The sequence below is a fragment of the Bufo bufo genome, chromosome 3 (genome assembly GCF_905171765.1).
Source record: "Bufo bufo chromosome 3, aBufBuf1.1, whole genome shotgun sequence".
NCBI classification, from domain to species: domain Eukaryota; kingdom Metazoa; phylum Chordata; class Amphibia; order Anura; family Bufonidae; genus Bufo; species Bufo bufo.
The window spans coordinates 422718396-422862574 of NC_053391.1; the positions used below are offsets into that span (position 1 = coordinate 422718396).

Genomic DNA, 144179 nt, shown 5'->3' on the forward strand with positions numbered 1-144179 from the left:
ATCGCATCACTGCTGATGAAGGTAAGTATTAGTGGGGGGGGGGGGGGGGGGCGGAGCTGGCACTATGGAGGCATCTGGCATTTCATACAGCCCCATTTTTTGGGGGTGGCACTCTGGGGGCATTTATTTCTTGCCCATTTTGGGGGGGCACTATGGGGGCATTTCTTACTGGCACATTATTGGGGGGCACCATGGGGGAGAGGAGCACTATTGGAGCATTTGGGGGCTCTAAAGGGGCTTTTTTTTTATTGGCACATTATGGGGGGCACTATAGGGGATAGCGGCACTATGGGGCATCTGGTGGCACTATAGAGGCATTATTTGGGGGCACTATGCGGAAGTGGGGGCTCTAAAGGGGCCTTATTTTGGCACATTATGGGGGGCACTATGGCATCTGGTGGCACTAAGGGGGCATTTTTTACTGGCACATTATGGGAGGCACTATAGGGGAGAGCAGCACTATGGGGCATTATTTGGGGGCACTATGGGGGAGTGGAGCACTATTGGGGCATCTGGTGGCACTAAGAAGGGGCATTTTTAACTGGCACATTATGGGGGAGAGGAGCATTATAGGGGTGTCTGCTGGGGGCACTAAGAAGGGGAATTTTTTTTACTGGCATATTATGGGGGACACAATGGGGAAGGTGGAGAGGAGCACTATGAAGGCATCTACTGGGGCACTATATAGGGGTATTTTATACTGGCATACATTATGAGGACATTAGCTCAACTGCAGGCACTAAGCGGGGGTATTTCATGTACTGTCATATTATAAGGAGAATTATTACAACTAGGGGGTATTATGGGGAGCTTTACTACTACTGGGGGTATGAGAAACATGATTACTAGTGTAACGGATCACCTGGCACCCCGACTGAGTACCTCCGTTTACGGATGTCCCTAGCGTTTTCCTGAGGCTTCCAAGCACTCTGGCAGACACCACAATCACCGAACCAGCATATAAATCCTCTCCCAAGCATATGAATGCTGTAGGCAGTTGAATAGGAACCATATGAATAAGTTTTCACTCCTAGCAGTCAAACTGGGACAGCATGCAATAAATCCTCCCCCAAGAATGAGACGACACTTCACCTTGAGGGTTAAAACAGGAACTGACTTTATTTAGACACAGCACACCTACTTTAAACTCCCCAACAGCCTCATTTACATACAATAGGGTACCTAGAGGACTCTGGTACAAGGAAGGGTGGGGCCGGACAATAGCAAGGGCTGATGGGAGATTGAGGAGGGACAGAGCAGCTGGTTTAAACTGGTGTCCCTGCGACAACACATTGCTGGAGAAACAATGGGACAGGAAAAAGGGGGAGGAGAAGAGGCACAGAACATCAATGCCTGTAACATGCAAACATTACAGTAAGAGCAAGATATATACAGTCCACAACACACAGCAATACAATTTAACCGAACCCATAATAACACACAATATTTAAGACAGCCTGAATGCAATCTGCTACACAGTCTTAAAGGGGCATTGTTCCTAAAAGTCATAATATGTCCACGGATGGCATTAAAGTAGCAGCAATATAAAAGACCACATGCCCAAATATTGCATTCAAAGGTACCAATTTACCAGGGGCCATAGTCAGCAGGTAGGAGGCGGGCAGCCAGGCCTCTCCAATGCCCAGTGGCAAGGCGGGTTCCGCCACAACTAGTATGGGCACTATAGGGGCATTATTACTACTAAGTGTGATCTAGCAGAGAATTACTTCTATTGGTGGGATTTTGGGGAGGACTGTTACTTTGGGGGGCACCCTGGCACAGTATCAACTTAGCACAATTATTTTTGTGGGGACATTATTTTTATACTATTAGTGTCTGGGCGCAGTTATTTTTTAGAGCACTGTGTGCCAATAATTGTTGAAGGGGGCACGATCTGTGTGGTAGTAGTATTCCCAGGGGGACTGTTTCTGCAGTATAGTATTGGGGGTGGCAGAAAAGGGTGTTCAGAAGATGTGAAGATGATGGAAATGTGGGAAACTAATGTCTGTCAATCTCTGCAGAGACGGGAGATGGCTGAAAAATCATCATGGCGGTCTGGTCTGAATGGAGAAGATGAGGAAAGACAAAGTCTACAACAAAGGCGACATTACTTGATGTAAGAGGTATGTGGCGCTATGTAGGAGAGGAGATGCTCCGGCTCCCCCCCCCTGCCATTTACAGAAGGAGGATTCAGAGCTGGGTGAGGACGGCCAAAGGGGGCAGCAGGCCACGGGTGGGTGGCAGATGGTGGGGGGAACCACAGGCCTGGAGCAGGATCTGGGGAGGGAGGAGAGCGGAGGAGCTTCCTGGCTGTAGCCTGCTGTTTATTGTATAATGTGAAGCAGGCAGTGCAGCCAGGACAGGACTCCTCTCTCCGTATGATGTGTAGAGACAGGCCTCAACAATAGAATTTCAGCTGTACAGTGCTGGTTGGGAGTGGCCTATTATATGTAGGAGGGGATTTTAATAATGTGCGGGGCTGAAAATTTTGTGCGACGCACCGCATTTTTCCACTCATACAAAGCTTTTAGAAATGGCCAGGGAAAAGAATCGGCGCAGCACGCTATGCATGTCACATTTTTAAATATGAAGGGGGCTTTGAAAAATGGGCGGGCAAAAGAATTGTCACAGCGCTTCTTGCCCAGGGTCCAATCAATATTAAAGACGGCCCTGCAGAAGGTAAGGATGGACTGAAGAAACAGTGCGCCAAAGTCAGGGATGTAATCTGTATCTGGGCCCTAATGAAAAATCTGTAATAGGACCCTGTGTACCATGTGCCGTTTATGAATACTGGTGTCTACTTATGTGGCTGTCTATGCAGTACACTCTGCAGTCTTCAGGAGAAATTGTCATGATGGTCTGGAGACCAAATGCAGAATAAAAGGAAAGTGAAAAACTCTACCCAGTGAAGACATCCCCTGTGAGTCACTTGATTTGCATTTGTTAGGTCTCTTTCAAAATGTTATTTTTAAATGCATTTAAATATCTTTATTAGAAAGTAAGGTCACTTGAAGCTGATTTGTGAAGGGGGTGCCTACTCTGCCTAGGGAACCAAAATACCCTGTCCTGGCCCATATGGCTAATTATTGGGAATTAATGTTGATACAAATGGTCGTTCCAGATAATTGACCCATGTAAATATGCCGATCAAATGTTCATAGAGTGAAAGCATCATTGATGTGGCAAGCAAAATACTGCTTCTGGGCAGTAGATCGCCATGTGTGAACAGGGACCTACAGCCCAGATACAATGAAACAGTATGAGGACGACTGATCACAATAGCAATCGCTCATCCCCGTAGAGAGGAGATGATTGATGAAGTGCCGCTACCACCTCTGCAGAAAGCAGGAAATTATTGGGAACAAATGCATTCGGCCCATGCTAAGTGGCCTTAATCAGGGAGGTAAGAGAACTGCATCTTTAATAAAAATGTCAGCCTCAAGGTTCATTTACTTGCTTATACAGTATAGCGCCAAGATATTCTCTAGTGCTTTACAGATATTATCATTACTTGCTGTCCTCAGTGCAGCTCATAATCTAAATTCCCTATCAGTATGTCTTTGGTGTGGGGGAGGAAAACCAGAATACCCAGGGAAAACCCATGCAAACAAAGGGAGAACATACAAACATTGAGCCACCTGAGCCTCTGTACTGTCCCATTCCTCAACTAGCCCATGGTCGTATCCCTGGCACTATTGATGTAGACTCCAATCAATGACAGATCCTTCAAGAGGTGAATAAACATCTACACAGATAGATCATTGTAGGGATGGTGAGCCCAAATGAGATCCCTTAGAGCCCAAAACGTTTGTTCACTCTTTGGGAAAGTCCACTTCTCCAACTTAAGGCAGCTATGGGTGTTCTACAATTTTCAGCCCAGGAACAGAAAGTGGGGAGGATACACTCAGTCTCAGGCAACAAATTTACAGCCGTATACACAGTAGGGTCACTTTATTATGACCACTTCCTACTTTTTACGTCTGCATTATGTAGCTCATGAAGGAATTCATGTGTTGTGAGCTGGCTTGGTGGCAGGGGCGTAACTACCATAGCAGCAGACCATGCGCCTGCTATGGGGCCCAGGGCAAGAGGGGGCCCAGTTGGGATGCTCTCCTCTGAAAACTTGGTCAGGACTCTACCCTCTAAAGCAAGGGTGGGGAACCTTTTTGCTGCCGAGGGCCTACGTGCACTACGTCCTGACACTGTACGTATCAGGACACAGAGTGGGGCCAGAAGACCAGGGAAGTTGAGTACAGCCAGCACAACGCTTTTCTCATCTTCTTGTGCCTCCAGCAACCATAAGGGAAGCGGTCATTAGCATTTTCACTATATGCTCTGACAGGAGGCCGGCAGCCACATAAAATGATCCAGCAGGCTGTATGTGGCCTGCGAGCTCAGCTGGAGGTTCCCCACCCCTGCTCTAAAGAAACTACTTTTAGCAAATAAGGCAGTGGAAAAAATGGCCCATGGGTCACTGAAAGGGGTTTAGGCGGAAACCCCTGTGTGGGGGCCTGATTTGATACTTGCTATGGGGCCCTTACTTTTCTATGTACGCCACTGCTCGGTGGGTATATAAGGTGTGTGATAGGCTGTCTGCACACATATCCCTGATGGAAGTCATGTAAAAGGGGCGATTTATCAGAGTTGCAAAAAGGGATAATTAATGGCTTTCAGTCCAAATGTGGCAGCATTTCTGTAACTGCGCAGTTTGTGAACTGTTCTCATGCTGCTGTGGTGAAAATGTATAGTGAGTGGACAAATGGCACCACTGCGAATAAGTGACTCAGACTCTGCAGAGTACCACCTATCATTGATGTGAGGCGAATGTTGGCTTTGAAGGTGCACAAGGGAGGGGCGGACGGGTGTCTAAAACAACAGTTCGGCTAACTCTACTGTATATGGGACTCTGAAGCAGATGGATGGTCACTGCCCCTGTGAATATACCCTCCCAAAAACAAAGTGCAAAATCCCAGTATATATATATAAAAATTAATACTTTATTATAAAAAGAAAAAAATAACATAATTACATAAAAATGAGTCTCACACTACAGAAAGAGGAGCACAGTTGGTAAGTATTAATTTTTATATATGCATTGGAGAGGAGCGTTGCTAAGGCTCAAAATGGGCCACTTTCGAGCTATTTTTCTAATAGAAATGTAAGATTTCAGTAACTAAAGTATATTACAAAAATGGTCAGTAGTACTGCCCTTATACATTACAAAAATAAAAATAATAATGACAGTTACACTTTACGCAATACAAGGTGTAAGGCAGAGTGTATGATGTACAGCCTTCCATGAAGTAGCTTTGGGAGGAGACTTTTGCCCCTTCTAATATGATCTTACAATATCCCAACTACTGTATGTCAGCTGCTAAAGTTTGGAAATCAGATTTCCATCGAGCAGATATGCTGGGCAGCCTTGTGGAACTCTCCATGTACATTTATCCGGCATTACAGGCTAAACATACAGCCTTCTGTGATGTAGCCTTTGGGGGAAGAGGGTTGGTCTCTCCTATATGATCTTTCAATATCCCAACTGTATCAGCTGCTAAAACATTCTACCAGTGTTCTCGAATGACACAAAAGACTATGGGAATAGGAGGGGTATACAAACTATAGGAAAAAATTGGTCACCTTGCTCACCCCTGTCCTAACTATATTAGAGGTTGGACTAAGTCACAACTATGTGTAGTACTGCAAGGACTAAAATGTAAGATGATTTATGGTTAGTGAACAAACTCACATAATTTCCAATATGATAGCATGATAACTCTGGGGTTTTCGGATAATGACTCACTCTGTGTCATTGGCTTGATAATATATGATGTGGCATAGGAGTCACTTTACTTTGACTTATATCCTATAATTATGGAAATATATTTAGCATATAGGATCTGATTAATCTGGATTGCGACACCAGAGGAACACTTACTGACTGATGAAACCTGGGGGTATAACGCAAGTTATGGCATCATTTTACCTCTTCAGGCTTGTTCTACACCTGTACAGAATTTTTTACTTTCTTTTACTTACCGGGCAGATTAAAATGATTTTGCAGGAATGGGGGGGATTTAGCCGGACCTGTAAAGAGAAGTTTACTTACATGCTTTCCGATGCTGGCTCCCTGCTCCTTCTCCTCCCAGTCTGCGATGCTCCGTTGGGCTCCCCCCGACATAAACATCTGCTTTGACATCACCACAGCCGATCACTGGCTGTGGAGGTGACCGGCTCCTCTTATAACGTGACAAATAGTCACTTGAAAGGGAATCCAGTCTCCGCCACAGCCAGTGATTGGCTGTGGTGATATTAAACCGGATGTTTACAGTGGAGCACAGCATAGAAACATAGAATGTGTCGGCAGAAAAGAACCATTTGGCCCATCTAGTCTGCCCAATATACTAAATACTATGAATAGCCCCCGGCCCTATCTTATATGAAGTATAGCCTTATGCCTATCCCATGCATGCTTAAACTCCTTCACTGTATTTGCAGCTACCACTTCTGCAGGAAGGCTATTCCATGCATCCACTACTCTCTCAGTAAAGTAATACTTCCTGATATTACTTTTAAACCTTTGCCCCTCTAATTTAAACTATGTCCTCTTGTATCAGTTTTTCTTCTTTTAAATATTCTCTCCTCTTTTACCTTGTTGATTCCCTTTATGTATTTAAAAGTTTCTATCATATCCCCTCTGTCTCGTCTTTCTTCCAAGCTATACATGTTAAGGTCCTTTAATCTTTCCTGGTAAGTTTTATCCTGCAATCCATGTACTAGTTTAGTAGCTCTTCTCTGAACTCTCTCCAAAGTATTAATATCCTTCTGGAGATATGATCTCCAGTACTGAGCACAATACTCCAAATGAGGTCTCACTAGTGCTCTGTAGAGCGGCATGAGCACCTCCCTCTTTCTACTGGTAATGCCTCTCCATTTTCCATTAATTCTTGTGAAACACCTGAAGGGTTAAAGTTTGTAAAATCAGTTTTGAATACCTTAAGGGGTGTAGTTTCTAAAATGGGGTAATTTTTGGGTGGTTTCTATTATGTAAGTCTCACAAAGTGACTTCAGACCTGAACTGGTCCTTAAAAAGTGGATTTTGAAAATTTTCAGAAAAATGTCAAGATTTGCTACTAAACTTCTAAGCCTTGTAACGTCCCCAATGGGGAATGTAAAGTAATAACTATTTTTTGAGTTATTACGATTATAAAAGTAGAGAAATTGAAATTTGGTAATTTTTCCAAATGTTTTGTAAATTTGGTATTTTTTTTATAAATAAAAATGATTTTTTTTTTACTCAATTTTACCACTGTCATAAAGTACAATATGTGACGAGAAAACAATCTCAGAATGGCTTGGATAAGTAAAAGCGTTTTAAAGTTATTACCACATAAAGTGACACGTCGGTTTTGCAAAAAATGGCCTGGGCAGGAAGGTGAAAAGTGGCCCGGGGTATAAAGGGTTAATGCTGATTATTATGGCTTATAGCTAATGAAAACCCAAAAGTTAGTACAGTCCTGATCAAAAGTTTAAGACCACTTAAAAAATGGCAAAAAATCATATTTTACATTGTTGGATCTTAACAAGGTTCCAAGTAGAGCTTCAACATGCAACAAGAAGAAATGAGAGTGAGACAAAACATTTTTCGAGCATTAAATTAATTGAAAATAACGATTAAACTGAAACAGGCTGTTTTTCAGCTGATCCAAATTTTAGGACCACATGCCTTTAACCACCTCAGCTCCCCTAGCTTAAACCCCCTTAATGACCAGACCACTTTTTACAATTCTGCACTACACTACTTTCACGGTTTATTGCTCGGACATACAACTGTCCACCCAAATGAATTTTAACTCCTTTTCTTCTCACTAATAGAGCTTTCTTTCGGTGGTATTTCATTGCTGCTGACATTTTTACATTTTTTGTTATTAATCAAAATTGACCGAAATTTTTGCAAAAAAATGACATTTTTCACTTTCTGTTGTAAAATTTTTCAAATAAAACTACACTTCTATATACATTTTTCTCTAAATTTATTGTTCTACATGTCTTTGATAAAACTAAAATGCAATAAGTGTATATTTATTGGTTTGGGTAAAAGTTATAGCGTTTACAAACTATGGTGCAAAATTTTTTATTTACGCACTTTGACTTTCTGAGCGCCTGTCATGTTTCCTGAGGTTCTACAATGCCCAGACAGTAGAAACACCCCACAAATGACCCCATTTCGGAAAGTAGACACCCTAAGGTATTCGCTGATGGGCATAGTGAGTTCATGGAAGTTTTTATTTTTTGTCACAAGTTAGCGGAAAATGATATATATATTTTTTTTTCTTACAAAGTCTCATATTCCACAAACTTGTGCTAAAAAAAATTTTTTTTACATGAACTCGCCATGCCCCTCAGAAAATACCTTGGGGTGTCTTTCCAAAATGGGGTCACTTGTGGGGTATTTATACTGCCGTGGCATTTTAGGGGACCTCGCGTCTCGCGAGATGACGCGCCGATGCGTCTACGAGGAACAAACCGACCGCCCGCAAGACGCATCCCTGCGTTAGGCGGTCAGGAGGCAGTTAAAAGGCCAAATCTGTGCAAAAATGTGGATTCATTGTCATTTTCTGTCAGGTAGTCACACGTTGTGATGGCAAAGACCAAAAAACTCTCCCTTTTTGAACGTGGTCGGGTTGTTGAACTGCATAAGTAGGGTCTCTCTCAGCGCGCCATTGCTGCTGAGGTGGGATGCAGTAAGACAGTCATTTGGAATTTCTTAAATGATCCTGAAGGTTATGGAACAAAAAAGTCAAGTGGAAGACACAAAAAAATTTCATCAGCACTGAGCCGGAGGATCCAATTGGCTGTCCGTCAAGACACTGGACGATCCTCGACCCAAATTAAGGCCCTTACTAGTGCTGACTGCAGCCCCATAACCATCAGACGGCATCTGAGACTGAAGGGCTTCAAAAACAAAAAACGTCTTCAAAGACCTCGTCTCCTTGAACGCCACAGAACTGCTCGTTTGGACTTTGCAAGAGAGCACCAAACATGGGACATTCAAAGGTAGAAGAAAGTTTTATTCTCTGATGAGAAAAAATGTAACCTTGATGGTCCTGATGGTTTCCAACATTACTGGCATGACAAGCAGATCCCACCTGAGATGTTTTCTACGCGCCACAGTGGAGAGGGCGCCATAATGGTCTAGGGTGCTTTTTCCTTCAGTGGAACAATGGAGCTTCAGGAAGTGCAGGGGCGTCAAACGGCCGCTGGCTATGTCCAGATGTTGCAGAGAGCATTCCTCATGACTGAGGGCCCTCGTCTGTGTGGTAACGACTGGGTTTTTCAACTGGACAACGCTACAGTACACAATGCCCACAGGACAAGGGACTTCTTCCAGGAGAATAACATCACTCTTTTGGCCCATCCTGCGTGTTCCCCTGATCTAAATCCAATTGAGAACCTTTGGGGATGGATGGCAAGGGAAGTTTACAAAAATGGACAACAGTTCCAGACAGTAGATGGCCTTCGTGCGGCCGTCTTCACCACTTGGAGAAATGTTCCCACTCACCTCATGGAAACGCTTGCATCAAGCATGCCGAAACGAATTTTGGAAGTGATAAACAATAACGGCGGAGCTACTCATTACTGAGTTCATGTTTGGAAGTTAGATTTCTGTTTTGGGGCGGTTTAGTTTTTTTTTGGCGGTGTGGGCTCCTAAACTTTTGATCAGCTGAAAAACAGCCCGTTTCAGTTTATTCGTTGTTTTCATTAAATTGAATGCTCAAAAAATGTTGTCTCACTCCCATTTCTTCTTGTTGCATGTTGAAGCTCTACTTGGAACCTTGTTAAGATCCAGCCATGCTAAATATGATTTTTTGCCATTTTTCAAGTGGTCTTAAACTTTTGATCAGGACTGTATCTCAGAAAATGGGAATATTATATAAGACCATTTAAAAACGTATTTCTAATACAGAAATGTTGGCCTACTGAAAAGTATGTACAGTATATGCTCTCAATACTTGGTCGGGGCTCCTTTTGCATGAATTACTGCATCAATATGGCATGGAGGCGATCAGCCTGTGGCACTGCTGAGGTGTTATGGAAGCCCAGATTGCTTTGATAGTGTCCTTCAGATCATCAGCAGTGTTGGGTTTGGTGTCTCCCATCTTCCTCTTGACAATACTCCATTAATTCTCTATGGGGTTTAGTTCAGGTGAGTTTACTGGCCAGTAGCCGGAAGAACCGCAGTTGCGCGAAACGGCCCTCGCTACTTAGCGCTCTGGGAGAAGCGAGTCCGCCCCAGACCTGTTTTTATCTCTACCCATATTGATGAATAAAGATTGATGATTTCAGTGGTGAGTGCCGCCTGTTTATTCTATGTCTACAGTCAATTATTGAAGCTGTACCTTTTTCAGGGCAGAGCACCACGTACAGTGTGTTATACAAGGTATCGGAAGACGCAGTTTTAGTGGAGAAAGTACCGAGCGATGCACACTGCGGCTTTTCTGTCTTTACGTGTTTAAAATAAATAAACCCTTGAAATAGAGCACTCTGTGTAAAGAATCTATATAATATGAGTTTCAATTTTGAATAAAATTACTGAAATAAATTACATTTCATTACTATGAATGCTCGTTAGCAATGATCTGCTCAATTCTCAGTCCGTGTAAAAGGCCCTTAAGAGATAACGGTCAGTCACTGATAACACCTCACTCCTGTACAGGTATTCACAGGGCTGCGGATGTAAATATATATATCACAAGTTTTACGGAATCTTTTCCCACATAATATATAAAATATATAGCAATCTGCTCAGCTCCTCCTGCTCTATAACATGGTCCTTTCACATTGCATTGTATTGTATTTTTTGGTGATAGGTTCTCTTTAAGAGACTAGACATACTTAAGGCTAAGTGTACTTTCACACTTGCGTTGTTGGATTCCGGCAGGCAGTTCTGTTGCCGGAACGGTCTGCCGAATCCGGCAATCTGTATGAAAACAGATACCATTTGCAATACTGGATCGGTCTCTCTGGTTTCATCCGGAAAAACGAATCCGGTACTTATCTTTTTCACATTTTTAAAGGTCTCCGTATGCGCAGACCGCAAAACTGGATCCATTTTACCGGAACACTTGGGGCCGGATCCGGCATTAATGTATTTCAATGGAAATGGCATGTGTTCCGGAATTTTGGACAGAGAAAGCTATTTTCTCCGTCCAAAAACCGTACAGTGACTGAACTGAAGACATCCTGATGCATACTTAATGGAATGCATTAGGATAAAACTGATCAGTCTTTTTCCGGTATTAAGCCCCTAGGATGGAACTCAGTGCCGGAAAAAAATAACGCTAGTGTGAAAGTACCCTACATGTATATTCAAAAGTAGACCATCACTGTTAGAGAGTGCCTTTGTAATATCATCTAATCTTCTCAAACGGACTATTATAGATAGGGTACCCCAAAAACAAGGGTTGCAGCCTCAAGCCATCCATACACATTAAGTTACTAATGGTGGTTTTTACATGACACACTGTCAGACACTTGTGTATGTTTACACTTGGAAAGCAAACGAGATTGGCCATGTTAGATTTTTAGACCCTATACTATTGTTTAGAATGATTTCTAAAGCCTGTATTAGACATCGTGAGAATCGAAAAAAAGAGTCATATCGATCCCAGAATCTCTGCACTGCGTGATAGTTTCCAGTGATCACAAAAATTTGATTCTCGCTGATCGTGATCTTTCAGCATGCTTAAAAATTCTCATTGAGCGCAAATCTGAACATGTAATAAGTCCTCACCTGCTCATTAGAAGATCAGACTGTAGGTGTGGTGTAGTGTTGTCAGCTTACCAAGTCCACCTCCATGAGCTATAATCTTTGTGTGTAATATATTCATTGAACAATTAGCGACTTTCTAACGATTGGACGTTAACGAGTCACTAACTATTCAATTGTTCTTGGTATGAAATCTACTTGTCTAATACAGCTGGTTTAGCCGACATAAATCTGATGGACAGCGCCAGGCAGTGGCAAAACAGCCAAGGAAGGGCTGGCCACAAAAAGGGGTGGAGCTTGGGTTTAACAAGAGCAATACTGATGCCCTCATTGCACTAAAGGCCGAACGCAGGATTGGGACCTCGGATCAACAGCAGAAAAACAGCAGTTTAATCAGGTGAACTATAGCTATGTGTCTATACAAAACAGTTGGATAGGGAGACTCCCTTTAAGTGGTCCCATCTTCCCTGCTCCTATCACATAGTAAATCTGTTTTAAACGTCATTTTATCCAGTAATAACAGAGTCTATCATACTCTATATACTAGGTACAACTGTGACATTCTGTGGGACTCCCTTAAAGATACTCTCAGAAGCACTTCCTCACAGTTATCAGTGTCCATGACCTTATAGGATAAACCTACATCTGAGGATGACCACACAGCATGGTCTGGCTGCGGGATCCACATGCAGATTACCGCTAATTGCTGGCCCCTCACCTGTTAAATCTCTATCCTAGATGTCAAGTTCATCATGATGTTTATGTCTTGTTAAAAACAAATCTGATTCTGATCTGTTTGATCGGCCATGACCGATCTAAAGGAAGAAAAGTGGGTGAAGTATAATTTGTAACAAATCCCATTGGGCCCTGTCTCACACAGAATTTATCGGGCCCTAGATGACGCAATGCAAACATCAACTGAAGAATCAGAGTGGCTCTTTACATACAGTTGACACTTATGTTGGAAAACGTGAAAAACGGTTATAAGAAAGAGGTAATAAAGTACAACACAGTGGCATGGTAATAGAAACCACATTTAAAAATGTCTACTATCTTTTTATGTAACAGTTTCCACAGTTCAGTAGTACTAAGACTGGGCTGTAAAAAAATCACTATGGCATTTTGGCTCCTAAGACTAAAAATATAGGAGCTTCATCATTTTTCTGCAGAATTTGCAACCATTTTAATTGCCATCTGGAGCTCTGTTATCCAATAGTTAAAAGGAGTTACCCCATGACAAGCTAGAACCTGTACCTCTTCAGACAACCCCTTTAATGTGGCCGCTCACTGACTGAGGCGGGTCACCTCTGTGGCCAGTGATTGGCCGAGGGCTAATTTCCTGTATGTCAATAAGAACCCAGAAGTAGTGCCCAAACAGGGAGTTGGGAAGAGTCTTTTACTTTTTTAAGACATTCTTAAAGGGGTTGCCAAGTTAAACAAAAACTCAGACAGACTCTGTAAATGTGGTAACACAACGAAAGAATCAACACTCACCCCTTTTCTCCCCGCCACTTCCGATGCTGAGCTCAGAGTCCTCCCTAACTGATGACGTCATCTTCCTGGCTGCAGGGGTCACAGCTCACTGTCGCAGCCAATCACTGGCCTCGGCAGTATATAGGACGGCACTGCTAAGGACAGTGACTGGCTGCAGGCGGTGATTTGTATATGCACAGAATGTCACTGCCGCAGACAGGAAAACAGTGTGGAGAGCCGGAGTGCAGCACTGGAAGAAGCAAAGAGGAAAAAGTGGCAAGTATTGATTCTTTTGTTATTTTACCACATGTACAGCAGTTGCCTGACTTTTTATTTAAAGTGTAACTACCATTCTATTTTTATTTGCGTAATGTATAGGGGCAGTGATACTGACCATTTTTGTAATATACTTTAATTACTGAAATCATACATTTCTATTAGAAAAATAGCTGTAAAGTGGCCCATTTTGAGGCTTAGCAATGCTCCTCTGTCTTCTATAACTGTGGAGACTTGCTAACACTGACTGTTATGTAAACAGAAGACAGAGGAGCGTTGCTAAGCCTCAAAATGGGCAACTTTAGAGCTAGTTTTCTAATAGAAATGTATGATTTCAGTAATTAAAGTATATTACAAAAATGGTCAGTATCATTGCCCCCTACACATTACGCAAATAAAAATCGAATGGCAGTTACACTTTAACTCATGCGAATGTGAGATGTTTCATATATGAATTTCAAAAGGGAATAAGGAAAGAAATCAGACGAGGAAATGTTCATATCAGAAAAATAACCTTTAATTGTTTGCTCGTTGTCCTAAGCTTTATTCACTGTTCAAAATGAAAAACTGATTTGCACACTAAAAAAATACACACTATATATGATAAAATAAGGTTCAAATAATACATGCATTCAATGCACACTTGTTCTCAGCAATTTCTTACAAAATATTTTTTTATGCATTAAAATATTATTCTGAAAGTCTTCCTTCTCCTCCAATAAATAGTTTTCTTAGCAGCCCATATACCCCTAAATATTTAGGCTCTATTCACACTAAACATAGCTTCCATTTACAACAACTGATCCAAACAATGACTAATGGACCCACTGACTGCATGCTGTGTTATTCCTGCCGTGATAGAAACCTAAAGGTAGGACTGTACTTTGGGAAAACTTTTGACAAGTCAAAGGGACATATCACAAGTTCTGATCGATAGGGGTCTGAGCGCTGAGAACCCAGGGGATCGCTAGAAATAGGAGGCGCTCACACAGGGCGCTCTCTCTCCTCACTGCAGGAGACACAATAGAAAGTCTATGGGCCTCTCTCGATTCCGTCTCCTGCAGTGAGCGCTTCTGTCTCTTTGTTCTGATGATCAGTGGACGTATCAGCACTTGGACTGCACCGATCAAAACTTTTGACATGCCGCTATGACATATCCAAAGTTTTCCCAAAGTACAGGGACACTAAACCCTAATGGTGGCGCAAGTGTGAGCAGACCCCAATATTTACCAGTAATATACATTCCTATATTTATGCATGGTATGATTGAGAATCTTTGCATAAGAAATGTACATATAATTGTATAGTGTCAGCCAGTGGTATGAAACTGGTAGACCAGCACCTAGCATGACGTGACAACCAGATTGCTGGGAGTTGCAGCTTCCCCACGAGTGTACACTATAGCGAGGTGCACATACACACATACATCAGTGCCCAGATTCACAATAACATAAAAAGAGCCAACCAAAAGACTACACATTTCTATGTGAGCTGGAAGAGAGGCCGCACAAATACAATAATATATCCATGTGCATATAAAACATCACACAAGTACATAGTGGTCACAGAAGGGCATGCATAGGCAGACCAGATCTCAAGCAATGAGGACAAACTACTGGAGATTTTGTTTAATACATCCATATGGTGCCTTCAAATTGTGTATTGCTTCTATGTTTCATAGTAGGAGGCAATCTGAGGCATTCCTGGCATAGCCAACATAAACCTGTTGAACTATGAGATGAAATAAAGTCTGAAGACAAAAATAAATAAAAAATCTAGCAAAATAGAGCACTCATCTGGGCAAATACACCACCATGTAGCCACCTAAGAATTCAACTAAGGGTACTTCATGCTATATAATAACCTAAGGAAAAACAAGTCCTATTAAAGGGGCCATAAATGAGAATATCTGCCGGAAACTATGAAGAGCTCAACAACATGTAAAGACAGCGTGGCATGTACTTTAAGATTAAAGGGGTTGTATGTCCATATGTCCTATTAGGGCATATGGACATCATAATGGGGTTCTCTAGTCAGGACATCCATGACTTAGAATGGACAGTCATTCTGTATCAGGGGCGGCTCGGAACTTAAAGTGGCCCTGGAAAAAAATAATAAAAAGTAGCCCTATTTTGCAGTGGGGCCCAAATTGACTGAAGGCAGGACCACCAATACCATATTGCAGCACTTTATACCACCACAGAAAAGCCAAATACCACAGTGCATCACAAAATACCTCCCCAAAAACTGCCCCTCTGTGGTGGCCAGTGCCAGCTGCTATGTTCTGTCCACCTACTCCAGTTGCCTCAAGGTTGGCAATACAGTTGAATTCAGGAGTCAGCAGGGGAGCTTCAGATCATTACTTACCATGAGTGGTGGGGGAGAGCTCAGGCAGCCTCCTGGTCATCGGCCCACAGGAAGTTCCCCTATGGCCAGTCCACCCCTGTTCTGTAGGAGTCGCGCCTGCTCTGGCGGACTTGAGCTGTCCTTACATTACACGGATGGTCAGAATATCCACCATGTAATGCTTAAAACTTCTCCAGCAGCATCTGTGTCTTCCACCAGCAAAATCACTATTGATCAGCTGACCGGCAGCTGCATTCTGAATGGTGACAACCTCTGTTATAGAAGTGGTACGGATGGGTCCCCTGAAAATCCACCTGCACCTTTACTTTTGAGGACTGGGAGAGGATTGAAAAACCACTGATAAAGCATGACTGTGTTCATGGCTGGCATAGCAGTTGGCAGAACCCATTTACCCAAGCTGTTAAGGACTAGAATACCACTACTTGCCAATCAAGACATTCTGCAACTATGAAATATGTAGACAAACCAGCAATTTTTTCTTAAAGTGCATCAATGGTATTACTACAATATACATTACACGTTGAGCCCCTAAAAACATGACAAAAGCCAAGCAACAATAAAGAAACATGCTGCAACTCTTTTCCGATATAGTAGAAAGAAGCTGTATCACTAGAGACTATGGAATGTATAATGGTATGGTCTGTAATGCTTCAGCACATGTTAGAATGACACCTTTTCCGCCCTTAAAACCTACGTGACCAAAACTTGCTGATCACGCTTGATAACCCCTAATCTGTATGCCGTCCTTTTACTGTAGGAGTACTCCTGCTATACGTCTGCTGTCAATGTCACAGGATGGCTCCTTTCCAGAAAAGTCTACAACAGCAGCAATGATAAAAGACTACAAACTTCTCCTTACTGCAGCAATTCTCCTTCTGGAGCCTCAGTACAAGCGCCCTGTGATGCTGCCAAGCTCTGTGCATCATCAGAGGACTGAGAGATGTCTTCCTTCTTTCCATCTTCGCAATCATGTCCGAAGCTACTGGAGAGGAAATCTGAGTTTATTGAACTGTTAGTAATTTCAGGTCTACTTTCCTCAGTCACATCACTAAGACTTGTGTTGTCCTCTGCTTTCTCAAGTTGTTCCACTTTATCCAAATACTGCTGCAGAAGACTACTGTCTTGTTCTATGCTGGAGTCATCCTTGCTACTTTCACTGGGATCTTGGGCTGTTGTCTCATGAACCTCAATGAAACCGGGCAATGGTTGTTGACAATGTTTTACGGTTTCCACGGATTGCTCAGAAGATGCGCTTTCCTCGGTGGAGCTCTTTTCGGAACCACTCAGTTCCTGATGAGATGTCTGCCCTATCTCAATGGAGTGGAAACCAGAGTCCGGGATGTCTGGGGTGGTTTTGCTGCATGGGATTTCAGGAGCAGACTCGTATGAAGGTGACTGCTGTGCCGATGTCTTAGGTGACTGTACATCAGGCTTTGGAATACTATCAATCTGACCGCTTACTTTCCTTTGCCAATCTTGAATGGACTGAACCTAAGCAGACAAAGAGGCACAGTAAATATGTGCTGTTCCATTGTGTATTTATTAAAGTGGTTGTGCAGTGCAAAGATACTGATGACCTATTCTCAGGACAGGTCGTCAATATCAGATTGGTGGGGGTCCGACTTCCAGCACCTGCACCGATCAGCTTTTTGAAGGGGTAGCGTAATTACATTGTGCCACCTCTACAAGTGAAAGGACACGCAGGTAACTATGAAGCAGGAGCAGCGCTCAGCCAGCTGATCGGTGGAGGTGTCGGGAGTCAGACCCCCGCCGATCTGATATTGATGATTTATCCTGAGGATATGTCACTAATATCTTTGCATTGCACAACCCCTTTAACCAAACAGAACTCTACACAATTCAGACATCAAAACACAGGACTCATCAAGGACATGAATCATTGGACAATTAAGACATGAAGAAATATGTTCTGGAAATTTATACTGCTGTATAATCACACCTCCGTTATTAGGATAATTGTTAAATTGTAATATGTAATACGCTTGTTTGGCAACGTGTTACTACTGAACTGTATTAGTAATGATGTGTACAAATCTAATTAATCATTATAAAGGCTAAATAGAACACGCACTGTAACTGGCCTTAAAGAGGACCTGTCACCACTCCTGGTACGTCTGGTTTAGGGCTCATTCAGACGGCTGTATGTTTTTTTGCGGTCAGTTGAGCACGTCCACAAAAAAAATGGATTGCATGCCGAACTTTTGTGGACTAATAGACTTCAATAGGGCCACGTCCCGATTTTCAATGACAAGTATAGGACATGTTTTATTTGTTTTGAGGGGCCATGGAACGGAAGAAAAGATAAGACCCCATAGAAGTGAATGGGTCTGCATCTAATCTGCAAAATTGCGGATCAGATGTGGAAAGCAACATATGGCCGTCTGAATGAGCCCATAATAATATAATAATTCTGGCATCTTTGGTGTAATAGATGTGGGGTGTCACTGCACACTCTTGCAGGGTCCAATCAGCGGGGCCTCTGTCAGACTGCATAGGGCCACAGCCATTTTCAAAGGGCAATGGTAACATCCCGTTGGCAATTTATTCATATGTTTCTAGGAGGAATATCAGAAGAACAGCTTAATACAGAGTTCTAAGAAAAGACATTCCAAAATTGTAATTTTATAGGGAATACAAGTATTTATTAAAATGGATATGCCAGGAATGGGGACAGATCTCCTTTAAAAGGGTTCTCCCAAGAATTAAACCTTTTCACTCTCCACAGAAAAGGAACCAAAATTGGTGGGGGGGTCTTTCTGCTGGGACCTCCACTGATCACAAGAACAAAAGGCCCTGTTTGTCCCCCATATGAATGGAGGGGTGTTCAACCGTGTGCACTGCTGCTCCATTTATTTCTATAGGACTACAGAGGATAGCTGAGCACTGTATTGGGCTATCTCCAGCAGTCCCATAGAGAATAAAAGGATTGGTGGCATGCATGCATCACTGCCACTCAGTTTATAGATGGACACAATACCCACATTCTCATGATTGGTGGTTGGACCCCCAACAATCAGACACTTATCCTCTATCCTAGTGGTGGCAAACCTTTGGCACAGGCGCGGCACTCAGAGCCCTCTGTTTGCACCCGCACCCTGGAAAAAGTCTATGATGTATCAGTATGCCTTAGACTATTCCTGCCACTCATCAGCGCAGGGCGCACTATGTACAGCACAGGCAGCGCACTGAATGTAGGCAGGATATTATAGCTAAATGATAAAGTACATGGGAGATATACTATATGGGACTGTAGTACTCAGGGTAAATTGTTGTGTTGGCACTTTGCGATAAATATGTGGATTTTGGGTTGCAGTTTGGGCACTCGGCCTCTAAACGGTTCACCATCACTGCCCTATCCTGTGCAAAGTTCAAATCTTCAGAAACATTACATGAACTTAAAGATACAGAAATACATTTCAACTGCAGCAAACAGTGGCTGAATCCCAATCTGTAATTTTCTTCTGGATACTCACCCCAATTCCCCCCGACTGCAAACTGGCACTGTAATGTATTGATAGTCCTCTCCAATATGTCGACGCTCATGAGTCCCCTCAATACATTATGGTGCCATTTTGCAGGTGCACAGTGGGGGAACAGGGATCAGTATTAAAATGATTCATTCAGTATTAAAATGATTCACTGTAGTTTGAAAGGTAGTTCCGTGCTGACACAGGCTCTTTAATGCCGTATATCGAGGCTTCAAAGCACGTATTAGACTCCATGTTAGGTTTACTATACTTGAGGACAGCCAAGCATTATTATTATTACATGTTCTTCAGTATGTTTTGCATCTTACTATATGTCAATCACAATTAGTAGAGCCGTATTTTCTGTGGCACGCTGTTGTCTTTTAATAAAACTACCTGGTCCCATAAGTATCGGAGAGCTTCCTCTTGTACAAGCCTCTGCACCCGCTCCTCATCCTTTTCTGTCTTCAACCTGGAGACCAAAAGAAAAGGGTTCTCGTTATAAAGTGTTATCACAATAGACAATTCTGAGTGGGTGGCTCAGTGGTTAGCACCGTTGCCTTGCAGTGCTGGGGTCCTAGGTTCAAATCTGCATGGAGTTTGTATGTTCTCCCTGTTTTTGCACGTGGGTACTACGGTTTCCTCCTACACTCAAAAGACATACTGATAGAGAATTTACATTCTGAGCCCCATTGGGGACAGCAAGTGATGAAAATGCCTGTAAAGCGCTGCGGGATAGTTTGGTGCTATATAAGCAAGAGAAATAAATAAATTAAGGAATTTTCTATTAGATATTCAATATAAGAAAAACTATTTGTATTAGTAGAAAAAAAATACCTATTGTTTTTATTATATATAAATACTAGCGTATATATCGGGCATTAACCGTGTACATCTATCTAAATAAATATTTTGGGAGTGCACCTTTGCATAGAGTCTGTTGGACCTTAGATTTCCCTTGCATATCGGTCTGTCTCTCATCTCCCCTGCATGTGTTGTCTAAAAGACATACTGTTTGTTGCCCATAGCAAACAATTACAGCACAACTTTCATTTTAATACATCACTTCTTAATATAGAACTATGTTCCCCAACTGTTTCAAAACTAAAACTCCCATCATGCCCGACAGCCTGCAGCCATCAGGACAATATTGGGAATTGTTGTGCAGAAGCTGGGGAAACACAGGTCGGGGAACATAGGTCTACAGTATTGTAAGAAGTGATGTAGTAATTGGTTTGTGATGGGTTGCTATGGGCAACAAACAGTTTGTCTTTTAGACAGCACATGTAGGGAGATGAGAGGCAGACTGAAACGCAGCGGAGATGAAAGGCAGTGCCTCAGCAGTTATAGGGTAGTTACGTTATTGTGTATATTTTTTATTACTTTATTACAGCTTTTTTGGCTGGATTTGACAGTATTTTCATTTGGATCATAAAGAGTATATGTACCAAGAGTGGTTGAGATCCAGCCTCTGAAGAACAAACAAACTTTCACTTTATATATACAGATATTATTTTGGTAATTGTTGGTGATTTCCCCCATTTTTTCATGTCCCTATATTTAATACAAAATCCTAAAATCCTGCAGTTTTCACACTGGCCATCATCATCACAAACAGAATTACAGTCACAGATAACATGTATATGCAGATAACACACGATCCACCATTCACAACAGATGATTGTTGCATTGTATCTACTCCCTTTACTCCGAGCAGCCTCACAATTATTGTAGGCATACACTGCATGCTAGTGGTATACACAGGTACAGCAGCTGTACTTTAAAAGGTGTTCATCTGCAGTTTTTTTAAACTGTTTAAAACTGATGACCTATCCTCTGGATAGATCATCAGCATCTGATCAGCGGGGGTCAAACACCCAGGACCCCTGCTGGCAGTAGTGCCGCGGCCTTCTCGCTGTTTACCACAGGCCTAGTGACGTCACGACTAGTATCACTGGCCTGGGTGCGGCTAAGCTCCATTCAAGTGAACAGAGCTTAGCGCTACTGCCAACACGGCTGCCTTCTCAAACAGCTGATCGGCGGGGGACCCGGGTGTCGGACCCCCGCCGATCAGATGCTGATGATCTATCCAGAGGATAGATCAGTTTAAAAAATCTGCAGAACCCCTTTAACTTCTGTATGAGACTTATATCAAGTGGTCAGTAGAAACTAATCAAATTTTGGATACCTGCATTTCTCTACAAATATATGCCTTTATACACCCCTTTCTACAATTTTACACATTTATTGAATAAGTAAACATCACACATTGTTTGAGGTGAAAAGGGTGACCCTATTATATAATAATATGGCATATTGATAGTATATGTGATGACATGATTATTGTGGGGTCCAGCCCTAAGAAGGAAGGGACACAGGTCTGTTCTGCATTTCTCCTGCATGGCACTGACCACTGACTATGCAGGGAAATGCACCCTGGCTTCAGTCAAGTCAATGGGAGTGTACCTGCACAGCAGGAGGCAGAAAGAGCGACAGCACAGAGAAAATCAGTGGAGAAGCCGCATCACTTAAAGGGGCTTTTCTCAACATTTATTGCATGTCCCACCTCTGGGACCCACACCTGGATCTATACCGGGCACCCACTCAACACTGTCCACTGGATGTGGTGGCCAGAGGTGATTGTAACTATGGGGGGAAAAAACTAAGGATTTGTGCGACATGGTTTCAGTAGCTCTTACAGAAGTGAAAGGGAATTACAGAAACAGCATAGCATGGCTATTTCCATAGTTCAACTTCTGACCACCTCGGGCAGCCATGTCTAGACAGGGTGGACATTGTGGGAAGAAGGAGTTCTGAGATAGGAACTTCAGTCTGCAGATTGGTAAGTGTCCAGGCAGTCGAACCTCCATTGATCGGTAGTTTAATGGCATGACGAAAATTAGCAATCACTTAGTACAGTGGAAAAACTTCTTTAATTTCAACCAGAGAATTTTTTTTGCAGTCACTTGATATTTTTATGTTCTCTAATGGCATTGTATAGACAGGTAAAATGCATCAGCCATGGTACATCCTTAACCCCTTAGTGACCACCCATACATGTTTTTACGGCGGTCACTAAGGGGCCTTGGGGTGGAGCGCCGCCTTTTTACGGCAGCACTTCAGCCCAAGTTAGCACTTAAATCAAGCACTGGAGCTCCGTGCCCGCAGCTACTGGAGGTAGCTGAGGGCTCGGGGCAGTGATCAGAGACCGTGATCACGACGATCACCGAAAATGCCGGTGATCACGTGATCAGAGACCGCTTGTCATGGTCTCTGATCACTGCCCGAGCCCTCCAGCGTTTCATTTAAGCGCTAACTTGGGATGAAGTGCCGCCGTAAAAAGGTGGCGCTCCAGCCCAAGGCCCCTTAGTGACCTCCGCATACTTTCTCCCTCTTCTCATGTAAGAGAGGAGGGAGAAAGTCTCCAGTGCTAGGATCGGGTTCCCCAGCTTCCCCATAAGGGAAAGCTGGGTCCTGATCCTCACCCCCCACCTGTGCCCTCAAGAAAGATGGCGGCCCGGCGCATGTGCACACTATAAGCCGGCCGCCCCTGCACAGGTTCTCTATCCTCTGGAGAGGAGAGAGAGTTTTAAATTATGCCCCGATCGGTCGGGGTGCTGGGGGCCCCCAAACCTTTTAGTAAAGGGCAGGAGCCCCCACCCCCATATAATAAAAAAATAAATAAAATGGCGCAGACATTCGCACTGGTTACTGTGCTAAAGATCTGACTTCAGCGACCATTACTATTGGTCCCTGATCATATGGTCTCCATGATAACCCTATCATGGAGATCACATCCATTATATTTACTAACAAGGCCAGGACATTGGCTGTGCTTCTCTCTCCCCTCAGTGCAGTTGTTCTGTGAGGAGAGAGAGATATCAGACTTCTGTCCTGGCTGTGCGATTTAGGGTCCCATTCACACGTCCGTATGCGTTTTGCGGATCCACAAAACACAGACACCAGCAATGTGTGTTTCGCATTTTACGGACCGCACATCGCCGGCACTCTCCTAGAAAATGCCTTTTCTTGTCTGCAATTGTGGTTCTATTGATGGACAGGTAAGCCCTTACCTGTGCCGCGAGCCGGTCTGAAACAAATGCGGTCACCGGGAGCAGGCAGTTCCGAGAACAGCCCGATGAAGGCCGCCGGCGGCTGTTCTCGGAACTGCCTGCTCCCAGTGACAGCATTTGATTTCAGACCGGCTCGCAATGCAGGCACAGGTAAGGGCTTACCTGTCCATCACCGGACTTGTGAGTCAAGATAACCATGTGAAACAGCAAGTATATCAGTTCACACAAAACATTGCAAAAAGTGATTGACAAGAGACTTAAAGAATGCAAAAACGGCTAAAAATAGTCGTCTATATAAAACATTCTCAAAAGAATGCACAAATAGCTAAAAATAGTATATATAAAAAAATTCCAGAGTGATTGACAAGAGACTTAAAGAATGCAAAAATGGCTAAGAATAGTCGTCTATATAAAACATTCTCAAAATAATGCACAAATACAGTAGCTAAAAATAATCATCCATATAAAACATTCTAAAAAGAATGCACAAATAGCTAAAAATAGTATATATAAAAATATTCCAAAAAGTGATTGACAAGAGACTTAAAGAATGTAACCCCACTGTCAGCTGTGTCAAAGGGGTGCTACTAAGTAGACAGCAAACAGGCTGGGCCCCTCACCGGTAATATACTTACCCCGCTCCCCTTTAAGGGCTCATGCACACAACTGTATGTATTTTGTGGTCTGTGTCACATCCGTTTTTTTTGCGGATCCATTGTAACGGTGCCTGTCCCTGTCCGCATAGCGGACAGGAATAGGACATTTTCTATTTTTTTGCGGAACGGACTTGCGGACATACAGAATGCACACGGGAGTCATTTCCTTGCATATGGGCCACAAAAAAATAAAACGGAACGGACAAAAAATATGTTCGTGTGCATGAGCCCTAAGAATGTAGAGGCTGCAGCTGATGGAATGGGTGCCAAGAGTTGGAACCCCAGTGATCCAACACGGATGGTCTCTCCTGAGACTAGGTCATCAATATCCTCAACCTGGACAAAAAAAAGCCCTTTCAGTTCTCTCTGGCTGGAGCTTGATCGATTGAGTACTGTCTGCCAGGTAGTACCCTCTACACGGTACCAGAACCCAGCAATTTATATACACAATCCCCTCTAAATATCTGTCCAGCTGACCAACGCTCACCTGGTTCCAGCAATCCCATATAGTTGAAATGGCATAGCAGCACATGTGCTCAACCACTGCCCCATTTACACATCTTGTGCGGCTGGGGAGAACTGGGGTAACTGTAGATAAGTAAGGTTTATTGCCAGAGTACCCCTTAAAATAAATTTTAGTGAGTGATAAACTTTCTAATATAAATATAATAAAAAGATTCAACATTCAAGGGTACAAAATGCTAAAAGTAATTGTGAGAATCCCATTTTCAACACTGAGAGAATCGCATCAGCGCCATCTACTGGTCACTAGTAGTATACCACCATGAAGGAAAGAAATTGATTTTCTAAGGGGGAGTTCACATCACCATTATTTTTCCAATTTTCTGATCTGTCAGAAGAACATAAAAATAAAAATTCTGTTATTTCAGACGGAAAAAAAAGTCCTGCATTTCACGAGTCAGGGATGGAATGCAGAGAGCACTCCCCCTCCAGGGCCCTTGCAGGAGGAGAATCTGGCAGAATAAATGTTCCTATTCACACTACCCCTTATGAGAAAGGTATGTTGGTACTGCTCTCCCCAGGACATAATTAGTGCTACCAGGAGATTCCCTTTAAATCATAATTGTTGGCACCACTGAATCTGTTTAGGGTAAAGCGATCACAGAAGGGATTGTTGGTCGACTCGCCACACAGAGAAAATAACTGCTGCATGTAAATGCAGCTATCATCTCTGCTCATAGGCAGGCAATTATCTGGAACGGTCAGTTCATAAAGCTGGTTTTAAAGGGGTTCTCCGGCTTTTTAACACTCCCCCCCGCTTTCCTCACTGCCAGATGTGTGTGAAAGCATACTTCCCAGCTCCTCGCTGCTCGGTTCTATCTCCTTCGGTTCACCTCTGTGTTCACTGCAATACGGCGCCACTTGTAACCTTTTGGCACAGATGGGGGTCACGTGTGCCATGCAGCCAATGACTGGCTGCAGCGGTAATGTACTGAGTACAATAAACAGATGGCTCACTGTGGACAATCACGACTGGTGCTCAGGTCGAAAAGAACCCCCCCTTATTCTCAATTATAGTTTAGAGATTTGGACCGGCACTCAAAACATTCTGGAAGTATGTGGAACCACACAAATTTATTATAAAATCGCAATGTACCTAGGTACTATACATCTATTATATAAAATATATAAAATATTACATATAGGATAAATAAAATATATAAAAATAGAACATCAATAGAGGACTCAGAGTCGATTGTTGCTTTGGTTTCCTACAGAGACGTGTCTATATAGATAAGAGTCCCAGTAGCAAGTGTCTAATATCAATCTGTATACGTAGGACTTCTAATCTATGTAAAAAGGACACCATTTCGACTTAGTCTCAAGCTTTCAGAGTCAATCGGCTTTACCTGCTTTGTAGAGAGTGGATATACACATTTGTTACTCAAGATACGTTGCGCTGATCAAAAACGAAATCCCGAAAGACGCTGCAAATCGAAACCAACATTGCTGGAGCGTGGTGGAGCTGTGGGACGCCACTGGAAAAACCTCTACACGCAGAAAAAGTTTTTGATCAGCGCAACGTATCGTGTCCTACGTATAAAGATTGATATTAGACACTTGGTACTGGGACTCTTATCTACATCTTATATAGACACGTCTCTGTAGGAAACCAAAGCAACAATCGACTCGGAGTCCTCTATTGATGTTCTAGTTTTATATATTTTTTTTATCCTATATGTAATATTTTATATAATAGATGTATAGTACCTAGGTACATTGCAATTTTATAATAAATTTGTGTGGTTCCACATACTTCCAGAATGTTTTGAGTGCCGGTCCAAATCTCTAAACTGCAGCGGTAATGTGTCTCCCAAGCGGCATCTCACTGGATCATGGCAGGGAGCGGGTAAGTTTGCTTCCTTCCAGTGGTGTGGCTTGGAGCCGAAAGTCTAGGAGCCAAAAAGTGTTGAACCCCTTTACAGAATACATGTGGGAAACAAAAAATCATCAACTGTTTCAGCGAGTTAGCAAAACATACCTGGAGACTTCTTGAGTGAGAAAGACGATGTGCTCCTGCATTCTGCTGAGTCTGATTTCATATTGTACTTCTTTGACTTTGGGGTTATGGTTTCTTGCATAAAAACCTCTCCAATAAGACTGCAGTTTTGTTGCTGCTTTGTTCATACAATTTAAGCGGTCCATGTCTTCATCCTGTAATACTTTGCTGTCCACCGCATCACTGTAAGAAGAGGAGGCACTGGGTGGCTGGGTGCACTCTGTAGAGGACCGATGATGGTTGTCCCCTTGTTTCAAGCACTCAGTTACAGTTCTGCCAACTCCAGCCTCTTTTACTTTCTCTTGTGTTGTTAAGTCCTCAGAAATACATTTACTCACTTTGGTAATGGTGTTATTGGCACTTAATTCCCCTGTTATACCAGGTACCCTAAGCTCTACAGTGGGAGACATTGGGGATAAACCAGGAGCAACAGGCATGAATGTGGACTCAGAGGAAAGAAGGCTACAATTCAGTTTGTCCTCATCAGTCTGGATGTCTTCAAGATAAAGGTTGTTGTAATATGATGGCCCAGATTGAGCAGGGCTGGAGGAAACGTTTCTTGATGTGTAGGAGTTATCTTCTGAATTACTTGTACCAAGCCAGGTGTCCACCTTTACAATAGGCTCTAGTAAAAGGAAAGACGTATAATGATGAAAAACATGTATGTATCACATCAAATACGGACACATCAGAGCAACATCTTCAGTCCATCAGTCTTTCGGGGGAATTTATTAAACTTCAACGCCTAGCGTAGATTTTATTTACATCAATATGTATTATTCTTGTATGCATTACCAATAAACGGCAAACATTTTCACATTAGTACAAGCATTAATTCAATAAGACATGATAAGTTTATATTTTTTATATTTTAGAACGTTCACAAAAATATGACAATATTTATTATATGTTATAAATGCAATATATGCGTATTAAGTATCTAAAAAAACGCATGGAAAATGCACACAAGATGCTTGCATACCGCAATATGTTGCCACTTGTTTATATAATGCGTACTAGGAGATATTAGTTAACTATTTATGATGAAGAATAAGGAACTAATATTTCTCTAAGGGTGAATTTAATAGCACAATACAAATAATCTCTTGTTTTATGCATAATTCCATGTTTTTTTTAATTTTTTTTTAATAGTGCCCAAACAGCGATCCATTTCAGGATTGCTGCACAGCCAAATGGTATAAAATGGCGAGAGTAAAGAACCACCGTTAGAGGAAGAAGTGAGGGGTAGGCCGAAATGCGACTGGTGTATAATTTGAACATTAAGACCACCAGCTGAGACTACCCTTCGTGCTTTCTCTGTTTGCAGAAACACACGTATCGCTCTGGGTGAAGTAAGGGCTCTTTCACACTTGCGTTGTTCTTTTCTTCCAGCATAGCGTTCCGTCGTCAGGTCTCTATGCCGGAAGAATCCTGATCAGGATTATACCCATGCATTCTGAATGGAGAGAAATCCGTTCAGGATGCATCAGGATGTCTTCAGTTCCGGAACGGAACGTTTCTTGGCCGGAGAAAATACCACAGCATGCTGCGCTTTTTGCTCCGGCCAAAAATCCTGAACACTTGCCGCAAGGCCGGATCCGGAATTAATGCCCATTGAAAAGCATTAATCCGGACTTAAGCTAAACGTCGTTTCGGCGCATTACCGGATCCAACGTTTAGCTTTTTCTGAATGGTTACCATGGCTCCCAGGACGCTAAAGTCCTGTTTGCCATGGTAAAGTGTAGTGGGGAGCAGGGGAGCAGTATACTTACCGTCTGTGCGGCTACCCGGGCGCTCCAGAGTGAAGTCAGGGCGTCATTCGCACGTCATCCATGCGCATGGGGCGCCCTGACATCATTCTGGAGCGCCCCGGGAGCCGCACGGACTGTAAGTATACTGCTCCCCCGCTCCCCACTACTACTACGGCAACCAGGACTTTAATAGCATCCTGGGTGCCATAGTAACACTGAACGCATTTTGAAGACGGATCCGTCTTCAAATGCTTTCAGTTCACTTGCGTTGTTACGGATCCGGCGGGCACTTCCGGCAAATGGAGTACACGACGGATCCGGACAACGCAAGTGTGAAAGAGGCCTAATTCCCGTCAATACATGGTCACCCGCCTCAGCCACGACCTCATCAATGTGGAAGAGGCCCACGTGGACACTTCACCTCCAGGAGACGCTGCTTAATTTGCGGCCATTACCGGACCACCTACTGGTTCCCACACAGCAGAGGAACGAACTGATATAAAGTGGAGACACAACTGGATCGTGACAGCGATCTCTCCTAAGTCCGAGTGTATGAGAAAGGGTGGTAAGCACTACTTTGCTGGCATTTATACATTTGGCAACATTATGACTGTGTTTATGATTTAGCAACAATGTATCCATCCTTAATAACCAACTAACTACAACTACCTCATGATGATAAACCTATAGGAATAAATGAACTGAGTACTGATGTGCAGTCCAGATTTTATGGTCTTATATAAAGAACATTTACTCCAAATTATTGTGTCATTATTATTTTTTTACTTTTGTGGTACAGCAAGGGTCCTGCTGTTATATTTATTTTAGTGATTAATATATATTGTTCAAAATACTCCAGCTGGGGGAGTGCCTATTATTTCTTGTATTATATATACTCTCTGACAGTGGGAAGGTCAGTAGTAGAGCAACCCCACTCCAATATTCTAGGTTGGGGTGAGCCACTGTACATTGATTTAATTGCCTTCACTATTTCTAGTCTGGGTGTGAAGTATATGGAAGTTGCAAGACATTTCATTCCACAGAATTCCTAGGAGCAGGTCAAATATTTGCTGCATATCAGAAAACTGATCAGAATGCAAAGCAGCCACAGGACAGACTAATTAAACATGATCTCTCATCCGTATCATTGGGGGAAACAGGCTTGACCTTGGGTATAGCTGTTGCCGCTAGAAGGCGGACACTAAGCACAAAGTGTAAGCTCCTCCCCTTCAGCTATACCCTTCCTACAGGGACTAAGCTAAATCAGTAGCTGTAGGAGGCAGACCTCCCTGTGTTGCAGGTCTGCTAGTTTTGGTTCTTTTTTGTTTTCTTTTTTTCTAGCGGGAGTTTCAGGCAGTCCTTAAAGCTGTCCAGAAGCAAAGGAGGACCAGAGGCTACTAAAGCCTCTGTATCCCGCCAGCGTTCGGATCACCACGGGCGTCCACAGCAAGTCCCCTCTATTCCGGTGTAGCGTCCCTCCCCAAGGGGCCACAAACCGAAGGCGGTGATCTGGCTGGAGCCAGGGGGCAGAAGACGCCGGATAGGAGAGTATAAAAATAAAAAAGAAGAATTTGGCCCCAAGTGTTCTCCTCCCTCCAGCACCCACCCCTTCTCAGGTTACCTGGTCCCCACAAGGCTGGGCCACTCCAGGACGTTCCTGCTGTCGGGGGGGGGGGGGGGGGGGGAAATGGGCGGCAGGGCTTGATGCGGGGCATTCGTTTTCCTTATGGTTCGGTGTGTTGGGGCCTCTGCTAATTGAGGCCCCAGCTTCTCTGTGGCCTGCTCCCACGTGGTCCCCCCACGGCTTCCTATTCCCCGGCCAGCGTCAGAAGCTGATTGATGAGTGCTGGCTCCGCCCACTTCCTTTTTTTTTTTTTAAGGCACCTGCGGCGGGACGCTGACAGGCTCCTCTGAACATGCGGTGTGGAGGGATACAGGCTGAGTAAGCTGTTTTTCCCTTCCTACAGGGTTTAACTTACCCCCCTCATCCTCCTTCCTGTCACGGCAGGGTTGTCATTATGTCCGAGCCCAGCCCCAAAGCAGGCGGTCACTGCTGTGCGCCATTATGCTTGTGCGTCGCACAAAACTTCCATCCGCTCAATTAGGCCCCGGACCCAATTCCCCCTGCTGCCCAGCCTATGGTAGAACTGGAGTGGGCGCGTTCCCTGTCAAGGATTGTACAGGATGTCTCCAATACCAACAAATCTATTGGGGCGTTTGTAGACAAGGCAGTCCTCTGACCGGTCCGACTCTGGGGATCATGCCCGTCGCGGCCGTCCCGCAAAACAGGCCAGAACATCCTCCCCCAAAAGGGTGTCTGTGTCTCCCGTTTCCTCGGCCTCTCCTCCTCTTACTAGGGAGTCTTACTCTGATGTGTCCTCCATGGAAGTGGCATGTTCTGAGGAGAGAGGGTCAGATGAGGATGTTGTCTCTCCCGAGGGTCAGTCGTCCAAACTGTCCTCTATATTGTGGACAATCTTATTACAGCGGTTATGGAGACGTTGCAGGTCGAGGACCCCACACCTTCTTCGGCCATCTTGGGTTTTTCCTTTAGAAGGTCCCGTTGCTCGCACAAGTGTTTCCCCAACCAATTTTGATTTCCAAGGAGTGGAATTTTCCTGATAGACTTTTTGCTTTGCCTAAACGCTTAAACGTCCATTATCCATTTCCAGAGGATTTGACTAAGAAATGGTCGTCCTCACCTACAGTGGACTCGCCTGTTTCCCTCTTGGCTAAGCATACTACCTTGCCAATGGCTGGAAGCGTTTGCAAAGTCTTCCTTTGAAGCAGTGGGCACAGCACTGCAGCTGGTGTTTGCCTCTACTTGGTTGAGCAAGGCTATGGGAGAGTGGGCGGATAATTTGCATCAGGGTCTCACCAGTGAGAGAGGTCATTGCAGAGGGCTACAAGCTGGAATTCAAGTCCTCCCCTCCGTCGCGATTTTTTCGGTCGTCGCCTCAGACCTCCCCCTCTGCCGCAGATTCCTTTTTTCAGGTGATTCGCACACTCTTGCGGCAGGGAGCGATTGTTCCGGTTCCTGCGCAAGACCGTTTTCAAGGGTTTTACTACAATGTCTTTGCGATTCCTGTTCTGGACCTCAAGGCTCAACTGCTTCCTTCGCATCCGCAGTTTCCTGATGGAGTCCCTGAGGTCGGTCATTGTGTCCATGGAACTGGGGGAGTACCTATTCTCGATAGACATCAAGGACGCTTATCTGCACGTGCCCATCTGCGTCAGTCATCAGAGATTTCTCTGGTATGCAGTGGGTCCATTTCAATTCCAGTCTGTAGCCCTCCCGTTCGGCCTGGCCACGGCTCCCAGGGTCTTTACGAAAATTCTGGCGGCAGTCATGGCCCTGTTCCATGCCAGGGGGATAGTGGCAATCCCTTACTTATACGACATCCTGGTGAAGGGTCCGTCATTCCAGGTGACAGCGGACAGCCTGAGCATAGTCTTGGACACCCTGGAACGCTTCGGATGGATCCTGAACAGACAGAAGTCCTGTCTTTATCCATCGCAGTGGCTGACTTATCTGGGCATGGTGCTCGACACATTTCAGGCCAAGGTATTCTTGCCTCCGAAGAAGCTATCAGTCTTCAGATTCTCTCCTTGTTGCAGCCAGGTCCTATTCCCATTCATCACTGCATGCGGGCTCTGGGTCATCTGGTCTCTGCCTTCGAAGCAGTACTCTATGCTCCGTTCCATACCAGGACTCTTCAGCGAGCCATTCTGTCCAGCTGGGACCGTTCCCCAGCCTCTCTGGATCGGCCCATGCGTGTCTCTGCTCAGATCTGCCGGGCCCTGAGATGGTGGTTGGCCTCTCCAATGTTGACATCGGGCCACTCGTTCCTTCCTCTCCGTTGGAAGGTGTTAACAACGGATACAAGCTTCAGGGGTTGGGTGGAAATGTGTTGGAAAATCTCTCAGTTCAAGAAGTATGGTCACGCGAGGAACGCTCCCTTCCGATCAACGTTCTGGAGTTGAGGGCAATTCGTCTCTCTCTGCGGCATTGGCCTGACCATCTCAGGGGATGTCTGGTTCGGGTTCAGTCTGACAACTCCACGGCAGTGGCATACCTAAAACACCAGGGTGGCGGAGACGGCTCTGATCCTCAGCTGGGCGGAGTACCATGTTCTGGCGTTGTCGGCAATTCACATCCCCGGCGTCGACAATTGGATTGCCGACTTCCTCAGCCGGGAGCATCTCAACCCCGGAGAATGGGCTCTTCACCCGCAGGTCTTTCGAGCCATTTGCAAGCGGAGGGGTCGGCCGGACATGGATCTCATGGCCTGCCGCTTCAACAACAAGGTATCAACAACAAGGGATCTTAATCTAGTGCTCAACGCTATCCAGTCTTCACCGTTTGAGTCTTTACAGCAGGTGTCGCTTTGCTCCCTGTCTTACAAGGTGGACTTTTTGGTGGCAATCACTTCTATCCGTAGGGTTTTGGAACTTGCGGCTCTGTCATGTCGGTCGCCTTTCCTGATCCTCACCTTCCGGGTGACTGCTCTTTCTGCTCGGGCAGTGGGGGCCTCGTGGGCAGTGCATCACGAGGCTTCAGGTATGCAAGGCAGCAACCTGGTCGTCTTTGCACACCTTTTCTAAGTTTTATAGGGTACACACCTTTGTGTCTGCAGACGTGTCTCTGGGGCGTAGAGTTTTGCAGATGGCGGTTCTCTGATTGGCAGGAGGGTTTCTGGTTAGGCACACCATGGGGACTGCTCTGTAACGTCCTAAGGTCAAGCCTGTGTCCCCCAATGATACGGATGAGAAAACTAGATTTTTGTACTTACCGTAAAATCTGTTTCTCTTCCGTTCATTGGGGGGGGACAGCTCCCACCCATGCTCTTGTTTATGGGCCTTTTCTGCCCTGTGTGGTTCTGGGTTTGTACATAGTGTGATTTTCTTTTTGTCTTGCTTCTCCTACTTCTTTCGCACTAACTGATATAGCTTAGCCTCTGTAGGAAGGGTATAGCTGAAGGGGGGAGCTCACACCTTTGTGCTTAGTGTCCGCCTCTTAGCAGCAACAGCTATACTCAAGGTCAAGCCTGTCCCCCCCAATAAACGGAAGAGAAACAGATTTTAGAAAAATCTAGTTTTAAAAAAAAAGTTAGTTTTCCGCCACAAATCTGCAGGTGGAAAATCCACACCATTTACAGTAAAAGCTAAGTGGAAGACATTTTACAATTCTCATCCACGTGTGGTCTCAGCAGTGAAGACCAACTTGCAGTGCCAATGCTCAGTTTACAGCATGTAATACAGATTTTGCTGTGGATTCATCATGGGTTTTGCCACTGTGAAATATATTCTGTGGGAATGTTCCCCCAACAATCATAAAGTGAACAAATTCTAGATTTCTTCATTCACAGAGACAACTAACATGGCATACAGTGGGGGAAATAATTATTTGACCCCTCACTGATTTTGTAAGTTTGTCCAATGACAAAGAAATGAAAAGTCTCAGAACAGTATCATTTCAATGGTAGGTTTATTGTAACAGTGGCAGATAGCACATCAAAAGGAAAATCGAAAAAATAACTTTAAATAAAAGATAGCAACTGATTTGCATTTCATTGAGTGAAATAAGTATTTGAACCCCTACCAACCATTAAGAGTTCTGGCTCCCACAGAGTGGTTAGACACTTCTACTCAATTAGTCACCCTCATTAACCACCTCCGGACCGCCTAACGCAGGATCGCGTTCCGGAGGTGGCAGCGCTGCGCACAGTCACGCATATACGCGTCATCTCGCGAGACGCGAGATTTCCTGTGAACGCGCGCACACAGGCGCGCGCGCTCACAGGAACGGAAGGTAAGAGAGTTGATCTCCAGCCTGCCAGCGGCGATCGTTCGCTGGCAGGCTGGAGATGTGTTTTTTTTAACCCCTAACAGGTATATTAGACGCTGTTTTGATAACAGCGTCTAATATACCTGCTACCTGTGTCCTCTGGTGGTCCCCTTTGTTTGGATCGACCACCAGAGGACACAGGTAGCTCAGTAAAGTAGCACCAAGCACCACTACACTACACTACACCCCCCCCCCCCATCACTTATTAACCCCTTATTAGCCCCTGATCACCCCTAATCACCCCTGATCACCCCATATAGACTCCCTGATCACCCCCCTGTCATTGATTACCCCCCTGTCATTGATCAACCCCCTGTAAAGCTCCATTCAGACGTCCGCATGATTTTTACGGATCCACTGATAGATGGATCGGATCCGCAAAACGCATCCGGACGTCTGAATGAAGCCTTACAGGGGCATGATCAATGACTGTGGTGATCACCCCATATAGACTCCCTGATCACCCCCCTGTCATTGATTACCCCCCTGTCATTGATTACCCCCCTGTAAAGCTCCATTCAGATGTCCGCATGATTTTTACGGATGCACTGATACATGGATCGGATCCGCAAAACGCATCCGGTCGTCTGAATGAAGCCTTACAGGGGCATGATCAATGACTGTGGTGATCACCCCCCTGTCATTGATTACCCCCCTGTAAAGCTCCATTCAGATGTCCGCATGATTTTTACGGATGCACTGATAGATGGATCGGATCCGCAAAACGCATCCGGACGTCTGAATGAAGCCTTACAGGGGCATGATCAATGACTGTGGTGATCACCCCATATAGACTCCCTGATCACCCCCCTGTCATTGATTACCCCCCTGTCATTGATTACCCCCCTGTAAAGCTCCATTCAGATGTCCGCATGATTTTTACGGATGCACTGATAGATGGATCGGATCCGCAAAACGCATCCGGACGTCTGAATGAAGCCTTACAGGGGCATGATCAATGACTGTGGTGATCACCCCATATAGACTCCCTGATCACCCCCCTGTAAAGCTCCATTTAGATGTCCGCATGATTTTTACGGATGCACTGATACATGGATCGGATCCGCAAAACGCATCCGGTCGTCTGAATGAAGCCTTACAGGGGCATGATCAATGACTGTGGTGATCACCCCCCTGTCATTGATTACCCCCCTGTAAAGCTCCATTCAGATGTCCGCATGATTTTTACGGATGCACTGATAGATGGATCCGATCCGCAAAACGCATCCGGACGTCTGAATGAAGCCTTACAGGGGCATGATCAATGACTGTGGTGATCACCCCATATAGACTCCCTGATCACCCCCCTGTCATTGATCACCCCCCTGTCATTGATTACCCCCCTGTAAAGCTCCATTCAGATGTCCGCATGATTTTTACGGATGCACTGATAGATGGATCGGATCCGCAAAACGCATCCGGACGTCTGAATGAAGCCTTACAGGGGCATGATCAATGACTGTGGTGATCACCCCATATAGACTCCCTGATCACCCCCCTGTCATTGATCACCCCCCTGTCATTGATTACCCCCCTGTAAAGCTCCATTCAGATGTCCGCATGATTTTTATGGATGCACTGATAGATGGATCGGATCCGCAAAACGCATCCGGACGTCTGAATGAAGCCTTACACGGGCGTGATCAATGACTGTGGTTATCACCCCATATAGACTCCCTGATCACCCCCCTGTCATTGATCACCCCCCTGTCATTGATCACCCCCCTGTCATTGATCACCCCCCTGTCATTTAGCACCCCTCTGTAAGGCTCCATTCAGATATTTTTTTGGCCCAAGTTAGCAGAATTTTTTTTTTTTTTTCTTACAAAGTCTCATATTCCACTAACTTGTGTCAAAAAATAAAATCTCACATGAACTCACCATACCCCTCACGGAATCCAAATGCGTAAAATTTTTTAGACATTTATATTCCAGACTTCTTCTCACGCTTTAGGGCCCCTAGAATGCCAGGGCAGTATAAATACCCCACATGTGACCCCATTTCGGAAAGAAGACACCCCCAGGTATTCCGTGAGGGGCATATTGAGTCCATGAAAGATTGAAATTTTTGTCCCAAGTTAGCGGAACGGGAGACTTTGTGAGAAAAAAATTAAAAATATCAATTTCCGCTAACTTGTGCCAAAAAAAAAAAATTTCTATGAACTCGCCATGCCCCTCATTGAATACCTTGGGGTGTCTTCTTTCCAAAATGGGGTCACATGTGGGGTATTTATACTGCCCTGGCATTCTAGGGGCCCCAAAGCGTGAGAAGAAGTCTGGTATCCAAATGTCTAAAAATGCCCTCCTAAAAGGAATTTGGGCACCTTTGCGCATCTAGGCTGCAAAAAAGTGTCACACATCTGGTATCGCCGTACTCAGGAGAAGTTGGGGAATGTGTTTTGGGGTGTCATTTTACATATACCCATGCTGGGTGAGAGAAATATCTTGGTCAAATGCCAACTTTGTATAAAAAAATGGGAAAAGTTGTCTTTTGCCAAGATATTTCTCTCACCCAGCATGGGTATATGTAAAATGACACCCCAAAACACATTCCCCAACTTCTCCTGAATACGGCGATACCACATGTGTGACACTTTTTTGCAGCCTAGGTGGGCAAAGGGGCCCATATTCCAAAGAGCACCTTTAGGATTTCACAGGTCATTTACCTACTTACCACACATTAGGGCCCCTGGAAAATGCCAGGGCAGTATAACTACCCCACAAGTGACCCCATTTTGGAAAGAAGACACCCCAAGGTATTCCGTGAGGGGCATGGCGAGTTCCTAGAATTTTTTATTTTTTGTCACAAGTTAGTGGAAAATGCTTATTTTTTTTTTTTTTTTTTTTTTCATACAAAGTCTCATATTCCACTAACTTGTGACAAAAAATAAAAACTTCCATGAACTCACTTTGCCCATCAGCGAATACCTTGGGGTCTCTTCTTTCCAAAATGGGGTCACTTGTGGGGTAGTTATACTGCCCTGGCATTCTAGGGGCCCAAATGTGTGGTAAGGAGTTTGAAATCAAATTCTGTAAAAAATGACCTGTGAAATCCGAAAGGTGCTCTTTTGAATATGGGCCCCTTTGCCCACCTCGGCTGCAAAAAAGTGTCACACATCTGGTATCTCCGTAATCGGGAGAAGTTGGGGAATGTGTTTTGGGGTGTCATTTTACATATACCCATGCTGGGTGAGAGAAATATCTTGGCAAAAGACAACTTTTCCCATTTTTTTATACAAAGTTGGCATTTGACCAAGATATTTATCTCACCCAGCATGGGTATATGTAAAAAGACACCCCAAAACACATTCCTCAACTTCTCCTGAATACAGAGATACCAGATGTGTGACACTTTTTTGCAGCCTAGGTGGGCAAAGGGGCCCACATTCCAAAGAGCACCTTTCGGATTTCACAGGTCATTTACCTACTTACCACACATTTGGGCCCCTAGAATGCCAGGGCAGTATAACTACCCCACAAGTGACCCCATTTTGGAAAGAAGAGACCCCAAGGTATTCGCTGATGGGCATAGTGAGTTCATGGAAGTTTTTATTTTTTGTCACAAGTTTGTGGAATATGAGACTTTGTATGAAAAAAAAAAAAAAAAAAAAAAAATCATCATTTTCCACTAACTTGTGACAAAAAATAAAAAATTCTAGGAACTCGCCATGCCCCTCACGGAATACCTTGGGGTGTCTTCTTTCCAAAATGGGGTCACTTGTGGGGTAGTTATACTGCCCTGGTATTCTAGGGGCCCAAATGTGTGGTAAGGAGTTTGAAATCAAATTCAGGAAAAAATGAGGAGTGAAATCCGAAAGGTGCTCTTTGGAATATGGGCCCCTTTGCCCACCTAGGCTGCAAAAAAGTGTCACACATCTGGTATCCCCGTACTCAGGAGAAGTTGAGGAATGTGTTTTGGGGTGTCTTTTTACATATACCCATGCTGGGTGAGATAAATATCTTGGTCAAATGACAACTTTGTATAAAAAAATGGGAAAAGTTGTCTTTTGCCAAGATATTTCTCTCACCCAGCATGGGTATATATAAAATGACACCCCAAAACACATTCCCCACCTTCTCCTGAGTACGGAGATACCAGATGTGTGACACTTTTTTGCAGCCTAGGTGGGCAAAGGGGCCCATATTCCAAAGAGCACCTTTCGGATTTCACAGGTCATTTTTTACAGAATTTGATTTCAAACTCCTTACCACACATTTGGGCCCCTAGAATGCCAGGGCAGTATAACTACCCCACAAGTGACCCCATTTTGGAAAGAAGAGACCCCAAGGTATTCGCTGATGGGCATAGTGAGTTCATAGAAGTTTTTATTTTTTGTCACAAGTTAGTGGAATATGAGACTTTGTAAGGAAAAAAAAAAAAAAAAAAAAAATCATCATTTTCCGCTAACTTGTGACAAAAAATAAAAAGTTCTATGAACTCACTATGCCCATCAGCGAATACCTTAGGGTGTGTACTTTCAGAAATGGGGTCATTTGTGGGGTGTTTGTACTGTCTGGGCATTGTAGAACCTCAGGAAACATGACAGGTGCTCAGAAAGTCAGAGCTGCTTCAAAAAGCGGAAATTCACATTTTTGTACCATAGTTTGTAAACGCTATAACTTTTACCCAAACCATTTTTTTTTTACCCAAGCATTTTTTTTTTATCAAAGACATGTAGAACTATAAATTTAGAGCAAAATTTCTATATGGATGTCGTTTTTTTTGCAAAATTTTACAACTGAAAGTGAAAAATGTCATTTTTTTGCAAAAAAATCGTTAAATTTCGATTAATAACAAAAAAAGTAAAAATGTCAGCAGCAATGAAATACCACCAAATGAAAGCTCTATTAGTGAGAAGAAAAGGAGGTAAAATTCATTTGGGTGGTAAGTTGCATGACCGAGCAATAAACGGTGAAAGTAGTGTAGGTCAGAAGTGTAAAAAGTGGCCTGGTCTTTCAGGGTGTTTAAGCACTGGGGGCTGAGGTGGTTAAGGACACCTGTCTTAACTAGTCACCTGTATAAAAGACACCTGTCCACAGAATCAATCAATCAAGCAGACTCCAAACTCTCCAACATGGGAAAGACCAAAGAGCTGTCCAAGGATGTCAGAGACAAAATTGTAGACCTGCACAAGGCTGGAATGGGCTACAAAACCATTAGCAAGAAGCTGGGAGAGAAGGTGACAACTGTTGGTGCGATTGTTCGAAAATGGAAGGAGCACAAAATGACCATCAATCGACCTCGCTCTGGGGCTCCACGCAAGATCTCACCTCGTGGGGTGTCAATGGTTCTGAGAAAGGTGAAAAAGCATCCTAGAACTACACGGGAGGAGTTAGTTAATGACCTCAAATTAGCAGGGACCACAGTCACCAAGAAAACCATTGGAAACACATTACACCGCAATGGATTAAAATCCTGCAGGGCTCGCAAGGTCCCCCTGCTCAGGAAGGCACATGTGCAGGCCCGTCTGAAGTTTGCCAATGAACACCTGAATGATTCAGAGAGTGACTGGGAGAAGGTGCTGTGGTCTGATGAGACCAAAATAGAGCTCTTTGGCATTAACTCAACTCGCTGTGTTTGGAGGAAGAAAAATGCTGCCTATGACCCCCAAAACACCGTCCCCACCGTCAAGCATGGGGGTGGAAACATTTTGCTTTGGGGGTGTTTTTCTGCTAAGGGCACAGGACAACTTATTCGCATAAACGGGAAAATGGACGGAGCCATGTATCGTGAAATCCTGAGCGACAACCTCCTTCCCTCTGCCAGGAAACTGAAAATGGGTCGTGGATGGGTGTTCCAGCACGACAATGACCCAAAACATACAGCAAAGGCAACAAAGGAGTGGCTCAAGAAGAAGCACATTAAGGTCATGGAGTGGCCTAGTCAGTCTCCGGACCTTAATCCAATCGAAAACCTATGGAGGGAGCTCAAGCTCAGAGTTGCACAGAGACAGCCTCGAAACCTTAGGGATTTAGAGATGATCTGCAAAGAGGAGTGGACCAACATTCCTCCTAAAATGTGCGCAAACTTGGTCATCAATTACAAGAAACGTTTGACCTCTGTGCTTGCAAACAAGGGTTTTTCCACCAAGTATTAAGTCTTTTTTTGTTAGAGGGTTCAAATACTTATTTCACTCAATGAAATGCAAATCAGTTGCTATCTTTTATTTAAAGTTATTTTTTCGATTTTCCTTTTGATGTGCTATCTGCCACTGTTACAATAAACCTACCATTGAAATGATACTGTTCTGAGACTTTTCATTTCTTTGTCATTGGACAAACTTACAAAATCAGTGAGGGGTCAAATAATTATTTCCCCCACTGTATATTTCAGAGCAGAAAAGAACTTCTGATCACAGATTCTGTGCTTTACAGCTGACATACAGATATATATATATATATTTTTTTTTCATAGTAATGTTTTGTGTGGTATTAAAGGGGTTGTTCAGCCATTTCTAAGTGATGGCTCATCTTCAGGTAAACCATCACTAGCTGATCAGCAGGGTTACAACACCCCGCACGCCTGTTTTTTTTTCAATCAAATCGTTTTTATTATTTAAATAAAATTGGCATATCACAAGACAGTTTGCGTCTACAGTTTTTCTGAGATTTTCTCCCCTCCACATCTCATATACACAGAATTGTATAACACATTATCATATGTCCAAATATTTGATACAACTTCCACAGTCATTGTACATAATGAATATACCAATATAAAGACAAAACAGTTACAGAGTTATTTGACTGTTAAAACCCAACAATCCCCCCCCCTCCCCCAGCTACCAACACCCCGCACCCCTGTTGATTAACTGTTTGTGTGTAGCTCCGTTGCCAGAACTACACAGTACCACATAGTGAACAGCACTCATCACTGCAGCGCTGGGCCCATACAAAGTTGACACTGCAGAAGCTGGCATTGGAGCTACACCCAAACAAATGATAGACGGGGTTTGCAGGGCCAATCAGCTAGGGATGGCCTACTTGAAGATAGCCTATCACATAGAAAAGGCTGGACAACCCGTTTAATCCCAACACATTACTATGAATATATATATATATATATATATAGCAACCTAAGCTTTAAAACAAGACCAGAATTGTCAGCTTTTAAACAAGACCAGGCCCATATCGCTAGAGGCTACTATGCCTGAGATATGTGGGGTTAAAGCAGCCCCCACCCTGCTGCCCGAGCTCTACTCTATTACTACAGAAAACTGTGCTGGAAAAATGGGCAAGTATAAGAAGATTTTTTATTTTAGGCAATTGTAAGGCTGGTCTGAGATTAGTAATTGTCTCTGACAACCCCTTTAAAGGGCTTCTGTCACCCCACTAAACTCATTATTTTTTTTTTTGCCATACATTATGTTATTAATAATTTTCGTTCAGTAGATTTAGCAAAAAAACTTACTTTTATAATATGCTAATTACCTTTCTACCAGCAAGTAGGGCGTCTACTTGCTGGTAGCAGCCGCAGAAAAACGCCCCCTCCTCTTGTTGATTGACAGGGCCAGCCGCGATCTCCTCTTTCGGCCAGCCCTGTCGGCATTTCAAAAATCGCGCGCCTGTGTTGATTCGGCGCAGGCGCTCTGAGATAAGGAGGCTCGCCTCCTCAGCACTCCCTCAGTGCGCCTGCGCCGATGACGTCACCGAAAGAGAAGACGTCATCGGCGCAGGCGCACTGAGGGAGTGCTGAGGAGGCGAGCCTCCTTCTCTTAGAGCGCCTGCGCCCGAATCAACACAGGCGCGCGATTTTTGAAATGCTGACAGGGGTGGCCGAAAGAGGAGATCGCGCTGGCCCTGTCAATCAACAAGAGGAGGGGGCGGTTTTCTGCGGCTGCTACCAGCAAGTAGACGCCCTACTTGCTGGTAGAAAGGTAATTAACATATCATAAAAGTACGTTTTTTGCTAAATCTACTGAACGAAAATTATTAATAACATAATGTATGGCAATATGGCAGGATAGGGATTATAAGTACACAAAAAAATGTGAATGATAATTCTACATCTATGGAAATTTGCTTCCTTGGATGTAAAACTAATCATACATGCTTCACTATAATATGCCTATGTGAAAGAATATGCTGGGAAATTTTGTGTATGCTCCCTACCAGAGGGTTTCTCAGTAATATTTTTTTTTTTCAAATATTAGAGAATTTATTTTCAGTTGTCTTTACACAAAAATGAAAATAAAGAAAAAAATGTAAGCCTACGTACCAATATTATTAGATCGATGAAGGGTTCTAGGTGGGCTCTGCAGCTCAGCCGAGGTATAGGATCTTTTATTGGGAGTTGAAGAGAGATGGGTCTCATTACGAATTTGATGCATCAATTGCCTCTGATGTAACCTAACCAAAGACATGAGATTTGATAGTTTGATAGACACTTTCTCCAAATGAAGTTTCTACTGCATGAAGTGATGATGAGTAGGTTCCCTAGAACAAAAGATTATGCAATGGCCCAATATGAATAAATATTTCAGGTGACATAATATGAACCATAGGCGTACACAATAACACATAATTACACTGTAACAAATGAATGACAATTTCTAGGATTTCCTGGTGAAATGTTTAAAGGGGTTGTTCCAAGAGTTAAACTTCAGTGGGGTTCCGAGTGCTGATCATGAGAATAGAGGTTCTGCAGTGGTCAAGCATGTGTCTTGCTCCATTCATTCTTTATGGGACTGCTGACGAATGCAGAGTGCAGCGCTCGCCTATCTCAGGTAAAGAGATGATTCGAGCAGCGTTCTCAACATTGGTGGTAGTCTCAAATATCGGATCCACACCGATCAGGCCCAAGTCACCTACCCCATGGATAGGAGATACATTTAGATCTTGGAACAGAAACCTGAAGTCAAACATGAGAAATAAGCATGTTACAACTCATGCTCCATATCAGATCCTCAGCGGCTTATTGTTGAAAGAGCCATGCTAATTACAATTGCTTGCAGAACGATGCATTTAAAAAAAAAAAAAGAAAGTGAACACGTTGACACGTATGAGAACTGTTCCAGCTATTCAATTTACCATTCTTAACACAGATACGGTCTATACCTTTGTTTACTTAAGATTTTCTCCAACTTGGCATCTTCCTCTGTCTGAAGACCATGTGCAGACGTCAGGGGACATACAGATGCTAAGTACTGCACAAGTGGAACATGCTGGCCCGGCCGGTATGATCTTCCTTTGCCTTGGCTGTAAAGCCATTCTGCTTTCAAGCTACAATGACATCAAGAGAAGTAGTTAATACTTCCATAAAGCAACTGCCCCTATAAGTCAACATAAAAAACTGCCTAAAACACACTGGATCAGCTGTTCTGTCAGATGTTCGCGGCATCGTGAAGTGGTAAGGAGTGTAAGTAAAAGTTATTAGGAAAAATATAATAAAAGAAAGCATTTCATCAATCGGTGGGGTCATATGGTGCATCACATGAACTGTCTAGGCAAGTTAGCAGCAAAACTGCATCACATGATCCTTTTCAGAGCTATTCAGTAGCGGGGCGGGAACAACTCCTTATTTGGGGACTGTTTAGTGGACACAATTCATTCACACACTAGCTAGAGATTGCCGGGAATTGGCCAGACACAAACCGCAGCATGCAGCAGTTTTTGTCTGGCTGATTTTCGTCATTTTTGACAGAATGTAGCCGGATCTCTGCCGTACCCCGTTACACTTAATGGGGCTAGCAGGCATTTTGGTTGCATTCGGCAGTGCTGGATCTGGAGAATTCCGGCAGTCTGTTCTGTGCCTGAACAACCTGCCAGAATATACGCTGCAGATGTGTAAGTAGCCTAACACTGTTTCTACACATTGGGGGAGATTTATCAAGACCGGCATATGGGTTGCACTGGTTTTGCTATCCCCTGCGCTGCCAGAGAATGCGCTTAATTGATGGCAACAAAGGCCTAGTCAGAAATCCTTTATTGAAATCTACGGCAGCTCAGAGCTGGTATAGATCTCTGCCTTCAAAACACACCAGAAAACTGGCGCAAATGCAGATAAATGTGCCAGGCCCACTGATAGGCTCCCTTTTTGAAAGTGGCGAGGGCGGCATAGAAAAGCCACTTACAACAAAACTTGAGACTGGCATATAAAAATTTGCAAACATGGGGTAGAGAGAGATGATAAATACCCCCATAGTTTTTACTTTATTGTTTTTGCTGCATTTTTTGGACTTTTTTTTTTTTAAACATGAAAAAGACATCTGTTGAGGAATTTTGAAACAGAGACATAGTGCTGTGTATGAATGCATTTCTTGGATGTTTGTTTTCTTTATCTCAGCATGGTCTGGTGATTTTTTTCTATCCATTTTCCTATACTTTTTCTCTATCGGGGAATGCTTTTTTTACTGCCAAAAACCAGACAAATCTGATTTGGGTGTGAATGAAGTGGTTGTCTCGTCACAATGACCACTGTCCATATGCCCATCACACAGGGGTTCCCTGCTCTAGGAGTCAGAATGGAGAGTCTCTTTGCAACCCCCATTCTGGAGCACTTGAACAGGATGGTCATCCAAGCATGCCTTTCAATGGCGAAATCAGCTGTATGCTAGGGGGGCCAGGAGCGGGACCCAAGGGATCAGCTATTCTCCCCAAAGGTAGCTTTTCTAAAGGGGGTGGTCTCTTCTGAGAAAACTTCTTTAGGGCACTTCACTGCACTCAAGAGTTTTCCATGCTTCATTTAAGTAGCAAGTGACCAAACATGCGTGGCATCCTCTTCTTTAATAGGCAAAACGAGCCTACTAACTGCCAGACACATACCTTCTTTATACTTATTTAACCTAACTTTTTTAAAGGGGTATCCTGGTTGGTAAAAATGATTCCCTATCCTACCGCTGGGACCTCCACGATCATGAGAACGGGAGACCCGTACCCCTGCAGCCCCTGAAATAACCGAAGCAGAGCGTTCTCATGATCGGTGGGGGTCCTGCCACTGATCAAATTGTTATCCCCTATCCTGTAGATATACCGACTGGAATACCCCTTTAAGTATAAGAGTAATAGATAGTCAGTTACATAATGTAAGTAGTATTTTACCTTTCCTTTTGTGAAACTATATATCCATCTAAGACTTTAAGGTTCAAGCACCAGCTGACAATATAAGGTCTGTAGTCAAAACCAGGTATAGATGGAGTGGCCATCACACAAGGATTGTTCATGATTGACAACTGTTCCAGATCAGAGAGACCTGCAAGGAAGGACACCTAGCAAAAAGCATAAAAGTACAGGATCAGATCAGGATTTCTTTCCATAGAGAGAAAGGTTTGCTTTTATTTTATAAGCTATAGATAATAGGTTTTTGAGCTCTGGTGTGAAATGATGCACGATTCATACTGTTAAATCAGCAAAGCAAAGTTCATGGCGTGTGACTGATTGATGGGATCAAGTATTTTGCCTATACACAGGAAATACCAATTCTAAAAAATGCTAACAATTTTAAACAGGTAGCCATGTCTTGGAACATAATAGTTATTCTAGAGAAACAACATTCCAGTAAAACCAGTTCTTTTCTTCATCTAAAAACAAATGGAAAAAAAAGAAACTTTAAAGGGGTTGTCTCACTTCAGCAAATGGTATTTATCACGTAGACAAAGTTAAAGGGGTTATCCAAGACTATAAAATGCTCCCCCATATGCCACACCCCTCACATTGAATATACTTACCCCGCTCCCTGTGCCGCTCCTGGTCCCCACACCGCCACTGCTGCTTCTCCCTGTGCGTGGATGAAAACATCTGGTGTTGGGGGGGGGGGGAGCAGCCAATGGCAGGCAGGGAAGGGGAAAAGCTTCCCTAGCATCACGGGTGACGCTAGGGAGGCTCGTCCCCGTCTGCCATTGGTAACTCCCCCCCCCGACACTAGATGTTCTAATCCGCGCACGGGGAGAAGAAGCAGTGGCGGTGTGGGGACCAGGAGCGGTGCAGGGAGCGGGGAGCCAGGTAAGTATATTCAATGTGAGGGGCCCAGCATATGGGAGGAGCATTTTATAGTCTTGGATAACCCCTTTAATAAAAGGCACTTAATAATGTATTTTGATTGTCCATATTGCTTCCTTTGCTGGCTTGATTCCTTTTTCCATTACATTATACACTGCAGTGTATATACATGCGGCTGGGATGGAAGCTGCTGCTGCGCATGCATGCCTATGTGCGCTCCCACAGTCCCGGCCACCAGAGAGGTTAACCCTTTTTCCTATAGTGTGCAAGCACGGCCACTGCATTGTCTACATGATAAATGCCATTGGCTGACCTGAAACAATCCCTTTTTTGCAGCTTTTTACACTTTTTTATTTTTTACTTTCAGTAGCAGCGTGTTGTACTTGTTTAAAAAAAAAAGAAGTCATACTCATTTGCTCCCCTGCTGATCTGTTCAGCGATCTTCCGGGCCCTCGCCCAGATGGACAGGGTTACGTGTGTCACTGTAGTCAATGACTAGCCTCAGTGGTGATGTACCCAAGGGGCACATCACTACTGATGCCAGTCACTGGCTGCAGCAGCAAACGTGACTCTGTCTGTCTGGAAATTTACAGGACGGGGACTGTAAGGCCACTGAATGGAGCCAGGAAGCCAGAACAGAGTCACAGGGAGCATGGATTTTACAACAGGTACAACATGTTACTTAACCACCTCAGCCCCCAGTGCTTAAACACCCTGAAAGACCAGGCCACTTTTTACACTTCTGACCTACACTACTTTGACCGTTTATTGCTCGGTCATGCAACTTACCACCCAAATGAATTTTACCTCCTTTTCTTCTCACTAATAGAGCTTTCATTTGGTGGTATTTCATTGCTGCTGACATTTTTACTTTTTTTGTTATTAATCGAAATATAACGATTTTTTTTGCAAAAAAATGACATTTTTCACTTTCAGTTGTAAAATTTTGCAAAATAAACGAGATCCATATATAAATTTTGCTCTAAATTTATTGTTCTACATGTCTTTGATAAAAAAAAAATGTTTGGGTAAAAAAAAAAAATGGTTTGGGTAAAAGTTATAGCGTTTACAAACTATGGTACAAAAATGTGAATTTCCGCTTTTTGAAGCAGCTCTGACTTTCTGAGCACCTGTCATGTTTCCTGAGGTTCTACAATGGCCAGACAGTACAAACACCCCACAAATGACCCCATTTCGGAAAGTAGACACCCTAAGGTATTCGCTGATGGGCATAGTGAGTTCATAGAACTTTTTATTTTTTGTCACAAGTTAGCGGAAAATGATGATTTTTTTTTTTTTTTTCTTACAAAGTCTCATATTCCACTAACTTGTGACAAAAAATAAAAAGTTCTATGAACTCACTATGCCCATCACGAAATACCTTGGGGTCTCTTCTTTCCAAAATGGGGTCACTTGTGGGGTAGTTATACTGCCCTGGCATTCTAGGGGCCCAAATGTGTGGTAAGGAGTTTGAAATCAAATTCTGTAAAAAATGACCAGTGAAATCCGAAAGGTGCTCTTTGGAATATGGGCCCCTTTGCCCACCTAGGCTGCAAAAAAGTGTCACACATCTGGTATCTCTGTATTCAGGAGAAGTTGAGGAATGTGCTTTGGGGTGTCTTTTTACATATACCCATGCTGGGTGAGAGAAATATCTTGGTCAAATGCCAACTTTGTATAAAAAAATGGGAAAAGTTGTCTTTTGCCAAGATATTTCTCTCACCCAGCATGGGTATATGTAAAATGACACCCCAAAACACATTCCCCAACTTCTCCTGAGTACGGAGATACCAGATGTGTGACACTTTTTTGCAGCCTAGGTGGGCAAAGGGGCCCATATTCCAAAGAGCACCTTTCGGATTTCACTGGTCATTTTTTTACAGAATTTGATTTCAAACTCCTTACCACACATTTGGGCCCCTAGAATGCCAGGGCAGTATAACTACCCCACAAGTGACCCCATTTTGGAAAGAAGAGACCCCAAGGTATTCGCTGATGGGCATAGTGAGTTCATGGAAGTTTTTATTTTTTGTCACAAGTTAGTGGAATATGAGACTTTGTATGGAAAAAAAAAAAAAAAAAAACAATCATTTTCCACTAACTTGTGACAAAAAATAAAAAATTCTAGGAACTCGCCATGCCCCTCACGGAATACCTTGGGGTGTCTTCTTTCCAAAATGGGGTCACTTGTGGGGTAGTTATACTGCCCTGGCATTTTCCAGGGGCCCTAATGTGTGGTAAGTAGGTAAATGACCTGTGAAATCCGAAAGGTGCTCTTTGGAATATGGGCCCCTTTGCCCACCTAGGCTGCAAAAAAGTTTCACACATCTGGTATCTCCGTATTCAGGAGACGTTGGGGAATGTGTTTTGGGGTGTCATTTTACATATACCCATGCTGGGTGAGAGAAATATCTTGGCAAAAGACAACTTTTCCCATTTTTTTATACAAAGTTGGCATTTGACCAAGATATTTATCTCACCCAGCATGGGTATATGTAAAATGACACCCCAAAACACATTCCCCAACTTCTCCTGAGTACGGCGATACCAGATGTGTGACACTTTTTTGCAGCCTAGATGCGCAAAGGTGCCCAAATTCCTTTTAGGAGGGTATTTTTAGACATTTGGATACCAGACTTCTTCTCACGCTTTGGGGCCCCTAGAATGCCAGGGCAGTATAAATACCCCACATGTGACCCCATTTTGGAAAGAAGACACCCCAAAGTATTCAATGAGGGGCATGGCGAGTTTATAGAATTTTTTTTTTTTGGCACAAGTTAGCGGAAATTGATATTTTTTATTTTTTTCTCACAAAGTCTCCCTTTCCGCTAACTTGGGACAAAAATTTCAATCTTTCATGGACTCAATATGCCCCTCACGGAATACCTGGGGGTGTCTTCTTTCCGAAATGGGGTCACATGTGGGGTATTTATACTGCCCTGGCATTCTAGGGGCCCTAAAGCGTGAGAAGAAGTCTGGAACATAAATGTCTAAAAAATTTTACGCATTTGGATTCCGTGAGGGGTATGGTGAGTTCATGTGAGATTTTATTTTTTGACACAAGTTAGTGGAATATGAGACTTTGTAAGAAAAAAATAAAATAATTCCGCTAACTTGGGCCAAAAAAATGTCTGAATGGAGCCTTACAGAGGGTGATCAATGACAGGGGGGTGATCAATGACAGGGGGGGTGATCAATGACAGGGGGGGTGATCAATGACAGGGGGGGTGATCAGAGAGTCTATATGGGGTGATCACCCCCCTGTCATTGATCACCCCCCTGTAAGGCTCCATTCAGATGTCCGTATGTGTTTTGCGGATCCGATCCATGTATCCGTGGATCCGTAAAAATCATACGGACATCTGAATGCAGCATGACGGGGGGGGGGGGGGGGGGGGTGATCAATGACAGGGGGGTGATCAGGGAGTCTATATGGGGTGATAACCACAGTCATTGATCACGCCCCTGTAAGGCTTCATTCAGACGTCCGTATGCGTTTTGCGGATCCGATCCATCTATCAGTGGATCCGTAAAAATCATGCGGACATCTGAATGGAGCTTTACAGGGGGTTGATCAATGACAGGGGTGTAATCAATGACAGGGGGGTGATCAGGGAGTCTATATGGGGTGATAACCACAGTCATTGATCACGCCCCTGTAAGGCTTCATTCAGACGTCCGTATGCGTTTTGCGGATCCGATCCATCTATCAGTGGATCCGTAAAAATCATGCGGACATCTGAATGGAGCTTTACAGGGGGTTGATCAATGACAGGGGGGTAATCAATGACAGGGGGGTGATCAGGGAGTCTATATGGGGTGATCAGGGGTGATCAAGGGGTTAATAAGTGACAGGGGGGGGGGGTGTAGTGTAGTGGTGCTTGGTGCAACATATTTACTGAGCTACCTGTGTCCTCTGGTGGTCGATCCAAACAAAGGGGACCACCAGAGGACCAGGTAGCAGGTATATTAGACGCTGTTATCAAAACAGCGTCTAATATACCTGTTAGGGGTTAAAAAAAACACATCTCCAGCCTGCCAGCGAACGATCGCCGCTGGCAGGCTGAAGATCCACTCTCTTACCTTCCGTTCCTGTGAACGCGCGCGCCTGTGTGCGCGCGTTCACAGGAAATCTCGCGTCTCGCGAGAGGACGCGCCGGCGCGTCCACCCAGAAGAGCAGGGCCGCCGCAAAGACGCAATCCTGCGTACGGCGGTCCTGAGGAGGTTAAAGAGTAACTAAACCTTTAAACAGTTTTTAATATGATGTCCCTAATAAAACTATTTCTAATGTACTTTATTTATTAATTTAGTATTTTTCTTATACTTTTACTTCCCTAAAGCACACCATTCAATGTGCGCTTAAAACTCCGTTCTCTGTACACCACTGAGCTATGAAATTTATGAATGGGGCCGCAGCAGCGCTGTGAGTACGGGCAGGAGCGCACACTGCTGCTCCTCGGAGGATTGCCAACTCCTGGCATAGCACATGGGTACCCTGTACCCAAGTACTATGCTGGGATTAGCTGAGCGGAGCGGGCTCCTGCCTGCTTCACTAAGCTAAGAGCTGACATGCAGTTCTCATAGCTTAGCAGGCAGAAGCAGGAGCCGCTCAGAATATGTGCTAGACATATTCCGAGTCCTTTAGACTTCCCATTCGAGCTATACCTTTTCTACTCTGAATAAAAAGACTTACCTCATTCAGGTCTCTGATTTCATTCTCTGCAAGTGACAATATGGACAAATTCTGCGGAAGGCTGGTGGAGGCCGTGCGTAAAGTGGTGATGCTGTTACCGTGCAGGAGAAGGGTCTGTAGAAGAAGAAACAGTTCACGTGATTGACTAAACTAATACTATACACATAAAGGTAAAAAAAAACATCTCATTGGACGCAACCACGGAGATAAGGCAAAGCAATGGGCAAAATGATATACTTCTACGCATAGAAAATCAGTCATTGGTTTATTTTTTATTGCTTGGTTACCAACCTCATTTACACAAAGTAATACGTGTAATTTATTACAAAATCTGCCACCCCTAGCTGAAATGACGCTACCAAGGACTGCAGAATTACTCAACAGTCATTCAAATGAATGAGAAACCATGCAGGTCATGTCAAGAGGTCCCGAGCAGAAGTTCTTCTTCCCGGTGGCTTTCCAATAGAGGCTGTCATTGGCAGGAGAACACCCTCTATAACAGAGATGGCCAACCTGAGGCTCTCCAGCTGTTGCAAAACTACAACACCCAGCATGCCCACACTACCTACAGCAGGGAATAGTGGGAGTTGTAGTTTTACAACAGCTGGAGAGCCGAAGGTTGGCCGTTCCTGCTCTATAATGTCTGTTTGCCCTAAAAGAACATATAGAAAGGGGTTGTGTGTAATTTCCATGTGGTATAATGGATTTCCTTACCTTGAGACACAATAACTTGGAGAGATCGCCGATCTGAGATATGTTATTGTCTGATAAATCCAGATGCTGCAGGGACGTGCAATTGTTTATCTGATCAATAACCTGGAGGAAGATAACACAATGACAGAGAAATCGTTACAATGGCCAGCACAGATCTTCAGAGTTCTGCCATACACCTCCTTAGTAGCAGACTACAAACTGCCACTCCATCTGTATAATCACTGTTACTTCGGGGTGGGTCTGTTGCAAGAGACAAAGAAGCAACAGACTTAAAGGGTTTCTATCACTTTGTTTCACCTATTTAGCTTTCAGACACTAGCGATCCGCTAGTGTCTGCTTTATCTAACCATCCTAATATAAGAGCTTATTGTCCTGCCGTTTAGCTAAAAAAATAACTTATATAGATATGCAAATGAGCCTCTAGGTGCTATGGGGGCGTGATTAGCACCTAGAGGCTCCGTCTACCTTAACAAACTGCCGCCGCCCAGCGCGTCCCTCCAGCCCGCCCATCTCCAGCTGAAGCGATCCTCTCCGTGCGCGTCTCTGTTCTGCGCATGCGCAGTGAATGTCTGATCGCTTCCCTGCTCAGACATCTCCACTGCGCCTGTTCCTCGGAGCACTATGACGTCATCGGCGCAGGCGCAGTGGAGATGTCTGAGCAGGGAAGCGATCAGACATTCACTGCGCATGCGCCGAATACGAGGAGCATCGCATTCCGGAGGAGATGGGCGGGCTGGAGGGACGCGCTGGGCGGCGGCAGTTTGTTAAGGTAGACGGAGCCTCTAGGTGCTAATCACGCCCCCATAGCACCTAGAGGCTCATTTGCATATCTATATAAGTTATTCTTTTAGCTAAACGGCAGGACAATAAGCTCTTATATTAGGATGGTTAGATAAAGCAGACACTAGCGGATCGCTAGTGTCTGAAAGCTAAATAGGTGAAACAAAGTGATAGAAACCCTTTAATTGAGGCTGGTTCGAAAAGCATTTTTGGCGCTGTTTATCATGCGTTTTCTGTGTGGAATCTGCACCAAAGAACGACTCTAAAAAGCCCCCATTCGTTTCAGTGGGAGGCAGGACTTGTGTTTTTTTTCCCCAATCTGAAAAAAAAAATGCGTGGAAAAAGAAGCGGCAATAGAAGAATCCGCACTGATTCTCCTATTCAAAAGAACGGCAAGCTGAAAAAAATATAAAAAAATGCGCCAAAAAACACACTGAAAATCATTCATTAATTTTGTCAGTGTGTTTTCAAAATCTGTTGCGTGAACAACCCCTTGCAGTAGAAGACCTGATTGCCCTTTTCTTTTACTTGCAAGTTTTAACTCAAACTCTTGAATGATTAGGTGTTCCCAATGAAAGTTTAGTGAATGAAAATCTGAAATAAATCCGCTGCAAAATCTGCATGCAGATTTGTCATGGGTTTTGTTGCGGATGTGCAGCAGATTCCACCTTAGGCCTCTTTCACGACTGTATGGCTTTTCAGTGTTTTGTGGTCCGTTTTTCACAGATCCGTTGTGTTTCCGTTTCTGTTCCGTTTTTCCATATGGCATATACAGTATACAGTAATTACATAGACAAAATTGGGCTGGGCATACAATTTTCAATAAATGGTTCTGCAAAAATGGAACGGAAACGGAAGACATACGGATGCATTTCCGTATGTGTTCCGTTTTTTTTTTCCGGACCCATTGACTTGAATGGAGCCACGGAACGTGATTTGCAGGCAATAATAGGACATATTCTATCTTTCAACGGAACGGAAAAAAGGAAATAAGGAAACGGAATGCATACGGAGTACATTCCGTTTTTTTTTTGCGGAACCATTGAAATGAATGGTTCCATATAGGGACAGTATAAGGAATGCAAAAAACGGCCCGTAAATGGAAAAAAAAAAAAACTGTCGTGTGAAAGAGGCCTTATGCTGTGCAAAAGGTAAAATTCACAGTGAAAAGTCCACAAAATAAATCGACATGCTGCAGATTTAAAATCCACACGGCAGGTGAGTTTCTGCATAGATTTTGCAGTGATTTTTCTGCAATGTCTGGATGAGATTTGATAGAATCCTATCCACTTTGACAGTACTGTAATATGCTGAGGATTTTTCACCCACAAAATCCAGGTGGAAAATCTGCTCTGTGAGAACATACCCCCCTCACGGATGCACACTCTCTAACTGTTAGCGTCCATTCACACGTCCGCAAGTGTTTTGAGGTCCGCAAATTGCAGATCCGCAAAACACGGGCACCGGCCATGAGCGTTCCGCATTTTGCAGACTGCCCATGGCTGGCACTATGATAGAAATGCCTATTAGGACATGCTCTATCTTTTTTGCGGGCCTACATCCATTATATATTCAGTTACTTGCATTTCTTGTATGTACCTTTAAATTGTTTCCTGCAAGGTTCAGCCATTCCAAATGCACCAGGTCTTTGAGTCCTTCCACATATCCTATACTGTTGTGAGGTAGATTTAGTACTCGCAAATGGACCAATTTTGAAACTCCCATCATCCGAACAAGACGGTTATTGGCTACGGAGAGCTAAAATAAGATGGAGACAAATGAATAGGTATCAGTATGCCTGCCTTACCTGAGCATATAGTAGGTTGTAGTGAAAATCTTTATTAATCTTTAGGGGGACAGATGTGACATATTTTATGCCACACAACGTGTGTCATGTTGATTTGGCCACATATTTCATCCTTTGCAAAGCGTAAAATCTTTCATTTAAATTACCATGGATACTTTTAATGCATCTTAAAGGGGAACTAAACCCTAAAAAACATAAATAACTTGAATACATTTAATCCATAGAGCACACACAGCTATATCTACAAGGTGATCCCCAGACTGCTGCCATAAGCAGTTTAGGAGAAATCTTGCAGACAAAGAACTTTTTCTTTCCCCCACTGTTCTCCATCTTCGGCACAGAATGGCTAGTTGAATGTGCCTGATGTCTTACACTGAACAGGAAGTTCAGGAGAGGTGTGGGGCTCAACCACACTGAAATGCAGATCAAACTGTTAGAGGAGTTCCTGTCCTTGGTCCCCACAGCCGCTTTCTCTTTCACTCCGCTAAATCCTATCCTCTGCCTCCCAGCCTTTTCAACTTGCTCACTCCACTCCAGCCAACTTAATTGTATCGCATTTACCCACTGAGACAGAGCTCAGCAGTGCAGAGAGGTGGTGAAGGACCTGTGTCACAATGTGTGCAGAACTCCTGTGCTGTGTGTGTGAAAGGGTAGTGGTTTCCCTCTAGTCGTAGTTCTTTCCTTATACTCACCCCCTGTAATGTCTTCTGATAGCCCATAATAACATCCTATAAATGCTGGGAGTTCTAGTTCTCCCTCTCCCTATAATGTCCACTGATGCCCCATATTAACAGCATAAACATGCTGGGAGTTGTAGTTCTCTCCTCCTATACCCCTTTCCCTATAATGTCCACTGATGCCCCATATTAACAGCATAAACATGCTGGGAGTTGTAGTTATCTCCTCCTATACCCCTCTCCCTATAATGTCCACTGATGCCCCATATTAACAGCATAAACATGCTGGGAGTTGTAGTTCTCTCCTCCTATACCCCTTTCCCTATAATGTCCACTGATGCCCCATATTAACAGCATAAACATGCTGGGAGTTGTAGTTATCTCCTCCTATACCCCTCTCCCTATAATGTCCACTGATGCCCCATATTAACAGCATAAACATGCTGGGAGTTGTAGTTATCTCCTCCTATACCCCTCTCCCTATAATGTCCACTGATGCCCCATATTAACAGCATAAACATGCTGGGAGTTGTAGTTATCTCCTCCTATACCCCTCTCCCTATAATGTCCACTGATGCCCCATATTAACAGCATAAACATGCTGGGAGTTGTAGTTCTCTCCTCCTATACCCCTCTCCCTATAATGTCCACTGATGCCCCATATTAACAGTATAAACAAGCTGAATGTTGTAGTTCTCTCCTCTAATACCTGTCCGACTAAAATGTCCACTAATGCCCCATAAGATCAGCCTAAGGCCTCTGTCACACTTGCGTTGTTGGGATCCGGCGTGCACTTCCGTTGCCGGAGGTGCCTGCCGGATCCGGAAAAACGCAAGTGTACTGAAAGCATTTGAAGACGGAGCCGTCTTCAAAATGCTTTCAGTGTTACTATGGCACCCAGGACGCTATTAAAGTCCTGGTTGCCATAGTAGTAGTGGGGAGCGGTATACTTACAGTCCGTGCGGCTCCCGGGGCGCTCCAGAATGACGTCAGAGCGCCCCATGCGCATGGATGACGTGATCCATGTGATCACGTGATCCAAGCGCTTGGGGAGCCCTGACGTCACTCTGGAGCGCCCGGGGAGCCGCACGGACGGTAAGTATGCTGCTCCCCCGCTCCCCGCTACACTTTACCATGGCTGCCAGGACTTTAGCGTCCCGGCAGCCATGGTAACCACTCTGAAAAAGCTAAATGTCGGGTCCGGCAATGCGCCGAAACAACGTTTAGCTTAAGGCCGGATCCGGATCAATGCCTTTCAATGGGCATTAATTCCGGATGCGGCCTTGCGGCAAGTCTTCAGGATTTTTGGCCGGAGCAAAAAGCGCAGCATGCTGCGGTATTTTCTCCGGCCAAAAAACGTTCCGTTCCGGAACTGAAGACATCCTGATGCATCCTGAACGGATTTCTCTCCATTCAGAATGCATTAGGATAAAACTGATCAGGATTCTTCCGGCATAGAGCCCCGACGACGGAACGCTATGCCGGAAGAAAAGAACGCAGGTGTGAAAGAGCCCTTACACAACTGAGTAGAAATGACTAGAGAGGAAGATCTGATTTCTGACAGATGGGAAGGTTTCCGTCAGAACAGGCATTTTCTCTCACTGACTGTCGCTACAAAACCTTGTCTGGGTTAAACTTGTATATTTGAGTGGGGAGGTAGATATAGTATTCTGAAGTCTACTACAGTATCATATGGTGGTAACCCAGCTTTCCCAGGAACCTGAAAGGCAAATCTGCTTAGCTGCGACACTAGGAGTGATGAGGGGAATCTGTCTTGGTAGATTTATTATTCTGGTCTATTACAGTTCCACATGGTGTAAGCAAATCTATTTTGTACTATTACTAACTAGGAGATTCCTTCCAACAAAATGGCCACTCTCGCAGTGCGTGACAAAAGTTATGTAAACCCAGATGCCTCCTCCTATACTTCCTGCCTTACGTGTACCAGCAGGAGAGGGGGAGAGGACATGGCTGCAGCCTGAGACAACAATGCACTGCTTTCCTATTCTATTTCTTATGGTCTGCAATTGTGATATCTGACAAAACAAAAGCAAATAAAGACTCATTATATGATGTTGTGCTTGGCTTCTGGCTTTAGTTCCCCTTTAATTACTAACCTGTGTAAGATTTTTGCATTTCTCTAGGTGTTCCAATTTGATGATCTGATTCTTGTCCAAAATTAGTGTTCGAGTATCAGCTTCACATGGTAACGTGGGACTCAGCTTCTGCAGACCTTGGCCAGACAGATCCACTACAGTGAATGGAAGAACAAAAGATCAGTAACAGCCTATGTGCATTACCAAGGACCTGTCACTTCTGACTTTTAGTAAATACGGTACTTGTATTCCCCATGGCATAACAGTTCGGAAGTATCTCTTCATAGCCTTATTGTCCCCCCAGCATCTGCTGAATGGGCTGATTTCCACATCCCTAATCTTTTGTTGCAATGGAGGATAAGCAGCTGCCAAAAATGCCTGGCATCCGCTTATCTCTATTATCCTATAGGAGCCAACACATTTATAGAGTCAGGGTGGTCAGTGTCAGTGATACGGAGCATATGGCTGGCTCTACATGACCCCGTCCAGAGGGCAGGGACATTATTATTTCTTTGCAGGGGCTCCATAACCAGAATTGCATTGTAATTCGTCTGTGGGGTGAAAAGCTGATGTCATAATGGCAAGAATTAAAGGGCTTTTTCAAGTGACCTCCAGATTGATGTAAGGTCATGAATATCAGATTGTCAGGGGTCTGAATCTGGGAAGCCCCGCCAATCAGCTGTTTGAAGGGGTCGCGGTGCTCCAGTGAGCGCCGCGGCTTCCTTCAAGCTCGCCAAGCAAAGCGCCGTACGTTGTATAGCTGCTGTGCTTGGTATTGCAGCCCAGGCCCATTCACATGAGCTGCTCCTAGGCCGATGAATGTGACGTCACTGGTCTAGGAAGAGGCCACAGCTGATCGGCGGGGTGCTGGGAGTCAGATATTGATGGCCTATCCGAGGACAGCTCATGAATATTAAACTCCTTTAAGGCTATACGGCAACTTGTGGCCATGCGACATTGCGACTATAACGACAGAGAATGCGATTGTGATACCACTAACTGCAATTATAGCAGCGCGATATTGTGATTGTATCTCACTGTGTAGTCTTATGGCTCATGTATACAAGCAAATTTCACGTGTCATGTTTATAAGGCCTCATGCACACAAACAGATTTTGTTTCCGTGTCCGTTCCGCTTTTTTTGCGGAGAGAACGCAGACCCATTAATTTCAATGGGTCAGCAAAAAATGCGGACAGCACACCGTGTGCTATCTGCATCAGTATGTCTGTTCTGTAGCCCCGCAAAAAAAATAGAACATGTCCTATTCTTGTCAGTTTTAGGCATTGTTACAATGGATCCGCAAAAAAAAAAAAAAACGGATGGCATCCGTTTTTTTTTTGCGGATCCGCAAAACACATACGGTCGTGTGTATGTAGCCTAATTGACAGCACCCCCAGAGAAAACTGAACCATTAAAGTCAGCCGAGGACCACTACAGTGGAGTAAAAAAGTCCTAATTATGCGCATGTCATATCAGCGCCATATTTTGCAACTTTTCACTTCTCTCACAGGTTTTTAAAAGTGGCACTAGTGGGCGGTGCTTAGAAGGAGGGGCGTGGCCTTTTGCACCCTGACAGATTTACTAACATTTTTGACAGAAATCGGCGTAGATGACAGCTCAAATCTAGGCGAGCTAGGAGTTCAATTTCTGGAGCATGCACTCAGGGACGGATTGGCCGGTGGGGCGATGCACAGGGGGCCCCTGAGCCCTCCTCACGGCCGGCCAATAGAAGTTTTTGGGGATGTATTTTGTGCTGTTGGAGGTATTTTGTGATGTACTGTGGTATTTGGCTCTGTTGGGGTGGTATAATGTGCCACAATATGGTATTGCTGGCTCTTCCTTCCATCAATTTGGATCCGACTACAAAACGGGGCCACTTTTAGTATTTTTTCCAGGGCCACTTTAAGTTCCCAGTCCGCCCCTGCGTGCACTGATTACCTATCCTCAGGGCAGGTCAATATCAGATAGGCGGGGGGCCCACCCACAACAGCAGGTTGAGGAGGCTGCGTCTCCCTCGTAGCGGTGATGCAGTGTAATTAAAGCAGTTAATCCCATTCACTTAAATGCTAGAGGAAGGTAGAATTACACTGCACGGAGACGGCAGGTAGACGCTGAGTTCCCATTGTGTAATATTGGGGCACAAGCTGCGCTAGTCTTCCTGATGAAAGGGACAGATCCTATGATGAACCCCTGAGAATGTGAACAGAGCCTTATCTGAGCACTACCACTATGGGGTTATTTCACAGGACAGATCTACTGGAATGGCTGTGGAGATTAGGACAAGTGACATGTTCCAGGAGGCGATACAAAGATATGGCGGACAGAAAATGTACTAAATATCTATGCATCAGGCTTGGTCTCCGCCTCTCCCTGTCAGTTTAACCGTCACATTAACCCCAAACATGAATGACGGGAAACGTAGTCCGGTCACAGCCAAAAGCATTCAACTGGAGAACTGGAAAAACCACAACTCCCATGACCCCTCGCGGCAGCCCCGAGCCCGCTATTGTCCCCGCGTCAAAACATTCCTGAATACGGCGAGTATAGTGCAGAGCAGCGGTACCGCACACACATATATCCTGCAGGGGACCCCGCTGCCGCCAGCATTTCATTTACCTAACCCGTTAGCAGACTCTCCCGGAGACGAAGTAACCTCCTCCCCCGCCATGTTACACGCAGCTTCTCAGCTCCCCGGCAACCAAAAAGTGTCACTGCATCACTTCCGTACCACCAACTGCGCGCTGTACTCCCCCCTTGTGGATGATCACGGAACTGCATAGGACAGTACTAATATTGTGGATAAAATGATAAACACTTCAGTAAATACACAGCAATTTTTCATTGGTGTTGGTTCCCCCACTTTTTTTTTTTAGTTTTTTTTCTAAATAGCTGTGTGAACGGCATTTGTTTGCGTTTGGTGTCTTTCACTATAACAAAAGTTATATAGAATGCCCTAAAACAATGCCAGCTACGCCAGCAGCAAGAACAACAAATAATGCTCGTGTCCTGCAGTTCATATTTCTTATAGACACTGAGCTATAATTGGAGCAGGGGTTTTTAATGCAAAAAAACTTCAAAAAAACTGCTGGTGCAAAAAATGCCACTAAAAGCATGAAATTTGCACTGGCATTTTCTATCACAAAAAAAAAAAAAGGTGGCTAGCATGCATTTCACGTCTTTTTCTTCCCTGCGCTGTTTGCCACCATTCGGCTTGCATGTCATTAGCAGCACATCTCCGGTTTACACTGAGAGATTACTGCCAACCAGCAAGCCTTTTCATGCCCAAATAAAAGATTCAATACCCTAAAAAAACAAAAAAAATACAAGATTACACTCACTGGTAATCACTTTTCCATGAGCTCATGACAGCACCCTTGAGAGAGACCGCATCTTAAGGAGGGACCCGGCCTCTATCCACCAGTTATTTGTGAGAAACTTGTCCTAAATTTTTTTTTATATTTTGTTCCATTTTATTTTTATATATATATATATATATATATATACACACACTCACTGCCTTAATTCTACGTGGCATTGATTCCACAAGGTGCTGATAGCATTCTTTAGAAATGTTGGCCCATATTGATAGGATAGCATCTTGCATTTGATGGAGATTTGAGGGAGGCATATCCAGGGCACGAAGCTCCCGTTCCACCACATCCCAAAGATGCTCTATTGGGTTGAGATCTGGTGACTGTAGGGGTTATTTTAGTACAGTGAACTCATTGTCATGTTCAAGAAACCAATTTGAAATGATTCGAGCTTTGTGACATGGTGCATTATCCTGCTGGAAGTAGCCATCAGAGGATGGAGACATGTTCTCATTCTGTTTACGCCAAATTCGGACTCTACTATTTAAATGTCTCAACAGAAATCGAGACTCATCAGACCAGGCAACATTTTTCCAGTCTTCAACAGTCCAATTTTGGTGAGCTCGTGCAAATTGTAGCCTCTTTTTCCTATTTGTAGTGGAGATGAGTGGTACCCGGTGGGGTCTTCTGCTGTTGTAACCCATCCGCCTCAAGGTTGTGCGTGTTGTGGCTTCACAAATGCTTTGCTGCATACCTCGGTTGTAACGAGTGGTTATTTCAGTCAACGTTGCTCTTCTATCAGCTTGAATCAGTCGGCCCATTCTCCTCTGACCTCTAGCATCCACAAGGCATTTTTGCCCACAGGACTGCCGCATACTGGATGTTTTTCCCTTTTCACACAATTCTTTGTAAACCCTAGAAATGGTTGTGCGTGAAAATCCCAGTAACTGAGCAGATTGTGAAATACTCAGACCGGCCTGTCTGGCACCAACAACCATGCCACGCTCAAAATTGCCTAAATCACCTTTCTTTCCCATTCTGACATTCAGTTTGGAGTTCAGGAGATTGTCTTGACCAGGACCACCCCCCTAAATGCATTGAAGCAACTGCCATGTGATTGGTTGACTAGATAATTGTATTAATGAGAAATAGAACAGGTGTTCCTAATAATTCTTTAGGTGAGTGTATATATATTTATACATATATTTACATTTTTTATTTTTTTTGGGAGGGAATAATAGCGGGTGCTGTCATGGGCTCATGGAAAAGTGATTACCGGTGAGTGTAATCTTGTATTTCCCTTATGCCCATGACAGCACCCTTGAGAGATGACTAGAATAGAAACTAGACAGGGAGGGATAACAGCCTGCAAGACTTTCCTTCCAAAGGATAACTGATCCTTGCCCCCTAGATCCAGCCTGTAATGATGGAAAAAGGTAGTAGGTCATTTCCAAGTAGCGGCCCTACAGATTTGTTCTAGGGAAGCTTCGGCTCTTTCTGCCCAGGAAGTGGAGACGGACCTAGTTGAGTGTGCCCCAAACCCTAAAGGGCAGGGCTGCCCTACTGAGGAGTAGGCCAAAGAATTAGCTGCCACACTCCATCTAGAAAGAGTTCTGGAAGTAACCTTATCGCCTTTATTCTTCCCAGCAAACTGCACAAAGAGTCTAGAAGACTTTCTTCAGGGCCCAGTCAGCTCCAAATATTCTAGAAGGCATCTCCTGACATCTAAACAGTGCAATTACATTTCTTTCTCATTATTCAGCTTTTGGCATAAGGAGGGTAGGACTATGTCTTGTGATCTATGAAAAAAGGAGAGGACTTGGGAAGAAAAGAGGGGTCTGGTTTGAGAATTACTCTGTCATCCAAGATTTTAGTGTAAGGCTACTTTCACACTTGCAGCAGAGAGATCCGGCAAGCAGTTCCGTCGCCGGAACTGCCTGCCGGATCAGGCAAAACATATGCCAACTGATGGCATTAGTAAGACTGATCAGGATCCTGATCAGTCTTAAAAATGCCTGATCAGTCGAAAAAATGCATTGAAATGCCGGATCCGTCTTTCCGGTGTCATCCGGCAAAACGGATCCGGCATTTATTTTTTTCACCCTTTTTTCAGTCTGCGCATGCACAGACCGGAAGGACGGATCCGGTATTCTGAATGCCGGATCTGGCACTAATACATTCCTATGGGAAAAAATGCCGGATCCGGCATTCAGGCAAGTCTTCAGTTTTTTTCGCCGGAGATAAAACCATAGCATGCTGCAGTTTTCTCTTTTGCCTGATCAGTCAAAATGACTGAACTAAAGACATCCTGAACGTATTACTCTTCATTCATAATGCATGGGGACATACCTGATCAGTTCTTTTCCGGTATAGAGCCCCTGTGACGAACTCTATGCCGGAAAAGAAAAACGCTGGTGTGAAAGTACCCTTAGGCCTCTTTCACACTTGCGTTGTTGGGATCCGGCATGCACTTCCGTTGCCGGAGGTGCCTGCCGGATCCGGAAAAACGCAAGTGTACTGAAAGCATTTGAAGACAGAACCGTCTTCCAAATGCTTTCAGTGTTACTATGGCACCCAGGACGCTATTAAAGTCCTGGTTGCCATAGTAGGAGCGGGGAGCGGGGGAGCGGTATACTTACAGTCCGTGCGGCTCCCGGGGCGCTCCAGAATGACGTCAGAGCGCCCCATGCGCATGGATGACGTGCCATGCGATCACGTGATCCATGCGCTTGGGGCGCCCTGACGTCACTCTGGAGCGCCCGGGGAGCCGCACGGACGGTAAGTACACTGCTCCCCCGCTCCCCGCTACACTTACCATGGCTGTCAGGACTTTAGCGTCCCGGCAGCCATGGTAACCACTCTGAAAAAACTAAATGTCGGCTCCGGTAATGCGCCGAAACGACGTTTAGCTTAAGGCCGGATCCGGATCAATGCCTTTCAATGGGCATTAATTCCGGATCCGGCCTTGCGGCAAGTGTTCCGGATTTTTGGCCGGAGCAAAAAGCGCAGCATGCTGCGGTATTTTCTCCGGCCAACAAACGTTCCGTACCGGAACTGAAGACATCCTGATGCATCCTGAACGGATTTCTCTCCATTCAGAATGCATAAGGATAAAACTGATCAGGATTCTTCCGGCATAGAGCCCCGACGACGGAACTCTATGCCGGAAGACAAGAACGCAAGTGTGAAAGAGCCCTAAGGAGGTAAAGTAGAAAGGGCAGATATTTTGCTTACTCGTCTGGCCGAGGTGATAGCCACCATAAAATCAGTTTTAAAGGATAATATCTTTGCTGGTAGGTCTAGCAGAGGTTCAAACGGTGGCTCCATCATACTGAACAAAACTAGGTTGAGGAGCGGATCTGGGTATTTGTCTAGTACGATTGACTGCTTTAAAAAATCTTCTTATCCAAGTATGATTGGCTAAGGGGGAGTCAAAATACGCACTAAGGGCTGAAACGTGAACTTTTAGGCCCCTTTCACACGGGCGAGTTTTCCGCGCGGATGCGATGCGTGAGGTGAACGCATTGCACCCGCACTGAATCCGGACCCATTAATTTCTATGGGGCTGTGAAGATGAGCGGTGATTTTCACGCATCACTTGTGCGTTGCGTGAAAATCACATGGTGATGGATCATGTGATGAACGCAGTGACGTCATCAAAGGTCCTATTGCTCACAGATGAAGAGAAAAGAGATGCCGGGCTGCGTGAACAATTGGATTAAGGGGAGTTAAATTATTATTTATTAATTTTTTAACCCCTCCAGCCCTATTGTACTATGCATTCTGTATCCAGAATGCTATTATTTTCCCTTATAACCATGTTATAAGGGAAAATAATACAATCTACACTACAACTAACCCAAACCTGAACTTCTGTGAAGAAGTTCGGGTCTGGGTAACAGTCGGTTTTTTTATCACGCGCGTGCAAAACACATTGCACCCGCGAGATAAAAACTGAACATCGGAACGCAATCGCAGTCAAAACTGACTGCAATTGCGTACCTACTCGCGCGGGTTTGCCGCAATGCACCGGGACGCATCCGGACACGCTCGTGTGAAAGAGGCCTTAGAGTACTGATTCTCAGTTTTTTGTCTAGGCCGCTTTGCAAAAGAATCGAGAACCACAGGCATTGGAGGGGGGTCCAAAGGGAATTTTAAGAAGTTCTTCCATACTCTGAAGTAAATGGACGAAGTGGTGTCCTTTCTACAGGACAGGAGAGTATTGATCACATCTCCAGACAGGCCCTTCTTTTCTAGTATGGCCCTTTCAGATACCAGGCAGCAACGTGTAGGTTGCTTATTTCCAGATGGTAAACTGGCCCCTGATGCAGCAAGTCCTGCGTGTCTGGCAGAATCCATGGTTCCATTATTGAAAGTTTGCGTAGCCAGGTGAACCATGACCTTCTAAGCCAGAAGGGGGCGATCAGGATTTGTCTCGTCCTGTGCCGCCTCAGTTTCTGTAGGGCCCTTCGGATAAGCATTATTGGTGGGAAGGCATATAGAAGGTTGTCTGGCCAGGTTTGGGAGAAGGCGTCTATGGCGGTTGGCGAATCCTCCGGATTTAGTGAAAAAAAAAATAGATGACATTTGCGATTTTCTTTGTTTGCAAACATGTCTATTAAAGGTTTGCCCCAGAGACGTATTATCTGATTAAATACTGTCTGATTCAGACACTATTCTCCTTGATATAGGCGATTTCGGCTTAGAAAATATGCTTTTCCGTTTTCTCCACCTCTTAACCCCATAAGGACTTATGACGTACCGGTACGGCATGGTTCCCGAGTCCTTAAGGACGCATGACGTACCGGTACGTCATGTGTATTTGCGATCAAATACACATGACGTACCGTGTCGGCGATCGCCGCAAACCGCAGGTCAATTCAGACCTGCGGTTTGCGGTGGTGTGTGGCGGTGCCATCGGGTCCCCATGCGGCTGTAGGGGGGACCCGATGGCATGGAAGGCAGCGCGATGTCTAAGGAAGGCATCGCGCTGCCTTCCGGTGAAGAGCCTGTGAGATCCAGCCCCCTGGATCTCACAGGCCGGAAGCTGTATGAGTAATACACACAGTATTACTCATACAGTCAATGCATTCCAATACAGAAGTATTGGAATGCATTGTAAAGGATTAGACCCCCAAAAGTTCAAGTCCCAAAGTGGGACAAAAAATAAAGTGAAAAAAAAAGTTAAAAAAATAAAGTTTTCCCCCCAAAAAATTAAAAGTTTCAAGTAAAAATAAACAAAAACGTAATTTTCCACAAATAAAGTAAAAAAAAAAATTGGTAAAAAATAGGGGAAAAATAAATAAATAAGTATACATATTAGGTATCGCGCGTCCGTATCGATCGGCTCTATAAACATATCACATGACCTAACCCCTCAGATGAACACCGTAAAAAATAAAAACTGTGCTAAATAAATCATTTTTTTGTCACCTTACATCACAAAAAGTACAACAGCAAGCGATCAAAAAGGCGTTTGCCCACCAAAATAGTACCAATCTAACAGTCACCTCATCCCGCAAAAAATGAGCCCCTACCCGAGACAATCGCCCAAAAAATAAAAACTATGGCTCAGAATATGGAGACACTAAAACATCATTTAAAAAAAAAGCTGTTATTGTGTAAAACTTACATAAATAAATAAATAAATAAATAAAAAGTATACATTTTAGGTATCGCCGTGTTCGTATCGACCGGCTCTATAAAAATATCACATGACCTAACCCCTCAGATGAACACCGTAAAAAATAAAAACTGTGCTAAATAAACCATTTTTTGTCACCTTACATCACAAAAAGTGTAATAGCAAGCGATCAAAAAGTCATATGCACCCCAAAATAGTGCCAATCAAACCGTCATCTTATCCCGCAAAAATCATACCCTACCCAAGGTAATCTCCCAAAAACTGAAAAAACTATGGCTCTCAGACTATGGAAACACTAAAACATGATTTTTTTTGCTTCAAAAAAGAAATCACTGTGTAAAACTTACATAAATAAAAAAAAAGTATACATATTAGGTATCGCCGCATCCGTGACAACCTTGTCTATAAAAATATCACATGATCTAACCTGTCAGATGAATGTTGTAGATAACAAAAAATAAAAACGGTGCCAAAACAGCTATTTCTTGTTATCTTGCCTCACAAAAAGTGTAATATAGAGCAACCAAAAACCATATGTACCCTAAACTAGTACCAACAATACTGCCACCCTATCCCGTAGTTTCTAAAATGGGGCCACTTTTTTGTTAGAGTTTCTACGCTAGGGGTGCATCAGGGGGGCTTCAAATGGGACATGGTGTCAAAAAAAAAAAAAAAAAAACTGTCCAGCAAAATCTGCCTTCCAAAAACCATATGGCATTCCTTTCCTTTTGCGCCCTGCCGTTTGCCCGTACAGCTGTTTACAACCACATATGGGGTGTTTCTGTAAACTACAGAATCAGGGCCATAAATATTGAGTTTGGTTTGGCTGTTAACCCTTGCTTTGTAACTGGAAAAAAATTATTAAAATGGAAAATCTTCCAAAAAAGTGAAATTTTGAAATTGTCTCTCTATTTTCCATTAATTCTTGTGGAACACCTAAAGGGTTAACGACGTTTGTAAAATCAGTTTTGAATACCTTGAGGAGGTGTAGTTTCTTAGATGGGGTCACTTTCATGGAGTTTCTACTCTAGGGGTGCATCAGGGGGGCTTCAAATGGGACATGGTGTAAAAAAAAAAAAAAAAAAAAAAAAAAAAACAGTCCAGCAAAACCTACCTTCCAAAAACCTTCAGACCTGAACTGGTCCCTAAAAATTGGGTTTTTTAAAATTTCTGAAAAATTTCAAGATTTGCTTTTAAACTTCTAAGCCTTGTAACATCCCCAAAAAATAAAATATCATTCCCAAAATGATCCAAACATGAAGTAGACATATGGGGAATGTAAAGTAATAACTATTTTTGGAGGTATTACTATGTATTATAGAAGTAGAGAAATTGAAACTTGGAAATTTGCAATTTTTTATAAAATTTTTGGTAAATTTAGTATTTTTTTTATAAATAAAAATTATTTTTTCTTTACTTCATTTTACCAGTGTCATGAAGTACAATATGTGACGAAGAAACAATCTCAGAATGGCTTGGATAAGTAAAAGCGTTTTAAAGTTATCAGCAGTGACACTAGTCAGATTTGCAAATAATGGCCAAGTCCTTAAGGTGAAATAGGGCTGAGTCCTCAAGGAGTTAAGTGCACCGCTTTTACGAAGCTGACAGAAGGGATGATTATAGAGAAGATCTCTTCTGTAAGTGACATGAGGACTTTGGACCTTGTCCCGCCTTGCCTGTTTAAATATGACACTACTGTGGTGTTGTCTGATTTTTTTTTTTACCACTTTTCCTTTTAACTTGGGGAGAAACGCTACCAGAGCCCGCAGTACTGCTCTTAACTCTCTTGCGTTTTGAGAGTCTTTACTCTTGAGGAGACCATTCTCCCTGAGCGACTTCTACCTGGCAGTAAGCACCCCAACCTATGGGACTGGCGTCTGTTGTAATTGAGATCTGTTCCTGCAAATCCCAGAGGAGACCTAAAGATAGGTTTGATGGATCTAAACACCACTGCAGGGACTGAATGACGTGGGATGGAAGATGCAGTTGGGCCTCCAAGGGGGCTAGGGACCCCTGCCATTCTTTCAGAATTTGCCATTGGAGTTTCCGAGAATGTAGTAATGCCCATTTGACTGCCGGGATTGTGGACGTCATCCTGCCCAACACTGCCATCCCTTGTCTGATTGTTCTGTGTCTTGATGTAATTAAAGATTGTACACCTTCCAGAATTTTGGCGACTTTGCTCTGGGGAAGCAGGCAGCGTTGGTTTATAGAGTCTAGAATTAGGCCTAGGAACACACAGCTTTTTGATGGAGTTAAGTTTGATTTCTCCCAATTTATCTGCCATCCTAGCTTCCCTAATATTTTGATTACTTCTGAGAGGTGGGAGGACAGGATGCTTTCTGATTCTGCCACGACCAATATGTTGTCTAGATAGGGTATCGCTAGGATATCCTTCTCTCTTATATGAGCCATCACCTCCGCCATTAGCTTGGTGAACAGCCTGGGATACCCCAAAAGGAAGCACTCTGTATTGAAAATGGGGGATCTCTCCATCCATGAGAATTGCTACCCTCAGGAACCTTTGGGAGTCTGAGTGGATCAGGATGTGATAATATGCATCCTTTATGTCGAGAGTTGACATCACACATTTCGGAAAAAGCTGTTTTATTGTGGATTGTATCGATTCCATTCGGAACTTCTTGTACGTGAGGAACTGGTGTAGCTGTCTTAGGTTTATTATCATCCTGAGGGTTCCATCTGGTTTGGGAACCAGAAAAAGGGAGGAATAGAACCCCTTCCCCCTCTCTAATTCTGGAACCTCTATTAGGACTTTTTTTTCGCCAATAGGGAAAACACTTCTTGTTTTAAGGCCTGGTTTCTTATAGAGTTCCCGTAGATTCCCAAGCCTTAAGGAAGGAAGACAACCTCCCCCCCCCCCCCACCGGACTGGCACAGTCATTGTTGTGTAGACTTGTAACGGTTACTGGACTGGGAGCTGAAAAGGAGACATTTTTCTTTCCTATTTCTGTTATCCCTCCAGTATCTCTTCCTTTTATCTCGGAAATTATTATTTTTGTTTTTGCGAAAAAATTGGCGGTTATTTGTGGGTCTGCTGGAGGGGAACCCTTTTTTGTCATCCGCGGCCTTTTCTAAAAGGTCGTCAAGGACAAATCCGAATAAAAAGTCGCCCTGGCACGGTATAGCACATAATTTGTTCTTCGACCCTGTGTCTCCTGACCATCCTTTTAACCAAACCGCTCTTCTGGCGGAGTTAGCTAAAGCCGCAGATCTAGCACTTAATTTTAAAGGCATCTGCGGATGCATCTGAGATAAAGTCCACGGCCTTTAGGATTGTGCGGAAAACTTCTAGCAGCTGTTCCCTTGGGGTTTTGTTTTCTATATGCGTTTCCAGGTCTTGTAACCATGTTTTAAGGGATCTTGCTGTGGAGGTAGCGGCAATGTTAGGTTTAAATGCCTGGGTGGAGGCTTCCCAGGCGTTTTTAGGAAACAATTCTGCCCTTCTGTCCATAGTGTCCTTTAGGCCCCCCCCCAGGTCCTCAAATGGAAATTCTGAATTTTTGGACATCTTGGCTACCGGCGCATCTATTTTTTGGTGGTCTATCCTAGTTAGAGCATTCCCCTTCATCAAACGGATATTTTCTTTTAATGTTTTTAGGGCCGAAATTTTTTTTCTGTTTTCTTTCCATTCTTTTTGTATTAGAGATTTTACATTCTCATTTATTGGGAGAACCCTAGATTTTTTGTGACCTAAGTCACCGAACATGATCTGCTGAACTGTCCTCTGCTCTTTGGTCTCCTCCACCTTCATTGTAGCCCTAATGGCCTTAAGTAAGGAGTCTTTCCTCATGCGAGAATAGCGGTTTACCCGCCGACTCCTCTTCAGATGATGAATCCGAACTCTCCGCCTGTTCTGCTTCATCCTCAGAAGAGTCTGAGTAGCGACTGGTGCGACTGTCTGCCTAGATGGAAGGAGTTTCTTAAACTCTTTTAAAGAATCCGCTATCTCAGATTTCACCATGCTTTTGATGTTTTGCATAAAAGATGGAGATTCTTCCTCTAGCATCTTATCAATACAACGCTGGCAGAGGAGCTTAGGCCAGGAAGGGGTTAACTTCTTCCTACAAGTAGCACATTCCTTCCCACGTGTCTTCGCGATAGCCTTCCTGGGGCTCTTTTTTATATTCTGGGGACAAATAACAGAAAAAAAAAAAAAAAGACCCTCTTAGTATAAAATCTAAAAAAGGTTGGGGATTAACCCCCTTACCCCACCAGGAGTACCGATCTGGAATCATGGTTGTCCTGGTTTTCAGTGCGCTGATCACCCTCTTCTTCCATGGTAAGGTCCAGGGATGGAGGGTTTTCCATATATGGGGTCTGCAGACATCCTCTGGCTGGCTGGCACCCTTCCACCTGCGCACTGAGCGGAGTTAAATACTCCCAGTTCGGTCCTCACCACCATCCACTCTGCGGCCTGCAGCGCTGACTTCCGGGACGCCGTGCGTTCCAAACACCGGAAGTCAAGCACGCGTCACTTCCGGTTCTCACTGCGTGCCTGCCCAAAAAGCTCTGCACCGCCTCCCCCTCTGTAATCCTACCGGGGATGCTGCATGCCAGAGAGAACAGGCCCCGGACCTCCCGAACACTGCCAGGAGGATCCGGCGTGACAACGGTACCGCCGGAACTACCAGCAGATGATATGGCGCCAGCCAGGACCGGGAAGGGTGTTCGTCCAGACTTGGGGCGGCTCTAAGAGGAGACTTATGCCGCACCAGGTAAACCCTATGGTTAAATTAAAAAACACCGGCGGGGCCCTGCAGCCATTTAAAGCTCTCCAGAAAAGCGTCCTATCCATATCCCTATCCTCTCCACCATGAATTTAGAATAGAATAATTGGAGCTGCAATACCAGACACAACCTGTAGACTGAAGGGGCACTCTTGTTTTCTTAATAAAGTTAAGGGTACGACTGATACCCAGATGCCAATCTTGTTTAGAGGAGAAAATGTGGTCCAAGCAGGACTAACACAGGATGGATAGCATGCGAAGCCATAGCTTATGCCTCATTCACACGTCAGTGTTCAGTCAGTGATTTCCATCAGTGATTTTGAGCCAAAACCAGGGGCGGCTCTAAACACAGAACAGGAGCAGATCTTTCCCTTCTACCTTATGTCTGTGGAGGCTCCAATCCTGGTTTTGGCTCACAATCACTGAAGGAAATCACTGACCAAACACTGGGGTATGAGTACTTGTGGTCAGATAACAGCGATTATTGGATTCCACTTTCCACGGCGTACATCAGCACCTTCGAAGGGAATCGGAGTGGAAGCCAGACACGTTTCTTCTAAGGGACAGTTTAGAGGGGGCAGCACTGGTGGGAGGCAAAGACCCAAGAAAACCCTTTCACTAATTCACACAAAGACTAGTAAAACATGCACAAAAACAAAGGGCATTCGGGAACAGCGTTGTTCGTTTATTTCTGTAGTTTTTACAACTGTTCACAACGTAAAACATTGCAGGAGTTATCAAAAGTCGCTTAGTTACCCATAGCAACCAGTCAGATTCAACCTCTCATTTTCCAAAGGAGCTCTGAAAAATGAAAAGTGGAATCTGATTGGTTGCTATGGGCAACTAAGCCAGTTCTACTTTACTTAAGTTTTGATAGATCTACTTTACAGCCAGATCAGGATTCATTTTGCAAGTGACAGTTAGGAAATTAAAGCAAGTATTTGGGGGGCTGTTATTGAGATATTTTTCCTTGTGCTAGATTTTATACATGACTTCCAATGTCTATTCCATAGAAAACAAAAGTGCAATCATAAATAAAAGGGGTATTCCAGTTATATTCTATCCTCTGGATAGGGGACAATGTTATATAACTACTAGATCGGGGAGGGGTCCCATCGCTAGGATCCCGTACCCCCTGAAATGAATGGTGCAGCCGGTCGGGCATTCATGTGGCTGCTTCATTTATTTCTATGGGAAATCTTGAGATAGATGAGTACAGCGCTTGGCTAGCTCCAGAATTCCCATAGAAATGAATGGAGCGGCTGCACGCATGCCTGACAGGCCACTACGTCCATTGCAGGGGGTATGGAGTCCGAGCAGTAGGACCTCCACCGATCTAATAGTTATCCCCCATCCTGTGGATAAGGGATATGTGTATGTAACCAGAATACCCCTTTAAGATTAACCTTCAGCCATTCACATCATTACTACAACCCCTGGGCTGTAATCACTTAGGAGGCCATCTTATTGGTATTTTCCGGTTTGGCAGAAGATCCTTTCTCTTTCGGCAAGTTTTGTTGTGATCCAGGATTTAGATCTAGGGACAAAGGATTACAAGAAAGTCAGACCATAGTAGAAGAAACATCTAGAACATTTTATACAACCATGGAGTTAGGCTCCTTTCACACTGACGTTTCTGGGTCCGCTTGTGAGATCCGTATCAGGGCTCTCATAAGCGGCCCAATGTTAAGCTCCAACGCATTCTGAATGGATAAGGATCTGTTCAGACTGCATCAAATTGGCTGCGTTTGGCCTCCGTTGCGCTTTTCAGGTGGACACCAAAACTCAGCTTGCAGCGTTTTGGTGACCGTCTGACTATGCAGAGCCTAACGGATCCGTCTAGACTTACAATGTAAGTTAATGGGGACAGATCAGTTTTTCACAGACAATATGGTGCAATTGAAAACGGATCCATCCCCCATTGACTTTCAATGTAAATCAAGACGGATCAGTCATGGTTTTGGGCCGGATAAGATGCGGGTGCGTTACGGGAAAATGTGTGATTTTTCTGCGCGAGTGCAAAACATTTTAATGCGTTTTGCACGTGCGTGAGAAAAATCTGCATCACAGAAGTTCGGGTTAGGTGTTGTGTAGATTGTATTATTTTCCCTTATAACTTGGTGATGGATCATGTGACGGACCATGTGATGAGCGCAGTGACGTCACCACAGGTCCTTTTCCTACTGCACAGCAAAGATGAAGACAGAAGAGAAGCCGGGCTGCGCAAACAAGTGGATTAAGGAGAGTTAAATAATTTTTAAAAAATTTTTTTTAACCCCTCCAGCCCTATTGTACTATGCATTCTGTATTAAGAATGCTATTATTTTCCCTTATAACCATGTTATAAGGGAAAATAATAATGATTGGGTCTCCTAGCAACCGCGCGTGAGGAAAATAAATAAATAGCACCGAATCCGCACTTGCTTGCGGATGCTTGAAATTTTCAAGCAGCCCCATTCACTTCTATGGGGCCTGCTACGATTTTCACGCAACGCACAAGTGATGCGTGAAAATAACTGCTCATGTGCACAGCCCCATAGAAATGAATGGGTCCGGATTCAGTGCGGGTGCAATGCGTTCACATCACGCATTGCACCTGCGCGGAAATCTCACCCGTGTGAAAGAGGCCTTAGACTTTTTTTTGCTACTAGGACATTTTTTACTTTGACACATATCACTTTTTTTTTTAGATATATACACAAAAAGCATAAAAATTCATATCTGTGGCTAAAAGTCTGACCCAAATACAGCTTAAAAAGGGTTTGTTCACCCCTGGTTACTTTTCCTTCAGAACTGTCCCAGCGTAGCCAGACCTACTGTGGTAACCATACTTACCGTACTTGATCCTCACCGCTGGGTTCTGGCTCCATCACTCTGCAGGTCCTGGGTCAAAATGGATGACACATGACCACTGTGGCCAGTCATTGGCTGCAGCAGTCACATGGCCCACATCAAAATGGGTGTTGATGCAGGGAGACCAGAAACATGCAGAACTGGTAGGGGAACGATTGACTGGAACCACTGAGCTCCAGTTCCTTCTGGTTGGCCTGAAGAAAACGTCTCCAGGGGAGAACAACCTCTTTAAGACGCATAAGTCCTACTAATAAGAAAAGTCGATGGCAACGCGTTCAAGCGTATGTCACTTATGTCCACATTTTCACAAATCTTTAAACTGAAGACACTATTGATTTCTGTCCTACTTCCCTTCCCACCCTGAGGGATCCTGCATCTCTTATGTTCTAGCTGTGTGTATTACATGCGCCCTGGCACTGAAAGCGCTATTAAAAATGATGTATTTTGGACAATCCCAATGCGATGCTTAGCATTTTGTCTCGAATACCGGCTAGTAACAGTAATACTTACACGCTTGTAACTAAAAACTAGTGCACACCAGCTGCCTGCCGCAACCAATAACTTCAGTGAGAAACATTTATCAACGATTCACTGGACTGGGATCCTCCAATATAATGGCTGATCTGTTCCATGGACCCCAGCAACTTCAGTCAAATATAGTATTTATCGACTATCCAGTGAATAGATGAGAAATTGATTTCTAACCTAAATTGGACCACTAACATCTGAAATCTCCCCACTTGTCATGGCTGCTCCACGAGGACCTACTGCGGTAGTCTTCTCCATTGCAAACCATAATAAATCTGATGACCACAGCAGGGATCTAATCTTAGAATATACGGATTTCCTTTGAAACCCCCGTTGATGTATACCCCCAGAAAGGTCGCCGTACCTGGTTTGGGCTGGTTTTCCAGTAGTGCCTCTGGCTGCTCGCTCCACAGCTTGTGGTTTGGATTATTTAGGAAACGTTTAGTAAGACCACAGCTAAGACATCTAATTAACGTCAGCCGTTGTCCTCGACGTTCTGAGTGGAAGCGTAATTTTCTGTTAATTTGTTTTTAAACGTTAAACATATTGGACACAGTTAAAAAGTGAAGAGAAAAAAAACCAAGATACTGAAGGTAGAGGTAGGATTTAGTAGTTTAGATCATTCCAAACACCGGATACTTGGGTGTACCTTTTGTTATTTTTTTGTCAAAACATTACAGTCATGCGAATGTAGCCTTAGGATACATTCACACAACCACAGTGGTTTGCGGATCCGCAAAACACAGATACCGGCCCGTGTGTGTTCCGCAATTTGGGGACCGCACATGGCCGCTGTTACCATAGAAATCCTATTCTTATCCGCAATTGCGGACAATAGGACATGCTCTATCCTTTTTGCCGGGCAGCGGAATGGAACTACATGTGCCCCCATCTTTTGGGGCACTACTGAAATGAATGAGTCCGCACCCGTTCTACAAAATTGTGGAAGGGATGCGGAATCATTCATACAGTCGTGTGAATGTAGCCTTATTGTTAGTTGGAAGAAAAACATTTTTATTATGAGAAAAAAAAAACAACAACATTTTCATGTAACTAAACATTTTCATGTCTTACTTCTTTGCCTGACCGTACACGTGATACCAGCAAGCAGGAGAGAGCTACATCTTTTGCAAATTGTCCTTTTTATAGAGGGATCCCTAGAAAAAAAAAAAAAAAACATGAAGCGGCAAGTCTTATTACACGTTCAAATAATTTCCATGCTAGTAATCCATATACAAACTGGCCATCTGCAGTCTATCTAGATAGACATTCAACCTCCTCTAGCTGCTATGGTAAAGAGCTACAGATCAGGCAGGAGCCAGAACCAATTAAGCTGCCAAATAACATTTAAAATTGTTGTGCAGTGCTAGTATATTAACAGCCTATCCTCAGAATATCTCAAATTGGCACGGGTCCAACTCCTGGGCCCCCAACGATCAGCGGTTCCAGGAGGCCGCTGTGCTTGTGCTCAAGTGAATGGGACAAGCAGTTATAGTTACACAGCACCACCACTAACATCTAGGCTACGTGCAGATGAACAGGTCGCAGGGTTCGCAAACAGCTGAATGGCGGGGCTCCCACGTGTCGGAGCACGGCTGATCTGATATGGATCTATCCTGAGGATAGGTCGTTAATAAACCAGCACTGCACAACCCATTTAACTTGTACCTACAGTTATAGTACTGCAATTAGTTACCCTACAGCACTGGTTCCCACACTGAAGACAGGAGCAGAGCAAGCTGCTGTGACATCACCAGTTGGGTGGGTTCGGTCACGTGAGCTAATGTGACATCACAAGTTGGGTGGGTTCAGTCAAGAAAGCTGCTGTGACATCACATTCAGATGCTGTAAACATTCCAATCACTGGGATGAAAAATAGTCTGATTACGTGCAGTGGATAATTCGATAAAGAAATGCTAAAGGGGTTGTTTCACTTCAGAAAATGGCATTCATCATGTAGAGAAATTTAAAACAAGGCACTTACTAATGTATTGTGATTGTCCATATTGCTTCCTTTGCTGGCTGGATTCATTTTTCTATCACATTACACACTACTCGTTCCCATGGTTACAACCAGCCTGCAATCCACCAGTGATTGTCATGCTTGCACATTACAGGAAAAAGTGCCGGCCTCTCTGGTGGCTGGGACAATGGGAGCGCACATGGGGTGGTGCTTTTTCCTATAGTATGCAAGAATGGCTACCGCTGCTAGATTGCAGGGTGGTCGTAACCATGGAAACAAAAGGTGTATAATGGGATAGAAAAATGAATCCAGCCAGCAAAGGAAGCAATATGAAAAATCACAATACATTAGTAAGTGGCTTGTATTAACGTCCTCTACATGATAAATACTATTTGCTGAAGTGAGACAACACCTAAATTCTCCTAGATGGCGAGTGATTACATGGGAAAAAGTCCCCCTTATTACACCCTCTGGCGACACTGGAAGACTGTACAGGAAAGGGATGACAGTAACAGGCTATAGTCTTTCCTCATGTATCTTGCAGATCCCCCACTCCACCCTTACAGGCATACAACCAGGAAACAATAGTTTTCATCCTGCTCTCCAACTGCAAATGAGTGGCAGGTCCCAAACCGCACCTACAGATTTGACTCTGAGGTCACTTGCATACTGAGCTAGGATTCCAGTCTTTTGTATGGTACCAAGATCTAACCTCTAAGCCTTAGAATCTAGTCGCAAGAGTATACCTGCTCCCCTTGCGCTACGTCAACTGGTCATGTAACGCAAGAGGAGCAAATCACTGCTGCGGCCTGCGATTGCCTGCCGTGGTCACGTATCCTCCCCCATCAACAGATGTTGATTTCATGCGGTAGGGAGAGGAGGAGCCGGCCTGGGAGTGACAGACACCGAACCCGGCGGCGGGGACCGGGTAAGTATTATCACCACCACGGGTTGGCCACTCTGGGAGCTCGGTCTTACTCTTGGATAACCCCTTTAAAGGGGTTATCCCATCTGGACATATCGACAGGTGGTGGTCCCACCTCTGGGTCCCACTCCTATCTCAAGAACCAGGCTCTGCGGTGAATGGTGAGCAAGCTGCGCATATGTGAATTTCTCAATGCACTGCAAAGTGGTTGAAACACAACTATTACAGTATCATAACACTACAAAAAAAGCTCTTAACAGCTTAAAGGGATTCTGTCACCTCCCCTAACCGAAAATCCCATTTTAAAGCATTCATGTAGCACAGCTTACCTTGAATAGGCTGTGCTCTTTTATCTTCTAATCCGTCCAGTAGTTTTTGATAAAATCGACTTTTATGTTTATGTAAATTAGCCCTGAAGGTGCCCAGAGGGGCGTTATGTTAGCTTTAGTGTGCCCAGTACCGCCCCTCTTACGGTGCACAAAACGCCTTCCTTCTGACTGCCCACAGCCTCTCATCCCTCTCCTCCCCCTCCCTCACGGCCGAACGTACTCTCGCGCAGGCGCAGTACCCACTGAGGGCTGCGCCAGTGCGATCTGCAGGAGACTGAGGGCAGGAGCTTCATCTTTGTCACTGGGCATGCGCCGAGCCCAGTGACGTCAGATGCTCGCTCTTCCCTCAGTCATCCTGGTGAGGAAGCGCAGAGGATTGCCGATCGGCTGCTGCACCCTGCGTTTTTTTGTTCATATAATAATACCTATTTTCTCCAAAAAAATAAGGATTTCTTTCCAGGAGGGAGGGTGGGGAAGGAAATCGCTGGCAGGCAGGCAGACTGGAGAAAACGCAGGGTGCAGCAGCCGATCGGCAATCCTCTGCGCTTCCTCCCAGGCTGACTGAGGGAAGAGCGAGCATCTGACGTCACTGGGCTCGGCGCATGCCCAGTGACAAAGATGAAGCTCCTGCCCTCAGTCTCCTGCAGATCGCACTGGCGCAGCCCTCAGTGGGTACTGCGCCTGCGCGAGAGTACGTTCGGCCTTGAGGGAGGGGGAGGAGAGGGATGAGAGGCTGTGGGCAGTCAGAAGGAAGGCGTTTTGTGCACCGTAAGAGGGGCGGTACTGGGCACACTAAAGCTAACATAACGCCCCTCTGGGCACCTTCAGGGCTAATTTACATAAACATAAAAGTCGATTTTATCAAAAACTACTGGACGGATTAGAAGATAAAAGAGCACAGCCTATTCAAGGTAAGCTGTGCTACATGAATGCTTTAAAAATCGGATTTTCGGTTAGGGGAAGTGACAGAATCCCTTTAATTGACAGTAAAATAAAGAGTTATAAAAATTAAAAGTAGAATGTTAAAGTTTTTTTTTATTTTTTATTTTTAAAACCAGTAAAAGCATAACAAAAACTAGATAAAAAGAAAGAATTAGTCTTACCGGTAATTGTATTTCCAGGAGTCCAACATGACAGCACCACATGGAGGATGTCTCCCCGCCCACCATTGGGACAAGAAACAGAGGTTAAAAGTCACCCCCCCCCCCCCCCCCCAACCCCACATACCAGTTTTTGTTTTTTTAATTATTACCCTATCTACTGGATATCTACTGAAACCCCTTTAAACAAATAATGAAATAATAAATCTTAAGGGAAATTAGGGGAGGAAACTCCGGGTGCTGTCATGTCGGACTCCTGGAAATACAATTACCGGTAAGACTAATTCTTACTTTCCAGGACCTCCTGCATGACAGCACCACATGGGGGTAATATCAGATTAAGGCCTCTTGCACACAAACTGTATTGCGGACCATATTTGCGGATCCGCAATACACGGGTGCCGTTCCGTGGGCATTCCGCATCACTGATGCCGACCCATTCACTTCAAATCCGGAGATGCGGAACGGAAGCACTACGCTGCGGCTGCCCCATGGAGTATGCTCGTACATTGCGGCCCGCAGCACGACCACGGGGTGCACACGTTTGTGTGCAAGAGGCATAATATACAGACTTAGGGAGGGACTACGGCTTGGAGAACTTTCCGTCCAAACCTCTGGTCATGGTTTCCCACAATATCTAATCTATAGTGTTTGCAAAAGGTATGAGAATTTGACCATGTAGCCGCCTTACAAATCTAGTCAATAGAGGCTTCTGCATGTTCTGCCCACAAAGCTGCAACTGCTCTGGTGGAATAGGCTCTGATATCTTGAGGACAGGCTATTCCCTGCAACTGGTAGAAATCCATAATTGCCGATTTTATCCATCTGGCTAACGTTGTCTTAGAAGTTTTTTTGCCCTCGTTTCGGCCGGCAAAATTGTATGAATAGATTAGAGAGTCTTGCCTAAATCCACTGGTAGCTTCTAAATAGATCAGAAGAGAACGCCTGACATCTAGCAAGTGGAAAAACTTTTCCCTGTCATTTTTTGGATCCACACAAAAAAAGTAGGCAATATAAAATTTCCCGATTTAGATGGAACGTAGAAACCACCTTTGGTAAGAAAGTTGGATCTAGCCTCAAGATGACCCCCATCATTAAAAATTTTAAAAAGGTAAGGTTCTCGAGTGGTTAAGGCTTGAATTTCCCCATACCTACAGGCCAACGTTATAGCCACTAGAAATACCGGTGTTTTAAAGAGGCAAGAAGAAAAGCTATCTTGCATAGGTTCAAAGGGTTCCTTTACTAAACCATTGAGAACTATTGTTAGGTCCCAGGGGGGGACTGAGGATTTCAGAGTTGGCCTGATTCTTGTGGTTGCTTTTATAAACCTGCTTATTCATCTATTTTCTGCCAGACAACAGTTTAGAAACCAGCTCAAGGCTGCTATTTGGACCTTTTGGGTGCTTGGTCTAAGACCCCTATTAACCACCTCAGCCCCCAGTGCTTAAACACCCTGAAAGACCAGGCCACTTTTTACACTTCTGACCTACACTACTTTCACCGTTTATTGCTCGGTCATGCAACTTACCACCCAAATGAATTTTACCTCCTTTTCTTCTCGCTAATAGAGCTTTCATTTGGTGGTATTTCATTGCTGCTGACATTTTTACTTTTTTTGTTATTAATCGAAATTTAACGATTTTTTTGCAAAAAAATGTCATTTTTCACTTTCAGTTGTAAAATTTTGCAAAAAAAAAACACGAGATCCATATATAAATTTTGCTCTAAATTTATTGTTCTACATGTCTTTGATAAAAAAAAAAATGTTTGGGTAAAAAAAAAAAAAAATGGTTTGGGTAAAAGTTATAGCGTTTACAAACTATGGTACAAAAATGTGAATTTCTGCTTTTTGAAGCAGCTCTGACTTTCTGAGCACCTGTCATGTTTCCTGAGGTTCTACAATGGCCAGACAGTACAAACACCCCACAAATGACCCCATTTCGGAAAGTAGACACCCTAAGGTATTCGCTGATGGGCATAGTGAGTTCATAGAACTTTTTATTTTTTGTCACAAGTTAGCGGAAAATGAGGATTTTTTTTTTTTTTTTCTTCTTACAAAGTCTCATATTCCACTAACTTGTGACAAAAAATAAAAACTTCCATGAACTCACTATGCCCATCAGCGAATACCTTGGGGTGTCTTCTTTCCAAAATGGGGTCACTTGTGGGGTAGTTATACTGCCCTGGCATTTTCCAGGGGCCCTAATGTGTGGTAAGTAGGTAAATGACCTGTGAAATCCGAAAGGTGCTCTTTGGAATGTGGGCCCCTTTGCCCACCTAGGCTGCAAAAAAGTGTCACACATGTGGTATCTCCGTATTCAGGAGAAGTTGGGGAATGTGTTTTGGGGTGTCATTTCACATATACCCATGCTGGGTGAGAGAAATATCTTGGCAAAAGACAACTTTTCCCATTTTTTTATACAAAGTTGGCATTTGACCAAGATATTTCTCTCACCCAGCATGGGTATATGTAAAATGACACCCCAAAACACATTGCCCAACTTCTCCTGAATACGGAGATACCAGATGTGTGACACTTTTTTGCAGCCTAGGTGGGCAAAGGGGCCCAAATTCCTTTTAGGAGGGCATTTTTAGACATTTGGATACCAGACTTCTTCTCACGCTTTGGGGCCCCTAAAATGCCAGGGCAGTATAAATACCCCACATGTGACCCCATTTTGGAAAGAAGACACCCCAAGGTATTCAATGAGGGGCATGGTGAGTTCATAGAAAAAAAAAAATTTTGGGCACAAGTTAGCGGAAATTGATTGTTTTGATTTTTTTTTCTCACAAAGTCTCCCTTTCCGCTAACTTGGGACAAAAATTTCAATCTTTCATGGATTCAATATGCCCCTCAGCGAATACCTTGGGGTGTCTTCTTTCCAAAATGGTGTTATTTGTGGGGCGTTTGTACTGCCCTGGCATTTGAGGGTCTCCGCAATCATTACATGTATGGCCAGCATTAGGAGTTTCTGCTATTCTCCTTATATTGAGCATACGGGTAATGAGATTTTTTTTTTCCGTTCAGCCTCTGGGCTGAAAGAAAAAAAATGAACGGCACAGATTTCTTCATTCGCATCAATCAATGTGGATGAAAAAAATCTCTGCCAAAAAAAGAAAAAAGGAGGGGAAAGGCGTCTGCCAGGACATAGGAGCTCCGCCCAACATCCATACCCACTTAGCTCATATGCCCTGGCAAACCAGATTTCTCCATTCACATCAATCGATGTGGATGAATAAAAAATTGCCGGGATTTTTTTTTTTTTTTTTTTTTATATACAAAGTGTTTGCCAAAGTATATGAACACCGCCACCTCCTCAGCTCATATGCCTCGGCAAACGTATCTTTTACTGCAGAGGAGAAATCTCGTCTTGCAGCGCCGCATACACCGACTTGCACGTAATCTGACAGCAGCGCAATGCTTCTGTCCGAATGCACATCAGTGCTGCAGCTAGTCGATCGGTTGGTCCACCTGGAAGGTAAAAAAAACAAAACAAAAAAGAAAAAACCAGGCCGCAACGCAATAACTTTATTAACTTTTGAACAGAACATATTAACTTTTTTTAACTTTTTTACTTACCAGTATTTTTTTTTTTGTTTAGTTTTTTTTACCTTTATAGAACAAACCTCTCCTTCCCCATGGGACAATGTGCAAAGCGCATATCGCCCAAAGATGTGGCGAAGTACGTTATGCACTTTATCCCAGGTGAAAGGAGAGGTTTGCAGCAGCTGTGAGTAAAAGGGCCCTAATAGCCCTGTGTGCCTGTCCTGTGAGATGCAATCCCTATGCTAAGTGTACCTGTGTGTGGTACTTCCGGAAACACTCTCCATAGCATAGGGCAGGGTAGTCAGGACAGTCAGGACAGAAATAGCGGGTGTCACGCCTTATTCCACTCCTGCTACAGACACAACATCTTTTTCGGGGTGACGGTTGGGTTGAGGTACCAGGAACGACACTGGGGAAATGTCGCTCGTGTAGACGGCTAACTACACTGGTGGATGGGGCCACGGAACCTCCTGGATACAGGAGGTTCTCGATGATCTCTTCCTGGAATTTGAGGAAGGATCGTGTTCTCCCAGCCTTACTGTAGAGAACAAAACTATTATACAGTGCCAATTGAATTAAATATACAGACACCTTCTTATACCAGCGTCTGGTTCTGCGGGAAACTAAATACGGAGACAACATCTGGTCATTGAAGTCCACCCCTCCCATGAGCGCATTATAGTCGTGGACACAGAGGGGCTTTTCAATGACACGGGTTGCTCGCTCAATTTGTATTGTCGTGTCTGCGTGAATGGAGGAGAGCATGTAAACGTCACGCTTGTCTCTCCATTTCACCGCGAGCAGTTCTTCGTTACACAAGGCAGCCCTCTCCCCCCTTGCAAGACGGGTGGTTACAAGCCGTTGGGGGAAGCCCACGCGACTAGTTCGCGCGGTGCCACAGGCGCAAATCCGTTCTAGAAACGAATGCCTAAAGAGGGCCACACTTGTGTAGATATTGTCCACATAAAGATGGTACCCCTTGCCGAATAAGGGTGACACCAAGTCCCAGACTGTCTTCCCACTGCTCCCCAGGTAGTCAGGGCAACCGACCGGCTCCAGGGTCTGATCTTTTCCCCTCATAGATCCGAAATTTGTGGGTATAGCCTGTGGCCCTTTCACAGAGCTTATACAATTTGACCCCATACCGGGCACGCTTGCTTGGGATGTATTGTTTGAAGCCAAGGCGCCCGGTAAAATGTATTAGGGACTCGTCTACGCAGATGTTTTGCTCTGGGGTATACAAATCTGCAAATTTCTGGTTGAAGTGGTCTATGAGGGGCCGAATTTTGTGGAGCCGGTCAAAAGCTGGGTGGCCTCTGGGACGGGAGGTGGTGTTGTCGCTAAAATGCAGGAAACGGAGGATGGCCTCAAATCGTGCCCTGGACATAGCAGCAGAAAACATGGGCATGTGATGAATCGGGTTCGTGGACCAATATGACCGCAATTCATGCTTTTTAGTTAGACCCATGTTGAGGAGAAGGCCCAAAAAATTTTAATTTCGGAAACTTGGATTGGTTTCCACCGGAAAGGCTGGGCATAAAAGCTTCCCGGGTTGGCGGATATAAATTGTGTGGCATACCGATTTGTCTCTGCCACGACTAAGTCCAAGAGCTCCGCAGTCAAGAACAGCTCAGAAAATCCCAGGGCCGAACCGATTTGAGCCGTCTCAACCCGAACTCCAGACTGGGCGGTGAAAGGGGGAACTACTGGTGCGGCTGAAGTTGGTGACTGCCAATCAGGGTTTGCCAGCACCTCAGGGATTCTAGGGGCTCTACGGGCCTGTCTGTGCGGTGGTTGCGACGGGGTAACTACTGCACGTGCCACTGTACCAGCTTCAACTGCCCTTCTGGTGCTCGCCACGTCACCATGTTGTACGGCAGTGCTGGTACTAGGTCCAGGGAGGGCTGCGCTGCTGGTGTATGCCTCACCACGTGATCCGGCAGCAACAGCCCCACTCTGCTGCTCTTGAAGCGGATCCTGCATAACCTGTGGTCTAGCGACACGGGGCCTGGTACGCCTGGTGCTATCAGGGACCTCCACCTCCTCGTCCGAACTTTGGGTCAGAGAGCCACTGCTTTCCACAGGTTCATATTCTGACCCGCTAGATTCGTCAGATGAGGGTTCCCACTCCTCATCCGACTGGGTCAGAATCCTGTAGGCCTCTTCAGAAGAATACCCCCTGTTTGACATTTTGGACTACTAAATTTAGGGGTATTCCCTGAGACTACCCAAGAAAAAAAGCAAGCCTGTCTTACAAAGGGGAGGCTAGCGAAGTACCGGAGGCCGCTGCGGTTGATAAAAAATATCAAAACTGATTTTTTTATCGCCGCAGTGCGTGTAAAATGAATGTGCAGTGATCAAAAATATATATATTTTTTGTCACAGCGGTGGGGCGGGCGTGGGTGAACGCACGTGTGGGCGACCGATCAGGCCTGATCGGGCAAACACTGCGTTTTGGGTGGAGGGCGAGCTAAGGTGACACTAATACAATTATAAATCTGACCGTGATCAATTTTGATCACTTACAAATACTATAAAAGTACAAATGCTGATTAGCGATACGCTAAACAGCGAATAAGTGACTGCGGTGCGGTGGGCGCTAACTCACGCTAAACTACCTAACCAAGGGGCCTAAACTATCCCTAAAACCTAACAGTCAATACTAGTGAAAAAAAAAAAAGTGACAGTTTACACTGATCACTTTTTTTCCTTTCACTAGTGATTGACAGGGGCGATCAAAGGGGTGATCAAAGGGTTAATTGGGGTGCAGGGGGGTGATCTGGGGCTACAGTGAAGTGTTTGGTGTACTCACAGTTCAGTCTGCTCCTCTGCTGGATCCAACCGACGAAAAGGACCAGCAGAGGAGCAGACAAGCGAGATAACAGATCATATTTACTAATATGATCTGTTATATGGCTTGTGATTGGATTTTTTGAAAATCGCCAGCCAATGATCGTTGCTGGCAGGCTGGTGACTAAATTGTTCTTTAAATTTTGCCGGCCCGCGATGCGCATGCGCGGGCCGGCTTTGAGCGAAATCTCGCGTCTCGCGAGATGACGCGTATATGCGTGACTGTGCGCAGCGCTGCCACCTCCGGAACGCGAATCTGCGTTAGGCGGTCCGGAGGTGGTTAAAGCCATCTTGTAGAAAGTTCAGGATTTCCACCAAATCCGGAAGCAGTGGATTTCCATTTCTAAATGCTATCCATAAGCAAAATTTTTTCCAAGTTTTATTATAGATGGCAGTGGTTACTTGTTTGTGGCCTTTTTGAAGGGTTGATATTACATTGAAGGAAAACCCTTGTAATTTTAATAAGTCCCTTTCAGGAGCCACGCTGTTAACTTTAGCCTGCCTATTTCCGGGTTCCAAATTGGACCCTGAGACAGCAGATCTGGTCTCAGGGAAAGCGTTAAAATCGGATCTTCCAAGGCCAACGAGGTTAGGACAGGAAACCACGCTTGTTTCGGCCAGGACGGGGCAATTAAAAATCACTTTTGATGACTCCATCTTGATTTTTCTTAGAATAGCCGGAATTAGAGGGAACAGGGGAAAAGCATAGGCCAGCTTCATATACGATCTCTGGGACAAGGAGTCTACCGCAGATGAATGGTCTGCAGGGTCCCGAGAGAAGAAGGAATTTGTTTGAGTATTTTTCCATGTGGCAAAAAGGTGTATTATCCCCACTTCTTTGTCAAATCCAGGAAAACCTGTTTGTTTAGGGACCATTCGCTTGGGTCTAGGTAGTGCCTGCTGAGAAAATCTGCCGATTGATTTTTTGACCCTTTTAGGTGAACCGCTAAAATTCACAGGATCTTCTCCTCTGCCCAAGAAAAAAATGCTGTTGGAGAGACTCCTAAGTAGAGGGTATCTTGTCCCCCCCTTGGTGTTTGAGAAACACCACCATCGTCATGTTGTCTGATAAGATTCTTATGTGCCGACCCAGCAGAAGATCTTGACCCCGTTGCAGAGCCTCCCAACTGCCTGGAGTTCCCGGTAATTTGAAGATTCTCTTTAATCTCTTGATCCCAAATTACTTGGTAGCAATGATTTACAATCTTTGCCCCCCATCCCTGCCGACTGGCATCTGTTGTTACAATGATATAGGGGCTTGGATTCCAGGGAACTCCTTTTGACAGGTGGTCCATATTCATGCACCATTCCAGGGATTCCCGAGCGTCGTCTTATGAGATTTTTTTTTGATCTAAGGATTGATGGTTCCCATCCCAAACAGAGAGGATTATCCTCTGAAGCGATCTTGTGTGATAATGGCTTCATGGCACTGTCATGATACAAGCCGTCATCAGGCTTAGGACGCTCATTGCCTCTGATTATACAAAAGGATTGCTTTTGAAAATTCCCTATCTTTGCTATGAGGTTTGCCTGTCTTTTCTCCGGAAGGAAGGATTTTTGTCATGTAGAATTTAGTACAGTTCCCAAGAAAATTTTCCTGGTATCGGGTGTCAGACCTGATTTTCCTTAATTTAGGATCCAAACTAGGTCTTGTAGGGGAGAAATCACAGTCCGAGTATGATCGACTAACATCTGCACTGAGTCTGCAATTAGAAGAAAGTCGTCCAGATATGGTAAAATTTATATTCCTTTCACCCTGAGAAAAACCACAATTTCTATTGTTAGTTTTGTGAATACCTGAAGGGCCGATGATTTGCCGAATGGAAGGCATTGGAATTTAAGATGACTCACCCCGCCTTTTTAAGTGTTTCTGGTAATCTGGGCGAATTGGCACATGGTAATATGCATCCTTCAGATCTAGAGAGCACATTACCACTCCTGGAGGAATTAGAGGTATGGTAGATCTGATAGACTCCATATTGAAGCGTCAATATTTTATTGAATTGTTCAGAGGTTTCCGATTTATTATGGTCCTGAATGAACCATCCGGTTTCCTTACAAGAAACAGTCTTGAGTATTACCCTTTGCCTTCCTGATGTTTTGGGACTTAAATCACTGAACCAAAATTTTTTTATTTTGTGACGTCTATCAGATTTCTTTGAATTGTATTTTGTAGCCTTCCTGTATGATTTGAAGTTGATTTAAGTTATCTGGCGCCATGCTGGGAGAAAGAATCTTAGTCTTCCTTCACCCCGCCTGACGTCATTGTTTGTTTTGGGAGGTGTTGGGGTTAAGTTAAAAAAAAAAGAACCTCCTTTCGGATAAGACCATCTTCCCGATTTTCCTTCGTCTTTATGTTTGATTTTTTTGGGAAACTTCTTACGAAAAAAAAAGTGTTTTTTGGGCCTTCCTTCCGGAAAGCTTTTTTTGTATGAGACTTTTTCAAGGATATTGTCTGATACCGGGCCGAAAACATAAGCCCCCCGAGAAGGGAATCGCACATAATTTATTTTTAGACGCCAGGTCACCCGACCAATTTTTTAGCCATAAGGCTCTTCTTGCCGTATTTAGAAGGGCTCAATTTTTTGCCGCAAACCTGACTGACAGTCGCCATTTTTAGGAGAGGAATAGATTACAGTAGATCCTCCCTGGGAGTCACAATTTTTAAATGGTTTTCCAACTGGGACAACCACAAAAGCATGGACCTCGCCACTGAGGTAGCGGCAATGTTAGTAGAGACTAAGGCTGACGATGTTTCCCACATTTTTCTTGAGACCATCCGCTTTTCAATCCATTGGTTCCTTTAGCTGTGATGAATCTTCAAAAGAAATAGCTGTTTTCCTAGCCACTCTAGTCCAGGCCTCTCACCCAGTTAAGCCAGTACTCTCTGCTCTGCACTGATGAGGGGCAAACACCCAGAAACAGCTGTCTGCAGATGAGATGCTGGCTTATTTAATATCCAAGTCATGTCTCAAGGCTTATTTTAAGAGCTAAACATTGACTTATAGGATAGCTGCCTTACATTGTGGCATTAGAGGCAGAGCTTGGTAAGAGCTCATTTGCATCCCTTCCCTCCTATAAGAAGCAGTATTTTCGCTGCTCATCATAGGGTGCGGAGGGTAAAGAATCTATTTCTTCTTCATCTCCTTCGCCTGACTGAGTATATTGTATATCCATATCTTCTGAGTCGGAAACTAAGACCTCTCTAGGTCTCTTGGTTCTCGGGTATGACCGATAATTGGAGGGGGTACAAGGGCACAGATGCTTTTACTTCTTCCCTTATAATTTCTCTAAGGTCCTTTAAGAGAGAAGGCTGTTCTTCCTTCATTATTTAATTGATACAATCCGCTCATCATTTTTTTGCATATGTATCTTGAAGCTTTTTTTGCAGGTAGCACATCTTTTAGGCTTCCTTTAAGGTTCCACACCTTATGAGTAGTCTTTGTCCCTCTAGGAAACATGACGAGCAACTTTTTTTTTTTTTTTTAACCAAGTCTGGTTTTCTACTTACATGACCCTGGACAGGAGGCTCTGGGGATTGCCCTCTCCGAATAGAGCTGGAGGAATCCATACTATAAGGACCCTGTTGCTAACCCCCTTCTGGTTTAAATGCCCTCGGCACTTACCCCTCCTGTTGCCGCGATGCCCCTCCTCTTCCTTTCCGAGAATCGTCCTAAGAGCATCAACCGGATGGGACATGAGGCCGGTAAGCCAGGCCTCAATCGTCCCCCGCCATGAAAAACGCTGTAGGAGGCCGCCTTGTTTCCGGGCGCCTTGTGTAGAGCGCTCTTTCGTTCCACATCTTACTTCCGGCCGCCCTCCCTGGTGGAAAGTGACGTCAGACGCGCTGCACTCCTGACTCCTGCGGCCCCAGCAATTACGCGCGATGAGGAGGAGGAAGCCTGGAGCCCAGAGCCTCACCGTGGTTGCGGCTACAGTTCCCCCAGCCCGTGGCCTCCGTATCTTCTGACCTTAAACCAGCCACTTGGCAGTTAGGTACCGGAAGGGCTGGGAAAGCTAAGGGACTCCCAGTTTAGGGGGTTTTAGCCGGGCGTCAGAGGAGGAAGGAGAGGACCATGCCCCCCGATCCAGACCTCTGCCCTGGTCCAAACTTCTAGAGACCTCATCTCTGCCCCGCCCATTATTGGGACAGGAAAAACACTTGTGTGTGTGTTTCTGTGTGTGGGTGGGACTTTTAACCTCTGTTTCCTGTCCCAATAGTGGGCGGGGAGACATCCATTATGTGGTGCTGTCATGGAGGACGTCCTGGAAAATGTGTCATTGCCGTAGCAGTATTGAACATTAAGGAAGGAAGCAGTAAGGAATATTCCCATAGCGACGGCCAGCAGGTAAACCATGATATTTTAGATATCGGATAACCCCTTTAATTGAATATATTACGCAGAACTGCAAGACACTGAATGTAGGTTTTTAATGTAAGAAAAAAATAGAAAACATCCACTAACTTGCATGTTTTTGCAATCTATAGTGCGGCCTTCTAACATTTCAAAGAGAGTAAACTTACTGTCTTAGCACTAAACGTTTGCCAATAGTTTTTTCTGTATGACAGTAGAATCGAGCGAGTTCCACGTTCTCCGGGTTTGCTGCTAAAACACAATGTGCAGCCTAGGAGAGATGAAATTGTTTTGTAAGATTAGTCCCTATTTAAAGACGCCTGCAGAAAAGGTTGAGATCTGTGGAGACATAGCTGCTGATTTTCACATAAGAGCACAGAGCCACACCGGGGTTCATTAAGGTTCCCCAGAGGGAATTATTCTGAAAGCCCATCCCCCATCTATACCGAACATGGCTATAGGTACAAGAGGACAGATGTCGCATAATGTGAAAAAAAAAGATGAAAAGTTAAACCAAAAAGGGACAGACACGTGGTAGACTTCTATGAATCACTGCCATTTTCATGTAGGAGTCACAAAATACTAGATGTCAGCTGAAGGTTTATGAGAAATATGAGATGAAGGACACATCATATTTTTTGTCTTTCTTGCCTCTTTTCAAAGCAGCGTCATTGTCTGATAGGTGGGGGTCCTATATCAAGAATGGAGCCCGAAAGCGGTGGAGGACGGCTCGGATATTTCAGTAGGGCCCATAGAAGTGAATGGGAGTGGTGGCCAGTCACGCGCCGTGCGCTCCCATTCACTTCCATGGGGAGAGCGTTTGGTGGTGGCCAGACCGGCGTCATCCAGCAACCACTTTAAAGGGGCTCCGTTTCCGATATAGATGCGGGTCCCACCTATAAGACAATGGGGGCATAACCTAGGGATATGCCACCATTGTCTGAGATGAGACAACGCCTTTAAGAATCAATCTTAAAAGGGTTTTCCAGTAATCATTCCATTTTATCTAATGCCTGCAGCCTGCCTTCTGAAGCAGAAGAATTATACTTACAGAGTAAGATGCAGTTTTATTTGGAAGGTCAGAGTGCTGGTGACATGACACAGCTAAGGATCAGAAAAGCTGACTGTACTCACCTCTCCCAGGTCCTCTCTGGGCCTGTGCTGCAATGTCCTGACTACGTACAGCATCAAGATGTAGGCGCTAGGGATCGACCGATATTGATTTTTTAGGGCCGATACCGATAATTTGTGAACTTTCAGGCCGATAGCCGATAATTTATACAGATATTCTGGGAATTTTCATTTTTGAAAAAAATATATATTTCCTACACAAATCTGCTGAAAATTAATGTTTATTGTTAACGTGTATTTTTTTTTTGTAAATCTTTCTTTCATTTATACTTAATATTTTTGTGTTTTTTTTTTTTTACTAACTTTTAGCCCCCTTAGGGACTAGAACCCTTGTCCTATTCACCCTTGGTGAATAGGATCTCACACTGTCCCTGCTGCTCTGTGCTTTGTGCACACAGCAGCATGGAGCTGAACATGGCAGCCAGGGCTTCAGTAGCGTCCTGGCTGCCATGGTAACCGATCGGAGCCCCAGGATTACACAGCTGGGGCTCCGATCGGAGGAGCAGGGGAGAGGGGATCCTGTGGCCACTGCCACCAATGATTAATACTGGGGGGGGGGGGGGGCGCACTGCACCACCAACGTTTTTAATACTGGGATGGGGGTGGGGGAGCGCACTGCGCCGCCAATGATTAATACTGGGGGGCTTGGGGGGGCGCACTGCGCCACCAATGAAGAGAAATCTCTCATTAATTCATATACAGGAGGCGGGAGCTGGCTGCAGAATCACATAGCCGGCTCCCGACCTCTATGAGCAGTAGCTGCGATCTGCGGCACCTAAGGGGTTAACTACCGCAGATCGCAGTAACCGCTCATAGAGGTCGGGAGCCGGCTATGTGATTCTGCAGCCAGCTCCCGCCTCCTGTATATGAATTAATGAAAGACTTATCTTCATTGGTGGCGCAGCGGCCACAGCCCCTCCCCTTGTCCTCTCTCCTCTTATCGGCGGCAGCAGCATCACAGGGGGAGGAGACACTGCTTCCTTCTCCCCTGTGCTGCTGAGGGAACACGGAGAGCGCTGAGAGCAGTGCGATCTGTGTTCCCAATATGTTATCGGTACATCGGCAAAATAGATGCTGATACCAATAACTGTCAAAATCCTGAATATCGGCCGATAATATCGGTAAAACCGATAATCGGTCGATCCCTAGTAGGCGCGGACTATGATCTGATGCTGTGCGACGTCGGGTCAAAGCGCAGCGCAAGAAGGAGCGGTTGGATGTGCAGAGTGGCGGTGCCGTTGGAAGCATTAGCGGTAAATACATTCAGTGATTTTCTATCTGAGGTCTGATGAAAAAGATTTTTTCTGCTTTTCCTCCTCTACAACCTAGGTGTGTTTAATCCGGGACAAGCCATTAAAATGACCTGTTTGGTCCACATTAAATTAGCACTCTTGATTCCCTGTATCTCCCTCTATCACTTATTGATTTGTTGCCATTGACAGCAAATGCATGTGGCACCCATGATGCTGGCATATGAACGAGCCATGAGGTACTCCTACCTGGTAAAGGAAGTTCAGCCTCTGCAAAGCTTCTTTGTCTTTAATCTGATTTGCCATCTTCTACAACAATAATAAGACACGTTATCTAACGTCATCAAATTCATACAATTAGGTAGAATAATGGGGACTGTATCTGTCATTTACACCACAGATGTGTGTAGGATACCGTACCCCTCCCTACAGGAAGTTACAGAACTACTGTCACACAATGTCCGTTACAATCTGCAACTCTGTATGGAGCCGAAAACTATTGTGAAAAGCAATTAGCTAATAATCTAAGCAACACAGGTTTCTGAAATGTACTATTGATGGTGGGTTTAAATTACGTTTTATGCCTCTGTTTGACATATACTTTAGGGGGGGAAAAAGGATACAAATAGGGATGAGCGAACTTGTGTTTTCAAGTTCGGCGTACAAAGTTCGGGTTATCTGAGAAATCCATTATGGATTCCACTAACACAGACCACAAAAGCTATTGTCCGTGGAAACAGAATCTATAACGGAATTCTTAGATAACCCGAACCTTGTACGACGAAGGCTACTTTCACACTGGCGTTTCTGGGTCCGCTTGTGAGATCCATTCAGGGCTCTCACATGCGGCCCAAAACGGATCAGTTTTGCCCTTATGCATTCTGAATGGATAAGGATCCGCTCAGGATGCATCAGTTTACCTCCATTCCACTCTGGAGGCGGACACCAAAACACTGCCTGCAGCATTTTGGTGTCCGTCTGACAAAACAGAGCCAAACGGATCCATCCTGACACACAATGTAAGTCAATGGGGACGGATCCGTGTTCTCTGACACAATAGATAGTAAGTCAATGGAGTTCATGACGGATCCGTTACAGATAATATAAACGGATCCGTTCGTGACAGATGCATGCGGTTGTATTAGTGTAACGGATCCGTTTTTGCAGATCCATGACAGATCCGCCCAAAACAAAAGTGTGAAAATAGCCAAACTTGAAAAACACAAGTTCGCTCATCCCTAGATACAAAAACGCAGAACACCACATTCTTGTACCCTGCACAGTCCAGTATAAAGTATACAGTTTTTTTTTTCTATGGTGAAAGGATGACACTGTATGGAATCAGTTTTACATATAAGTTTTTTGTATACATTAAACAGATGGTAAAAACCCAGCCAAAAATCAAAGGGTTTAGGGTCAGTCTGCTGCCCATAGCAACCAATCACAGCAGAGCTTTCATTTTTCAAGCAACATAAAAATAATTAAAGCTGCTCTGTGATTGGCTGTTATAAAGACAGCTTTAGCCAGTTGTCATAACTCTTTCACAAACCTGTTACTTCCTGTCAGGCGGCACACACTTCAGCATGAGCGTCTGCAATAAAGAGCACCCCGAATGGCCCTTGTCCTCAATTACTCAGGCTCGTGCCCAGACAAGGGATCTATAAACGTCCCCCATATTTATACAGACACGTCCATTGTTGTACACAGGCGAGGAGGGTCCACGCTCGCTCAAATAATACCGAAACTGGTCTCCAATAAAATGGCCGCCGCGGTACAAACCAGCACCCACCACTGGAGACACATTGTAAATAAAAACTGTGACCCCGCCCATGGAGAGTTCGTCACTTCCGGTGGTGCAGCAGCCATTTTGTCTTTCCGTGAGAAGTGCCTTGGCCAGACGTTCCGATACCTGCAGTTCCTCGTGGAGCTGTCAGTGAGTTCCGCCTGCAAGAGGATGTCCAATGAGGAGAGCTACCTTGCTATCCTCCGCTACCTCACTAACGAGCGGGAGCCCTATGCCCCGGGCACCGAGGGCAATGTCAAGCGCAAGATCCGCAAGGCTGCAGCCTGCTACGTGGTGCGGTCCGGCACCTTGTATTACCAGCGCCGGCACCGGGACAAGGAGCGCTTCACCGAGCTGGAGGTGGTGCTGCAGTCCGAGCGCAGGAAGGGGCTGCTGGAGAAGGCGCACATCGGGGCGGGAGGGGAGCACCTGACCCGGCACCAGACATGGCACCTGCTGTCCCAGAGCTACTGGTGGAGAGGTGCGTACTTGGTTACAGTGGTAGTAGTGTAGCAACCAATCAGCATCGAGCTTTCAGTGGAACGGGCCACAAAGTGAAAGCAGCTTTCTGATTGGCATCTGGAAGCCACTTGGTGAGACAAGGCTTTGACCTGACTTCTCAGATTATCTGAGAACTTCCATGTGATCTCCCACTGAGGCTACCTTCAGATCTGCGTTTTTTCCCTTTCCGGTATTCGAGATCCGTCAGAGGATCTGGATACCAGAGGATAACGCTTCAGTTTTGTCCCCGTTCATTGTCAATGGGGACGGAATGCATTCTGTTTTGTTGCGTTCCCATACCAGACAGAAAAACGCTGCAAGCTGCGATCCGTTTTCTCGACGCAACTAGAAACGGATCCAGCTCCCATTGACGTAATGGTTTTAGAGAGCGTTCATAACGGATGCAGCCGGTTGTGTTCTATTATCCTAACTGAAGCGTTGTTGCTGATCCCTGACGGATCGCACAAGAACGCAGTGTAGACATATCAGACATCAGTAGAGGCGACTGTCAGAACGGGACCTCCACATATAAATGCTCATATTGTCATACCCGCTTGTAACCAATCAAGATGCTGTAAAACATTGGGATTTTGGTGTCGTCCTATAATGATGTATATCCTGGCATGTGCCACGCGTCGCCTAGATTTCTTCTAATCCATCACAACCAGATATCTAAACCTCTTTTCTCCAGTCTGGACATAGACACAATAGACTTCAATATGCATTCTCTGTGACCTGTAGAGGTCGTTGTGCAGGGAGGGGGGAGAGATAAGCTGTGACCATCACCTATTAGAAGTGAGGGCTCCTGTGTCATCTGGATATATGTTTTAGGCCTCATGCATTTTGCGGTCCGCAAACCGTGGATTTGTGAAGTACAGATATGGACCGCGTGCATGCTGCATGTTTCATAGTAGAAATGCCTATTCTTGTCTGCAGAACTAACAATAAATCTGACAATTCCGTAATTGCTGGACGGACACACAGGTGCGGACAGCACAGGGTGGACATGTGATGACAATTTGGTTAATAAAAGGGGTTGTCCAGCCTATTTTAAAGGGCGTCTGTCAGCAAATGTGTGGAAGATATGCAAATGAGCTCCTAGGAGCAACAGGGGCGTTACCCTTACTCCTATAGATTCTGCCCTCTCCATTTTGACAGGGCCAGGCAGTGTACATGTGATCACACCTGGTCTTGTTAATCAAAGTGGAGAAGTTGCAGAGAGAGCAGAGCCTCTAGGTGTAAAGGCAACGCCCCCATTGCTCCTAGAGGCTCATTTGCATATATTAACATTTCATGTTTCTCAGTAATGCAGCACATATGAACCTGGGACCAACACAGATGTCTTCAGCTGCCAAGTGCACATATAACAGGTCAGCCAGTGTCATAGGTACAAATCTGCTGACAGATGCCCTTTAAAATAGGCAGGACGTCCCCTTTTCTTAATATCTCACAATCTTTAATTATTTTGTATTTGCAGGTATTTTGAAAGAAATGAAGGATTACATCAAGAAATGCAGTAAATGCCAGGAAAAGGCTGACCGCTCACGTTCTTCTAATGATCCCTCCGAAATGTTGGAGGAGTTTGGGCTCGAGGTGTGCTTGGATGGCAATGAAACGGATGAGGAACAAGGCAACTTTGCATCTGGAGCAAATGCAGATCCTAAACCTTCAAGAAAGAAGCCAGTGGCAAAGCACGAACTGGTTTTTGTACGTGCTCTCGTTTTTGTTTTATTGTTTGTGCTTTTTTTAAAGGAGTTTTGCAGGACTTCCGTATAGCTGACTAAATGGGACAGAGCTGCAGTACCAGGCATAGCCACTACAAGGCGTACTACACTGGGCCACACCAGTCAGCTTATTGTAGGGAGTGCTATCCCCACTGATCTGGTTCCAAGGATAGGAGTAGTACTGCACATAAGAAGCCCAGATCCCCGTTCTTCTCCTACTATACCCCCACTTTCAGTGTTGGTTTAACGTAGGTGGGGGGGTTGTCTGTTACAGCAGATAATAGTCCAGAATGCTGGTGAGATTCGATCATGCACAGACTTCCTGCATTTTAAGGATGTGTTGTATGTTTCCCCTCAGGTGGACAGTAAAGGCATAGTGAAGCAGTCTTCTCTTAAGCATGGCCAGGCAGTACTGAATCAGTTAAACCAGCAGAGGCTTGCCAACCAGTTCTGTGATGTGACCCTGTTCATAGAAGGAGAGGAGTACAAGGCCCATAAGTCCGTCCTGGCGGCCAGCAGCGAGTACTTCAGAGAGCTCTTTATTGAAAAAGGAGCCGTCTCTAGCCACGAAGCTTTTGTGGATCTTTCAGGTAAAATCTTGACTTGGTTCCCATAAAACTTGTAGGTTTAAGTACCGTATTTAGCTGTTGTAAGGGATTGTCTCACTTCAGTAAGTGGCATTTATCATGTAGAGAAAGTTGCTACAAGCCACTCACTAATGTATTTGGATTGTCCATATTGCTTCCTTTGCAGGCTGGATTCATTTTTCCATCACATTATACACTGCTCGTTTTAGGGGTTACGGCCACCCTGTAATCGAGCAGCGGTGACCATGCTTGCACCCTATAGGAAAAAGTGCCAGCCTCTCTGGTGACCGGGACACTGAGAGCCACATAGTCTAGCGCTTTTTTCACATAGTGGACAAGCACTGCCATGCTGATGGATTGCAAGGTGGCAGTAACCATGGAAACGAGTAGTGTATAATGTGATGGAAAAATGAATCCAGCCAGCAGAGGAGGCAATATGGACAATCACAATACATTAGTAAGTGCCTTGTATTAACTTTCTCTACATGATAAATGCCATTTGCTGAAATGATGCAACCCCTTTAAGACAGTAATCAATGGCTTGTTACTAGGATGTACCGTCACTTACTGTCTGGGGGGACCTGGTCTCTGGGACCTCTGTCAATCCTTAGTGCACATTCTAGCCAGGTATCATGTAATACACAGTGTCAGGTCAGGCTGGGTGCTATGCAGGTGCCACATCCGAAAGGGGCCACTGAAGCGGCTACAATCACATGACTGTATGTATTTTGCGGTCTGCAAAATATGGATGACATCCATGTTGCATTGCTTTTATTTTTTTTGCACACCCATTGACTTGAGGGGATCCATGTTCTGCATTTGCGGCCAAGAATAGGACATATTCTATCTTTGCGGAACAGATATCCAAATGTGGACAGCACACTAACAGACTTGCCGCTCCTTGGCTTTTGGCCTACAAAATTCGGGACAATGTACAGTTCGGCTGCACGATCTAAATAGGGGAATGTAAAAGAAAGTTTTAGACCAGCACCTCCGTGTCAGGAGGAGAGGTGACTGGTCCATTTTAACATATAGAGTACAGTGAAATCTGCGACAACCACTCAAAATGGGTTGTCTCAAAGAACATGGCCAAGATGCACAGGATCAAAACGAATAGAAAATTCACCCCAGAGCAGTTAGTTCTAGATCAGAAGTCGATGTCTTCTGCAAGACATGATCTTGCATTTATCTTCTATTACTATTTATGTTCAATTTTTTTTTCTATATTTCTAGGATTTTGCAAGGCCAGTTTCCTGCCACTGCTGGAATTTGTGTACACCTCCGAGCTGCGCTTTGATTTCTGCAGCATGGCTGACCTCGTAATGCTCGCGCGGCATCTCTTCATGCATGAAGTGTTAGAAATCTGTGAACTGGTGCATAAACAAATGGAAGAAAAACAGCTCACATTGTATCAGAAAGGAGACGTTCAGACCGTAGCTTCAGAAGCAGATGTGCAGGTGGTCCACGTGGAAGAGACAGGGATTGTAGGCACGCCAAAATTGTCTGTAGTGAAAGAGGTGGCAAGTGGCCAGCAGATTATAACCTTGGAAAATGTGAAATGTCAAACCGCAGAAGAGGTAATAGCAAGCACAGCTTCCCCGCCAAATGCTATTTCAACGACTCTGTCAGTGGAAGCCACGCTACAGCTGACCAATGACCGTGGGATTCCAGTTGGCTCTGTTGACGGCGCCCAGTTTGGCTCTGTTGATGGCGCCACAGCAATTTTCATATCGAATTCCACATCAGACCAGCAGCCGACGGTCCTTATTCCGACAGTCATTGATGTGTCATCAGTCGAACCGCAGCAAACTCTACAAATAATTCAAGAAGTTATTACATCGGAAGTACAGCTTAGCGCTGAACCCTCAGAAACATTGACTAATATCCAAGGATCAGAATCTCAGGAGATTCCTGTCCATGAAAGTGTTGTTGAGGAACAGGCAGATTTAACTAGGAATGCCTTATCCTCAGAAGACACCCCTCCTTTGGCTGCAGAAGGCTCACCTTGTGTAGATGAGGCCATGAATGTAGATGTTAATGAGGATAAAGAACACCAATCAAAGACTAAAGAGAGCCTGAAAAGGAAGCGTGGTAAGCTGCCCACATCTTCAAAGTCAGCAGCTGTTGAAGGAAGTACCTCTCAACCAACAATCCCAGATGTTGTTGATAAAGCATCTAGTGAAGGAACCGCTGATGACGGAGCTAAGGCCTCAAACGTAGACGATCAGTCTTCTGGAACAGATACTCCACCATCTGAGAGTCCAGGCTCTTCAGAAATGGACCCTTATAAAAGCAAGCTACGAGAGCGCTCTGTTGGAGAAGGTGGATACATACAGTTGCACAGGGGCAAAGAAAAGAAGAACTTCAATAGAAAATCAATCCTCAAGTCTGCAGTTCAGCAGGTAAATTGCCTTTCCACTCTCTGGATATGTGGAAGACGGGGAAATCATATTGCGAACCCCACTAGGGACAGGGTCTGATGTTAGTGAATATATTGAGTACATCTGTGTTAGGGTACTTACACACTTGTGTTTTTCTTTTCCGGTACCGAGTTCCGTCAAAAGGGCTCAATGCTGTAAAATAACTGATCAGCTATATCCCATGCATTCTGAATGTAGAGTAATCCGTTCAGGATGTCTTCCGTTCAGTCTTTTTGACTGATCAGGCAAAAGATAAAACCTTAGCATGCTACGGTTTTATCTCCGGCCAAAAAAACTGAAGACTTGCCTGAATGCCGGATCCGGCATTTTTTTCCCATAGGAATGTATTAGTGCTGGATCTGGCATTCAAAAAACTTGAATGCCGGATCCGTCCTTCCAGTCTGCGCATGCGCTGACCCCAAAAAAGGTGAACAAAAAATAAATGCCGGATGACACCGGAAAGACGGCTCCGGCATTTCAATGCATTTTTCTGACTGATCAGGCATTTTTAAGACTGATCAGGATCCTGATCAGTCTTACTAATGCCATCAGTTGGCATACGTTTTGCCGGATCCGGCAGGCAGTTCCGGCGGCGGAACTGCTTGCCGGATCACTCTGCCACAAGTGTGAAAGTAGCCTTAACATACCCCTTTAAATCTATGGGTTAAATGGCCTAACAAATGTATGCCCCATTTCTTTTCATGCCTGCCTTTTTTAGTGCATCTGTCCTAGACAGACAGGAATATAATGCTAAATCTACATGTACGGTTAAGATTGTTCCTTCTAATCTACTGATCCAGCCATTGACAGGAGCGGTTTTTATTCTCTATTCTGTGTTGCGGTGCGTTCTGGGAAGGCTATTCTTTCCTGCATACATTATGCAGTTGTGTTGTATAGACTTCTCAGAGTTGAAGCCACCAGTTGTGGTGCTTGATGTGGCTAAAAATGACAATATTCCTATTCTAGATAATGCCAAAGTAGGCTAAAATGCACATTCACCTTTTCATCTTTTAAAGGCTGCTCGGAAATTGGTGCAGAGAGGTAAAAAGCGAATGCTGCCGCCCAAAAAAGAAGTCCCAAAGGTAGAAGAGGAGCACAAGTGTAAGGAATGTGGGATGGTGTTTCAGCGCAAGTATGCCCTGATCATGCACAGCATGAAGCATGACTGTGTTAAAGAATTCAAGTGCCCGGTAAGTCACAGAGGTCTGGATAACAGTCCTATCATTATAATTACTTAGATAATGCTTGTAGTCCTGTCGGATTCTATTCATGGCTGCATGACCACTCGGGTGAACACTATTAGTGTACTTGCACACGTAGTTAATGCGCATGTAGTACAGTACCAGCCAAGTGTGTTACTGGAGATTTCTCCTTTCCCGCTCCATCACATATAAGGATTGTGTGCTGACCGGATCCATCTATACTTTGACATCAGCACCAAAAATTGCTGTTATAAACTGCAGTTTTTGGTGCGGTTTGGGGCAAAAATGCACAGAAACTCGTGTAAATCTTCTGCACATTGACATGCATTTCTTTGTGACTTCAGTGGGTCCGCTGTTCGCATTTTGCGCACAAGTATAGGACAAGCTCTATCTTTTGCAGAACGCACATACGGACACAGACATCATGGTAGTGGGCATGAGACCTTACCCACCTCTATGTCTATTTATGCAATGATCGTCTCTCCCTATTGTTCCTGTAAAACCGAGACAGGAATTTTGTGGAGGAACTCTTCCTGAAATGTGCATTTTGAGGTTCCATATGCTGAAGCATACTCATGTTAAGCTTCAGGAAAAATGAAACGTCTTGCTGTAGCAGTATAGGAGGCCATTTAAAGTGGTCCATTAAGGCCTCTTTCATACGAATAATACGGATTGTGTCAGGGGGCGTTCCATGAAACTCGCACCATTTCGCAAGCAAGTTCAGTCAGTTTTGTCTGCGATTGCATTCAGTGTTTTTTCCGCACTGGTGCAATCAGTTTTGATGCGTTTTTACAAGCAACATCTCCTAGCAACCGTCCGGATGAAGTGCGTTTTTCACTGTAGCCCCATTCACTTCTATGGCGCATAGAACATGATGCGGTTTTCACACAATGCAGAAATGATGCGTGAAAAACACTCATGTACACAGACCCATTGAAATAAATGGGTCTGGATTCAGTGCGGGCGCCATGCGTTCACATCACGCCATGCATAAAACTCGCTCATGTGAGAGGGGCCGAAAAGTCTCCTAAGGGCTATAACCCCTGTTGGGGTATGCAGACTTTTAGAGAGGGACCCCAGCTGAACAACCATTCATCTAAATGCCCACCTGTAATGCCAATGGTTGGCATAACCACAGGATTGGTGCAGCTAGGCCCTCGTAAAGGGTAGTAAACACAAAAAAGAAATATAAGCAACATGAGAAAAATAAAACGTGTATAGTTTGTCGATATCTTTGTCCACGTGCTGTATATATATTTTTCTGTCTTGTAGTTGTGCCAGAAGGAGTTCCAGTACAGGGCTTCATTACGTACCCATCTGATCAGACACTCTCGTAAAACCGAGCCAGCTGCTGAAGAGACAGAAGCCATCAAAGGAAGGACCAAACGTCAATATATATGTGACATTTGTGGAAGAACCCTCCCAAAAATGTGTTCTTTGAGGTTACATATGCTCAAGCATACTGGCGTTAAGCCACATGCATGCCAGGTAAGTTTGGGGCAGTATTGAAAATTCAGTTGATAATGTGTTGCCAGAGCACACGGTCAAATTGTGGAGAACACAGCCAGTTCTTTCTATATCCAGATTTGTGTGTTCTGGATCCAGTTTCTCTCGTGGTGGTTTAGGTTGTTCCTACTTTCTCTGCACTGTCAGTCCTAGGGATGGGCTCTGATTCATTAAGCTAAAAAGACTTCTGTTCATCTCTATGTATGTGTGAATGTTATACGTTTTACCAGGTCATGGTGTTATTTATGGCAGAATGGGCATTACATCTAGATCCCTCGAGTATGGCACTGAGATTATGGTGTCCTATCTTTTTATGCAATGTCCTGATGCTGTGCGTGGTCAGGACACAGCGGGGCTCAGAAGAGAAGACTGGGGGTGGCAGCGCTGCCCTCACCTCGCTGTGCCTCATGGATGCTGATGACCACGTCCATAATAGAAGTAGTCATTAGCATTTGGACTATAAGACACACTGCCACTTTTCCCCCACCTGGGGGGTGCATCTTATAGTCTGAAAAATCTCTATTTTATTGAGTGGACTCCAGTCTTGGGTAGGAGCTGCTTAACCGTGATTTTATGAAAATTACTTTGCAAAAGAAAGTGACCCAGTGGTGGAATTGGAGTCTTTGTCACTAGATTGTTTTTAGAAGGAATCATAATCTGTTTTTTTTTTTTTTTTTTTTTTGTGTTAAGATTTGTCAGAAGACATTTACTCATAAGCATGGATTGAAGATGCACCAGGCTTTACATGATTCGCAAAAACAGTTCAAATGTGACTTGTGTGACAAGTCATTTGTGACAAACCGCAGTCTGCAGGAACACGTGAGCACACATACAGGTAAGTCATGAATGCCTTCTGTCCAGCATTAAAGGGGTTGTCCACCTTTTACTAAGTGATGGCCTATCCTCAGGACCGATAATCTCTAGCTTACCGGTGGGGATCCTGATTTCATTCAGTAAAAGCAGTACGACCCTTTAAAGGGAACCTGTTAGCGGCAAAAACCACCCCAGGCCGCCAGCAATACCTTCAAGTAGCCGGCAGTGTGTTTCTAATGATGATTTTCTTCCTGCAGTCAGATGCGGTAAAAGCAGGAAAAACGTTCTTTTATCCCCTGAGCGTGCTATTTTCAAGTCACTCTTGAGGTCAAGGGGGCAGCGGCCTCCTTGCTTCAAGTCAAGGTAACCATGCCGCCTTCGCTGTGACTGACACCTGGCTGTCGGGCATAAGCGCTGTCAGTCACAGTGAAGGGGGCATGGTTACCTTGACTTGAAGCAAGGAGGCCGCTGCCCCCTTGACTTCAAGAGTGACTCGAAAATGGCACGCTCAGGGGATAAAATAACGTTTTTCCTGCTTTTACCGCATCTGACTGCAGGAAGAAAATCCTTGGAAACGCACTGCCGGCTACTTGAAGGCACTGCTGGCGGTTTGGGGTGTTTTTTTTGCCGCTGACAGGTTCCCTTTAATATGTGCATGTTGTCTTGTGCTTACCTTCCTCTCAATATTTTTACTGACTTTTTTTTGTAGGTGAAACTAAGTATCTTTGCACAGTATGTGGAAAAACTTTCCACCGAGCATCTGGCCTTAGTAAACATCTGAAGAAGCACAGGCCTAAACCTGAAGTTAGAGCATATCACTGCACACAGTAAGTGAAGTCTCTTTTCTCACCAATTGTGCAGTAACCAGAGCTCCGTTAGTGACCACTCAGCTGACACGAAGGACATCCGTGTTTGATCTAGGTGTGAGAGAAGTTTCTCTGAAGCACGGGATCTGCAGCAGCACATGAACAAGCACCTTGGTGTCAAGCCCTTTGAATGTGAAGTTTGTGGGAAGTGTTACAGCTGGAAGAAGGACTGGTATTCACATGTGAAATCCCATTCAGTTACAGAGCCATATAGGTGAGGATATTCTCCTAATCCAAGGTAACACTGAGGTCTCGTGCATATGGCCGTATCCTATGTTCGGCCCACAGCAAAATGGATAGCTTTTGTGTAGATTCCTTTTTTTTGGTTTGTTTTACTCCCATCAATAGAATGGGCTTTTCTCATCCACAGCAATAGGACCAGCAGATCTGAAAAGTGTGCATGACCCCACCAAATTGTGTGGGTCAGTGTGCTATCCTGTTTAAAGATGGTCGCTGGCATGAGCCCTGACTTAGACACTTGTCCTGAATAGATAGAAACCTTCAGCCTCTCTTCTCCCTTCATCTGGCTATGCCTGTAGCTATATCTCCGTGTTCCTCTGCATGTATTTGGTCTCGGCAACTATCTTCCTGCAATTACCCATTTTCATTCTCTTAGGTGTAATATCTGTGGAAAGGAGTTCTATGAGAAGTCATTATTCAGGAGACACGTTAATAAGGCAACCCATGGCAAGAAAGGAAGAATCAAGAGGAACATTGAGCGAGTTTGTAACCACTGTGGAAAGGCCTTCACCCAGCTGAGAGAGTTCAGAAGACATGTGAACAATCACGAAGGTAAGGCAGACGAGCGTGTCCGGATGCGTCCCGGTGCATTGCGGCAAACCCGCGAGAGTAGGTACCCAATTGCAGTCAGTTTTGACTGCGATTGCGTTCCGTTGTTCAGTTTTTATCGCGCGGGTGCAATGCGTTTTGCACGCGCGTGATAAAAAACTGAATGTGGTACCCAGACCCGAACTTCTTCACTGAAGTTCAGGTTTGGGTTCAGTGTTGTGTAGATGTAATTATTTTCCCTTATAACATGGTTATAAGGGAAAATAATAGCATTCTGAATACAGAATGCTTAGTACAAGGTCAATTGAGGGTTAGAAAAAAATAAAAAATTAACTCGCCTCCTCCAATTGATCGCGTAGCTGCCGGTCTCCTGTTCTTTCTTCAGGACCTGTCAAAGGACCTGTGGTGACGTTCACTGAGCTCATCACATGGTCCATCAACACGGTGATGGACCATGTGATGTGACGTCACCACAGTTTCTTTAGCCGGCAGCTCATGATTAAAGAAGTAAGAAGAGACCGGCTGCTACGCGATCAAGAGGAGGAGGTGAGTTAATTTTTTTTATTTTCTAACCCTCAATTGACCTTCTACTAAGCATTCTGTATTAAAGAATGCTATTATTTTCCCTTATAACCATGTTATAAGGGAAAATAATAGTGAATAGACTGTCATCTTAGCAACCATGCGTGAAAATCGCACTGCATCCGCACTGGTTTGCGGATGCTTGCGATTTTCACGTAGCCCCATTCACTTCTATGGGGCCTGCGTTGCGTGGAAAACGCACAATATAGAACATGCTGCGATTTTCACGCAACGCATAAGTGATGCTTGAAAATCACCGCTCATGTGCACAGCCCCATAGAAATGAATGGGTCTGGATTCAGTGCGGGTTCACCTCACGCATTGCACCCGCGCGGAAAACTCGCCCGTCTGAAAGGGGCCTAAAACTATGGCATAATTAGGCGCTGTGAGTGATTTGTTTTCTTTGTGTAATTACTCCCCCCCCCTCCCCCAAGGTGATACAAAAAGGACATGTCTAATTCCATCTACTTATATTATTTGGCATACAAGCCCTGTGAAGTAGAATAAGGCAACTAACATTTAACATCCTGTGCGACCAGTGACATAAAATCCATCAGGTCTGGATTTTTGCGACTCGCGCATCATAGTATATCCGCGTATTGCATTGTGACACCGTTGACAATCATTAGATGAGATGTTGTCATGTGGCCCCAGCCAATCTCAATCAGTATACTGCAGATACTTTTCATACATCAAAGTTATCTAAAATGTAGTAACTGTCCACAGTGGCGACTCTAGGAACAATATATAGGGCGGGGGGGGGGGGCATAGAGGTAAAAGGAGTGGCAGTCACTTAGTTGATTTGGGGGCGGCTGCAGTTGGTAAGGGGTCCGTGTTCTCGCCATCAGTGGGGGTCTTGGCAGTAGGACCTCCACCGATCTAATAGGGGATAACTATCGTTTGGATAGGGGATAACTTCATATAGCCGGAATACTGTTTTAGGGCTCATGCACATAAACACTTGCAGGCCATGCCTGTACTGCGGTGATACGGAGCGCTTCTTGGGGATTTCAGTCGGTGCCTCTGCACCACAAAAAATGGAACATGTTCTATTTTTTTGTGGTAAGGACTGAAGCTTGCAGATCATGGACACATTCAGGTGAACGGGTCCACAAACGGCTGGTTTAAAAAATAAATAAAGTGATCATAAAGTCGTACGCACTCCAAAATGGTATCAATAAAAACTGTCCTGCAAAAAATGAGCCCCCACGCAGCTCTATAGAAATAACTTTAAAAACGTTATGGGGCTCACAATGACAGTCCAGTGCTCCAGACTAAAAAAAAACATCAAGGAGCCTAACCTGAAAAATTTTGTTGCCAAATTTAAAATACATAGAATTATGGTATAATAAAAAAAATAAGATATGTCTTACCTAGGGTTGTCACGATAGGGTTAACCCTAACCCAAATTTTTTCTATTTCAATACTATAAAAAAAGTATTGTGATACTCAATACCACGAGAGAAAAAAAATAAAACACCAAAAAAGCCACGTGCGTTCGGCATTTTATGGTCTGAACAATAATAGAACAGTCTGATCCTATTTTTTGTCGGGACAAGGTGACAAAAAAATGGCAAATTAAAATTTCTTTAATTGTTTTTTGTTACGGCGATATTTTTCATCTTTTCATCCCTTGTCCTAATTCACCCTAATAGAGCTCTATCAGGGCGACTAGGATCTCACACTCTCCCTGCTGCCCTGGGCACAGTACACACAGCAGCAGGGAGCTGACCATGGACGGCTTCAGTAGCATCCTGGCTGCCATGGTAACCGATCGGAGCCCCAGGATTACACTGCTGGGGCTCCGATCAGAAACTGCCACCAATGAGGGGACCCTGTGTCTACTGTCAGTTTAACTCGTGTGTGAATAAGGCAGAGCAGCGGAGGATCTAGGCGCAAATGGCGACAAGACTACAAAGTCTTGTCGCCATTTTGCAATTCTAAGTCGCATTGGCGACCATTCTGGTCGCCATCTGGAGCCCTGCAGTCACCCCAGGCATCTTTCATACGAGCACGTTTTCCGTCTGGATTTTCATGTAACAGTTCAGCGTTTTTCACGCATCTGTGGTTCCATAGAAATGAATGGGGCTTGCGTGGAAAACGGATAGTATCCAGATGCAATGCGTCTTTCACTGATGGTTGTTAGGAGATGTAATTTATAATATATTTTTCATTTTTTTCATGTGTGTGAAAATGCATCAAAAACTGAACACAATCGCAGACAAAACTGACTGAACTTGCCTGCAAAACCATCATTTATTTTTTCCTAAACAGAAACTGATTGGGGATGTGGTTGTGTCCAGAATTAGCCAATTATAAGAGGGTGTTCACACTTATGCAACGAAAATATTTTAGTTTTGTTTTTATTTCCCCCCTCTAAATGATTTGCTTGTTTTTCAATGGAATTGTACAGATTATGGGTCACACTGAAGGCGGAATTCTAAAATAATTTGTCATGGTATGATTTATTTTTTAGGGTACTTTCATACTTGCGGCAGAGGATTTCGGCAGGCAGTTCCGTCGCCGGAACTACCTGCTGGATCCGGCAATACGGACGCAAACTGATGGCATTTGTCAGACGGATCCTGATGCAGATCCGTCTGACAAATGCATTGAAATACTGAATCCATCTCTCCGGTGTCATCTGGAAAAACATATCCGGTATTAATATTTTTTGGCATTTTTAAAAGTCTGCGCAGACGGTAAAGCCGGATCCGTTTTGCCGGAACACTTAATGCACTTCAGTGGAAATTAATGCCGGCATTCCACCAAGTGATCAGTATTTTTGGCCAGAGAGAAAACTTCAGCATGCTGCGGTATTTTCTCTGGCCAAAAAGCGTAAGAGACTGAACTGATGCATCCTGAACGGAATGCTTTCCATTCACAATGCATTAGGATAAAACTGATCAGTTTTTTTCCGGTATTGAGCTCCTGTGACGGAACTCAATACCGGAAAAGAAAAACGCCAGTGTGAAAGTACCCTTACATGACAAAAACCTGGCATTTTAACAGGTGTGTAGACTTTTTATATCCACTTGTATTTTGAAGTTTTTTTTTTACGCACTTTAAAACAGCTGAAGGGAACCTATCACCCCCAAAAACCACCCAAGCCGCCAGCAGCGTGTTTCTGACGATAATTTTCTTTCTGAAGGCTGATGCGGCTAAAGCTCAGAAAACGTTCTTTTATCCCCTCAGCAACATTAGGGCTCGTTCAACATGACCGTATGTCTTTTTCAGTGTTTTTGTGGGCCATTTTTAACGGATCTGTTTCAGTAGTGTTTCTGGTTTTGTTCCGTTTTTCCGTATGGCATGTACAGTAATTACATAGAAAAAATTGGGCTGGCCATAAAATTTTCAATAGATGGTTCCGCAAAAACGGAATGGATACCTAAGACAGAGTACATTCCGTATGTGTTCTGTTTTTTTTTTTTTTTTGGCGGACCCATTGACTTGAATCGAGCCACGGAACGTGATTTGCGGCAATTATAGGACATGTTCTATCTTTGAACGGAAACTGAATGCATACGGAGTACATTCTGTTTTTTTTTTTCAGAACCATTGAAATGAATGGTTCCGTATATGGAACGCAAAAAATGTTTGTGTGAACAAGCCCTTATGCTAAGTATTCCTGCTGGATCTGACATGGGGTGTGGAGTGATGCTCTTGCAGGCTGGGCAGAATCTGCTTTTTCGAATTCTTTGTAGTGTATATAAATGATTATAATTTTTATTTTTTTAAGGGGTAAAACCATTTGAGTGCCTTACATGCGGTGTAGCCTGGGCCGACGCCCGTTCCTTAAAACGCCACGTAAGAACACACACTGGAGAGAGGCCGTATGTTTGCCCTGAGTGCAATGAAGCCTACATAGATGCCCGCAATCTACGGAAACATATGACCAAGTATCATAGCTATATTCCTTGCAAAATCATGTTGGAGAAGGACAGTTTACAGTTTCACCATCAAGGAACCCAGGTTGAACATGCCGTCAGCTTTATGCCAAATGAGGCGGGAGAGTCGCAATCGGGGGCTGTCACCGAGGAGATTGAGACTGTCTTAGTAACTGGAGATGTGCTTGAAACGGTCGAGGATGTTTCTAGCACCCAAAATTCAGACGTGACTTCTCTTTCTGACCAAAACATCATGCAAGTGGTTAACTATGTACTGGCCCAGCAACAAGGGGTTAACCTTCCGGAAGAAACTGATCACATTGAGACTGTGGAAGTGGAGGTGTCTGAGGTCCTATGACCTTCTATAGAAGTGTAATTAGTTGTACATAGTAGCACTTGCCAATAAAGTATGTGACCCTTATGTGTAAAGAAATATCTAAATGGTATACTTATTTTGTGAGTTTGCACATGTTGGTTTTGTATACCATTCTTAGGCCGGCCATACACGTTAGACAAATCGTCTGAACCCGTTAAGGGATGCTCAACCTGCGGCGCTCCAACTGTTCCAAAACTACAGCTCCCAGCATGTCCTAATAGCTGTAGACTGTCCAGGCATCCTGGGAGTTGTAGTCTTGAAACAGCTGGAGGGCCGCAGGTTGAGCATCCCTGAACTCTAATGTATATGGGGGACCTCCTGACTATTCTCCAAACAGCAGATTTTGGGGGAGAAAAAGAATCTTGCATGTTGGATTTTCAACTACCTGATCCTCTTGTTCTCTGGGAGATGTTGCGATGTCTGAAGTTTGGTAGCGACTTTCTCCGCACCCCCTATACAGGACACGTGCCCACCTGGACAAGCCAGGAGACGGCTATATAATGTGTGTGGCTGGCCCAAAGCTCTGGTTATTAAAACAAACAGTTCAAGTTGTAATTTTTTTTTATATTTATGTAAAGTTTAGGTTTTTGAACCTATGCTTATTGAAAAAGTTGGATTAAACTTAATTTCCATGATTGCAATGTCCATTTACTTGTATTACAGGTATCTCACTATGGATTTCCTTTATTAAAAGTGTTGAGATCAAAGGAGACCTCTTCAGTCAGCGCTATTAACTCAAATTCTACAATTTGTGCCGCTCCTTGCTTGTCAGTTTTTTCTAAAGCTGGTCCAGGCACCATACGTGGTGTGGAGTTGGACCCCTTCTTTCTCTTAGACCTCTTTCACACGACCATTTTTTGTGTTCCGTAACCAGTTCAATGGTTCCGCAAAAAAAAAAAAAAATGCATACGGAGTACATTCCGTTTCCGTTGAAAGATAGAACATGACCTAGAGTGCTGGATGCAGTGTGCGATCACATTTGCATTTTCCATGTCCTATTATTGCCCGCAAATCACGTTCTGTGGCTCCATTCAAGTCAATGGGTCCGCAAAACAAAAAAAAGGAACACATACGGAATGTACTCCATATGTCTTCCGTATCCGTTCTATTTTTGCAGAATAAACTATTGAAAATGTTATGCCCAGCCTAATTTTTTTTCTATGTAATTACTGTATACGCCATATGGAAAAACAGATCCGTGAAAAAGCCATACGGTCGTGTGAAAGAGGCCTTACACTAAGGTTCAGAGTTGCATTAGGGAGACTACTGGAAACCAAACAAATGGTGGCCAGACATCCTCTTCTATTCGCTGCAGTTCAGTTGACCACAATTGCGTAGCCATCAATGTCCTAGATCTTGTCACAATACTGAAAGCGATATTCCACTCTGTTCATTTCTATGGGAGTTCTGGAGATAGCCGAGCGCAGTACTCCTACACAAATGAATGGATTGACTCTGTCCATTTCAGGGGCTCCACAGGCTACGGGTCCCCATTCTCATGATCAATGGGGGTCCCCTATCCACTGGATACTTCATATAACCAGAATACCCCCTTTAACCTTTCGCTCTCCTCCAGTTGGGAGACTTTTAGATTCAGCACTAAAACTTCCAGGTCAATGCAAAGCTTCCAATAACTGAAATCATGTCGGTGTGGACAGAACTTGCAAATTGACTTCTCAGCTGCAGTTTATAAGTCGCTGGTGTATAATGCACTCTATTTCTGAGCTCCAAACAATTGGGGCATGGTTATTCCAGAAAGAAACATTATACCCTGCCACTGTATAGAGTGATATCTTTTAGATCAGTGGGGGGTTTGACTGTTGGGACCACCATGGGTCCTCTGTAGGAATGGAGTGGTGGCAGTCCCCTAGAGTTTGACTAGAGCAGCATTGTGTATGAGCCCTTGAAGGCACGCTGCGGGACCAATCCATGACAAACGGGGTCTTCTGCCAGCATAGAAATTGGTGAAATAACCTTTACACTCATGTGAAGATGTAGATAATATAGTTGTTAATAAACCACAAAAAGCCATTTGTCCGTAAGACATTCTGATGATTTTATAGCAATCTCTTCTGTATGTTCACTAACAATTTCTACAGAAGGACGATAAATAACTGATCAGTGTTACAATACTGACACAGGTCTCTAATGATGGATTATATACATGGCTAATCAATTCATATCTACATCCAGTAATCCAACAAAGACCGACCTCCCTCAATCTGTACTGCTCCCTTCAGTAATCACCAGCCCCGTTTCCTAAATTATCAGGGGCAGCAGTTGGCCTGAAATGCAAAAGACGGCTCTGTTTATCCAAGGAGGTGATCGTCACTGCTTTGACACTTTCCAATCCAGGCAGTCAATCACATCACTGAAGATTTCCCCCCCTCAGGACCACCTCTTAGACTAAACACAACCACCTTTGCATATTGAGCGCTGGAAGTAACAGTAAATAGGCTGATTTAACAGTTTTCCCCAGTGATAAGTCCTCTTAAAGGGTTTTCTGATATTGATCCTGAGGATAGGTGATCAATATCAGATTAGCAAGGGTATGACACCCAGGACCCCTGCCAATTGGCTATTTGAAGAGGTCACAGCACTCTGGTGGGCACAGCTCAGTCCCATTCAAGTGAAAGAGGCTGAGCTGTAATACCAAGCCTGGCGCTATCAAATGGACGGTGCTGTGCAAATAGCGGATCGGTGGGGGTGCCGGCAGTCTGCCCCCGCAGATCTGATATTGAGGACCTATCCTGAGGAAAGGTCTTCAATATCATAATCTTGGAAAACCCTTCTGCTGATAAGACTTTCCACCCACCACAGGCTGTAACATTCGTAAGATCAGACGCTCTTGCTCCAGCATATCCCCTTTCATTCAGCTCAGTAAATGCTTCTTGCCAAGGAACTGTATTTTACGGTCAAACGCAGTGGATCGTATTGGAGTATTAGATTCATAAAATGGATTCAGGGCAAACTGCGGAAAGAAGAACATAATGGGTTTATATACGTACTTTACATAGAGGGGCAGGCAATGTGAGCACGGTAATATACACACACACACATCATACCTTAATGTACAGGTCATATGCTTCATTGAAGAAGTTTTTAATTCCATCTTCTTGTCGCACATCATGCAGCATAATAAGTCTCATATGTAAAGAAACAATGCTAAGGAGAATTCAGATACATTTTACTCTGTGCTCTGGCTAGGGAGAGGACCTGCTCCGTTACATCTACAGGTGAAACTCGAAAAATTAGAATATCGTGCGAAAGTTCATTTATTTCAGTAATGCAACTTAAGGGGTTGTCCAGGTTCAGAGCTGAACCCGGACATACCTCCATTTTCAACCCGGCAGCCCCCCTGACTTCAGCATCGGAGCAGTCAATGCTCCAATGCTCTCCTTTACCCTGCGCTCTCCATGGGGCTGCCAGGAAGCCCGGTGACGTCACCAGCACTGATGGGCGGGCTTTAGCGCTGCCCGAGCCAGTAAAACAGCTAGGGCAATGCTAAAGCATGCCCATCTAAGCCAGTGACATCACCGAACACACTGCCGGGCGGAAGCTTCCACCCGGCACTGTGTTATTGTAAACAAAAGAGCCCTTGCGCAGGGCAAGGGAGTGCATCGGAGCATGAGATGCTCCGATGCCAACATCAGGGGGGCTGCCTGGGTGAAAATATGGGTATGTCTGGGTTCAGCTCTGAACCCGGACAACCCCTTTAAAAGGAATTGCATTAATGCAACTTAAAATTAGAATATTGTGAAAAGGTTCAGTATTCTAGGCTCAAAGAGTCACACTCTAGTCAGCTAATTAATCCATACCCCCTGAGCAAAGGGGATCTGAGATTGTGACTTTGGGGTTTCAGAGGCTGTAAGCCATAATCATCCAAATTAAAATAAAGGCTTGAAATATCTCGCTTTGCATGTAATGAGTCTCTCTCATATGTTAGTTTCACCTTTTAAGTTGCATTACTGAAATAAATGAACTTTGCACGATACTCATTTTTCGAGTTTCACCTGTATGTACTAAAGGCAGCCCAGACAGGACAAGCACAGTATACTAACATGCCCTGTGTGCATATATGTACCGATGATATGTAGACACACACAAAGGATATGTCCAGCGGTCACAAATGCAGAGACAAACCACTCGTTGAACTTGTCCACCGTCTTGAGGTACATGTTGTTGGACAGCCACATGTTCTCATCCACAAGGTCCAGTGCAGCATGTGCGATGAACTGGTTCAGATGGCGATGATCGTCCTGGACGGGTTATGAAAATGGGAAAACAACCAGGTACATTAAACCAGTAATAGTGGGAAAGATCCAGACAGAAATGTCATATGTATAAAAGAAGAAACCTCCCATACACGCGTTTCAGCAGATGGGTGGATGCGCTGGTAAATGCTTTGTGTCATTTTTTAGATGTCTTTGAGCTGTTCGATACAGGCATTATTGCACGGTATCGTATGGTTACCAATGACGTTAGTACTGAGGGGCTCATGTCGGTGGGTTACTGGTAGGAAAGGCCAGTGCATCCAGGGGCGGACTGGGAACTAAAAGTGGCCCCATGTTGTCAGAGGGTCCAAATTGGCAGAAGGTGGGACAACAGAAGTAGGCAGGGCCAGCAATACATTAGTGCAGAGCAATATGCCGGCCCAACTAGACCAGATACCGTGCAACAGAAAATACTGCCACCTGCGCCAGTCCTGAGGACATCCATACAGGTAAATTTAGGCCTCCCGTGGCTGCTGACCAGGTGCGTAACGCCCCTTTCACACGGGCGAGTATTCCGCGCGGATGCGATGGGCGAGTTGAACGCATTGCACCCGCACTGAATCCCGACCCATTCATTTCAATGGGGCTGTTCACATGAGCGGTGATTTTCACGCATCACTTGTGCGTTGCGTAAAATAATAAAAAATAAAAAATAAAAAAATCGCAGCATGTTCTATATTCTGCGTTTTTTACGCAACGCAGGCCCCATAGAAGTGAATGGGGTTGTGTGAAAATCCAAGCAAGTGCGGATGCGGTGCGATTTTCACGCACGGTTGCTAGGAGACGATCGGGATGGAGACCCGATTATTATTATTTTCCCTTATAACATGGTTATAAGGTAAAATAATAGCATTCTGAATACAGAATGCATAGTAAAATAGTGCTGGAGGGGTTAAAAAAAAAAAAAAAATATATAAAAAAATTATTTAACTCACCTTAGTCTACTTGATCGCGCTGCCCTGCTCGTCTGTCTCCTTTGTTGAACAGGACCTGTGGTGACGTCACTCAGGTCATCACATGATCTTTTACCATGGTGATGGATCATGTGATGACCGCAGTGACGTCACCACAGGTCCTGTTCAGCAAAGGAGACAGACGAGAAGCCGGGCAGCGCGATCAAGTAGACTAAGGTGAGGTAAATTATTATTTATTTTTAACCCCTCCAGCGCTATTTTACTATGCATTCTGTATTCAGAATGCTATTATTTTCCCTTATAACCATGTTATAAGGGAAAATAATACAATCTACAGAACACCGATCCCAAGCCCGAGCTTCTGTGAAGAAGTTCGAGTTTGGGTACCAAACACGCGCAATTTTTCTCACGCGAGTGCAAAACGCATTGCAATGTTTTGCACTCGCGCGGAAAAATCGCGCGTGTTCCCGCAACGCACTCGCACATTTTCCTGCAACGCCCGTGTGAAAGGGGCCTAAGAGAATCAGATCATCATGTACCTGGCTGGCGGCTGTGAGGGGGACCGGGGTGGCCTCCTAGGCATTGGCCCACCAGGAAATTTCCCTGTGGTGTCTATGGCCATCTATGGTCAGCTTTACATGTGTGGCTGAATGGTGTCAGGTACCTTTGATTCTGTTCTTCCTGGAGGCAGAAATTCCATCTCAAATACTGGATTGTCATGATGTCCCACAATCACAAAATAGAAGCTGCCAGACATGGTCCTCAGAGCAACAGACACCTGAAACACAATATACGTGCCGACTAGTAAGGGTGTAAACTGCTCAGTGACCAAGAAGGCACTAAGATAAAGCATCAAAACTAAACCCAGGTATAAAATGCCCTGATCATTTGGTTTTCCAGGACTTCTACTGATCAATAGCTGAATGGTGAGGGTCCGACTCCCAGAATGACCGCCAATCAGCCATTTTTCTGTGGCTCCGGTGGCAGAAATAGGCCCCGGATCTACACAGCTCCGTCCACTGTATAGTGCCAGGGGGGGTTACTGCAACACTGCTGCCAATGAAGTGAAAGGCGCCAGCTAATAAAGGAAATGTGTCACCACAAATGTTATCTGACACTTAACACAAGATAGAAGCACATCTCCTTTTTATCTAATCTGTTTTTATTTTGTGATTGTAGATTTTTTTTTATTCTGTTTCCTGAACATGATTATGGGAGCGGCCATCTTTCCTGAGCTTTACTTAACAGCATTTACACAGCATTAAAAACATTCCTTTATGGCAGCCCATGGACCATAGACACAATGGTCGGGACTTCTATGGGAGAGTTTTCTAGCCATGCTCTGTGCCCTGTGCAGAGGTCATTGTACAGGGAAGGAATAGATAACTTCTGACAATCACTTATTGTGAATGGAGGATCCTGTCTTATCTATACACCGAGGTGATATCATTATAGGCAGGATTAGAGCGACAGATAAGCCGGTAACTGCAGTAAAGTGATCTGTACAGACCAAGAAATGGCACCCATTAGGGTTAAAGAGGACCTTTCATGGGTCCGAACATCATAAGATAACTATCTGGACATGTAGAGCGGTGCCCTGGGATCTCCCTGCACCTTACCATTATCCCTGGGCGCCACTCCGTTCGCCCGCTGTGGCCCCGTTACCTTCTCCTGTATGATAATTACTACCATCGGTAAACCAGGGAGGAGTCTGCCCTGTTTCTCCCTGGGTGTTCCTTCTCCCTGGCTGTAGCGCTGTCCAATTGCAGCGCAGAGCTCACAGCCTGGGATTGTTTTCTCTCGCTGCGATTGGACAGCGCTACAGCCAGGGAGAAGGAACACCCAGGGAGAAACAGGGCAGACTCCTCCCAGTATAACCAAGTCAGCGAAAATACCGGTGGACATAGCAGGAGAACAGAGCGGCGCCCCGGAATAATAGTAAGTGCAGGATTTTATGGTTTTTGTTTTAATATAGATATTGACATGTAAAATAAAAAATACCAAAAATTATTTCAAAATATGTTAAACATAAAAACATGATTTAAACAGGTTATGTCCTGATGACACATTCACCTTAATGCATGGAGACACTGCTTACGTGCCGTCCTGTGCTGGGAGGAGCCGTTGCCCTTCTTGGTGAATAATACATGGGTCCAGCCAGAGGTCGCAATAACGTCTGTACAAGCCTCATAGACGCCTGTTCAGGCCATTTTACTCCCTGGAAAAAGTCTAAGGCGTACCAATACGCCTTAGACTTTTCCCCCACATTCATCAGCGCAGTCAACGGCGCGGGCAGCGCAGCGATGCTGTCTGTCCCTGAAATAACCAATAACAAAGCTCCTTACAGCAAGGGGAAGCAGCAGGGGAAGCCGGCGGGAGCTGGAAGGAGGAGGGGCCAGCTCCAGGGGTGGCTGTTGTAAGGAGAGCGGGGCGCGCTGCCCAAGGAGCCTGGGAAACATGACAGGGCCGCTGGAGAGGTAAGGAGCCGCGGACTCATGTGACTGGTCCCTGGTGACCCCCCCCCCCCTCCTCCCGTCACCCCACTAGTGACCCTGCTCCCTCCTCCTCCCGTCACCCCACTAGTGACCCTGCTCCCTCCTCCTCCCGTCACCCCACTAGTGACCCTGCTCCCTCCTCCTCCCGTCACCCCACTAGTGACCCTGCTCCCTCCTCCTCCCGTCACCCCACTAGTGACCCTGCTCCCTCCTCCTCCCGTCACCCCACTAGTGACCCTGCTCCCTCCTCCTCCCGTCACCCCACTAGTGACCCTGCTCCCTCCTCCTCCCGTCACCCCACTAGTGACCCTGCTCCCTCCTCCTCCCGTCACCCCACTAGTGACCCTGCTCCCTCCTCCTCCCGTCACCCCACTAGTGACCCTGCTCCCTCCTCCTCCCGTCACCCCACTAGTGACCCTGCTCCCTCCTCCTCCCGTCACCCCACTAGTGACCCTGCTCCCTCCTCCTCCCGTCACCCCACTAGTGACCCTGCTCCCTCCTCCTCCCGTCACCCCACTAGGGAACCTGCTCCCTCCTCCTCCCGTCACCCCACTAGTGACCCTGCTCCCTCCTCCTCCCGTCACCCCACTAGTGACCCTGCTCCCTCCTCCTCCCGTCACCCCACTAGTGACCCTGCTCCCTCCTCCTCCCGTCACCCCACTAGTGACCCTGCCCCCCCCTCCTCCCGTCACCCCACTAGTGACCCTGCTCCCTCCTCCTCCCGTCACCCCACTAGTGACCCTGCTCCCTCCTCCTCCCGTCACCCCACTAGTGACCCTGCTCCCTCCTCCTCCCGTCACCCCACTAGGGACCCTGCTCCCTCCTCCTCCCGTCACCCCACTAGGGACCCTGCTCCCTCCTCCTCCCGTCACCCCACTAGGGACCCTGCTCCCTCCTCCTCCCGTCACCCCACTAGGGAACCTGCTCCCTCCTCCTCCCGTCACCCCACTAGGGAACCTGCTCCCTCCTCCTCCCGTCACCCCACTAGGGAACCTGCTCCCTCCTCCTCCCGTCACCCCACTAGGGAACCTGCAACCTCCTCCTCCCGTCACCCCACTAGGGAACCTGCTCCCTCCTCCTCCCGTCACCCCACTAGGGATCCTGCTCCCTCCTCCTCCCGTCACCCCACTAGGGATCCTGCTCCCTCCTCCTCCCGTCACCCCACTAGGGATCCTGCTCCCTCCTCCTCCCGTCACCCCACTAGGGATCCTGCTCCCTCCTCCTCCCGTCACCCCACTAGGGACCCTGCTCCCTCCTCCTCCCGTCACCCCACTAGGGATCCTGCTCCCTCCTCCTCCCGTCACCCCACTAGGGATCCTGCTCCCTCCTCCTCCCGTCACCCCACTAGGGACCCTGCTCCCTCCTCATCCTGTCACCCCACAGGCAAGAAGCTGAACAGACTCCACCGACTATGATGGGATCCGTTCAGGATCCTGTCTTTTTACAAGACACAAAAGTGCTGCATACAAGGCTTGTTTTGTCTGGTCTTTCGACAGAATCTGCAACAGAGGCTCCAAACGTAGCCTCCAACGCAGATTTGAGCAAGTGTAGGCCTACGTATTATGTATTTGAATTACCGCCAATACGGGTAAAAAAAATACTCATCAAAAATGGTCAGAGGAGTATTCTTACCTTTTCTGCAAAAAACGTAGTGGAACCTCTGTTCTTCCAGCGTTGTGCTGTAGTCTCTGTCTGAAGCCACGATGCAGACATGACCGTCATAGACTATGTTCACATTAGTGTCATGGCTTCCTTTTTGTAACATGATCTGTACTTGATCCCTCGTACGACAAGCATCGGACCCCACCAAAGTTTTCGTTGTTTTGACAGCAAGAATAGCGCTGCATGCACATAGCCTTAGGGGTTGTTCACATTTGCGCCCGCCTTTCTGTTTATCTTCTCCGTTACAGAAGCAGAACGCAAAGAATGGATTTGTCACATAAGGCCTCATGCACATGAACGTTTTTTGTTTCCGTGTCCGTTCTGTTTTTTTTGCAGATAGGATGCGGACCCATTCATTTCAATGGGTCCGCAAAAAATGCGGACAGCCGCATCTGTATGTCCATTCCGTAGCCCCGCAGGTCAGCCGCATCGGATCGCGGACCCATTCACTTTAATGGGTCCGCGATCCGCCCGTTCCGCTAAGATAGGACATGTTCTATCTTTTTGCGGAACGGAAGTACGGGACGTAACCCCACGGAAGCACTCCGTAGTGCTTCCGAGGGGTCCCGTCCCGTGCGGCCGTTCCGTGATTCCGGATTTGCGGACCCATTGAAGTGAATGGGTCAGCATCCGTGATGCTGAATGCACACGGAACTGTGGCCGTGTATTGCGGCCTGCGATTTGCGGGCGGCAATACGGCCACGGGTCACACACGTTTGTGTGAACTAGGCCTTAGGCATTGCTACAATGGATCCGCAAAAAAAAAAATACGGATGGCATACGGTCGTGTGCACAGGCCCCATAGACTATAATGGGATCCATTAGGTTTCCATTTAGGGGATCGATTTCGTAGCAGAGACAAAGGTCCTGGTTGTAGGGAAGCTTCAGTAGGGTCCAGATGCTGGGCCCATCCGTGCTCGCCCACTGATGGAATGGGCACTACTGGCACATACTCTGATCATGTTCTTCCCAAACGGATTAACAACCATGCAGATGTAGCAGTGCTGAGGATGTCACTGTGCTGTTTCCATACTATCGCCGGATAACCTACAGAGTACAGGTGACACACTCAGCTATACTACGTCTGGAAATAGCTACATCATTATTTTAACCCTCAATAAACCTTGCACCTAAACTCAGTGCATGACTCCTCGTAGCTCACCTCCGCCCGGGTAACCAAAGAGTAGTCTGAAAGATTCACACCCGCAAACCGGCCAGCCTGTCACCGTCTCAGCGTCATACTGCCAGGCGTCTGCATTTCCGCTGTTTAACAACTTTATTTAAAACAAACAGAAGCTTTTTTTTTTTTTTTTTTTTTAAAGCGAGGCGTGGAACGCGGAAATCCGCTGTTGTTCTGGTAGGGGCGGGCACGTCGCAGCTGATTGGATGGTTGGCCTTTGCCGCTTGATGTGATTGGTTGCCAGGGTAGTCTAGGAATCCAGGCGGTTGTGAGCGCTGTGTTTGTACGTACGCTGGCGGTTGGTAATGTGAACACTGCTTGATGCTCTTTGGAGGTCAGTATCACGTTATATACATAGTTTACCAGCTGGGGTACATGTATACAGTTGGTTTAGGTATGACATGGCTACGGTCTATGTGTGTGTGATATTTATAGAGTCCTAGAGCTGACATGTTTCTATTGTCCTGCAGTCAGTGTAACCAGCTTTCAGAATAGAGATCAAAAGATGTAGAATCATCCCATTTCTGTTAATGATGATTTCTGTAAAGTGTGAAAAATGAAATAAAAAATATAAAATAAAAAGTGAAATAAAAAATGGCATGGATCTGATCAGGCACATCTCCATATGTCAGTGAGTGGGGCTAAGTAATGTGGGGCAGCTGCGACCTGTTCTCGGGTGGTCGCACATGCTTGGTGCCGCCCTCCCCTTCCCACTCAGGCATTAGGGTGACGTTTGTAGAGATGAATGGGCCGGGCCTCGAGCTGTCTTTTTTAATTTGCATCTGGAGTGCAGACTTAGCAGTGCTGGGATTTGTAGTGAACTGTATGAACCAATCTGTTACGTGGAAGCCGGACATTTACTGTCATATCTTACATTTTCAGAGGTTCCTCCTTCTCAGGCCAAATGTCTCAAAGTGAGCTGAAATCCTTGTCCCAAGAAGAACTGCGGAAAAGACTTTATCAGACGTTTAAAAAGAAGGGCGTCTTAGATTCACTGAAGGTACATTATGTTCTCTTACTCTTATAGTGACCGTACATACAATGAGGAGCGCGAAAGAGAATCTGTCACCTCCAATATCCGTTTTAAAGTAAGGCTACTTTCACATTAGCGTTTTCAATTCCGCTATTAAAATCCGTCATAGGATCTCAATAGCCGACAAAAAACGCTTCAGTTTTGTCCTTATTCATTGTCAATGGGGACAAAACTAAACTGAACAAAACGGAATGCACCAAAATGCATTTGTTCCGTTTGGTGGCGTCCCCATCGCGGACAGAAAAACACGGCAAGCAGCATTTTTCTGTCTGCCATGTGGTGCGGAGCAAGACGTCCTGACACACAATGTAAGTCAATGGGGACAGATCCGTTTTCTGACACAAAAGAAAACTGATCCGTCCCTCATGGTCTTTCAATGGTGTTCAAGACGGATCCATCACGCCTTCAGGAGATATAACACAACCGGATCCGTTCATGACGGATGCATGCGGTTGTATTTTTGTAACGGAAGCGTTTTTGCAGATTACCACCATATAGTGTAGATGCCCTGAAACATAGCCATACCTTCTTGTGAAAAGCCATACCTACTTGTGAAAAGCCATACCTACTTGTGAAAATCCAGCTCTCTAATCCCAGAGATGCTTCTTTTTATTTTTACGCAAATAAGGTTTTCGGTGCACCGTACACGAGGTTGCTCCTTTTGGTACACCATTGCTCCACCGTTAACACCGCCCAGCACCTCCAGTCTTGTTTGATTGACAGTCCCTGAGCCAATGATATAGCGGAAGCCAAGTGCACCTAATAGAGCGGCCTCCGCCCAGAGTGCACTGTAGATATAAAGCTAAAAAGAAGCATTTCTCAGTATTAAAAAACTTTTCACAAGAAAGGTATGGTTATGTTTCACGGCACCTACACTACAGGGTGGTATTGGTAACGGTTTTGGATGTGACAGACTCCATTTCATTTCCTACTACATAGAATAGTGTTTTGAAAAAGCCATACTGGTTCAGATACACAAAATTCAAGGTATCGTTAGACCAGATCCTTCCAAAATAATATTTAAATTAATATATATATATATATATATATATATATATATATATATATATATATATAATTACAGACACGGTACAAAAGCCTGTGCCCCATGACAATGCCAGCCACAATGCCCTGTGACTACTCCAGCGATAGTGCCTAATAATTCCAGCCACCATACCATATAACATTGTCAGCCATAGTGCCCCCTGACTATGCCCGCCACACTGCCTCATCACTTTGCTATCTACAGCAATTCACCACATTACCAGCTGTAATGCCCCCTAATTATGCCAGCCACATTCAAGCCAAAGTACCCCCTGACTATGCCAGCCATATTATTAGAGACTGCCTTGCTGCCTGAGATTACCCAGTCAGAAGCCATAGGACCCTGAAGTTACTGGGATGGATCTGTCCAGTGCATAGCATGGGAGGGGCATGGCTACAAAGGTCCTGGCAGGGCGGATATTGCGCACATTTATGCCTCATTCACATGTCAGTGATTCATGGTCATGTGCTGTACGTGTGTATAAGATGTGACCGTTCTGTGAGCAGATAACACGGATTATGCACACAGAGCAGAGTACATGCTGTGTCCTCACAACTGCATCGCCAGGACCTGTCAGTCTCCTGCCTCTAATGCCTTCAGACTATTAGACGCACCAGAAGATGGCAGCACAGTTTCCCGGAGAAAAAGTATGTCTAATATTTCGAAAAAATACCGGTAATTCGTAATAGTGAGCGCTTCCATAATGGAAGCGCTCACTAGTATTCGCTTTATAAGACACACCGCCATTTCCCCCCCACTTTTGGGGGAAAAAGGTGCGTCTTATAAAGCGAAAAATACGGTGTGTGTGTATATATATATCCAAAAGATGGCAGGGCAGCACTCCTCACTTCAAGTGATGCAAATGATTCAGGTGCCAGCATTTTCCCCTGGGTCCTGGGGTCCAAACACAATCCAAATAAATGTAACGCAGCACTCCTTGGATAAAAAGTGAAAAAATACAAAATTTATTCAACACATGTTGATACAGGCAACGTTTCAGCTCTATCACAGAGCCATTATCAAGCCAAGTCACTTGGCTTGATAATGGCTCTGTGATAGAGCTGAAACGTTGCCTGTATCAACATGTGTTGAATAAATTTTGTATTTTTTCACTTTTTATCCAAGGAGTGCTGCGTTACATTTATTTGGATTATATACGGTAGATAGATATATATATTACTTTGCTACAATTCCTCATTATTTTTAAGATTTCTGCTTATTTAAACCCAGAGGCTGAAAATGTTTCCTGCTCATATCCAAGCGTATTAGAAAGTATACAATGATGAAGTTTTTTTTGTTGTTCATCTGCATTTCATAAAATAATGTAGTGAATTTTGCAGATTTGCAACCTTTTTAAATTCATAGTAACCACTAACATACATTAAAAAAAAAAAATCATGTCAAAGATGTCCGTAGCCTAGTGTATTTAACTATATATACAGAAAACACATTAGAATACACACTTCAACATTTGAATTGCAACACCAAGAAGGACAAGATGTAAGGTTACGCAAATCGAGTAAGTAGCAGGTGTCACTAAGATCTGCAAATGATCAAATTTCAAGCACCTAGCTCCAATCTGTGAAACGTGGGCGGGGCATAAAAGCCAGATTAAAAGTAAAGTTTTTTAGCCACACAACATCATTGGTCAGCAGTTGTAAAGGGAGCTGTCAGCAGCGTATCTCGATGATTTTCGGGCTGAAGTGCATTCAGCGTGGAAGAAGATTACACAGATAACCTCATTGATAGCATTCCAGTCTATAAGTGCATGTATTTCTCTGTGTGGCTCCCATACTCAATACTGAAGAAATCAAGGTGTTTAGAATATTTTGTTCTCATTCTTTATAATTTATCAATCCTGTCTTAGTGTTGCAATGTCAATGTTGAAGCGTATTTTAGAAATGATTGAAACCCACATTTCCCTGTTCCACCAATAAAAGGTTTCTTTACGTTTATATTCTTTTTTACAAGACGCAACTTAGGAATCAGCTCATTCAAGATCTGAAGCTCCGTGCAGGTAGTGGCGAGCCCCTTCAGGCTCCGCTTCTGTCTGGGGACTCACTATTACACAGGGCCTGTAACAGCCTAGTGGCGGATCACCTGAGAAGATGTGGTTACGAGTTCTCCCTCTCCGTGTTTTATCCAGAGTGTGGAATGGAGAAAGAAAAGGTACAGTGGATTTGTCTCGATTGACACTACGCATATAAATGTCATGTGTGTATCTACTAGTAAGGGTAATTTCACACTAGCGTTAGAAGAATCCGGCAGGCAGTTCAGTTGCTGGAACTGCCTGCCGGATCCAGAAATCCGTATGCAAACGGATATCATTTGTTTCCGGATCCTGATGCAGATCCGTCTGACAAATGCATTTCAATACCGGATCTGTCTCTCCAGTGTCATCTGGAAAAACGGATCTGGTATTTATCTTTTCCACAGATTTAAAGGTCAGCGCATGAGCAGACCGGGAAACCGGATCCGGCATTAATACATTTCAATGGAAATTAATGCCGGATCTGGCAAGTGTTCCGGAATTTTGGCCGGAGAAAATACAGCAGCATGTTGCGGTGTTTTCTCCGGCCAAATACCGTAAAAGGGACTGAACTGAAGACATCCTGATACATACTGAACGGATTGCTCTCCATTCAGAATGCATTGGGACAAAGCCGAAGCGTTTTTTTCCGGTATTGAGCCCCTGTGACGGAACTCAATACCGGAAAACTTTAACGCTAGTGTGAAAGTAGCCTAAGTGTCCTATTTCACTTTGTGGTGGGGAGGAAGAGAAACCAAAGAAGGACAATTTGTGTGGCTTTTTTGTTGAAAGTTTTGTCCTGAGTTTTAATTATTCTGTTAGTTTGGTGTACAATAAGGCTCCGTCACGTCTGGATCGTTATTCCCGTTGCTCTGTTATAACAGCAATGCAACAAAAATGATAGAATTGCCAGATCCGTTGTGTGGTGACCAAGAATGGCACTTGGGGGATCCCACTGACTATATTGGGGTTTAACGTTTTTCTGTCAAAAGCCCTTACAGTGTACCAAACAAAATAATGCAGCATATTGCCCTGTTTTGTCTGGCATTTTTAATGGAGCTTGCAGTTCAGGCAGTGGAGTTCAGGCTCTATTCACATCACGATTGAGGTGTATGGTTTTGGTCCCTGTACTTTCGGACAACTTTGTACAGGTGAATATAAGAAACTTTGTAATACATTTTATCAAATACTGTGCTGTAGAGTTATCAGCATTTTCTTCCCCTCTCTGAATCTTATGAGAAATCAGTCTTGTGAGGCCAAAATGGGCTGCCTGCTCACTGAATCCGATTACATCTTCCCATAGAAGTGTATGGTGGGAGGGGGAGGGGAGTGGAAGTGCATAGAGAAACAGGAAGTCAGAGTACAGGCATGGTTAAGCAGATTCAGCAGCTAATAGTAAGTGTTATTAGCTCACCGCAAGTGCTTTAGTCACATCTATACTAGTCAACACTTCTCTATAATGTGCTATATGCTGCTTCTGAAGAGTGAGATAGCTTTAGCGGCAGAATTTGCAGACATTTGTGTGCAGTCTATGGGGAATATCTAGTCTCTAGCCCCCAGCTCAGAGACCACTGAGAATAAGAGATTCAGCATACAAAAGAAATAACATATACAAGTTAGATATAGTGTTATGACTCTTGTAGACACATATGGCAGCTCATTCTAAAAGGCCATCTGAAACATCAGGTACATTTTAAAATGTGCCGCTGATTGGATGTCCTAGCCATATGCAACTGCATGACTTCTTTTTAAAATAACACCATCTACACCGTATATTTTTTTTACAGAATAACTTTGTATTGAAAGGTCAACTACACCTTTTTTACTACAGTAATCTTAAAAAGCTGTACCAGTTAAACATATGCCAAATGGTTACTGTTTTGGTGTACGCTAGCCTATGGGTACGTCGGTGGGTATTTTGGGAAGTGCTACCAGTGTGTATTTCAAACCCTTATCACAAACTTGTGGAGGTTTACTGTGTTCGCCGCACGTTTATAAAAGAGTCGCCCGATTTAAACAAATAATAACTGTTTTATTATTTTTATTTATTCATTTATACATGAAGGATTTCTCGATCCACGACTTAATGCAGCTAATGAAAATAAACCCCAAATCCTCGTTCTGCAAATCTCTGGTAATGTCTATTTTTATTGCTATATTCTCCATGCTGTATTGTAATGATTTGTAAGTTTATTCAGTTTTTTTATTCTTCTTTTTTTGTTTCCCCACAGACAACGGCATACCAGAATAGCAGTACTAAAGGTATAGATTGTTGTTCTTTAGTAGCTTTTTTTTAATGACTTCTGTATTTATGGAAAAAAAAATCTTTTTTCTGTTTTTGAAGGTTTTCTTCTACAAATCCTGACCGAACTGATTGACTACCAACTCCAGAGAGATGGCAGAGATGCTGATACTCAGACAATCACGACTTCTCCTTACAAAGAGTCAATCGGTATTGTTTTTTTGTAATATTGAATATGTGTAGTGTAGTAATGATTTCACACTTATATGGCTTAGGGGCTGTTCTCATCACATTTTTGTCCCACGTTTAACATATACGTTGCAAAAGTGTAGAAAACGACACTCCTCTATGGATGCAGGGGGTTTATACTTATGATGTATCAGACTATATGGCCCACCGTGGAAGAAATCCAGACCGAATACATTATTATTATTGTTATTTAATATTATTAATGTGTCATTGCACAGTATACATGTTGAAAATAGTTTTTTGGGTTAGTCTCAATACAGAATCTCTTATGTATTTTTAAACATTCCTTCTCATTCTGTAGTGGAGAAACTGAAATTTATTGATGAACAGTTTGAAGAAATGTATCCAAAACGTTCAAAATTTGAGTCTCTGGAGGGCAAGTTGTCTGAGTATCGCAGGGAAGTCGAGCAACAGCTCCGGCAGGAAATGTCTCAGAAGGTTTGTGTTATGTACAGTTTAGAAAAACTCCTGTTCTACCAACACAGCGAGTGGTCAATGTGTCCTTATTGTTGGTAAGAGTTTTCGACGAGTTCAGATATCAACGTACAAAGGGGGTCATTTATCAAACTGGTGTAAAGTAGAACTGGCTTAGTTGCCCATAGCAACCAATCAGGATCCACCTTTCCTTTGGAAAATAAAAGGTGGAATCTGACAGGTTGCTATGGGCAACTAAGCCAGTTCTACTTTGGGGTTCTTTTATCAAACTGGTGTAAAGTAGAACTGACTTAGTTTCCCATAGCAACCAGTCAGATTCCACCTTTTATTTTCCAAAGGAAAGGTGGATCCTGATTGGTTGCTATGGGCAACTAGGCCAGTTCTACTTTACACCAGTTTGATAAATGACCCCCAAAGTCTAGAATTTACAAACTACAGTGTGTCCAAATATTTTCTTTACTGTATATGCACTAGTCAAAAAATGCCTTACTGCATGCCTAGTATATGAATTTCCGGGTATTGGTCACCTGTTATTTATTCCCATGCCATGGTTTACCAGGGACCCCCTTATCAGTTGGCTGCTTAATTTGGAGATGTTTCACTGATAACTTATTCATAGGGATGCACAAAAGGAGACTTTTGTATTACTTACCAGTAAAGTCTCTTTCTCGCTCTTCCTTGGGGGACACAGGAAACCATGGGTATAGCTCTGCTCCCTAGGAGGCGTGACACTAAGTGAAAGCTGTAAGCCCCTCCTCCATCAGCTATACCCTTCAGCCTGGAGAAGAGACTGCCAGTTGCGTGTCCAAGTAGTGAAAGATAACCACCAACCGGAACAAAGAACCGTCAAGCCCCAACGGGGGCAACCAAGCCGGAACCACAACTGTAAACCCAAATGAAGGGCGGGTGCTGTGTCCCCCAAGGAAGAGCGAGAAAGAGACTTTACTGGTAAGTAATACAAAAGTCTCCTTTTCTCGCCCATATTCCTTGGGGGACACAGGAAACCATGGGACGTTCCAGAGCAGTCCCAGAAGGGAGGGACCAGAACAAACTAGACCAACACCGGAGGCATCAATCAACTGCCGCCTGCAACACCAGACGGCCTAAAGCAGCGTCAGCCGACGCATGAGTATGCACCCTGTAGAACTTGGTGAAGGTGTGCAAGGAGGACCAAGTGGCCGCCTTGCAAATCTGCTCCGTAGAAGCCCGATTTCTCTGAGCCCAGGAAGCCCCGACCGCTCTAGTGGAATGAGCGGTAACACCGAGGGGCGGAACCTTGCCCATGGCGAGATAAGCCTCAGTACCAGCCATCTTGACAAAACGGGCGATAGCAACTTTGGATGCCGCCAACCCTCTGCGCGACCCCTCCGGAACCACAAAGAGCGAGTCAGTACGCCTGAAAGAGCTGGTTACCTCCAGGTAAACCTTGAGCGCCCTGACAACGTCCAGGCGATGAAGCTCCCTCTCCCTAGGGTGGGAAGGGGAAGGACACAAAGAGGGGAGAACGATGTCCTCGTTCAGATGAAAGGCAGAGACCACCTTAGGAAGGAAGGAAGGGACCGGACGAAGAACTACCTTGTCCTGGTGGAACACTAGGAAAGGTTCCAGACAGGAGAGTGCAGCCAATTCAGACACCCTCTGAAGAGAGGTGACGGCTACAAGGAAAATAACCTTGCAGGACAGAAGTCGCAAGGAAACCGTCCGCAGAGGCTCGAAAGGAGAAGCCTGGAGCGCTGAGAGAACCAGGTTCAGGTCCCAGGGCGGTACCGGAGGCCGGTACGGGGGAACCGCGTGAGCCACGCCCTGAAGGAAGGTCTTGACAGGACCAAGGGGGGCCAGTGGGCGCTGAAACAAAATGGACAGCGCAGACACCTGACCCTTCAAAGAACTAAGACCCAGACCTTGGGCAAGTCCGCTCTGCAGGAAGGACAAAACGGTGGGGAGAGAAAAGCGGAGCGGAGGAATCCCCAGATCGGCACAGAACCCCAAATAGGTCCTCCAGGTCCTATAATAGATCCTAGAAGAGGACGGCTTACGGGCGCGGATCATGGTGTGGACGACGTCCGCAGAAAAACCCCTACGTGTCAGGACGGTGGTCTCAACAACCACGCCGTCAAACGTAGGGACCTTAAACGCGGGTGGAAGATCGGTCCCTGAGAGAGAAGATCTTCCCTGGCGGGCAGCGGCCAGGGCGCGTCTGCCAGGAGCAGCATGAGGTCGGCATACCAAGACCGGCGGGGCCAGTCCGGAGCGACCAGAATCACCGAGACGCCTTCCGCCGCGATCTTCCGAAGGACCTTGGGCAGGAGTGGGATGGGAGGGAATATGTATGGACGCGCGAAGCCTCGCCAAGGAAGGACGAGGGCGTCGGCTCCGCAAGCTCCCGGATCCCTGGCCCTGGACAGATAGGCGGGGACCTTGTGATTGAACTTGGAGGCCATGAGGTCCACGTCCGGTATGCCCCAACGAAGGCAAATGGCCTCGAATACCTCCGGGTGAAGAGACCACTCGCCGGGGTCGACAGTGGTGCGACTGAGGAAGTCCGCCGCCCAATTGTCCACCCCTGGAATAAAAATTGCCGATAGGGCCGGGACGTGGGCTTCCGCCCAACGGAGAATGCTGGAGACCTCCCTCATTGCAGCAGCGCTGCGAGTGCCCCCCTGGTGGTTTATGTACGCCACAGCCGTGGCGTTGTCCGATTGTACACGAACTGGATGACCCTTCAACAGATGAGTCCAGTGTCGTAGAGACAAAAGGGCCGCTCTCAGCTCCAGGACATTGATCGAGAGTTTGGACTCCAATGGAGACCAAATGCCCTGGACGGATCGGGGAGGAAACACGCCTCCCCAGCCCAAGAGACTGGCATCGGTTGTAACCACCAACCAGTTGAGTGGCAGAAAAGACCTGCCCAGAAGAGGGGACTGTAACCACCAGCGGAGAGATGACCTCACCGGAGGCGATAGATGGAAGGGATGATCCAGAGACTGCGGCGATTTGTCCCAGGAGGAGAGGATCGCCCGTTGGAGAGGGCGGGAGTGAAACTGCGCAAACGGGATCGCCTCGAAGCAGGCAACCATCTGCCCCAAGACCCGCATGCAGAAGCGGAAGAACGGTCGACGGTGGAGAAGGAGACCCCGAACCGCCCCACGGAGGATCAGACGTTTTTCCGAGGGAAGACGTACTTCCGCTGCTCCCGTGTCTAAAAGCATTCCCAGGAAGACCAGTTGTCTGGAGGGGGGAAGGGAGGACTTGGGGAAGTTGATGACCCAACCGAACCTCGTCAGAGTCTCTAGAGTGAGATCCACGCTGGCAACCGCTTGAGAAAGGGACGGAGCCTTGATGAGGATATCGTCCAAGTACGGTAGCAGAAAAACACCCCTGGAACGGAGTAAGGCCAAAACCGGGGCCAGGACCTTGGTGAACACCCGGGGGGCTGTTGCCAGCCCAAAGGGAAGGGCGACAAACTGGAAGTGGAGGTCCCCCACGGCGAATCGGAGGAAGCGATGGTGACACCGGGCTACCGGAACATGGAGGTAGGCATCCTGTATATCGATGGAAGACATGAAATCTCCCTGCTCCAGGGAAGCCACCGCGGAACGGAGGGACTCCATCCGAAACCGTCGAAGGAGGAGAAAACGGTTGAGCTTTTTGAGGTCCAAAATGGGCCGCACGGAACCTCCCTTCTTGGGAACTACAAAGAGGTTCGAGTAGAACCCTTGGAACCTTTCCTCTAGAGGAACGGGGGTAATCACCCCCCTGTCCAGTAAGGCTTGAACGGCCGCGGAGAACGCAACCGCGCGTTTCGGGTCCCGTGGCGGGCGGGAGCGAAAGAACCGATCTGGAGGGAAGGATGCAAATTCGATTTTGTATCCGGAGCACACAATTTCGAGGGCCCAGGCGTCGGAGACGTGAGCCAACCAGACGTCCCTGAAAAGGAGGAGCCGGCCCCCCACCCGGGTGGGTGGGGGCGCGCCTTCAGGCAGAGGATTGCTTTGCTGCGGGTGTGCGGGCAGCCTGCGGCTTGCGCCAGGAGGGCTGCGCCCGAAAAAACGGCTTCCTATGCTTGTCCTGGGGAGGAGCCGAAGCGGCAGCTGTGGTGGGAGCCCCAGAGGCCCTGCGGGAGGCCCGAAAACGAGACGCACCAGGGCGTCCGCGGGGGGCGCCCCTGGCTTGGGGTTGAGGAAGATGGGTGCTTTTACCACCCGTGGCCTCCGAAATAAGTTCGTCTAGGCGGACCCCGAAAAGGCGGGAACCCGCAAACGGTAGCCCCGCCAAGGAACGTTTGGAGGCAGCGTCCGCTTTCCAAACCTTCAGCCAGAGCTCCCTCCTGACGGAAACTGCCAGGGCGGAGGAGCGTGCAATAAGGGCTCCCGCATCAAGGGAGGCCTCACAAACAAAATTCCCGGCCCGAACAATAAGCTGGGCCAAGGAACGCAGGTCCTGGATGGGGACGTCCGAGTCCAACTCCTGTTCCAGCTGCGCACCCCAAGCAGAGATTGCTTTCCCTGCCCAAGCAGAGGCAAAAACCGGTCTGAGAGCAGAACCGGAGGCAGCAAAAATGCCCTTAGAAAGGGTCTCTATGCGACGGTCCTCCGCTGACTGAAGAGAGGACCCGTCGGGAACAGGGATGGCCGTGTTCTTTGACAGCCGGGCCACAGGGGGGTCCACCTTGGGTGGGGAAGACCATGTGGCCACGACATCGGCTGGAAAAGGATAGCAAATGTCCAGCTTCTTGGGGTTGACAAAACGGGCGTCCGGGCGAGCCCAAGCCTTAGACACCACAGAGGAGAAATCAGAGTGGATTGGAAAGACTTTTGAGACCTGCCTGGGTCTGATAAATGAGACGCTAGCTGCGTCCGAGCTAGGGGGATCATCCTGCACCTTAAAGGTGTCACGAATATCAGAGATGAGTTGACCCATCGCTGAGGCTAGCTTGGACGGCAGGGCCGAGTCCATTTCCAAATCTGAAACCGCCAATTCACCTTCAGAGAGCGAATCCTTTGGAGAGGAGAGGCTCGTCTGGGTGCGCACGCGTGGCGGGGAGAGGGAGGCATCCGAGGAGGAGGCTCGCTCTACTCTAATACGCTTCTGAGAGTGCCTAGCTCGGGAGGGGTCACTAAAAGAGAGTGAACCCGCTGCAGCGGCAGAAGCAGTGGACCCGGAGGGCGCGACAATCAGAGAGGCGTCCTGCGGGGTAGGTGGCCTGTCTATTAGGCGGCCCACGACATGAGTGAGGCTTTCCACGGCCTGGGACAGGGATCTAGCCCAGTCAGGCGGGTCAGAGGCAGCAGGGAGCGACACAGCGGGCGACTGAGGCTGCGGTGGAGCCCGGCATGCAGTACAGTGCGGATCAGACTGCCCCCGGGGAAAGGGTTCCCTACAAGCAGTACAGGCATGGTACCAAGGCTTGGCGGCTGCAGAAGGGTCTGACATGGTGGAACAAAGATGTTGCACTTAAAGTGGGAGACCCCAAGGAAAGGAACGGGGATAACACCCAAGCGACAGTACTGTGGCACGGAGGGGGTTAAAAGTCCTACCAGACCCGGATGAGGCAAGCGGCAGCGGTAAGGGGAACAGACTGAGGAGGCTGTGGAGGAGAGGCAGCAGCACCGGCTCCGGATCGCACTGCAGAGAGGATTCCACGCAGCACTGTGCGATGAACCCGGAAGTAGCGGAGCGCATGTAGGAAGCTCCGCCCCCTCTCTGCCGCTCTGAAGCAGAGCCGCGCGCGCGCGGCAAAATGATTTTAACCCCCAAGGATGATGAAGTGCCGGCCTGAAATGGCGCCGTTCACGCCAAGAAAGCGGCCCCCTCCGCGCCTGGATGTGGCAGACGGCTTGCTTTTTTCCTGCAGCCGTCCCCTGAAGGCAGCGTCCCTGCCAAGGACTTGCCCAGATAAACTCCCCTGCCCGGTAACGGTCCCGATATATGCCCGGGGGGGGGGGGAGGGGTGGGCGCACGATGTAGCAGTGGCCATGTAGTAACAGTGGCCATGGGAGCCCAGGAGGCCTGTAGCAGCGGTGGGAGGGAGGAAGGGGAGGCTGGAGCAGCCTGTCTCACCATACGCTGTCTTCGCCCTCAATCCATCCAGCGGGGTCGCCCCTTCAGCTCCTGGCACCGCAGTGGCAGGAAGCCGGGGGAGGGACTTGGCGTGCGGGCGACCCTGAGCTGGCGGGACGCAGGGGAGCGAGGCTGCCCTGGTCCACCTTGTCTTCTGTGGGGGAGGCGGCAGTGCGGAATTACCGGCACTGGCGCAACTCAACCCCGGGAGAAACAGAGGGGTCTAATGCGCCTCTGTTGTCCCTGTAGGTAGAAAAAAACCGAATTAAAAACAACAAATAACGCAAAAATAAAAAATCATAGGAAAACAACCCTGCATAAGCAGGGGGTGTCTTGCCTCCTTGGACACTAAGCAAAAACTGGCAGTCTCTTCTCCAGGCTGAAGGGTATAGCTGATGGAGGAGGGGCTTACAGCTTTCACTTAGTGTCACGCCTCCTAGGGAGCAGAGCTATACCCATGGTTTCCTGTGTCCCCCAAGGAATATGGGCGAGAAATCTGGTTTTAGATTGTATGGCCACAGATATACGGTATATCTTTACATAACCCATAAAATTCCCATTAAAGTGATTCTATCAAGTGATATATGCCACCTTATCTGAGCTCTGTAATATACACTGCTCAAAAAAATAAAGGGAACACAAAAATAACACATCCTAAATCTGAGTTAATTAAATATTCTTCTGAAATACTTTGTTCTTTACATAGTTGAATGTGCTGACAACAAAATCACACAAAAATAAAAAAATGGAAATAAATTTTTTTAACCCATGGAGGTCTGGATTTGGAGTCACACTCAAAATTAAAGTGGAAAAACACACTACAGGCTGATCCAACTTTGATGTAATGTCCTTAAAACAAGTCAAAATGAGGCTCAGTAGTGTGTGTGACCTCCCTACAACGCCTGTGCATGCTCCTGATGAGGTGGTGGACGGTCTCCTGAGGGATCTCCTCCCAGACCTGGACTAAAGCATCTGCCAACTCCTGGACAGTCTGTGGTGCAACATGACGTTGGTGGATAGAGCGAGACATGATGTCCCAGATGTGCTCAATTGGATTCAGGTCTGGGGAACGGGCGGGCCAGTCCATAGCATCAATGCCTTCGTCTTGCAGGAACTGCTGACACACTCCAGTCACATTAGGAGGAACCCAGGGCCAACCGCACCAGCATATGGTCTCACAAGGGGTCTGAGGATCTCATCTCGGTACCTAATGGCAGTCAGGCTACCTCTGGCGAGCACATGGAGGGCTGTGCGGCCCTCCAAAGAAATGCCACCCCACACCATTACTGACCCAATGCCAAACCGGTCATGCTGGAGGATGTTGCAGGCAGCAGAACGTTCTCCACAGCGTCTCCAGACTCTGTCACGTCTGTCCCATGTGCTCAGTGTGAACCTGCTTTCATCTGTGAAGAGCACAGGACGCCAGTGGCGAATCTGCCAATCTTGGTGTTCTCTGGCAAATGCCAAACGTCCTGCACGGTGTTGTGCTGTAAGCACAACCCCCACCTGTGGACGTCGGGCCCTCATATCACCCTCATGGAGTCTGTTTCTGACCGTTTGAGCAGACACATGCACATTTGTGGCCTGCTGGAGGTCATTTTACAGGGCTCTGGCAGTGCCCCTCCTGTTCCTCCTTGCACAAAGGCGGAGGTAGCTGTCCTGCTGCTGGGTTGTTGCCCTCCTACGGCCTCCTCCACGTCTCCTGATGTACTGGCCTGTCTCCTGGTAGCGCCTCCATGCTCTGGACACTACGCTGACAGACACAGCAAACCTTCTTGCCACAGCTCGCATTGATGTGCCATCCTGGATAAGCTGCACTACATGAGCCACTTGTGTGGGTTGTAGACTCCGTCTCATGCTACCACTCGAGTGAAAGCACCGCCAGCATTCAAAAGTGACCAAAACATCAGCCAGGAAGCTGGCTGCTAATTGCCTATTATTTCCACCTGTTGTCTATCCCATTTGCACAACATCATGTGAAATTGATTGTCACTCAGTGTTGCTTCCTAAGTGGACAGTTTGATTTCACAGAAGTGTGATTGACTTGGAGTTACATTGTGTTTAAGTGTTCCCTTTTATTTTTTTGAGCAGTGTATATGTGTATGAGTTAGAGGAAAAATAATACAGAAAACCTGACTGGACTCCTGAGAGAGACAATAGGAGTCCTGATTAGACCACCCACACAGTGATTGATAACCTTATATATACATACACTGACAATCATCTTGTGTGTGAGGGGTGATCAGGACTCTCACTGTCTCTTCTAGGAGTCCTGTCAAGATTTACTCTGAAATCATGTGAACCTACATAGAGCTCTGTTCCTTCTATCATATCACATACTGCTCCCAAGTTCACCTTTAAGTATACATTTTAATTTAAGCAAAACCTAGGAAAAACCTTTTGAACAAATGTTTTACTTAATATTGATTTATATATATTTTTTTTCTCCCAGTTCCAGCATTTTAAAGATGTCGAGCTTGCAAAAATCAAACTAGAAGAACGGGAAAGGTCCCAGAAGGAGATTTCTGATTTGCGAAGAGAATTGGAAAAGACCTACCAGTTGAAATGTGAAGGCTTAGTGTCACGAGAGAAGAATGCTGTAGAGAGACTTCAGAGGCAACAAGAGGCAAGAGCAAGCTGATCATGTTATAGGAATCTCTGTCATTGGAGTAATATCCAGTACTTATTATTTTCTTGGATGATTGGCAAGTAACAATTTTTTTTTTTTTCACCTTTTTGCTGCTTTTTACATTTTTATTTGATGAGGGCTTTTATTTTCTCATACTGTAACGTACAGGGACAACCCTGGGCCTGGGCGTCAGCTTCTGCTAGTTCTGTTAGGTATAAAGAAAAGAGCATCTTCTTAAGACATTTGACAGGTATTTAAACAGAGTGTTTAGATGGAGCATCTTCTTTCTTTACAGATTGAATCCAAGGAAGTGTATGCTCAGAGACAGACCCTGCTCAAGGAGATTGAGACTGTGCGAAACCGAGAAATGGACCTTCGCCAACGCATTGAAGCTTTTGAGCTGTATGTTTTAGTATTTCGTTATCTTTCACTCTTCAGTCACACTCAGTTACCTTAATGTCAAATGTATTTAATCGGCAGCATAGAAAAGGTAATAAACCAGGCACATTGTCCTGTACGGCTAGCTCAGCTGAATATAATGATACCTGTCACTTAGCGATCCGTTGCTTCTTTCTGGAGAAAACCGTACTTTTAATCTATAAGCAAATGAGCAGTTAGGTGCACCGAGGATAGACCTAAGCCATACAAACGGTGCACCCCTGCTCCTTTTGCTCCCTCTGCTAGCTCCTTCTCCTTGATTAGCATGACCAAGTTCCTGTATAGTCATCTCACCTGGTCCAGTCATTTCATAATGATTTCCTGATGACCGATTCCTTTTAAGTAAACCTGAAATGATAGATGGTGAAAGGTGATGATGAATGGAAACAAATATTGACTCTTAAAGAGGTCATCCTGGCCTATCTTCAGGATTGATGGTTACTGCAGCTGATTAAGCTGAAAGAGAGCAGCGTATTTTAGTAAATATTTGTATACCCCAGGTAATAACAATTTTTGGTCACCATTGTCCTGTTCCTCTGTTATTCCTCCTGAATGTTTATAACACAATTGAAAAGTATGTTACCGTTCCCACTTGTTCAAAGGGTGTGTCCCTGCACTGCCAGCACCGATTGGACAATTTCAGATTGTGTGGGGGCACACCTCCCAAAATAGTAACACCTAAGGTAAATTTAGAAAAGTTTAGAAATGTTAATTATAAATATATTTTATATCATCAATCTAAGGCCCTTATTTATCCAGCATAGTGATAAACAGGGTGTTCTAATGGTGATAGAAAATCAATTCTCACCTCTCCTGTGTTCTCTCCTGTCCTTATACTATAAACAGCGATAAGCAGGATGCTCTAGTGATGATAGATAATCAGTTCTCACCTCTCCTGTGTTCTCTCCTGTCCTTATACTATACACAGTGATAAGCAGGGTGTTCTAGTGATGATAGATAATCATTTCTCACCTCTCCTGTGTTCTCTCCTGTCCTTATACTATACACAGTGATAAGCAGGGTGTTCTAGTGATGATAGATAATCATTTCTCACCTCTCCTGTGTTCTCTGTTCCTTATAATATACACAGTGATAAGCAGGGTGTTCTAGTGGTGATAGATAATCATTTCTCACCTCTCCTGTGTTCTCTCCTGTTCCTTATACTATACACAGTGATAAGCAGGGTGTTTTAGTGATGATAGATAATCATTTCTCACCTCTCCTGTGTTCTCTGTTCCTTATAATATACACAGTGATAAGCAGGGTGTTCTAGTGGTGATAGATAATCATTTCTCACCTCTCCTGTGTTCTCTCCTGTTCCTTATACTATACACAGTGATAAGCAGGGTGTTCTAGTGGTGATAGATGATCAGTTCTCACTTCTCCTGTGTTCTCTCCTGTCCTTATACTATAAACAGCGTTAAGCAGGATGTTCTAGTGATGATAGATAACCAGTACTTACCTCTCCTGTGTTCTCTCCTGTCCTTATACTATAAACAGTAATAGGCAGGGTGTTCTAGTGGTGATAGATGATCAGTACTTACCTCTCCTGTGTTCTCTCCTGTCCTTATACTATAAACGGTGATAAGCAGGGTGTTCTAGTGGTGATAGATGATCAGTTCTCACTTCTCCTGTGTTCTCCCCTGTCCCTTACACAAGGTATCTTTATGCTGCTGCATGGCTCTTAGTTACAATGCCTAAAACTGTGCTGCATATGCTCAGTAGTAAGTTCTTCCTCTTAAGACCAAAGGGGAAAGTTCACTGCTGGGCATGTCTGCAGTCCTCTCTAACAGAACAGGAAGACATAATGAAATGGGTTGTCTGGAAATAAGTACATTTTCACAGGTGCCTGCAACCTGTGTCTGCTATGAAAAGAATCATACTTACCTGCTTCCTGCCACTCTGGTCCTGCGTGTCGGCTGAAGTCTGTCCATCTTCTGGTCTGAGTCTTGTTTCATTTGTCCCTGGCTGCATGGACATGATCATCTGCTCCTCTGCAGCCAATGACTGGCTTCAGCGGTGATGTGTGTCTTGTGGATTTGTCGCCTCTGAATCCAGTCATTGGCTGCAGTGGAGCAGATGATCATTCCAATGCCAGGAGGAAGTAAACAAGCTGCAGACAGAAAGATGGACCCATAGAAGCCAGTGCGCAGGACCCCGGAGCTCCAGGTAGCAGGTAAGTATGAATCTTTCTATAGCAGAGACAAGCTGTGGGCACCTGTGAAAAGATATTATTTTTTTTCCCAGACAACCCTTTTATGGCAGCACAAAATGCAGCGGCTATGCCTTTTACATGTTTCTTTTATTCCTATTTAGACTTGCACATGATTCTCTGCATTTCCAGTACATACATATCTTTTTTTCTTAAAACAATTAAGTGTATATTATTATTTTTCAGTTATTAAATGCATAGTGCAATGTACCGTATATTTACAGAAATTTAGAAAATCGGGACACACTGGCCTCATTGCCTTGGTTTTTATACTTTAAAGAGTAACTGAACTTTTGTATTTTTTATTTTTTTTTGTGAATGTGTCCGTAATGCCCTAATAATAGTTTATTAATGTATTTTGTATTTTTATTACACTTTTGCCTCCCTAAAGCTCAAGTTTCACTGTGCACTTAAAAATCTACATTTCTGTACACCGCTGACTGCACAGCGGTGTACGGAGTACAGGCGTACACATTTTATCAATAGGAACGCAGCGCAGTGAGTACGGGCAGGAGCGCATATTCCTCCCCGCCCGGAGGTTTACTTAATGCTGGCACAGCACATGGGTACTCTGTACCCCTGTGCTATGCCTGGATTAGCTGAGTTGCTCCTGCTTCGCTAAGCTAAGAGTCCTGCATGTCAGCTCTTAGCTTAGCGGAGCAGGCACAGGCAGGAGCCGCTCCGCTCAGCTAATCCTGGCACAGCACATGCTTACAGAGTACCCATGTGCTGTGCCAGCATTTAGTAAACCTCCGGGAGGCAGGAGCAGCAATGTGCACTCCTTCCTGTACTCACTGCGACCCCATTGATAAAAATGTCATGTCCGTACTCCGTACACCACTGACCAATCAGCGGTGTACAGAGAATTAGATTTTAAGGGGACAGGGAAAGGTGTGCTTTAGGGAGGCAAAAGTGCATTAAAAATACAAAATACATTAATAAACTATTACAAAAACTGTTATTAGGACATTAGTGACACGTTTCTAAAATAATTAAAGTTTAAGTTCTGTCTAAGCAGCCTGATTTACTGATAGTAAGAAAAAGCCTGAATTACCATTTTACTACAATAAATTTGGTATTACTAAATTATTTGTCATTTATGAAGGAATCGGAGCTGGAGTCCGCTTGTGATAAATTGTAGAGTCGGAGTCAGAACTTTGGTTTACCGACTCCACAGCCCTGATTCATGGAGAATACAGGCATTTACTTAAAACACACATGTCAGGATTGGGGACAGGTCTTCTTTAAAAGATTTTTCAGTCTTTCTTTAATAACCTATTAAAACCCTACATTATTGTCAATGCCAAACACTTTGGACATATCAATCTCATTTACTTTAGAGCTCAGAGGTTACAAGAAGAGAAGAACAGAAGTGTGAATGAGCTGCTCCGGAAGCGAGAGTTGGATGTTAAGAATATTGACGATACCTTCCAACAAAAGCTTAAAGCTGAACTTCTACGGTTAGTTTTCTTGTCTAATTGCATGTTCTATTACAGGAGTATAAAATGAGCTTTTCTGTATTAGGCTGGAAGCTCACATGCTTTGTTTCAGTGGTAGTTGTTGATGCAGTTTTTTAAAATCAAAGCCACAAGTGGATCTAACAAGAAGGAGATCTTTTAAATCCACCCCTGGCTTCAACATCAGAATCTGCCACAAAAACTGCATGTGTGCTTCCAGTCTAAGAAGGGCTATGACATAGTAGAGCTCGGTATAATCAGGTGTTTATGGGCAGTAAAAGACCAACTTGCACTAAAGCGAATTATGGCTTATATACCCATTTCACTGGCAAAGATATACAAACGAGCCACCCAAGGCGTATATTTCCACTGTCATCTTCTATATGTACATAGAGTGCGACACCGTAAATCCAAAAGAACTGGCTCTGCTATGTTTGTGGCAAAGATCCCATTGGTGTGGTAGTTCGGTGTGCAGCCAGTTTTCAGGGATGTCCCATTATTATCCACTTGTGCTATTGGTATTTTGTTGGCTTTCGTCCTAATTCAGTTTGCCATAGTCCCATTAAGTGAATGGAACAAACAGTTGTAGTTACACGGGGAGCAGGTAAACTTTGAAGAGAAAGCAGAGCTCGCACAAGCGCCGTAACCCCTTCAGACAGCTTACCGGTGGGAGTGCCAGGAGTGGACACCCGTCAATCTGATATTGATGACATAGCCTGAGGATTAATAGAGGGTTGTCCTGTGTTAAGGACCTGCTTCTGTTGTTTGTAAGACTTGTTAGCCCATAGATTTTAATCTGAATGGGATTCAATGGGAACTGTGTAACGCTTCATTTTGCTTATGGTGGTGCTGCCGGAGAATTTCTGGAGGTCCTGGCAGCACAAAACATGCTTGTCCACTGCAGCCAAGCCGTTTATGCGGTCTCACAGCTATATTGCCTGGATCCAAATCTTCTTCACCTTCACTGTCCTCAGTCGGTGATAAATAGGATGTAAATATTCATGTGGAGGTTATTTTTGGTTTATGTTTATTTTTGAAGAATCAACCATATACAGGTTCTTCTCAAAAAATTAGTATATTGTGATAAAGTTCATTATTTTCTGTAATGTACTGATAAACATTAGACTTTTATATATTTTAGATTCATTACACACAACTGAAGTAGTTCAAGCCTTTTCTTGTTTTAATATTGATGATTTTGGCATACAGCTCATGAAAACCCAAAATTCCTATCTAAAAAAATTAGCATATTTCATCCGACCAATAAAAGAAAAGTGTTTTTAATACAAAAAAAGTCAACCTTCAAATAATTAAGTTCAGTTATGCACTCAATACTTGGCCGGAAATCCTTTTGCAGAAATGACTGCTTCAATGCGGCGTGGCATGGAGGCAATCAGCCTGTGGCACTGCTGAGGTGTTATGGAGGCCCAGGATTCTTCGATAGCGGCCTTAAGCTCATCCAGAGTGTTGTGTCTTGCGTCTCTCTTTTCTCTTCCCAATATCCCACAGATTCTCTATGGGGTTCAGGTCAGGAGAGTTGGCAGGCCAATTGAGCACAGTAATACCATGGTCAGTAAACCATTTACCAGTGGTTTTGGCACTGTGAGCAGGTGCCAGGTCGTGCTGAAAAATGAAATCTTCATCTCCATAAAGCTTTTCAGCAGATGGAACCATGAAGTGCTCCAAAATCTCCTGATAGCTAGCTGCATTGACCCTGCCCTTGATAAAACACAGTGGACCAACACCAGCAGCTGACATGACACCCCAGACCATCACTGACTGTGGGTACTTGACACTGGACTTCAGGCATTTTGGCGTTTCCCTCTCCCCAATCTTCCTCAGGGTCCGGTCACCTCTTCTCGTTGTGCAGTGTTTTCTGCCACACTTTTTCCTTCCCACAGACTTCCCACTGAGGTGCCTTGATACAGCACTCTGGGAACAGCCTATTCGTTCAGAGATTTCTTTCTGTGTCTTACCCTCTTGCTTGAGGGTGTCAATGATGGCCTTCTGGAAAGCAGTCAGGTCGGCAGTCTTACCCATGATTGCGGTTTTGAGTAATGAACCAGGCTGGGAGTTTTTAAAAGCCTCAGGAATCTTTTGCAGGTGTTTAGAGTTAATTAGTTGATTCAGATGATTAGGTTAATAGCTCGTTTCGTTTAGAGAACCTTTTCATGATATGCTAATTTTTTGAGATAGGAATTTTGGGTTTTCATGAGCTGTATGCCAAATTCATCAATATTAAAACAAGAAAAGGCTTGAACTACTTCAGTTGTGTGTAATGAATCTAAAATATATGAAAGTCTAATGTTTATCAGTACATTACAGAAAATAATTAACTTTATCACAATATGCTAATTTTCTGAGAAGAACCTGTATAAAATGGAGGCATTTTTTTAAGCACTTGTCCGTCTGCATCTATAATTTCAATGGTTATGTGTGCTATAAACATGGCGGAAGGGTATTTTATAAAAATTCTTTTTATTGAAGTTTTCATATATAATCAATAAATCAGAACAGTTAATTTTTTTTTCCACAAGCCTTTTTGGCATCATAGTCCCTTGTTTTTTTGTTGAATACATACATATAAATTAAAGGTCTAACAAATTTTAAGTTATAAAACAAAACAAAAATATATATAAATATGTAACATAACATTGATATTAAGAAGCGGAATACACATTGTGTCCTTTATATTTTCTTACATAGTAATAGAAGACAATACTTTGTTTTTATCTGATAGGTATCAAATTGAACTAAAAGAAGAATACTTTAAGAAAACTCAAAAAGCCAATGAAGATGAGAGGAGAAATAGAGGTTGGCAAAATAAAATGCATGTTTTCAGTTTCACCATAACAATTCGAACATCAGAATTTTTTAACAAGTTATTCAAATTACTAATCCCCTTCTGCTCCTGTACCAAGGCTTCCCTGGTCCCCTCTAGTCTCTGTTAACCGGGCTTCAGAAATGATATTGGTGGCCACAATGGTGACCTCATTTGATGTTGGCATGTTACCCCCACAGCCAGTAATAAGTTGCATTAGTCATGTGTTGTCAAGTTTTTCAGTTGAAATTCTGACACACCGCTACAAATCTGTATCATAGAGGATGCTTGGGCGCTTACTGTATACTGTGTAATAGGAGCTTAGTTTATACTGTCTTATTATTGACTTTCTATAACAGTATGCAGTGAGATCAGGAGCTCCCTCTAGTGGTGGTTTCAGTTAGCCAGCATGCTTAGCTTATCTATGTTTATGCAAGGTATTTGGAGCGCTGCTGGAGCTCTGACCACTCCAAAGCTGTATAAAGAAACAAATCCGAAAATAATTTTAAATATACTGTATTTAGAGTAAAAAAAGTGGTTTTCAGAGTCACTTACAATATGGTCCATCGGATTTTCTTGTAGCGTCCCACAACTTGACAGTAAAATTAGCAGTGCATGCAGCACTATTTTTGCTGTGGAACATGACCTAATTTGCAGAGAGATCCTATGACCGAGACGTGAGCCTAGTCTTAACACCATTTTACTTTGTGTTGTATTTTTAGAGGAAGCGGCACGGTTACGTGAAGATACGATTGTTATCAACATGAAGAAACAGGACCTGGAACAAGCTGTATCTCGCACATCGCAGCTTCAGGTGAAAATACATGGTTATGGTCCCATAAAGAAGTTAAATTCAGGCAACCTGAGGCATCAGTTGTGATGGAGCAGATTATACAGGTGGATTCTGTCAGGTCTCTTATATTAACCAGAGAGCAGCATAATATGTGATAGAAAGAGATTACACCTAAATGTTGCAAGAAAAAAATCAAGTGACCCATTTGGAATTACCTGGATTTCTGCCTGGATTACTAATATAATCTAGTCTGATTGTTATCAAAGTCAGTTATAGACAAACACAAACTAAACTATACTTGCCAATTCACAGGCAATTATCGGGAACAAACCGTTCATTCCTGATCATTGCCTGAGCAGAGGTGAGATATGAGCAGTCGCTACTGTGATCGATTGTTTCTATTCAGATTAATTGTTTGAATAACCTCTTTCCTTTAAATGCTCATCCTCAATAATTGTCCCGATGTAAAAGGACCACAGAGGATCTGTGCTCCATGCCGTTTGTCAGCGCTTAGGCCAATAAATGGCAACGGACGGTCACACTGGGGACCAGAAGGAGCAGGGATTGGAGCTTCAGCACTGAGATAGAGCGGTGGTGAATAAATAAGTGTCTTTTCTTTCATTTTCAGGACCGAAACTAAGATTGGTTTTAGGGTTACAGAACCCCGTTAATAACACATGTAAAGGGTTGCACCATTCATGTCTTTTATTGAGCACATTGAGTAAACCTGTGTGATGATGGCCAGTACATGGAGGCACCAGGCTGCAGTAATTGCATGCTGATTTCGGCTAATTGTACTGTATTGTAGTTTTCTACATGTACCTGCAAATTAAATGACATCAAGTATAGGTGTAACCCAGAAATTAGTGGTAATCCAGCCCTAATGCACCATGTATGGGCACTCCTAATGACATCTCCAAGATGTTTCAATTAAGGAGAAGAGTTTGGAAGTGTGGGGTTACATGTGCTTTGCCCATTAAATAAAGGCACATAAAGCCTGGTTACTGACAAATCTGTTGCTCTCAAGAAAGATTGGCTAATGTGAACCATGTCTCGATGCAAACAACTATCATTTGACCTCAGAAGATGCGTTCTAAAGGTGCTCTCACCCACCCCCAGAAGATAGGACTAGTAGTCTTAATCTTAAAATCTTACTGACCTCAGTAGTGGTCTCCTTGTTGGATGCTACATCTCTCACTCGGAGCTGAGGGGAGGGACGGTGAAGTTGTGCCCCTATTGCACTCACTGGAGCAAAACGTATCACACCACTTCTGATAATATAAGTTCTGCTTAAAGGGGTTCTCCTTGGCTATTCATATTGATGACCTATACACTTCTACAGGAGCGATCCGTCCCATTGAAATGAATGGGACGGCTTGGGTGTAATTACACCTGCTCACCGCTGCGGATGCGACCAGGAGCAGGTAAACAATGAAGAGGAGGCAGCGCTGGCACGGCGCACGCCTTTTCTTCAAACAGCTGATCGTCGGGGGTGTCGGGTGTTGGTCCCCCACCAATCTGATATTGATGACCTATCCTGAGGATAGGTCATCAATAAAAATAACTTGGACAGCCCCTTTAAGATAACATAGTTTATAAGGCCGAAAAAAGACATTTGTCCATCCAGTTCGGCCTGTTATCCTGCAAGTTGATCCAGAGGAAGGCAAAAAAACCCTGTGAGGTAGAAGCCAATTTTCCCCACTTAAGTGGGGAAA

At 44.9% G+C, this 144179-nt stretch overlaps 5 protein-coding genes across 7 annotated transcripts in view; 2 read left to right on the forward strand and 3 right to left on the reverse strand.

The window, feature by feature from the left end:
* Positions 1 to 15853: 15853 nt before the first annotated feature.
* Positions 15854 to 59654, reverse strand: CEP97 (centrosomal protein 97). The gene is made up of 11 exons (XM_040424925.1): positions 59543 to 59654; positions 56947 to 57080; positions 53945 to 54103; positions 51566 to 51667; positions 50852 to 50965; positions 45261 to 45427; positions 43278 to 43442; positions 42439 to 42569; positions 26604 to 27246; positions 19768 to 19843; positions 15854 to 17374 (listed from the first exon to the last, which is right to left on the reverse strand). Exons 1-11 carry the CDS (start codon positions 59592 to 59594, stop codon positions 16739 to 16741), a joined length of 2379 nt encoding a protein of 792 aa, XP_040280859.1. The 5' UTR covers positions 59595 to 59654; the 3' UTR covers positions 15854 to 16738.
* Positions 59655 to 71790: 12136 nt separating this feature from the next.
* On the reverse strand, positions 71791 to 93116 carry LOC120995620 (ribonuclease P protein subunit p21-like). The gene is made up of 6 exons (XM_040424930.1): positions 93010 to 93116; positions 91710 to 91769; positions 89250 to 89350; positions 75085 to 75167; positions 74375 to 74506; positions 71791 to 72166 (listed from the first exon to the last, which is right to left on the reverse strand). Exons 2-6 carry the CDS (start codon positions 91764 to 91766, stop codon positions 72081 to 72083), a joined length of 459 nt encoding a protein of 152 aa, XP_040280864.1. The 5' UTR covers positions 91767 to 91769; positions 93010 to 93116; the 3' UTR covers positions 71791 to 72080.
* On the forward strand, positions 93045 to 108621 carry ZBTB11 (zinc finger and BTB domain containing 11). The gene is made up of 11 exons (XM_040424927.1): positions 93045 to 93724; positions 95222 to 95451; positions 95827 to 96058; positions 97289 to 98457; positions 99492 to 99665; positions 100950 to 101165; positions 101874 to 102018; positions 102706 to 102823; positions 102918 to 103076; positions 103479 to 103654; positions 107973 to 108621. The coding sequence occupies exons 1-11, from the start codon at positions 93073 to 93075 to the stop codon at positions 108476 to 108478; spliced, it is 3777 nt and encodes a 1258-aa protein (XP_040280861.1). The 5' UTR covers positions 93045 to 93072; the 3' UTR covers positions 108479 to 108621.
* Positions 108622 to 110534: 1913 nt separating this feature from the next.
* TRAPPC2 (trafficking protein particle complex subunit 2) lies at positions 110535 to 119110 on the reverse strand. Of its 2 annotated transcripts, XR_005777636.1 has the most exons (6): positions 119004 to 119110; positions 114349 to 114462; positions 112611 to 112755; positions 111562 to 111647; positions 111312 to 111467; positions 110573 to 110589 (listed from the first exon to the last, which is right to left on the reverse strand). XR_005777636.1 is itself a non-coding variant. In XM_040424931.1 (5 exons), the coding sequence occupies exons 2-5, from the start codon at positions 114439 to 114441 to the stop codon at positions 111369 to 111371; spliced, it is 423 nt and encodes a 140-aa protein (XP_040280865.1). In that variant the 5' UTR covers positions 114442 to 114462; positions 119004 to 119110; the 3' UTR covers positions 110535 to 111368. The 2 variants fall into 2 exon arrangements, 1 of the variants encoding a protein (XP_040280865.1); XM_040424931.1 differs by having other exon boundaries at positions 110535 to 111467.
* Positions 119111 to 119273: 163 nt separating this feature from the next.
* The window catches only part of OFD1 (OFD1 centriole and centriolar satellite protein), a 73213-nt gene continuing 48307 nt past the window's right edge, over positions 119274 to 144179 (forward strand). For both annotated transcript variants that reach the window (XM_040424928.1, XM_040424929.1), the window contains exons 1-12: positions 119274 to 119355; positions 119904 to 120021; positions 123071 to 123268; positions 125194 to 125262; positions 125360 to 125390; positions 125473 to 125580; positions 125921 to 126057; positions 134567 to 134740; positions 135039 to 135145; positions 138734 to 138853; positions 141591 to 141664; positions 142394 to 142485. In XM_040424928.1, coding sequence (XP_040280862.1) covers positions 119926 to 120021; positions 123071 to 123268; positions 125194 to 125262; positions 125360 to 125390; positions 125473 to 125580; positions 125921 to 126057; positions 134567 to 134740; positions 135039 to 135145; positions 138734 to 138853; positions 141591 to 141664; positions 142394 to 142485 — 1206 coding nt within the window. In that variant the 5' untranslated portion in view covers positions 119274 to 119355; positions 119904 to 119925. The remainder of the gene's footprint in view (positions 119356 to 119903; positions 120022 to 123070; positions 123269 to 125193; positions 125263 to 125359; positions 125391 to 125472; positions 125581 to 125920; positions 126058 to 134566; positions 134741 to 135038; positions 135146 to 138733; positions 138854 to 141590; positions 141665 to 142393; positions 142486 to 144179) is intronic.

Bases quoted from the DNA above. Each gene is read 5' to 3' on its own strand.
- TRAPPC2 (XM_040424931.1), bottom strand. From the start codon at position 114,441: ATGTCTGGCAGCTTCTATTTTGTGATTGTGGGACATCATGACAATCCA. The intron at 112,756-114,348 runs GTACCTGACACC...TAACCCGTCCAG, and splicing joins CAGGAAGAACAGAATCAAAG to GACGATCATCGCCATCTGAA. The intron at 111,648-112,610 runs ATATCCTTTGTG...TTGTTTCTTTAC, and splicing joins TGCATTTGTGACCGCTGGAC to ATATGAGACTTATTATGCTG.
- ZBTB11 (XM_040424927.1), top strand. From the start codon at position 93,073: ATGGCCCTTGTCCTCAATTACTCAGGCTCGTGCCCAGACAAGGGATCT. The intron at 96,059-97,288 runs GTAAAATCTTGA...CTATATTTCTAG, and splicing joins AGCTTTTGTGGATCTTTCAG to GATTTTGCAAGGCCAGTTTC. The intron at 102,019-102,705 runs GTAAGTCATGAA...TTTTTTTTGTAG, and splicing joins ACACGTGAGCACACATACAG to GTGAAACTAAGTATCTTTGC.
- CEP97 (XM_040424925.1), bottom strand. From the start codon at position 59,594: ATGGCGGGGGAGGAGGTTACTTCGTCTCCGGGAGAGTCTGCTAACGGG. The intron at 57,081-59,542 runs GTAAATGAAATG...CATTCACTGTAG, and splicing joins AGAGTCTGCTAACGGGTTAG to TGGATCTGTCTGGCCAAGGT. The intron at 54,104-56,946 runs GTTAGTAATTAA...ATCTTATTTTAG, and splicing joins AATGCAAAAATCTTACACAG to CTCTCCGTAGCCAATAACCG.
- LOC120995620 (XM_040424930.1), bottom strand. From the start codon at position 91,766: ATGGCAAATCAGATTAAAGACAAAGAAGCTTTGCAGAGGCTGAACTTC. The intron at 75,168-89,249 runs GTAAGTTTACTC...TTTTTTTTCTAG, and splicing joins AAACGTTTAGTGCTAAGACA to GGATCCCTCTATAAAAAGGA. The intron at 72,167-74,374 runs GTACGGCGACCT...CTTTGTCCCTAG, and splicing joins GGAAAACCAGCCCAAACCAG to ATCTAAATCCTGGATCACAA.